Here is a 144,179-nt window from a genome sequence, read left to right on the forward strand (position 1 = left end):
TGCGAAATACCTTGGCAAAGAGGTCAGAAGAGCGGACAAAGGTTCAGGGCACTTTCTTGCCCTTGGCGTGGGAATCTGCCTCTAAAGGCGGAAAAATCAGCAATGACCAACGGCATGAGGATGCAGAAGCCAACGGAAACCAAAGCATTAAAGTTATATATGTGTACTCGCAGGGAATGAGGCCTGTATTAAAAAAGGAAACAAGCATGCTGGTCTCTGCATTGGCAAAATATTACGGATTAGTTCCGTATTCGGTTCTACTGAAGGGGACAGCCAGAGGGGAGGTGACCATGAGAAAAACATCGAATAACAGGGTGCTAAGGGAACCGGAGCAGGTAAGGAACTATTGCCTTTAAAGACGCCTCAATTACTTCAGTGGCCTCAGGACCGCATGTAAACTTCTGGCCGCTAGTTTTTCACACCACTTCTTCTATCTGCTTGTCATCATATTTTAGGCACATACTGATTGGAAACCTCTTTCGATTTCTGAACAGTGTGGGGTGTGAGTTTTCATATTTTAATGACAACTGACTAGGAGCCAGTCATTAATGTCAATGTCCGCTATTGGTGAACTCTGGCATACAATTCAAGAAGCATCCAGTCTTACTTCTGCTCAGTGCCCAGCTTGATTGGATCTATTGTTGCTGAAGAAATGGCAATTCTGTGTACCAAACTTCTCGACCTGTACTACTAAAAATCATCTACAGATTTAATCATGTACGTTTTCTACTACGCTCGATAAGCTTAAATATTTTGTTAATTCCTATCCCTACTGGCTGTGGAATTTTACTTGCCAGCAATGTTTACACACTGACGGAAAAAGGTCGCAGTACCAAGAAGGAGTTGTGTTACACAAATGATACTTGATGGGCGTGTATCTACATCTGAAAGATAACTTCCAATCAAATTTCGCACCTGTCACGCTATGATGAAGCAAATATGATATCCTTTAAACACACGTTGTAAGTGCCATGATCATTAATTACCTCAACCTTTGGCAGGAATAGGGCCGTAGACATAATTACTGACAGCGGTCACGAGAATGTACAGTCGCAAGAAGACCGGGCTCCGGGCGGTCACGTGGTACTACTGAGAGGGAAGACCATCGTGTTCTCCATAGGGCTCTGGCGCATCGTACTGCATCTGGGGTAGCATCTGAGCAGCATTTGGCAACAGAGTGTCACAACGAACTGTTGCAAATCAATTACGTCAAGGACAACTCCGAGCCAGACGGCGTGTAGCGTGCTTTCCACCGATTCCAAGCCTGCCGCCATTTGCGACTTGAGCTGTGTCAAACGAGAGCTCATTCGAGGACAGGATGGATGTCTGTTATATTTTATGACGAAAGATGGTTCTGCCTCGGTACTAGTTATGGCTTTATGTTGGTTAGAAGGACGTCAGTTGAGGGTCTGCAGGCAACCAGTATGCATGGCAGATGCATTGCACCTAAACCCCTAGTTTATGGTCTGGGGTGCGAATTTGTAAGACAGCGGGAACACTGTCGCAGACATCCCACGCACCTTTGGTGTAAATTTGTACTTCAGTCTGATGATTCGACTGGTGACGCCAGTGTGACACCGTCTGTCAGCAAGTTGTGTTCCTTCCTTCATGGGAACAACCTCCGGGTTATTAAGCCTCTTCCGACGGCTTCGACGACCTCCTCTCGGCCCTCTCGCCGCAAGGAAGTCATTTTAACTTGTTTGCTTATTGGGCACATTGAGCCCAAGTTTTAACTGTCCGCCATTTCCTGGCGGAGAGCCTTTTTTTTAAGCGATTTTTAATCGTTTATGTTTCCGTCTGAGTTATCGAGCATGTTGGTTGAGGACGCGCGGCGCGTGGTAGCAGAAGGACGAAGGCCAGATTTTACGAGGGTAAATCAAGTGAAAACCTTAAATTTTTTAACAACAGATCGAAATTTCGCGCCCTTATCCTGTAAGTTGGTAAGCGTGCTACAAACAGTGTGCAGAATAACCTGTAGGTGGTAGCATAGTGCAGATGCGCACGTACCATCGCAGTATCAGTATAAAGATGGCCGCCCCACTTGCTACTTGCACCAGGGAAGAACAGCGTTCTGTTATTCGCTTTTTGTGTAGTGGAGGTGTGAAACCTATTGAAATTCATCGACGAATGGAGGTTCAGTACGGTGATGCATTGTTGGTCACAACAGCAAGTCTACGAATGGAGTAGGAAGTTGGCAAATAGTGTGACTTTAGTGGAAGATGCTCCTCGTCTAGGTCAGGCACAACGAGTTGTGACTCAACACATCACTGCTGCAGTTGAAGCCATAGTGAAGGAAAACCGCCGAGTGACCCTGAATGACATTGCAGCATGTTTACAGATTAGTCATAGGTCAGCACACCACATTTGCATGATGTGCTCCAGTTTAACAAAGTGTCTGCAAGATGGGAGCCACAGCAGCTGGCTCCTAAAATGAGAGAACGACCTGTTGATGTTTGTGAAGAACTTCTTCGCCTCTTTCAATGAGAAGATGATGGTTTCCTTGGAAGAATCGTTACTGGGGACGAAACGTGGATTCACTTCCACCAACCGGAAACTAAGAGAGCGACCTAGGAATGGCGCCATTACTGATCACCGAAACTAAAGAAGTCTCGAACAGAACCATCAGCAGGGAAGGTTATGCTGACTCTCTTTTGGAACGAAAAAAAGGGTCATATTTGAGAATTACATATCTAGAGGGACCACTGTCACCAGTGCATCATACACAGATCTCCTAAAAAATGATCTGCGGCCTGCAATGAAATCAAAGCGACGTGGATAGCTGTCAGCAGGTGCCCTTTTGCAACATGACAATGCAAAGCCCCACACTGCCCATACAACAGTTGCAGCAATCACAGACCTGATTTTGAGAGTCTTCCTCATCCACCATACTCGCCAGACCTTTCCCCAAGTGATTTCCATATGTCTGGACCACTCAAAGACGCAATGGGAGGGAAGAAGTTCCGTTCTTATGAAGAGGTACGCCATGGGGTGCATGAGTGCTTGCGCGGACTACCAAAAGAATTTTTTTTTTCTAAAGGGATTTATGTACTTTGTAAGCGTTGGAGGACTTGCATTGAGCATGGGGGAGATTATGTTGAAAAGTGATACAGCTTTGTACCACTTCTGCACAATAAATTATATTTAAGAAAATATTTAAGGGTTTCATTTGAGTTACCCTCGTAGTTCCGGAACTCCGTTTCTCTATGGAGTATTTTATAAACGTTTCTCCACGTTCCTGTTTTTAGCTGTCTGCTCTTCTGTCGATTAGAAGTAACGTGCAGTCATTTTAACTACTTTTTTGTGTTTATGTTTTACAGTTTTGACAATGGCACTTATGCCCCTAGTTGCCTTTGCGCCCTAAAACAAAAACAAATGGAACGAAAACAAAAATCTGTTGTGCTGCCATTCATGAACAGAATTACAAGGGATGTTTTCAAGCAGGATAACGCTCACCCAGATGCCTCTGTTGTAACCCAACATGCTCTACAGATTACCAGATCTGTCTCCAATAGAGCACTCTTGGAACATCATCTGACAACAAATCGAGCTTCATCCACAAACAGTATTAGCCATCCCTGTAGTTACCAATCAAGTGCAACGGGCATGGAACTCCATCCCACAAACTGACATCCGGTACCTGTGCAGCACAATGCATGCGCGTTTGCATGCTTGCATTCAACATTCTGGCGATTACACTAGTTAGTAATGGACCAGCATTTCACATTTGCAATGGCTTATCTCGCGCTTACATTGACGAGTGGTCTTGCAATTTTAATCACTTAAATAGACTTCCTAGACAAATATATCACCCAAATTTCATTATTCTACGTTAATTATTTTGCGTTGCTGCGATGTTTTCTTTTCCGTAAGTGTATAACAGTGACATCCTTCTATTCAAGTAGAAACTTTAGGCCGTAAACGTAATTTGCCCGCTGAGTACTCTTCCGCAGCTCCATTACTGCAGCTACTGGTGTGAATCGCTCCGCAGTAACTTTCCCCCGCGGCTCGGCCGCCCATTTACACAGGGGAATTCCCGGCCGGCTCGGGTTAATCGCTGCGGCTGCCGGCAGGCTTCACCTGTTACTTGCCATACCGGCTGGCTGCTCGCCGTAATGGGCGCGGTAAGGCTAGGGCCGACTGAGTCTGGAAATAGCCACAACTGGCAGCTGCCACTAGTCGATAAACCATTACGGAAGATAAACGGCGAGTTCCGCCGGATTACCGGCCAAAATAATCGCATCGCGCGCACTGACCTGTGAACGGGCCGTGCTGTCTCTCCAACCGCCATGACGCTGACAGCGACAATAATAGCGCTGACCCGGACACTGTACAGTTATATTTCAGGAACTGTAACGATTCCAGGGAGGTAGCCTTTCCAACATCGTAATCTGCGAACACGCGCGCTGTATTATGCACGACAAGTCTAACGTAGGAATTACACAGCAACACGACTACTCAGATTTTCGATTGCGTAAAATATCCGGTTCGGTGGTTAATTTGAGCCACCCTTTCGACTAGCATATAGCCACTACATACTGGAAGTATTTTCGGCTGCCACGATATCGTGACGTATTCGCCAATATGTTAAACCTTGTATTTCGTCACCAAGGTACCGGTTGAGTAAACCAATCCTCGAAGAATTCTCGTCATGCTCCCATTTCAGGCACTGTTTTACACAGTTTATTTCATTCGTGTGGCCCTGTTCTGCTTTTCTTAGTTAATAAAAAGAAAAAAAAGAAAAAAATGGTGTAGGCATTGACTGGAAATTGACTTTTTTTCTATTTTAAGTCACGGGAGCCTTGTAGCATTAACTCTGATTTTTTTCTTCTTTTTTATTATTATAGTAGCAATTTGTAAGGTTTCAAAAACAATAAAAAATAACAGATTAAAACAAGGCCAGAACCATGTGAGGGTCCAGCACAGGACAGCCGGTGGTGACGGGGAGGGGGGGGGGGGGGGGGAGGGGTGTAGTCATCTCGGCCAGATCTTGTCGTCGGAATTCCACCCCTGCCCACATTGTTTTCACCCACCCTGAAGCTGGTTGTGTCCGTTCTTTCCTGCCGGTACAAGCATTTTCTGTATCATAAAAGTAAATAAATAAATAAAGCGGTAAAGTCGTTAAGCTGCCAAGCTGTTGGTCCACGTTCGATTCTTGGTCGCGAAAAATAATTGCCTGAGCAACAGACTGGTAATTTGCTGACTTGAGTTCGGTCTCTGCTGTTTCTAATGTCTTTTTTTACTTGTTTTTTTCACGCACTGTTTAACTTCTAATTACGAAATGTATATATGTTTAAACAGTTCCAACTATAGACGTAAGATTAATATATTCGAATTACTTACGATTAGTACCTTTGTAAATCAGAAGGCTATAGTGTTGGTAAAATAAGCTATTATATCAGGAAATTTACTATGAAACAAAAAAAAGGTTGTAATGTGCCAAAACGCGAATCCAGAGGTCTATAGGTCGATCCCCAGTCAGTCCCAGAATTTTCATCTATAACTTTTCACTCATTCCACTGCGGGCAGTCTTTGCAATGTGGTAAAGGACAAGCTGTAACGCGATTCGAACAATAAGTCCCACTATAACTTCTTGTGTAAATCACTAAGTCACTTCGCAAGTCGGAGAAAGACAACACCGCACTACTTCCTTTACGACCGTTGTGGCGTTCAAACCAACCATTGAGTTGATACAACTTTACTTAATTTGAAGTTTACCTCAACAGGAAGGGCTGGTTTAAGAACCATAGTTTTTTACTAGGCAAGGTCGATTGTAGGACATATGCCTTTTCCTGCGTCCGTATACCGAATCTTCTTAACGTGATACTTACTTTGGGTACCTTCTGTTAAACGCTACATACCAATCGCGATGCATTTAGCACTTTTTTCATTTCCACCACTAAATTATATTTTCGTAAGTACGAAAGGGAAAGGTCTTCTTGATCATCTGTAACTTGACAATTCACTCGTGTCCCAAGAAACTAACTGATGCCACACTCTTATGTTTTGCAGATTGTTAAAGTCACCTTAAAGATTATTTTAGGTTGCATCATATCGAGGCAGCAGCGCGTCGGAGATGCATAGAAAGAAGTGCGTCGCTCTAGGTTTGCGTGTTCCTTGCTCTGATAGCATGACGTGATGCTTAGATATGTAATAGTGTGTCTCCAGAAGTGATACTGCACAATAGTGAAGAGATGTCAAAGACGATGTTATCCTCAGTGAAAGTGAAGAATACTTACAGGGCCTGAAACGAACAGTCTAATGAGTACAGAATATGGATTCAGATGAAACCCAAGAAAGACGAAAGTAACGAGGAGTAGCAGAAAATACCGAATTTGGTGACCATGCTGTAGACGACGTCAAGAAAGTAATACTTGACGCACAAAGCAAGAAAGAAATAAAAAGCATATTAGCACAGGCGAATAGAGCGTTCCCGTCCAAAAGATATCTTCTAGTATCAAACACATGCCTTGATTTCAGAAAGAAACGTCTCAGAACGTACGATTCAGCACAGCATCGTAACGCAATGTCGCATGGAAAAGAAGGGGATCGCGTGTGAGATATGGTGCTATAAAAGAATGTTGAAAATTAGGTGAATGGATAAGAAATGAGGAGCTTGTCCACAGAAACAGTGAAGAGAGGAGCATATCGAAAGAACTGACCACAAAAAAGAGGTAAGTTGATAGGGTGTGTGTTAAGACGAAGGGGAATGTCTTCCATGGTACCCTAGAAAGAGGTGCAGTGGATGAAAACTGTAGGGGAAGACAGAATTGCAATACATCCATCAAAAGATAATGTATTAAAGATGGGTCTTACTTTTTGCAAGTACATGAGTAATGTTTTGCCTTAAGAATCAAACGTCTTTCACCACAGTTGTGGCATCCTCAGTGTGTTGTATCCGTTTTATTTTTCTGAAAGACATACATACAGATGATGTTTAGGTCAGGAAAAATGTAACATCAGATGTTGTTGTGTTTATGTTGTATATGGACTTTACCTTTTATTTTATGTTCTATGTGTCCTGTAGCAGCCAACCGAAATGAGTCACAGGTCTAAATTAATACACCGTATCATGATGACATGGCGTATTAATTTGTTAATTTAGATCTGTGATTTATTTCGGTTGTCAGCCGCAGGACACAACCAACGTAAAATTAACTTGCATATATAATTTAATTAACAAAAAAATACAATGTAACATAGTTCCTAACCTAGTTAAATCTGTATGTATATATTTCAGAAAAATAAAAGCAAAAAAGCCGCGCAGGATGCAACAATTGTGGTGAAACATGTTTTTGTGTTATAGCAAAACAATAGTTTATGTACCTGCGAAAAGGCGAACCCATCCTTTATTCATTATTATTTTCTGCAAGCACCGGAACTGAGCTCAGATCACCAATATGATGGCATCCATCAAATTATTTAGGTCGTCTGTTACGTGTGCTACTCTTAGTGAAGAGGTTAGCACAAGGTAGTAATTCGTTTCGTGCTGAATCAAACCTGTCAGGAGATTAAGAATTCAAAAAAAGTCCAAAAAAAAGCAACATAGTTGACCATATTTAGGTAGTGTGTGTAATAGAAAGGAGTAATACATAAGTATTAGGACTGTCCCTGGCATTCATAGATTTTGTGGAAGCTTAGCGGTAGAAAAATATCTGGTCTGGTAACCCTTAATAAAAAGGACATCTGCTACTGCTACCAAAGATGTAGAGATCCATCAAACGCTCTCAACCATAAAAAGGTTGCTTTCAGGTCCCTCCTTTACAGAGTCCACGCAGTTCCTCTCTCAGAAGAAGCCTTTAACCGAGAACTGAACTCTATTAAGTATATTGCTTAGGATAACGGCTACACCTCTGATTACGTTATTAAGATTAACAAGGACATCCAGAAGAACGTCAACCCCGCTCTCTCGTGCCTGGCAGCAAATTACGCTCTAGCAGGTAAAACAGTCTAATGAAAACCATCTTTCCGTAGGATATCCTATTACGCGAATATTTGCGAAAAGATAGGTAAATAATTAAAAGCAAAAGGCATTTCCCGGCCTTTTCATTCAGAACAGTATTGCTTCGAAAGTTCTTCATAATGAGCAGCGCAATTTCAATAAATTTGATTCTACAAGTACACCAATTTTTTATTATGTCCAGTCCCCTACATTGTTCAAACAGGACGTAGTATCCAAATTCAGTTTAAAGAACATTAGGGCCTCAAGGGTCCTGAATCCGCTCTCCATTCACCTGTGTGAAACTGGACGTACTACTTCCGATCTTGCCACCATTTTAAAGATTTTATGTAATGCTAACAAAGCCAATATCCTTAACGTTATGGTGGGGTGCATAACTGAAAACAGTTTGCCGACCATACTTTGAATGACCAGTTAGAACTCTTGCATTATGCCAGACTCTCAAATTTCGATTACCTCTACCCTCCTCTCTGTCCTAATTTCCCATCAGGTGCCGTTTATCTTTGTCTTTTTGCATAGTGGTTCTGACAGTTTATGACCCCCTTATCAGCCCACCTCTGTTTGTATTTGTACTACCTATGTCTATTATTGTTTTACGACTATGGGACTTTTACTTGTCCTCATGTAATATGATTACGTAGGTGGTTTTGTTGCAATTTTAACCATTTTTAACGGATAGCTCAGGAATCTTTTTATGTTGCTAATTTTTGTTTCATACGAAGTTTTTGTAGGGTACTTTTAACTTTAACTAAGCTGCTCTTACCGTGAACCCTGTAATCCCCATAAGAGTATTTCTTATATTACTGTCTTTCTCCTCTTTAATTTATTTTGTGACTGTTCCCAGCCTTCGGCCGGTGCGTAATAGTGTCTCATCCGTCTCTATCTTTGCTCCGTCTGCCGGCATATATACATACGTCTTGTAGGCCGCTTCTGTCTTGCACACGGCGGGCCAGTACTTTCAGTAACACTACGTCATACTGAGCTGATTGGTGGCCACGTCTTCCTCCTTTAGGCATAGTCACATCTCCAACATGTGGCCTTTGTGTTTATCTATGATTTACCATCACTAACGAATCTTCATATTTTTCGATCCAAATTCAAGTTCATTCAGTGTAGTTTTCTGCTGGAGTCTTATCTGATCTCCTTTACATATAGATACCTGCGGCTCCCAGTGCTCAGTACACCGCCTGCGCCTGCTACCCAATGGAATTTTGGATGCTTCATCTTGCACCGATGCAATTTAAGAAGTTCTGACAAATCCGAACACTGGGAGACCGTTTCACTTTAATGACCCACTGTTAAATTACTTACGCGTTTCTTCCGCTACCTTCTTGTTTTAACCGCCTTATTTTTTACCATAATTGCACACTACTGGCCAATAAAATTGCTACACCAAGAATAAATGCAGATGATATACGGGTATTCATTGGACAAATATATTATACCAGAGCTGACTTGTGATTACATTTTCACGCAGTTTGGGTGCATAGATTCTGACTAATCAGTGCCCAGAACAACCACCTCTGGCCGTAATAACGGCCTTGATACGCCTGTCATTGAGTCAAACAGAGCTTGGATGGCGTGAACAGGTAGAGCTGCCCAAGCAGCTTCAACACGATACCACAGTTCATCAAGAATAGTGACTGGCGTATTGTGACGAGCCAGCTGCTCGGCCACCAATGACCAATCGTTTTCAATTGGCGAGAGATCTGGAGAATGTGCTGGCCAGGGCAGCAGTCGAACATTTTCTGTATCCAGAAAGGCCCGTACAGGACCTGCAACATATGGTCGTGCATTATCCTGCAGAAATGTAGGGTTTTGCACGGATCGAATGTAGGGTAGAGCCACGGGTCGTAACACATCTGGAATGTAACATCCACTGTTCAAAGTGCCGTCAATGCGTACAAGAGGTGACCGAGACGTGTAACCAATGGCACCCCATACCATCACGCCGGGTGATACGCTAGTATGGTGATGACGAATACATGCTTCCAATGTGCATTCACCGCGATGTCGCCAAACACGGATGCGACCATCATGATGCTGTAAACAGAACCTGGATTCTTCCCAAAAAATGGCGTTTTGCCATTCGTGCACGCAGGTTCATCGTTGAGTACACCATCACAGATGCTCCTGTGTGTGATGAAGCGTCAAGGGTAACCTCAGGCATGGTCTCCGAGCTAATAGTCCATGCTGCTGCAAACGTCGACGAACTGTTCGTGCAGATGGTTGTTGTCTTGTAGTCGTCCCCATCTGTTGACTCAGGGATCGAGACGTGGCTGCACGTTCCGTTACAGCCAAGCGGATAAGAAGCCTCTCACCTCGACTGCTAGTGATATAAGGCCGTTGGGATACAGCACGGCGTTCCGTATTATCCTCCTGAAACCACCGATTCCATAATCTGCTAACAGTCAATGGATCTCGACCAACGCGAGCAGCTATGTCGCGATACGATAAAGCACAATCTTGATAGGCTACATTCCGACCTTTATCAAAATCGGAAACGTGATGGTACGCATTTCTCCTCCTTACATGAGGCATCACAACATCGTTTCACCAGGCAACGCCGTTTAACTGCTGTTTGTGTATGAGAAATCGGTTGGAAATTTTCCTCATGGCAGCACATTGTAGGTGTCGCCAGCGACTCCAGCCTTGTGTGAATGCTCTGAAAAGGTAATCGTTTTCGTATCACAGCATCTTCTTCCTGTCGGTTAAATTTCGCGTTTGTAGCACATCATCTTCGTGGTGTAGCAATTTTAATGGCCAGTAGTGTATTTTCCTACTGTCCAATTCTCATTATATTTTTCGTAGGTGAATACACTTGAGGATGCGAGCAAATCCCATCGAAACCAGTTGTGTGTGATCATGCGATAAAGAAAATGTAACAGCTGACGCTGCTACCACTACATTTTTAGAAGGTTTTAATAGTTTGTTTTCTTTTTAAATATTTATGTCATGTGACTAAAGTGTGGATGATCAAACAGTAAAATCATATTCAGTATGACACAGACGAGCATAGGTATGCTTTGAATCCTTCACACACCAAACGTGATGGTATACCCAGATCTGTGACTCGGCCGTAAACGCAGTGAGGCACCACTCATTTCGTCAATGCTGCCGCCTCAGGGGATATTGTGACGGTGGCCATCGTACTGACAGTGCATTGTCCTCAATCTGTCGTTGTGCCGTCCGCTTAGGTGCTTGGCCTGCTGCTAACAACTGCATTTCCTCTCTCGTGGTTGTATAACGCTACGAGCCCAAGAGAGCAATGTGGCTGTCCTCTCGGGTGCCAGACGCATGGAGCTGCTGAGATCCTGCATGACGTTGCGTATGACTCTGATTATTTCATGTTTGCGTGACAGTCATGGGACCACGAGAAATAAGAAAGGGAATATTGCAGAACGAAAAAATACTGTCAAGATAGCCTCCAGCCCTACTGTTTCCGAACGTGACAGGTACTCACTCTTACACCAGCCATAACGCGATCTTCTCACAAACAAGCAACAAATGAAGCGCCTGTATTGCACTCTCGCTGCTTAATCTTTTCCCATATACAGAATATACAGAGTTGTTGATAATTATCCCTGGGGGTTTCAGAGGACTTCTATGTGGGATGTACGAGACGTACTGAAAAACGCCACAAATCAGTGGAAAGATGGTCTGTCTAAGTCTTGATCCGTAACACCAGCACACTGTGGCGAAATTTTACTTGGTTGAAGGGAGTGGGGTGGTTGCAGCCGTACAGAGACACGAAGAGAAGTCATCTGATTCTTATTTTAGAAACTAATAAATTAAATTTTTTTGTACGTGTATCTTATTGTCTCATCGAACTAGTTCGCATTTGAGAATAAGCTATACAGTGAACAACATTTAAAAGCAAGCTGATATGGCGTCCTCCTGGACATTTCATCTTAGCGAGTGCAGGAACGTATCGACTTCGTCATGTAAAAAACAGTGTCCCTGTTGACCACTTGTAATAGCTAAATATGTGGAGAGATCCTCTGTCCGCTATCATATGTCTATTTTCTGTACGTCCTTCAGTTTTCATACAGTCACCATTGAAACCACAAGACATTTTTGAATAACCCTTTGGTTATCGTTAGTCCTTCCTACTTTGTGCTGCATATCGAACACGTAGTATATTTCGTCCTAATTTGTTGCTTATTGCAAGCTGTGTTCATCGTGCTGCTGTTTTAGAGACCGGCAGTGAACAATAAGTAAGAAATACCATACACTCAACACAAAAAGAACTACGCACTGCGAAGGAAATATCCAAGTGGGACTGAAACGGTAGATGCAATGTGCATGTACAGACAAAAAAATTATTAAAATTTATGAAAAGCTGTATGATTTATTCAAGAGAAATAGCTTCATAAACGCAAGTCAATAACTCGTTGGTCCACCTCTGGCCCTTATGCAAGCACTAATTCTGCTGGGCATTGATTGATAGAGTTCGTTGCATATCCTCCAGAGGAATATCGAGCCAAATTCAGTCCAGCTGACGAGTTGGATCGTGAAACTTTCGAACTGGTGGGAGGGTCCCGTTCTCCAACCAACTGGCGACTTTTACCGTCTCTCACTCCAATTGGGCAGAATTTAGCACGATATCCCTCATGAGGACATCCAGAAATTCCATCAATCAGTTCCAACAAAATAACTGCTTGCATAAGAACCAGAAGCGAACCAACGCTTTATTGACTCTATTAATTTTTGAAGCTCTTTCTTTAGAATAAATCATCAAATTTTTCTGAAACTGTTATCTTTATTTTGTCTGTGTATGTATATCAGGTCTACCAATTTCCGTCCCATTCAGAAAGTTCCTTAGTGACGTCGTTTTTACTGTATTGAATGGATAACGAACACATCGAAAAACAACTGTATAGGTTAACATGGAAGGCTTAGCAACTTCACACCAGTTTTTATTTTTAGGGTATTTGATTATGACTAAATGGGCAAGAGATGACATAAATAGTCTGCAGCGCTTTCTGTAAACCAATTACGCTTTGCACCCTAAGATTTCAATGTTCCACGAAGTAGAAAGTTTACAGAGATACCGGATTAGATTTACGTCAGTAAGACTCTGGATTATGTTTATTTTCATCAAAAACAGGACATGGTGTAAAGAACTCAGATGAAACACATGTCCAAGAGTATGTCTACTTTGGAAAAATTAACTGAGTGACTAAAGACGAATTACTTATAAGAAAAATCACATGCAAATGCAAGTGGCCAAGTGAACAGTTCGATGGTTGGTAAAAGGCTGTGCTGTGTGCAAGGCACACCAATTTTACTATTTATTTTCGGGGTAATTTGTCGAAACTAGTAGGAAATACTCGTCACTGAAGGCGGCTAACGCAGAGTGAGGTGTCACTCGTGCTGTTCGGCATATCAATAGTTGCTATGATGCTATGCCTGTCGCCCTACAGCGAAGGGAAGCATTCCACAAAATCATGCAAATTAGTTTAAAGGTGATGATAAACTTGCAGAAACGGAAACATCTTACTGAAGTGATAATTCTTAGGGGTATTCAATCAAGCATGAAAATGTGGTTACCACACCGTGTTTATACCTTCGTTGGTTTGAGGAGGGACTCCGTGTATAATGGAAACAAGTGATCACTATAACAATCAGGCTATCCTAAACAACAACATACGAGTTAACCTCTAACACAGCTGAATGAACGTTTTATGATTGGACAAAGGGTTATAGTTGTAACATCCAACCTCGACGAAGGTGGGTGAGATGATAAAAGTGTAAATAAGGAAGTGATTCGCAGATATGACCTGTGACTATAAAGTGTTAGTATGTTACAGAAATAAATGGAAAAATAGGTAGGAACACCAGTAGGATCTCTAAATTGCGTTATGAGTGCAACTAGTTGACTGTGACGTATTCAATCTATATGAGTGGCTCCTGATCGGAGTGAATTAAGTGTTCCCATCTCATTGCTGTTTGTAATACGGAACGAGCTTACCAAACTACTACCGCAGGAATATGGAAGGCGGCAGCAACAGCTGCAGGGGCTTCTGAGTTCAGCAATCTGTCTGTACTAAGTGCTCAAGCGGAGACATTCTTCTGTACAACAGCAAAGCTCATCTCATCAGTCGTCTTTACTTTTCCTTATCCGAGCTGCGAGTGTCCTCTTCTGTAGTTGAGCAGCAAGTGTTCTCTATCGTAACGCTCCGAGAATTGGCTGTTTCTGTCAGTGCAGGACTCTCGCCGGGCGATAAAAGCAGACATTGCGGGTTCCTTCCAATTTCGTTACTCTAGACCAATAGTGATGTGGCATCAAGAGGAAGCTAGGAAACTTCTTCTACTTCATGATACGATTCTGAAAATGACTAACAGGTAAACTTGTATGTAGCCACACACACACACACACACACACACAAACCTATACTCTACGGAAAATAACACTGTAGACCAACAGAAACGCTTGTTTCAGGAATTTAAACAGTACATTATTCCATAGTGTGGGAGCTGAGGAATGATGTTTCGGTTATCTGAGCTTGTAACTGAGCCCTAGACTAATAACTAATAATCCACTATTCAGTTGTACCTTTAAAAACCTCTTATTTTTTGCCAACCAGCTCTACATATTTCAACCCTGCAGGACCCTCTCCTTAATAAAAGAGAAGCGAAAAGATGGCAGTAAATTGGAGAGTCAAAGGTGGTACTGAATGTGGTTCGCACTTACGAAACAGAGACAATATCTGCCATGATCAAGGGAAGGCGCATAAAATATTCTTAAATACGTTGCATGACATGTTAAGGGAAAACCTGCCATGTAACAGCAGCCTCCAACAGATTGCTAACGTTGATAACAGGAGTGAAAATTATTCTAAGTTATAAATTAGACATTTCGAATCAATTTTAGTTTAAGTCTTAGCATGTATGTCCCGTTTCATGGAGTTAGAACTGCAAGAAGGGAAAAGACAGAAAGTAATTGGTTGTTCAGCTACTGAATTTTCTAAAAATGTTCCAGACGAATGATAACTTAGTAACAAAAGAGTATATGAATAGACTGATCGCAGGTTTTGGAATCTCTGATCTTTGTGAAATGTTGTACTCAAGTTCTTTAAATAAAATAAAAACTATCCGATCAACATTTAAGTGAACCTCCACAAGCTGAACACATCACTTATCAAGCAAGTTTCGAACAGTTCACAGCAAGGAAGACCACTCAGATCAAAAAACAGCGTCTTCCCTCTTGCCGTTCAGTGAAAAATTACTCGAAGTTAGTTTTAAAATCTCTATAAAAATTCTTCATTAATAAAATGTACATGGCTCCTCATTATTTTTAGGTTTCTTAACACATGTCCTGACACTCTGTTCCTTCTTGTTGCCAATATTTTTTAACTATTCCTATCAGCTACGATTCTGGAAAGAGTCAACAGTTTCTGCCTGATTTTCAACATCCTTCTACAGCACCGCATCGCCAACGTTTTAGTTGTCTTCTTTTCTGGTTTCCACAAACTCCATCATTCACTACCCAACAATGTTGTGCTCCAAACGTAAGTCATCAAAAACAGTGAACGTCTTTTGAGTTTTTATAGGCTCCTTGTTCCATCACGTGTTATATTTCTTACAAAGTAGGAGACTCCCCCCCCCCCCCCCCCACTTCGTGTATTTCGTGATTCCCAGTTACGGTGTTAAGTTTAACGCTATTCTTATTTCTGCTACTTCTCATTACTTTCACCTTCGCTCATTAGACTGTTCATTCCAGTAATTCTTCCTCACTTGCATTGTAGATAGAAACGTCATTAACGAATATTATTATTGATATTATTTTACCCTGAATTTTAATCAAACCTTGAAACCATCTTTTACTTTCGTCTTTGCCTCTTACATGTACAGACTGAAAAGCAAGCGAGAACGACTGCAAGTCTCTTACGTCCACTTTAAACCAGAGTATTTCGTTCTAGTATTTGAATTCTTACTTTTCCCGCCACGTTTTAGCACATACTTGTATTACAAGACTCTTCCTATAACTTACCCATATTTTTCTTAGAATTTCGAACATCTTGCGCCACTTTACGATTTCAAATGCTTATTCAAGGCTGACAGATCTTGTGAAAGCGTTCTGATTTTTTCTTAAATCTTACTACCATTGCCAAGTATAACGCCAGTCCTGCCCCTTTGGTGATTTTTTCCTTAAACGCGGGTTACTAAACCCTCATGAAGTTTAGGATTGTTGATGGTAGCAATTCGCGGTTACTACCGATCTGGTATTGTCAGCATAGAGTGTAAGATAGGACATTTTGTACTTACTTTGTACGTGAGATGCCAATGAAGACCTTGTAACCGTAATTAACTAGTGCATAAACTATAAAATATGACCTCCTTAGAAAATAATATGGCGTATTAAAATTTACGCTGGTTCAGTAACAGCGTAACATTTTTCCCTCTTTAATGTTCTAAAGTTAAAGTCCAACTGAACGTCATCTAACTGATCCCCAATTTTTATTTCCATTCTGCCGTATATTATTCTTGTCAGCAATCTGAATGACAGGGGTTAAACTGGGTATGCGATAGTTCTTGCATTTATCTTGGCTTTCTATTTTTGCTAATGTCCGATGTATGTCTATGAAAACTAACTTGAATAGTTTTGTTGCTACTTCCCCCAGAGTTTCTAGAAATTACGGAGGAATGCTGCTTGTTCCTACCGCTTAACTGTTTAACTCATCCAAAGCTCTGTTAAACTCCTTTCACACGATCGGCTTTCTAGTCTCAAATACCTACTCGAGACAACTGACGCTGCTGCAGCACCCCTGGCGTTTTATTTCTGTACTAATCTCGTCTGTCTCCAGTCTTCATTTTCTTTTACGCTTGTGTTGTGAGAGCTGCCCTACTGTGTAGTTTTGCACCTGAACGGCGAAAGTGCGGTCATTTTTTTACGAAAAGAACTAAATATATATTAGCAAAATGTATTAACAGGCAATGATAAAAAAGGTTATTAATGACTAAAATAAATTTAATAGTAGATTTTCTAGTCAAAGGTCAGGTATGGGATACATTTTCTACAATCCTGAGAACTGAAAGAGTAGGAAAAGTATCGTCCAGATATTTCAGAACAAATACATTTATTTTCTGGATAAAATATATAAATGCAAACACATTAAACAATTTCTAGTACGCAGTAAATACCGCCTTTTTATTTTATTCTTTGTCTCTCACTCTTGCTAAGGAAAAATGGAAGTAGAAAATTATTTTTCTCGACAAATAATACTAAGTATTTTACTGCTGAAATAATTTTGATTAAAACATGTTTATCTATTTACGTTCCTCTTTAAGACCAGTGAAGGATTTTTCGCTGTAAAATGTCAATATCTTTTTGCTTCCGCAAATTTCTTCTCCCACGTAGGAGAACACTAGCTGGAAAAATACCAGGACCTCGTGCAACATTATCATGATGTTATTAAAACAATGTCAACCAAACAACAAATATGAAGAAGACACGAAAGCACAAAATCTATTTCTTCAATAGGAGCGAGCTCGACCAAAATACGTTTAATTTCCGGTGTTATCAGATGCCGTCACAGTTCCTGGTTTCTACGAATGCGCAGTGTGCAATATATTCGGAAATTTAGTAATCTACGCTTTGCACATTCGTAGATCATTTACGTCATAGAGATACTCGTGGCGTGGTCGCTGTTGATGGTACACGGGGGCATGAAATGTGCACGCTCTACGAGTAGTCGATTTTGACCAGAAAGTTGTTCGTATTAAACAGTCTTTGACTGTAATGGTGGATCTTCTATTTCTTACCTACCGACTCCCATTTATTCTTCTATCAACCCGCCACTTCCTCCCACTCTTACAGGCCTTAAATGTACTATTTTGTCTATCCACTCTCTCGCATGTTTTTAGTAATTGACTTCATTCTTCCACTCTTAATGTTTAATTTCACAGATGGCTCTTCTAACATTTCTGTGTACTCACTACGTCCTTCTCATTCGAGTTCTCCGCATTTGTCATGCAGCTGTTTTACCTACGCTTCCCTGTAAATCCTGTTTATTTCAGTCACTAGCGAATTTCTTTTCCTGAAATTTATTTGACTGTCTTCTTTATTGCCGTGGGTTTCTTCGTCGTAACCTTCCTTGGGTTTATATTTATCTCTGATTCTCTTTTTAGAGACAGTTCTCTGGCTTATTTTATCCAAGATGGTTAGAGAACACCGTCACCATTTTCGTAAGAATCACAGAGGAAAATAACTTCGAGCAGCCACATTTATTGAACAAATGATTTATTTCTCCATAATTGGTATGGGGTTGAGATCATTTCCAGACGAGAGGGAGGATTTCGTTTACAAATTTCACTTTTTCGTCCTGTAATACTACACAATATTAATTATTCGGTAGTTCACAAAAGCCTCTGTATCATATACAAGGTCTTTTACATTTTACATACGCGAGGAAAAGGTTCATCTTCTACACATTACATCTTAGTGATACTCACCATTGATATGGAGCGTGATAAATATGCTTTACTAAGGACGAGATAGTGGAGCCATGCGTTTACATTTCACGTCACGTCAGCCACTGCTTTCAGTGGTTATAACAAAAAATCAGCTGGTGGAGTAATTGCATACTTCTATAGCTATGATGTAAATTATTGGAAAGATTCCGTTAATTTATTTTATTCTTATTTACATGCCAAGTTCCATAGGACCAAATTGAGGAGCACATCTTCGCAGGTTGAATGACACAAACAGTGTCGGTGAGGAAACTTTTCAAAAAACGGTATCTCGTAAAACGACTCGCACTAGAATACTGCAACAAACACCACTGCCATTTTTCTTTACCCTACTTTTATTTTGTTAGGTATTGTTCCATTTCTAAAACTGTATATTTTCACCAAAAGTGCATTTTCCAAGCATTGTTACAATCTCTTTTTTGGGTAAAAATACAAACCCCTGCCACGAATCCATTCTGTGAAAATCGCTTGTCAATAGCACGTACCATTTCAGCAATATTTGTGGTGCACGTTTTAGGAACTCTACAGACAAACTTTCAGATATGTTACTATGGACCAAAACATGAAAAAGACGTTCAGCAAATATTGTCTTTGACGTACGTAACTTGTGAGCTGTGAGCACTTTCTCAGTAGAAGGGATGTGTTTGACAGTGAAGTACATGAACAAGTGCTCATACCTCTCAAGATATGTATTTTACAGCCCATATTTACAATACTTTTTCCTGTTTTAATCCATACCATCACCTCTGAATATTTATCGGTGCATTTTAGGCCCACATTGAATCCACAATCAAGTCCAAAACCGAAGGCAGTATAGTCAATGAATTTAAGATTTTACTTCAATGCAATCATAAGGTACAGCCGTCTGTTAGGACTCATTTTCCTCATGTTGAAATTTATCTCAAATACTGAAGCTGTCGACACACGCGACGAGCTAGCTAACGTTGATGTGGCGCTCTACGAGTTTTGTGACGTCGCTTGTTACTATTTCACGTTCAGGAGTGATTTTGTGAAGTGAAACATAAAATAAGCTCTCGATATTTTTGTGGCGTGCCTTGTACAGGAGAACCACTAGGAAGCAATAATGCTACTTACGTCTCAAGCAGAAAGCTTGAGGCCTGCAGAATGCAAGACACCACATAATATTTTTTATGTTCGTTAGAAGTCCATATTGGATGGGTTTTAGGTTATACCTTACACCGTCTGAATATATTCTGTTTTCCATATATTCCTTCCCTCGCCGAATATCCGGAGAACGTCCTCATTCCTCGTCTTATCAGTCCTTCTAATTTTCAACGTTCTTTTGTAGCATCGCATCCCAAATGCTTCGATTCGGTTTTCTTCCGGTTCTCCTACAATCCATGTTTCACTACCCAACAATGCTGTGCTCCAGTTGTACGTTCTCAAAATGTTTTCCTCAAATTAAAGCCCAAGGTTGACACTAATTGGCGTCTCTTGGACACCAATGTTCTTTTTGCCACTGCTAACGTGCATTTGATATCCTGCTGCCTTCGACAATGAAGGGTCATTTTGCTGCCTTGGTGGCAGAAGGCCTTAACTTCATCTACTTTGTGATTACCAATCCTGATGTTAATTTTATCGTGGTTCTCATTTCTGCTACTTCTCATTACCTCGATTTACCCTCAATCCATATTCTGTACTCAATACACTGTTCATTCCTTTCATCAGATCCTGTGATTCTTCTTCCTCTTCGCTCAGGATTTCAATGTCGTCATCAAATAGTAACATTGCTAAGCTTTCTCCTTGAATTTATTCCACTCTAGAATCTTTCCCTTAATTCCGCCATTGGTTTTTCAATATATAGATTGCAGAGTAGGAGCGAGGGATTACACCTCACAACCGAGCACTTCGTTCTTGGTCTTCCACTCTTATATTCCGCTCTGATCTCGTACATATTGTATATTAACTATATTGCTCTATAATTTACCCTATTTTACTAATAATTTCGTACATCTTACAGCACTTGACACTATCGAATGGTTTTTCCAGAAAAAATCCTCTGAATGTGGCTTTTTTTTCTTTAGTATTGCTTCCATTATCAAGATCAATGCCATAACTTCCTTCTGGTGTCTATACCTTTCATAAAGCCAAACAGATCGTTATATAACACACCCTCCTGTATATTATTCTTGTTAGTACGTTGCATGCAAGAACTATTAAGCTGATTGTACGATTATTCTCGCAATTGTCATTTCTTGCAATTTTTAGCTCTTTGTGTGTGATGTTTTTTCGAAATTCAGATGGTATATCGCCAAACTCTTACATTCTACACACCAAAGTGAATAGTCATTTCCTTGCCACTTCGCCAGTGATTTTAGAAATTCTGATTCTAATACTGGGTCCCCTATCCCTTCGATATTGACTCTTTTTTCTTCTTCTGTCACGTCATCAGACAAGTCTTCCCCTCATTGAGGCTTTCAATGAACTCTTTTCACATATCCGCTCTCTGATCTGCATTGTCGAGTTCCCATTGCACTCTTAATGTTAACATATTCGCTTTTAGTTTCACCTATAATTGTTTAATTTTACTACATAAGTAAGTCCTCCCAACAACCATTTTTTTTTTCTATTGCTTCCCATTTTTAAGCAGCCTTTTCTTTCTTATTTCATTCCTAAGTGACTTCGTATTCTTGAATCTCCCTACAGATTTTTGTACTTATTTCTTACATCGATCAACTGAAGTTATTCTTATGTTACCCATACATTCCTTGCAGTTTCCTTCCCTGTACCTACGGATTCTTTCCAGCTGTTTTGATGCCTTTTCAGAGATGTCGATACTTTTTCAACTTAACTGCCTCCTGAGCTATTCCTTATAGCAGAAACTACGGTCTTAAAGAAATTCTAGCGTAGACTTTCTTTCCTTAGTACTTCCCCTTTTTTGCGCACTGATTCTTGCTGACTAGTTTAACTTCATCCTACTCTTCATTGCTACTTGAGTGTGGTCTGAGTCTATATCTGCTCCTGGGTTCGCCTTACTATCCAGATTTCGAAACCTCTGCTCTTCCGTAATGTAATGTAACTGAAATCTTCCCATATCTTCCGGCCTTTGCAAAATCTACCTCCCTCTTTCGTGATTTTTTAACAGAGTATTCGAAAATTCGCTATACTAGCTGACATTTGCTGCAGAACTCAATTAGTCTACCTCCTCTCTCATTTCTAGTACCAAGCTCTTATTCCTCTGAAACCTTTTCCTCTATTCTTTCACCTGCAACCGGATTCCAGTCCCCCATGACCATTAGATTTTCATACGGAATTCCTCGTTCAATATCCTCACACACTTTCTCTATCTCTTCGTCTTCAGCTTGCGACTATCGTTGTCGGTGATGGTTTGCTGTTGATTCTGGTGAGAACAATTCTGTCAATTGTTCACTGTAACGTAGTCTCTGTCCTACCTTCCTAGTCATAACGAGTCCAACTTCCGTTATATCATTTTCTGCTGCTGTTGCTATGACCCTAAATGACTAGAAGTCCTTGTCTTCCTTCCACTGCACTCCACTTAGCCCTAATATATGTAGATTGAGTCTTTGCACCTCCCGTTTCAGATTTTATAGCTTCCCTATCACATTCAAACTTTTGGCATTCCACGCCCGGATTCGTAGAATGTTACCCTTTCGCTCGTTGGTCAACTTTTTCCTCATGGTCACTTTACCCTTTGCAGCCCTTCAGAGATCCGAATGGGGCACTAGTCTGGAATATTTTGCCAAAAAGAGATATCACAGTGCCACTTTTCAGTTACAGATCACATGTCCTGTTATTACACATTAAGCGTATTTAATGTAGTGATTTCCATTGCTTTCTGCATCTTTATGCGTTTATAATTGCCGGTTCTTCGGCGTTTAGAGGTATTTTCTAACTCCAAGGGCAAAAGAGTGCCTTGGATCTCTGTCCGCTCCTCCGCACTGTTTGACGAAGCCGTTGGCTGAATAATGGTGACGTCCTATGAAGAAAGTCTTCGGCTGCTATTGCTAGGTATTTTTTTTTATTTTCTTTGTTTTTCAGGATTAAGTGGTGCAGGTTTCGTACGCGGGACTGAGGACGTTTCTATTACTGATAAAAGACGCTACCCCTGGTTTACCACTGGCCCACAGGCGTTAAATGTTAACGGATATTAACTTTCGTATGTATGTACATTGCAGACAGAAGAAATCGACTAACAAATAAACATGGTAGAAAACGTGCGTTTAAATAGAGCTAACTTAGATATTGCCGTGAACGAACTGTACTGTTTGCAACTCACATAAAGCCGACACTGTCACTGTAGAGCGCTAAGAGCGCAAAATCACGTTAGCCAGATTGTTTCATGTGCCGACCGCTCTGTGTCTCGTGACGTTGATTACCCGTCGGCGAGTACATCAACGTTAGCTGTCTCATACCGTGTGCCGACTGCTTAAGGTGTAAAATAGTTTAGCTTCTAAGTCAATGCTATCAAGAGATACGGCCATTTATGTCAGATACTTTGACAGTCTCAAACTCACACATCACAACATATCGGATACTTGCCGTAGCCTTAAAATCTTGCAATTTAGCAAGAAGCTATATTTCACAGTGCAAAAAAGGGTAAATCCAGAAATTGTTAATTTGTAACTATGTCACTTTTTTTGTCCGTCTGCCCCCCTGATAAGACTACTTTTTCTCAAGAACGGTTAGAGGTATAAAACTGAATATTATGTCAAATACCATCTACAATCCCATAGCAGTGTAAAACATTTGAAGTTCTGTACTAATGCAGTCAAAAGATACGCAAATTTGTGCAATATATTTTGATTTAAACTAACCCGTAAAAACCTGTAGATGAACTATCCAGACGTAATTACGTTTGTAAAATGATTCAAATGGCTCTGAGCACTATGGGACTTAACATCTGAGGTCATCAGTCCCCTAGAACTGAAAACTACTTAAACCTAACTAACCTAAGGACATCACACACATCCATGCCCGAGGCAGGATGCGAACCTGCGACCGTAGCGGTCACGCGCTACCAGACTGAAGCGCCTAGAACCGCACGGCCATAATTAAGTTTGTAGACAACCCTCAAAGCGCAAGTACTAGTCGCGCTTGCCCGGTGTTTCTTGTAAAATGTTCAGCTTCGTATCACGATGCGTGCGAAGAAAAAATCTTTGCAATGATACAGGCATAGCTTTAGAAGTCTGTCGTTACAGCACCACCTTGTTGTTCGGTAGAAGCAATGAAACCGCTGTCTTACATGAAATCAGATAAAAACATGTGTGTCGAGCAGATTGGACCAGTGGTTTTTGGCCTGATGTCATGGATTGAGGGGCCCCCTCCGCCAGATGTTCGTGACCTCCCTCGGACATGTGTGTGTGTTGTTCTTAGCATAACTTAGTTTGTCAGTTTGAGTAATGTGTAAGTCTAGGGACCGATGACCTCAGAAGTTTGGTCCCTTAGGAATTCACACACATTGGAACATTTGAACAACATGTGTGTCACCCAGTTTGCCTTTAGTCGGTCAGATGTTCAGCATACTTCTTACCTTTGATGCAGACCTCTACGATGTAATGTGATGAAATGCATTTTCCTCCACTAAATTAAATGTAAAAGACGTTCTAAATCACGTCTATACTTTTGTGAACGAGAAAATCATAATTTTTCTGTTATGTTAGGGGACAAAATTCATTCAGTAAATTTTCGCTGTCGTCTGACAATGAGATCAGGCTCCACTCTAGTTATGGCAAAATAAACATATTGATCTGATGAATTTACATTTTCCTGGAGACAAAATGTTCAAATTTGTGTGAAATCTTATGGGACTTAATTGCTAAGGTCATCAGTCCCTAAGCTTACACACTACTTAAATTATCCTAAGGACAAACACACACACCCATGCCCGAAGGAGAATTCGAACTTCCGCCGGGACCAGCAGCACAGCCCACGACTGCAGCGCCTCATACCGCTCGGCTAATCCCGCACGGCTAATGGAGACATTCTGAGTTTCACCGTTATCTCCGATAAGAATAGAAGCTGAAGTAATGAATTAAAAGTTGTGCAGAGACCGAGCGTAAAAGCCACTTTTCCTGCTTACTAGGCAAATATGCTATCCATAACCCCACTCTGGCTGTGCGGTTGACGCGGCTGCATGGACTGACCTAGTCTAATGCCCTTGCTAATACAAAGTGCAGATCTCACCTCTGCCCAACTGGGGTGCTATTTTAGCATCAGAGAGGCTCCGCAGTACTGACGATTTAACAAGGGGAAAATCAAGATGAGCTGAGTTACGAATTGACTTTCGTATTAGTAAGGGCATTGGAGTAAGTTATTCGGCACAACTGTCAGGTTGCCGTTCTGGGTACTACATGTATCTGGCAAGCCGAAGACGTGCGTTCAACTCAATTCATTACTTCAGCTTCTATCCTTAACGAGATCAATCGTTTGTTAAAACTTTTAGTTGGTTGTATTTTACTTCAGTGATTCTCTAGCTGTTAGTCCATAAACTATTCGGCTCTCTTAGTTCCTTAAATCTCTGATCTGTCGCACCCATAGGTGAAGTTAGTGACTGGCTACCCGTGCTGTAGACGGAGCTGGCAGCCCGCACAGTGGATACCCCAAGTCCATATGTGACTCGCCATTCAATTAGCTGCGTCAGTGGCGTGACGGGGCCGCGCCGCCGGCTACCGGGAAGGCTCGCGACCGCAGATAAGCAGATTCCGGGAAAGCCGCGATTAGCGCTCCGTGTGCAACATGGCGTATACTGCTTCTCAGGAAGGCCGGCGACTGCACGCAGCCTGTGACGTCCAGCATCACGCAGTCTGCGGTAAGGTCAGTTCCGAAATGCGTCATTCAGCGGATGTCGAACTTACTCTGCTAATGACGTTTTAATTGACGTATTAGATTTATCTCAAAAGTAAAGAGGTAACCACAATAGGATCATCGTGGAAGCTCCTGTAATACAGGCTGCACTTCTGGTACTTATATCACTATTGGATTGGTTTTATAGATATTAGGTTGCTGTCAAGCCTAAAGTATTCTTCAGCTCTTCTTGAGGAGATATACTGAAAGGTAGTTTCGTGTACCTAAAATAGTTTTCGTTTGAAAATTAACTAAGTCTTTATAATTTTTGAGAACGCTTCCCTCAGGAAAAGACTGCAAGTCTTGTGCCTGTGTGTGTGTGTGTGTGTGTGTGTGTGTGTGTGTGTGTGTGTGTGTGTGTGTGGAGGAAGCTGAAACACTATCCCAAGCACTTTGAAACCATGAACGATTAAGTTATGCAGCCAAACATGAATCTTTATGAAACTTCTTGCTGACAGATTAAAACTGTGTGACCGACCGAAACTGGAACTCGGGATCTTTGCCTTCCGCGGGCAAGTGCTCTACCATCTGAGCTACCCAAGCCCGGCTCACGCCCCGTCCTCACAGATTTAATTCTGCCAGTACCTCGTCTCCTACCTTCCAAATTTTACAGAAGCTCTCCTGCGAGCCTTGCAGAAGTAGCACTCCTGAAAGAAAGGATATTGCAGAGACATGGCCTAGCCACCGCCTGGGGGATGTTTCCAGAATGAGATTTTCACTCTGCTAGGAAGTTTCATATCAGCGCAGACTCCGCTGCAGAGTGAAAATCTCATTCATGATTGTTTATGCCCCAAAAAACTAGCTCGAATTGATATACTACAACGAATGCTCAATAGAATAATCACAGACAACCGATCTTACATAATCTCTCTAATTTTACATTCGTGATCTCCTCGGGAGGTATTAGTAGGGGGAAGCAATATATTCGATACCTCATCCAGAAACGTACCCTCTCGAAACCTGGACAGCAAGCTACACCGCGATGCAAAGCGCCTCTCTTGCAGAGTCTGCCACTTTAGTTTGCTAAACATCTCTGTAACACTATCACGCTTACCAAATAACCCTGTGACGAAACTCGCCGCTCTTCTTTGGATCTTCTCTATCTCCTCCGTCAACCCGTCCTAGTACGAATCTCACACTGATGAGCAATACTCAAGTATAGGTCGAACGAGTGTTTTTTAAGCCACCTCCTTTGTTGATGGACTACAGTTTCTAAGGACTCTCCCAATTAATCTCAACTTGGTACCCGCCTTACCAACAATTAATATTATATGATCATTCCACTATGTATTCGTAATACATTACATTTGTCTATGTTAGGGGTCAGTTGCCACTCCCTGCACCCAGTGCCTATCCGCTGCAGATCTTCCTGCATTTCTCTACAATTTTCTAATGCTGCAACTTCTCTGTATACTACAGCATCATCCGCGAAAAGCCGCATGGAACTTCCGTCACTATCTACTAGGTTATTTTTATATATTGTGAAAATCAATGGTCCCATAACACTCCCCTGTGCCATGCCAGAGGTTAATTTAAGGTCAGTAGACGTCTCTCCATTGATAACAACATGCTGTGTTCTGTTTGCTAGAAACTCTTCAATCCAGCCACACAGCTAGTCTGATATCCCGTAGGATCTTACTTTGTTTATCAGGCGACAGTGCGGAACTGTATCGAACGCCTTCCGGAAGACAAGGAAAATGGCATCTACCTGGGAGCCTGTATCTAATATTTTCTGGGTCTCATGAACAAATAAAGCGAGTTGGGTCTCACACGATCGTTGTTTCCGGAATCCATGTTGATTCCTACAGAGTAGATGATACGCGAGCAAAAAACATGTTCTAAAATTCTACGGCAGATCGACGTCAAAGATATAGGTCTATAGTTTTGCGCATCTGCTCGACGACCCTTCTTGAAGACTGGGACTACCTGTGCTCTTTTCCATGCATTTGGAACCTTCCGTTCCTCTAGAGTCTTGCAGTACACGACTGTTACAAGAGGGGCAAGTTCTTTCGCGCACTCGGTGTAGAATCGATTTGGTACCCCGTCAGGTCCAGTGGACTTTCCTCTGTTGAGTGATTTCAGTTGCTGTTCTATTCCTTGGACACTTATTTTGATGTAAGCCATTTTTTCGTTTGTGCGAGGATTTAGAAAAGGAACTGCAGTGCTGTCTTCCTCTGTAAAAAAAACTTTGGAAAAGGGTGTTTAGTATTTCAGCTTTACGCGTGTCATCCTCTGTTTCAATGCCGCCATCATCCGAGAGTGTCTGGATATGCTGTTTCGAGCCACTTACTGATGTAACGTAAGACCAGAACTTCCTAGGATTTTCTGTCAAGTCGGTACATAGAATTTAACTTTCGAATTCACTGAACGCTTCACACATAGCCCTCATTCCGCTAACTTTGACATTGTTTAGCTTCTGTTTATCTGAGAGGTTTTGGCTGGTTATAAACTTGCAGTGAAGCTCTCTCTGCTTTCGCAGTAGTTTCCTAACTTTGTTGTTGAACCACCGTGGGTTTTTTCCGTCTCTCAGAGTTTTGCTCGGCACGTACCTGTCTAAAACGCATTTTAAGATTGCCTTGAACTTTTTCCATAAACACTCAATATTTTCAGTGTCGGAACCGAAATTTTCGTTTTGATCTGTTAGGTACTCTGAAATTTGCCTTCTATTAGTCTTGCTAAACAGATAAACCTTCCTCCATTTTTTTTATATACCTGTTTACTTCCATATTTAGGGATGCTGCAACGACCTAATGATCAGTGATTCCCTGGTCTGCGCTTACAGAGTCGAAAAGTTCGGGTCTGTTTGTTATCAGTCGTCCAAGATGTTATCTCGAGTGGGTTCCCGAGGTAATTTTCGGATAGTGCACTCAGTATAATGTTACTCGATGCTCTGTCCCTACTACCTGTCCTAAACATCTGATTGTCCCAGTCGATATCTGGTAAATTGAAATCTCCACCTAAGACTATAACATGCTGAGGAAATTTATGTGAAATGTATTCCAGATTTTCTCTCAGTTGCTCTGCCACTAATTCTGCTGAGTCTGGAGGTCGATAAAAGGAGCCAATTATTAACCTAGCTCGGTTTTTGAGTGTAACCTATACCCATAATAATTCACAGGAACTATCCACTTCTACTTTACTACAGGATAAACCACTACTAATAGCGACAAACACGCCACCTCCGGTTGCATGCAATCTATCCTTTCTAAACACCGTCTGTGCCTTTGTAAAAATTTCGGCAAAATTTATCTTTGGCTTCAGCCAGCTTTCCGTACCTATAACAATGTCAGCTTCGGTGCTTTCTATCAGCACTTTAAGTTCCGGTAATTTACCAATGCAGCTTCGACAGTTTACAGTTACAATACCGATTGCTGCTTGGTCCCCGCATGTCCTGACTTTGCCCCGCACCCTTTTGAGGCTGTTGCCCTTTCTGTACTTTCCCGATGCCATCTAGTCTAAAAAACCGCTCAGTCCACGCCACACAAGCCCTGCTACCCATGCAGCCGCTTGCTGCGTATAGTGGACTCCTGACCTATCCAGCGGAACCCGAAACCTCACCACGCTATGGCGCAAGTCGAGGAATCTGCAGCCCACACGGTCGCAGATCCGTCTCAGCCTCTGATTCAGACCCTCCACTCGGGTCTGTACCAAAGGTCCGCAGTCAATCCTGTCGACGATACTGCAGATGGTGAGCTCTGCATTCATCCAGCTACCGAGACTGACAGTCTTCACTAAATCAGATAGCCGCCGGAAGCCAGAGAGGATTTCCTCCGATCCATAGCGAGACACATCATTGGTGCCTACATGAGCGACCACCTGCAGATGGATGCTGTCATCTTGACTGCTAGTGATACGAGACCGTTGGGATCCAGCACGGTGTTCCGTATTACCCTCCTGAACCCACCGGTTCCATTTTCTGGTAACAGTCATTTGATCTCGACCAACGCGAGCAGCATTGTCGCGATACGATAGGCCGCGATAGGCTACAATCCGACCTTTATCAAATTAGGAAACATGATGGTACGCATTTCCCCTCCTTACACGAGGCATCACAACAACGTTTCACCAGGCAACGCCAGTCAACTGCTTTTTGTATATGAGAAATCGGTTGGAAACTTTCGTCATGTCAGCACATTCTAGGTGTCGCCACCGGCGCCAGCCTTTTGTGAATGCTCTGTAAAGCATATCACACCTTCTTCTTCGTGTGGGTTAAATTTCGCGTCTGTAGCACGTCATCTTCGTGGTGTATCAACTTTAATGGCGAGTAATGTAGTTACATTCAAAACAGATAATCGTTGATACTACCGAAACACGTGTAACCTTCGTGACAGCTAACAATAGATTAAATATCTAATATCCATAACATTCTACACATACTTTTCAGACATGTTTACGAAGACATTGACCAAAAAAATAGTGTGAATCGAACTAACACAACACGAGAAATTATAAATTTATAGTTATTTTTTAAAACACTCTTTGTGTTTCAAAGCAACCCTTAAAGAAAATTTCTACCTTTCAGTAGAAACACAGAGTGAGAACAAGCCTTAAATTCTACAGATTGATTGCACTATGTGAGATTCGTTTTACGACCGGCAATAGAGGAACATCCACATGGAAAGGCATTCCGTTCTGCGTTTGTGGTTGATTCCTGACCTCCGTACCTATGTTAATATTATTTACTATATAATGTTGTGTTCCGCAAGAAGGTATCGCCTTTTGTATTCCTTATGTTCTTAACGCGATTGTCTAAAAAGAAACAAATGGTTCAAAATGGCTCTAAGCACTATGGGACTTCACATCGGAGGTAGGGTGGGCTAATGGGCGGACACTATTCTTTTCGCATAAGGACCACGATGGTAAGAAAATTTAGGGGCCCATATGGTGGCATGTAGACTTGTTTTCCTCTCGCTCTGTTTGGGAGTCGATCAGTATGACGTTGTACCTCTCTGGCCTAGATGCAAGCCCCGATTTGATTGGGAATAGTGTCATAAGGCCATTGTATCCTAAAAATGGTTCAAATGGCTCTGAACAGAATGAGACTTAACATCTGTGGTCATCAGTCCCCTAGAACTTAGAACTACTTTTACCTAACTAACCTAAGGACATCACACACATCCTTGCCCGAGGCAGGATTCGAAGCTGCGACCGTAGCAGCAGCGCGGTTCTGGAGTGAGGCGCATAGCACTGCTCGGCCACAGCGGCCGACTAAAAAGAAACACTGGCAGGACGTACATGGCGTCGCCACAGACTAGAAGGGCCCGCCGCGACATGGCCGGTACGCGTTGCGAAACAGCCTGTAGAAGCGCCTTCTGAAGCAGCTGTGTAGGCAGGATGGGGACTGCTCGCTCGCTCTTGAGTTTACCGGCGGACTAGATCTTCTTCATATTTCAAATCGTTAATCCTTGTGATCCTCTCCTCCATTTCTCTTCGCATTCAAAACGTCCTCCGACGCGCTGTTTACATATTTACATCCCGTAGTTTCTCACATCCGCAGGAGTAAATTTTGGGGTTCTGCAAATGAAAAGGACAGACTGTATGCAATTGCAGCAGTGTATCAGTTCCATGTACACAGGTGATAAAAGTCATGGTATAGCTCCTAACATCGTGTCGGAGTCCATTCCGCCAGGCGTAGTGTATCAACTTGACATGGCCTGGACTCAACTAGTCATTGGAAGTCCCCTTCAGACATACTGTGCAATGATGACTCGAAAATTTGTCCATAATCACGAAAGTGCTGCCGGTGGAGGATTTTGTGCACGAACGTACCTCTCGAGTATGTCCTGTAGATGGTCGATGGGTTTCATTTCGGGAGACTGTCCAGAATGTTCTTCAAACCAGCCGCGAACACTTGTTTCCCAGTGACATGGCGCCATGTCATCCATAAAATAGAGTCGATGCCTGACTGCAAATTTTCTACAAGCACCCTAACATAACCATTTCTAGTTAAGGATCAGTTCAGATTCACCAGAGGACCCAGTCCACTCCATGTAAACTTACCCACCACCATCTTGCACACTGCCTTGTTGTCAGCGTGGCTCCATGGCTTCGTGAAGTCTCCGCTACACTCGAACCCTTCCATTAGCTCTCTCCAGCTGAACTCGAGAACTATATGACTGGGCCGACCGATATAGTCAGGTAGAGGCGCTGCAGGAGATGCCGTGGTGTCACCAAAGGCACTCGAGCCTGTCGTCTGCTGCCAAAGCCCTTTAACGCTAAATTTCGCATCATTGTCCTAATGGATATGTACGCCGTACGCCCTACATTGACTTCTGCAGTTATGTCACTCAGTGTTGCTTGTTGTTAACACTGACATACCAAGCAAACGCCGCTGCTCTCGACCGTTAAGTGAAGGCCGTCGGCCACTGCGTTGTCTGTTGTGCGTGGTATTACCTCAGATTTAGTATTTCGGCACACTTTTGGCGTTGGGGATCTGAGAATACCGAATTCCCTAATGATTTCCGAAACGGAGTGTCCCATTCGTCTAGGTCCAACTACCATCGCACGTCAAAAGTCTGTTAATTCCCATTGTGCAGCCTTAACCATGTCGGACATCTTTCCACATAAATTACCTAAGTACAAATGATAGTTCCGCCAGTGCACTGTCCTTGTGCACCATGTGTTCGCGGTGCTACCGCCAACCTGTGTCTGCATTTGCTTTCCCATGGCTTTTATCACCTCATTGTATAATAGTGCTTGCTAGGCATTATTATACGACATAAAGGCTGCTAAGAGAGTAGCGGTAATTGCGCTTTGTTTTCCGAGTGCTAGTATTCAGTACGACAATAACAGCGGCAATTGCCATTGGACAAACTTCCTAATTATTGTAGGCCTTAACCTGAATAACATGTTTGCTTTAATTTGACATGTGCGGCAAGTTCATCGATCTACAAATTAAAAACTAGTCTGAATAACCACTCTGCAATTCTAACCTTCCAAATAAGACCACTGAATTTATACTTATATTTTGAATTAATCACGGTTGGGCGACTATTAGTATTTCTTAAGTGCTTCAATCTGATCTGTATAATAATTCACATTTATAAATAAATTTACACTAGCGATTTTTTACTCATTTCACAGTTACACTACCTTACAATGCATTCTGCATAATAATGTTGACATTGAGAAGTTGAAACTTTATAGTGAAATAATTCTCCCCATTATTTACCATAATAAATCGGCTCACTAAGCGATACTGCTAAAGGGAACCCTTAACAAGACCTCTCGCAGTAGTGAGCTATCTCAGAAATGGGAATTATAAAATAGCCACTACGCCCTTTATAATTTCTAGTAGTCTAAGAGTAGAACGAGGCAACGGCCTTGCCGGTTCCCGTGAGATCACCGAAGTTAAGCGCTGCCGGGCGTGGTCGGCACTTGGATGGGTGACCATCCAGGCCGCCATGCGCTGTTGCCATATTTCGGGGTGCACTCAGTCTCGTGATGCCAATTGAGGAGCTACTCGACCGAATAGTAGCGGCTTCGGTCAAGAATACCGTCATAGCGACCGGGAGAGCGGTGTGCTGACCCCACGCCCCTCCAATCCGCATCCTCCACTGAGGGTGACACGGCGGTCGGATGGTCCCGGTAGGCTACTCGTGACCTGAAGACGGAGTGCTTAAGAGTAGAACGAAAATTACTGCAGCGCTGTTTGAGCCACGAGCGTGTCTATGGAATCTTAATCGATCGACAATTAATGGAAGAAACGGAAATCACGAGAAAAGGACTCGAAATAAAACGATCTATTATATCCGCAAAAGCAACAAATTCTTGGCATGGTACGACTAATCAATATTTTCACTTAACTTTAAGCAGATAGCAACAAAAGGTAGACAATAGTATGTCTTACATATGCATGTCTAATTGTCTCAATGCATGGCTACTTACAAAATTATTCCAAATGATTGTTGAAACACATTTACAGATTTTCGTATTCCTCCGTATGATTTCACTGTTGGAACCATATTCACCTGCCTGTGACGCAGTGCATCCGTCGATATTGGAACACAAATGTGTCAGCCAAATTAATTATCTGTATTTGAATACAAATACCGGATCAAAAAATCAGTTAAACAATTACATCTATTGACCTCATTTTGCACAGAACTCAACTCCCAAAGCGCTTGTCAAGTCACTTCATGTTCGCATCGGAGAACTAGAAAATTAATTACTTCATTATTACGTGCCAGTAGCACGTAAACTGCATGTGTAGGTAGCGTATATACTGCAGCTATATTATTTACGTTCTCTAAGCTGAAATACTTATACTAATTTTCCTTTTTAATAGTTTCTCGAAGTAACGTGTTGTTTTATCCACTAGTTTAGAGAACACTACAGCTGCTTTCGTAAATTACACTATAGGAAATACCGCAACCAGCTTTTAAAAATGATTTGATTTTCCCGTTAGTGGTTTTAGCTGTGAACCCATCAGCAGACGGTTGTTTCGATTTCTTATAAAGTTTTACATTTTTATTTTGAAATGTAACAAAACTTTCATCATTACATAGTGCGCAAAAGGTTTTACACTGTACATAAGCTCTATACTTTGTACCTGGTTCATGAAAAGCTCTTCTTGACATAGTGTAAGGCAGAGGTTTGATTTTCTTTATCGGTCCATGCTGAGCTATAATTTAACTTAAATAGGAATGGTGGATACATTTGTTTATATTGGCTGCTGATCTGATATGCCAAAGAACATGTTATATGTAGAGATATGAATGTTTCTGCAGTTATATCAAAACAAACTTTTTCCTAGTACGGATGACATTATTGTGTTATGAATTTAAATACTTAGGTTTGAAAACTGCCTGTAATGGTCACTGAAGAATGTTCTTTCTGTTCTTATTTCTTTGATTTCAAATTATAATAGTTGCATGATATTTTGGAGATACATGTAGTTTTTAATTATTTTGGTCATTCGGAATGCAGTCAGATTGTCTTTGAATGTGGTTGTATATTTCTAATTCTTTTAACAAAATCATTTGCACTCCTTTTTCCTCAAAATGTGATGTCTCTGACGTTTCTTCGATGCTTGGCTCATGGATTTATTTAGGTTGTTGAACCTGAGAGCATTCATATGCTCACGGTATCGTCGTTGAAACTCTTAAGAAACCAATTTTCTCTGGTCTCTTGACCCTACATGGAAACTCAGAACAAGCATCGAAGAAAACGTAGATATATTACATTTTTCGGAAGAAAGGTGCCCTCTGATATGCATCTCGCAGTGGTTTCCATAGTGTGCATATACATTCAGGTGTATAATGTCTGAGGAACCGCACAAACGGAAAGCAGTCTTCTAATAAGTGCTCTATTGGAGAGGACTTAAAGCAGCCAATCACAGCTCTAGTTTCCGGACGATTGGTGTATTTCACACTTCCCCGGCAACCGTCTATATGACAGGTGTGCAGGGCCATGGTACGGAGAGCCAAAAGGCATATTTCACATCCATGCTGCACGCGCCGTTGTCGTCTCAACGGAAGAAGGCAGCCGAGGTGCAACCGGGCACTCCAATTGTTGTGAACGCTACCATGTTGTTCTCTCACTGAAGGACGTGTTGGTTGGGGCACAGTAAACATTGGCAACTTGACGGCTGTCAGGCACAGCAAGGCATGGCATCGGCTTGTTCATTCTACTGTAGTTTGACATTCCTTTTGGTTTTGCAATTTTCGTGGTCTACGGATAGCGTCTTTGATTATAATCGAAACAACTTCGGTCCCGGGTTCGGACCATGAATCTGCTTAAATTCAGAATGAAATTCATGAACACTGGCGGCGAAGACTTCCGGCACAAGAAGTCACCCTCATTCTGCCAGCGGCCTTGACAAAGAGGGAGGAAGAGCGGACAGATTTTCAGAGCATTCTCTTGCCCTTAGGGTGGGAAATTGCCCCTTAAGGCAGAAGAATCAGCAGTCATCAATGGCATGAGGATGCAGGAGGCAATCGAAAACACTGGATTAAAGATACACAATGTGTATTCACAAGACATGTGGTCGGCATCTGTAAAAGTGTTACGATGATCTCTCCATTGGCAAAAGATTTCGGAATAGTCCCCCATTCGGATCTCGGGAATGACCTGCCAAGGGGGAGGTGACCATGAGGAAAGACTGAGTAACCAATGAAAGGATAACTTTCTACGAGTCTGGAGTGGTAGAGAAGCTATAAAAGCAGATAAGAAAAGGATAGTGTCAACAGCAGCAGAAAGTAGTATAACAGAAGTACGGTTAGCTGTGAATAGGACAGAGAGTATGTTAGTGTGAACAGCTCATTGATAAGGTTGTTCTCATCAGAACTGATAGGAAACCTGCATCGACAGTGATAGTTCAGGTATACAGGCCGACGTCGCAAGCTTAATATGAAGAGATAAAGGAAGTATTTGAGTATGACGAGCGCTTAAGGGAGATGAAAACTTAATAGTCACGGCAGACTAGAATTAAGTTGTAGGGGAAGGAGTAGATGAAAGAGTGAATGGACAATATGGGCTCGGTAATAGGAATGAGATACGAGAACGGCTGACTTTTGCACAAATTTCGTCTAGTAATAGTGAACACTTCGTTCAAGAACACAAGAGGAGGAGCTATACTTGGAAGTGGCCGGAAGATATTGGAAGATTCCAGTTATATTACGTCATGGTCAGACAGATACTAAACTGTAACGCGTACCCAAGAGCGGAGACACCCTCAGATCACTATTCAGTACTGATGAAGAGCAGTCTGAAGTTTGAAACTAACCAGTGCTCAATGAAGCGAGATACGCAAGTACCAAGGAACAAGGAGACACGTTTGAAGTTCTCTGACGCTATAGATACTGCGATAAGCAATACCTCATTAGGTTCAAATGGCTCTGAGCACTATGGGACTTAACATCTGAGGTCATCAGTCCCCTAGAACTTAGAACTACTTAAATCTAACTAACCTAAGGACATCACACACATCCACGCCCCAGGCAGGATTCGAACCTGCGACCGCAGCAGTCGCGCGGTTCCGGACTGATGCGCCTAGAACCGCTCGGCCACCACGGCAGACACCTCATTAGGCAGATCGGCTGAAGAGGAATGGACATCTCTGAAAAAGGTAAACACAGAAATTGGAAAAAAAATAGGTACAAAGTAAGTAACTGTGAAAAAAAAAACAACGGATATCAGAAGAAATACTGCAGAAGGAAGTACAAACATCTTCAGAGAAATTCAAGAATACAGAAATACAGATCGCTGAGGGATGAAATAAATACGAAGAGCAGGGAAGATAACACGAAATGGCTTCATGAAAAAAAAGAGACGAAATCGAAAAAGAAATGATTGACAGAAGTACTGAGTCCGTGTCAACATTAAGAATGCAACTGGAATTCCACTGTTACACGTAGAGGACAGACGGGTGGACAGTGGACTGTGAAGGTCTGTATGAGTGGGAAGACCTGTCTAATAACGGGGCAGAAGAACAACAGGAGCTGATATAGAGGAGACAGGAAATCCGGTATTAGAATCAGAATTTTTTAAAAAAATAAACTTTGGAAGACTTAAGATCAAATATGGCAGAAAGGATAGATAACATTCCATCAGAATTTTAAAAATCATTGGTAGACGTGGAAACAAAGTAATTATTCACTTTGGTGTGCAGAATGTATGAGTCTGCCGATATATGATCTAACATTCGTAAAAATATCATCCACATAATATCGAAGACTCCAAGAACTGCCAAGTACGAGAATTATCGCGCAATAAGCTTAACAGCTCACAAATCCACATTGCTGACAAAAATAATACACACTAGAATGGAAAAGAAAATTGAAGGTGTGTTAAGTGACCATCATTTTGGATTTAGGAAAGATGAAGGCACCAGAGAGGCGGTTCTGACACTGCGATTGATAATGGGAGTAAGATTAAGGAAAAATCAAGACTCTTTCATAGGATTTGACGACGTGGAAAAAAAGTTCGATTGTATAAAACTCAGAGGAAAAAAGGGTAAGCTATAGGGATAAATTGGTAATATACGACAAGAGCCAAAAGGGAATAATGAGAGTGAAGGACCAATAACGCAGTGTTATCATTAAAATAGGTTTCAGACAGAGATGTAGTCTTTCACCCATACTGTTAATTCTCTACATCGAAGAAACAATGACGGAAATAAAAGGAAGGTTCAGAAGTGGAATTAAAATTCAACCTGAAAGTATGTCAACGATAAGATTCGCTCCCCCTCCCCATGAACCATATACCTTGCCGTTGGTGAGGGAGGCTTGCGTGCCTCAGCGATACAGATAGCCGTAGCGTGGGTGCAACCACAACGGATAGGTACCTGTTGTGAGACCATACAAACGTGTGGATCCTGAAGAGGGCCAGCAGCCTTTTCAGTTTTTTCAGGGACAACAGTCTGGATGATTGACTGATCTGGCCTTGTAACGTTAACCAAAACGGCCTTGCTGTGCTGGTACTGCGAACGGCTGAAAGCAAGGGGAAACTACAGCTGTAGTAAAGCATGCAGCTTTACTATATGTTTAAATGATGATGGCGTCCTCTTTGGTAAAATAGTCCCCCATTCGGATCTCCGGGCAGGGTCTGCTCAAGAGTACGTCGTTACCAGGAGAAGAAAAACTGGCATTATACGGATCGGAAGGTGGAATGTCAGATCCCTTAATCGGGTAGGTAGGTTAAAAAATTTAAAAAGGAAAATGGACAAGTTAAAATTAGATATAGTGAGAATTAGTGAAGTTTGGTGGCAGGTGAAATAAAACTTTCGGTCAGGTGAATACAGGGTTATAAATACAAAATCAAATACGGATAACTCAGGAGCAGGTTTAATAATGAATTTAAAAAAATAGGAGTGCGGGTAAACTACTACAAGCAGCATGTTGTTGTTGTTGTGGTCTTCAGTCCTGAGACTGGTTTGATGCAGCCCTCCATGCTACTCTATCCTGTGCAAGCTTCTTCATCTCCCAGTACCTACTGGGCATAAACAGCATAGTGAACGCATTATTGTGGCCAAGATAGAAACTAAGCCCACGCCTATTAATGTAGTACAAGTTTATATGCCAATTAGCTCTGAAGATCACGAAGAAATTGAAGAAATGTTTGATGAGATAAAAGAAGTTATTCAGATAGTGAAGGGAGACGAAAATTTAAAAGTCATGGGTGACTGGAATTCGATAGTAGCAAAAGGTAACAAAGTAGGTGAATATGGAATGGGGTTAAGTAATGAAAGAGGAAGCCACCACCTGGTAGAATTTTGCACAGAGCATATCTTAATCATAGCTAACACTTGGTTCAAGAATCATGAAAGAAGGTTGTATACACGGAAGAAGCCTGGATATACTGACAGGTTTCAGATAGATTATATAATTATAAGACAGAGATTTAGGAACCAGGTTTTAAATTGTAAGACATTTCCAGGGGCAGATGTGGACTCTGATCACAATCTATTGGTTATGAACTGTAGACTAAAACTGAAGAAACTGCAAAAAGGTGGGAATTTAAGGAGATGGGACCTGGATAAACTGACTAAATCAGAGGTTGTACAGAGTTTCAGGAAGAGCAAAAGGGAATAATTGACAACAATAGGGAAAAGAAATACAGTAGAAAAAGAATGGGTAGCTTTGAGGGATGAAGTAGTGAAGGCAGCAGAGGATCAAATAGGTAAAAAGACAAGGGCTAGTAGAAATCCTTGGGTGACAGAAGAGATGTTGAATTTAATTGATGAAAGGAGAAAATATAAAAATGCAGTAAATGAAGAAGCCACAAAGGAATACAAACGTCTCAAAAGTGAGATCGACAGGAAGTGCAAAATGGCTAAGCAGTAATGGCTAGAGGACAGATGTAAGGATGTAGAAGCTTATCTCACTAGGGGTAAGATAGATACTGCCTACAGAAAAATTAGAGAGAACTTTTGAGAAAAGAGAAATACTTATACTAATATCAAGAGCTCAAAGAGAGAAACCCAGTTCTAAGCAGAGAAGGGAAAGCAGAAAGGTAGGAGTATGTAGAGGGTCTATACAAGGGCGAGGTACTTGAGGGAAAGATTGTGTAATTGGAAGAGGATGTAGGCGAAGATGAAGTGGGAGATATGATGATGCGTGAAGAGTTTGAAAGAGCACTGAAAGACCTGAGTCGAACCAAGACCCCGGGAATAGACAACATACCATTAGAACTACTGACAGCCTTGGGAGAGCCAGTCCTGACAAAAATCTACCATCTGGTGATCAATATGTATGAGACAGGCGTAATACCCTCAGACTTCAAGAAAAATATAAGAATTCCACTTCCAAAGAAAGCAGCTGTTGACAGATGTGAAAAATACCGAACTATCAGCTTAAGAAGTCATGGCTGTAAAATACTAACGCGAATTCTGTACAGATGAAAGGAGAAACTGGTGGAAGTCGACCTCGGGGAAGATCAGTTTGGATTCCGTAGAAATATTGGAAAACGTGAGGCAGTATTGACCCTACGACGTATCTTAGAAGCTAGATTAAGAAAAGGCAAACCAACGTTTCTAGCGTTTGTAGACTTAGAGAAAGCTTTTGACAATGTTGACTGGAATACTCTCTTTCAAATTCTTAAGGGTGCAGGGGTAAAATAGAGGGAGCGAAAGGCTATTTACAATTTGTGCAGAAACCAGATTGCAGCTATACGAGTCGAGGGACATGAAAGGGAAGCCGTGGTTGGGAAGGGAGTGGAACAGGGTTGTAGCCTCTCCCGATGTTATTCAATCTGTATATTCAGCAAGAAACAAAGGAAACAAAAGAAAAATTCGGAGTAGGTATTAAAAGCAAAGGAGAAGAAATAAAAACTTTAAGGTTCGTCGATGACATTGTCATTCTGTCAGGGACAGCAAAGGTTTTTTAAGAGCAGTTGAACGGAATGAACAGTGTCTTGAAAGGGGGATATAAGATGAACATCATGTAAAATAAAACGAGGATAATGGAATGTAGTCATGCTGAGGGTATTAGATTACTAAATGAGATGCTTAAAGTAGTAAATGAGTTTTGATATTTGGATTAGTAAAATAATTGAGGATGGTCGGAGTGGAGGAGATATAAAATGTAGACTGGCAATGGCAAGGAAAACGTTTCTGAAGAAGAGAAATTTGTTAACATCGATTGTAGATTTAAGTGTCAGGAAGTCGTTTCTGAAAGTATTTGTATGGATTGTAGCAATGTATGGAAGTGAAACATGGACGATAAATAGTTTTGACAAGAAGAGAATAGAAGCTTTCGAAATGTGGTGCTACAGAAGAATGCTGAAGATTAGATTGGTAGATCACATAACTAATGAGGAGGTATTGAATAGAATTGGGGAGAAGAGGAGTTTGTGGCTCGACTTGACAAGAAGAAGGGACTGGTTGGTAGGACATGTTCTGAGGCATCAGGGGATCACAAATTTAGCATTGGACGGCAGCTTGGAGGGTATAAATCGTAGAGGGAGACCAAGAGATGAATACACTAAGCGGATTCAGAAGGATGCAGTAAGTACTGGGAGACGAAGAAGCTTGCACAGGATAGAGTAGCATGGAGAGCTGTATCAAACCAGTCTCACGACTGAAGACCACAACAACAAAAATGTATGGTGTAAAACGTACCAAACGCTAAGCTACACTTTGTCACACTTTTTCAGTGCAATGCATGTAAATAAAGTTCTCTAGCTGACAAATATCAACATTTCAGAATGATTGTTTCGAATTATGGAAAGATATATAGTTTACTAAGAAGCTCATATTCCGCACTACACATTAAATGAATATTTCCTCCAAAATTAACTGAGGAACGTTGCGAAACTAAAAAAATCACGCAATATGAAAAGTAGGCATTTTCTTTTTCTAAAAGAAAGGAAAGATTTTAGTGAAAAACTAAATGCATTTAATGGGACGGTGTAGACTTACATACGGTCAAGTTATTGAAAACAGCCACAAGTCGCAATATATATTGAAACAAGGTTGTAGATGGCTATCAAGCCTGAGGACTGATTCAAGGAGACACGGTTTCGTTATGTCTAGTCCGTAGGCATTCCCTTAAAACTAAACTATTCTCCACTCGAACAGGCCATGAAGGTCCAACGGCACCGACCGGACGCCGTGTCATCCTCAATCCACAGGCGTCACCGGATGCCTGTATGGAGGACATGTGGTCAGCACACCGCTCTCCTGGCCGTATGCCAGTTTCCGAGACCGGAGCCGCTACTTCTCAATCAAGTTATTCCTCAGTTTGCCTCACTAGGGCTGAGTGTACGCCGCTTGACAACAGCGGTCGGCAAACCGGATAGTCACCCAACTAAGTGCTAGCCCAGCCCGACAGCACTTAACTTCCATGCTCTGACGGCACCTGTGTTACCACTGCGGCAAGGCCGTTGGCAGGTATTCGCTTGAAGAGGTAAAATTACTTCATTTATTTATTCTACTTGTTTGATTCAAGTAGGCACCTGGCCGTGTAATTTTGATGTTAAGTTTTCCGACATTGTTCAGGTAGACGTTAAATACGAGGGGTGTCCAGAAAGTAAGTTTCGATTGATCGCGAAATGAAAACCACAGTGAATATCAGAAATGTATTATTTGTAACAGCTACACATTCCAGCTACTTCTCTACGTAGCCGCCGTTCTAACTTAGACATTTGTCGTAGCGTTGTACCAACTTTTAAATACCCTCATGATAGAAGGCAGCCGCCAGAGCTTTCCGCCAATTCTCCAGGCTGGCCTGCAGCTCGTTGTCCGTGCCAAAATGTTGTCCTTCATAGACAGCGGTTCATGTGAGCAGAGATGAAACTCAGAGGGAGAGAATTAGTAGTGTGGGTAATCAAACTTTTCCAACTGAAAACGATGCAGGAGCATCTTCATTGCGCCTGCAGAATGCACCTGAGAATTGTCTTGAAGAAGAAACAGCATGACAGTTATGTAATGTATGCATAGCTTCAGGCGAAATTTCTCACCAGGCCATCGTACTTGGTGGCAGACAGTATTTTCTAGACATCTTTACGGGCTTACTGTGAGCTCAAGAATGGGAAGAGCAACGTGATGCTATCTGGAGTCATACTAGAGACACTGCCCAACACATCTGTGCAAAGCTTTATCGGACTTTAATAGTCGTTTCCATGTCGCGACCGATCGAAACTTACTTTCTGGACACCCCTCGTATCAAATTTTTATACTCTTTTACCAGTGATTTACGATCTACTTCCTTAAGGCGGTTTTTTTTTGGGGGGGGGGGGGGGTGTTAATATTTGCTACCTTACTTTCTTGTGGAATTTTGGGCTCATAACCCTGACCTCTTAAGGTCATGTAATTTTTATTTCCGTAGCCTATATCTCGCCTATGTTGTGTTTGTTGGCAGCGCCTCTTAGCCTTGTGAAGCGACAACCCGATATTTCGGCGGCTCCCAGCCACGAGACCTTTTCCTGTTGTGCTCCAGCACGTATCTTCCGGCTGTGCTCGAGGCGTGCCAGTTGTTGATACAGCGGAACTGTTCACCTTGACGGCTTGCTTTCATTAAGTTTCGCCTTTCACTCCTTAAGGCTCTGATGAATTTGCTTTAACTTCTAAGGCTTCTGTTGTAATTAAAGTTTGAGGTGGTTCCTTTCCCTGTTCAAATATTCGCGCTTATACTTGGTGTGTTGAAAGTTTTAAGGTAATTTCCGTCTCCTTAGATTTCTATTTTTAAGTATAACTCATTATTCTTGCTTGATTTGTTATTGTTTCCATTCTACAGATGTAATAAAATTTGTCAGATCTGCAATGCATGTGTGTTTATGTTACCAGTTCTTAACTTAAGAACTGTGACTGTCTAAGAAGACTGTTCCGAAGTTGACTTTTTCTTACGTATTGTTTAAGAGACGTTTTATTATGATTTGTTTTTTTATTTGTTAGTGGAAATAATTTTTTGGGGTGGTATGAATTGAAATTCTAGTTATTTCAGTCTACAGTTAAAATTTAGAGGCTTATTGTCATTTAACAGCCTCTTATGTTCAGAGATACTTGGTGATTATTGTATTTTATTTGGTTCTATTGTGTGCATTGTAAATAGATGTCATCATTTGAAGGATAAATGTTGCAAGAATTCTGAGCCCCTCCTCCCATCTGATTCTTTTCCTATCCCAACCTGTATCTTCAAGCTTCACGTGTGACTGGTTTCATGCATTAGGAACAGGCTATGAGGAAACTGAGGATCGATAACTTCCACGATCTCCAGCCAGTCACACTCCAGTAAGTGCGTTATTAGAAGCCGTTTGAATGTGGTTGTAGCGTGAAGGTGCTTAGTCTTCGAAATGGGCTACATTTAAGACGCTCATAAAAACCTTTTTTTGAGTTCATGTTTTGAATACTCCTAAGTGGAAGCGTCCGAAGTTGCTGATCTAGTCTGAATATCCCATATAAAAGATTCGATGTCAAAACTATACATAGGGCTCACATGGGCAAAAAAGTAGTTAAGGGTGAGCGGCAGGTGGCGAGTCCTTGGCAGGTGTGCTGGAGTCCAGATGCGGGGGCGACTGTAACTACGTTTTCCTATGTCCGGAGATTCATCGCAGCGTGCTCCGGAGAACGCTTGTACCTTTCGATGTCCCAGTTAGGCCGCAGTGATAAGTTTCCTAGGGGGGTGGGGGAGTGTGAGCATGAGAACGTAAAAAATGAGAACTGTACATGATACCGTTTTTTTAATTCAATGAAAAATTTGTGCTAATAAAACAGAGAAATATTTAAGCTTTTAACGAAAGTTGGTTTCTCGCGCTGCTCAATACTTTTCACGCCAATCTTCTAGGGTCGGCTTCAGCAGTGCATGTCTACATCTACGTCTACATCATCCACATAGATATTGCGCAAGCTACCGTACTGTGCGTGGCGGAGGGAACATTGTACAGTCATGCTCAGAAGTGTCCGAACGACCTGTATTGCATTTCGCCTGATTCGCATGCAACTCACATAACGCAGCTGTCTAGCAGGTCCTCTAATCGCTCCTTGGTACAGTCGTTTGACTATTGAAAATGGTTCCAACAAGTCAAAACTAGAAAACACTACTCTGTATCGCAATGACTCAAGATGTAAAGTAATACTAAGATACTACAAATTGTAAGTAGGCTGTTTAGATTTTTTTATTGGTAACACCACATAGCGCTCTGTATGAAAAATCACTGGCTGTGCTGTGTGCAGTCAGTGGCTGGTTGGCATTGTTGTAATACTCGCCATTGTAGTGTTGTGCGGCTGGATGTTAACAGCGCATAGCGTTGCGCAGTTGGAGGTGAGCCGCCAGCAGTGGTGGATGTGGGGAGAGAGATTGTGGAGTTTTGAAATTTGTAAGACTGGATGTCGTGAACTGCTATATATATTATGACTATTAAGGTAAATACATTGTTTGTTCTGTATTAAAATCTTTCATTTGCTAACTATACCTATCAGTAGTTAGTGCCTTCAGTAGTTTGAATCTTTTATTTAGCTGGCAGTAGTGGCGCTCGCTGTATTGCAGTAGCTTGAGTAACGAAGATTTTTGTGAGGTAAGTGATTTGTGAAAGGTATAGGTTAATGTTAGTCAGGGCCATTCTTTTGTAGGGATTTTTGAAAGTCAGACTGCGTTGCGCTAAAAATATTGTGTGTCAGCTTAAGTACAGTGATGCACAATTTTTCTAAGGGGACGTTTCAAAATATCAGGGAACACCTTATCACAGGTAAGACTGTCCTTAAGGCTTGTAAGCACACATTTTTACAATAAATGACAATACCTGAAATGTTGCCACCCTCATTATTACGTCAGATGGGTTCTGCACGTAGTAAGTTCGTCGTATTCATGATTTCCTCTTCAAAGTAACTTACCGTAGTTATTATTTAACACAAAATGACAATAAAAATTTAAGTTATTCACGAGCAGCTAGTTGAGAATATGTATGAGCTACAACTGACACGACGAACCGTCTCGTTCCGCATATTGATTCAAACCCAGATCATGCAGACTAAGCAAAGATTTCGTGACTGACGGAAACGAACAGTCATTCCTGATTAGGCATACGGAGAGTGATTATATTCCTTCTCTACCAAGTAGACGTTAGGTTGAGCCACAATGAAGTCTGGAGTGGCGACATGTATAAACTCTATCACCAGTGACCTTTCTTATACTAGTTATTTATTTCTAGTGACGAAACAAACGCTATGTAAAATGACAGGACACTTATTCCATCTTTTATCTGAGCTTATGTATATCGATAAAATTGGTTCTGATCTGGGAATACAACTCAGACCGCCCTTAACGCGGAATTTGATCCCTTCGTGACATTACAGCTCGGCTACAATTTGTTGTTCGATCAAAACTGCAGATTCCTCTACATCTTCACATATTGCGCGTGAATGGATTCGAATCCTGGCGCGGCAATAAAGATTTCATTATGTATTATCAAGATCTAGCATGAGAACACCTGTCTACTGGTGGATAATAATTTCGATTTTTAATGTATTTTCATTCACTGTCAGCACTAACGACATTTGACGTTTTTGACTCCCAGTGAGACACAGAAATATTTGCGTGGTCACTGTAAGTTGAAGACGTTATTCCGAGCTGCTGGTGGAGAAACATTCGGTAGCTGACGCCTCTTTGAGTGTAGTCAACAACGATACGTCTGGAGCCCTATTCCCAGTCAGCACTGAACTCTTCGTCATATTATTTCTAGTTCAAACAAGCTCACGTGTCGCTGCTGCTGCAACAAACCCACATTTAACGTTCGTTTTCTCTAGAATAAAATAGCGATAGGTGCTGGGTTGGAGTCCTGGGAAGGAAAACATTAATGTTTCGTCTCGTCATTTCAGTTAAAACATATAGCTACTGCCGACGAAATACGATATGTCTCAGTTGATTGTGCTTCGATATTTATCTTATTAGGTTCTAGGTTCGAATCCCTGTCCAACACTAAGCTTTACTTCACGGCACTTCATGTTAGTTAGTTGTTAAGAAGCAATATTTAACATCTCTCGTAGTTCGTTAACAGCGACAATAGGTGGTGGGTAGGAATTCGCGTCCGTTAAAAATGTTTGCGTTATGTAATTTAAAGTTGATATTTGCTAACTGATACTGTCTAAAATCGAGTTATATCACTCTGTGTATGCCTAATCAGGAATGACTGTTCGTTTCCATCAGTCACGATATTTTTGGTTAGTCTGCATGACCTGGGTTTGAAATTATATGCAGAACGAGACGGTTCGTCGTGTCAGTTGTAGCTCATACATATTCTCAACTAGCTGCTCGTGAATAACTTAAATTTTTAATGTCATTTTGTGATAAATAATAAGTACGGTATGTTACTTTGAAGAGGAAATCACGAATACGACGAACATACTACGTGCAGAACCCATCTGACGTAATAATGAGAGCGGTAACATTTTAGGTATTGTAATTTATTGTAATAAATGTGATTTTACAAGCCTTAAGGACAAACTTACCTGTGATAAGGTGTTCCCTGATATTTGTAGTATCTTAGCGCTACTTTACATATTGAGTTATTGCGACACAGTGCAATGTTTTCTAGTGGTGACTTGTTGGAACCATTTTCAATAGTAAAACGACTGTACCAAGGACCGATTAGAGGACCTGCTAGACAGCTGCGTTATGTGAGTTGCATGCGAATCAGGCGAAATGCAATTCAGGTCGTTCGGACACTTTTGAGCATGACCGTACTACTACTACACATTTCCTTTCCTGTTCCACTCGCAAACAGAGCGAGGGAAAAATAACTGCCTATATGCGTCCGTATGAGCCCTAATTGCTCGTATCTTATCTTCGTGGTCATTACGCATAATTTATGTCGTTGGCAGCAGAATCGTTCGGCTATCACCTTCAAACGCCGGTTCTCTAAATTTTTCCAATAGTTTTTTTTTTCTAAAAGACCGTCGTCTTCCTTCCAGTGATCCCCATTTGAGTTCCCAAAGTATCTTCTTAACACTTACATAGTGAACGAGTAATTCGGTGAGCACAAACTCGACTAAAATTGTTGTTTGAAAGACCGTTAACAAATCTAGCAGCCCGCCTCTGATTTGCTTCGATATTTTTCTTCAGTTCGACCTGGTACGGATTCCAAACACTAGAGCAGTACGTATGAATAGGTCGCACCAGCGTCCTATATGCGGTCTCCTTGCCTAAAATTCTCACAATAAACGTAAGTCGACCATTTGCCTTCCCTACAACAGTTCAGTTCTCATATGCTCTATCCACTTCATATCGGTTTGCAACGTTACGCCCAGATATTGAAACTACTTGGTTGTGCCAAGCAGGATACTAGTAATACTGTAACATAACATTAAAAGTTTGTTCTTCCTACTCATCCGCGTTTTCCACATTTAGAACCAGCTGCCATTCATCATACCAACTGGAAATTTTGTTTGAGTCGTCTTGTATCTTCTTACAGTTACTCGACTTCAGCACCTTACTGTACACCACGACATCATCAGAAAACAACCACAGATTGCTGCCCATCCTGTCCGCAAATCATTTATCTACATAGAGAGCAACAGCGGTCATATCACACTTTCCTGGAGCACACCTAACGATACCCTTGAAAACTTTCTGACCAATCAGGTCAGTAAAGTGGAGTAATAAATTAAAATATCACGTTGGATGCGGAACTTTTAGCAAGCCAACATCCGAAATATCACTAGTGACAATCTTTTTCCTATTACATTTTTTGTGGGATAATCAATCTGAGAAAATATTTATGAAAGGTTGAGTTTACTTTTACAGTTTGCTGGAAGTCGGTGCTACACTTCCCCCTAGAAGAGAGCAGTACTGTGTCGTTCAATGGCGCGACGCGGTTTCCCCAGCGCGGCGAGGAACTTTTTTCTACAATAGGGGAGTTGCAGTGCGTCGCGACAGCCGTAGCGGAGACAGCAAAGGCAAAACCGGCAACGCCAAGAGCGATGTAAAAGCCTGTTAATTTTGACACTACGCAAGTACATGGCATTTAGGAAAATGGAGGAAGATTGTACATTATTGGGAACAGTAATCAGGAAGCGCAAATCAATCACTCAAGTGTTCTTACATCGTACAAAAGAACGAGGCTATAACATTTTAGTAAGAAAACAGTTGTTCGACGATGCGGAGGCGTGGCAGTCACCATTGCCTTATAACGCAGACATATCAGAAATTATTGAACCCACTACTTATTGTAGATGCAGGCGATCATTCACATTTGGCAAAACTATGAAATATAGAAATGTCTTGAGCGCACCATCCTTTATTAAGCGTTACCCGTTGCAAAATTTCATCATCAGACTGAAGCTGTGGAATAAAGTGTACTATAAAATTAACGGTAAGAAATATTTAATAACATAAGTTGTCTTCCTTTCTACCATCAATGCTAGCTCCACCTACAGACCTTCGTTTACTTCTTTAATACACTCCTGGAAATGGAAAAAAGAACACATTGACACCGGTGTGTCAGACCCACCATACTTGCTCCGGACACTGCGAGAGGGCTGTACAAGCAATGATCACACGCACGGCACAGCGGACACACCAGGAACCGCGGTGTTGGCCGTCGAATGGCGCTAGCTGCGCAGCATTTGTGCACCGCCGCCGTCAGTGTCAGCCAGTTTGCCGTGGCATACGGAGCTCCATCGCAGTCTTTAACACTGGTAGCATTCCGCGATAGCGTGGACGTGAACCGTATGTGCAGTTGACGGACTTTGAGCGAGGGCGTATAGTGGGCATGTGGGAGGCCGGGTGGACGTACCGCCGAATTGCTCAACACGTGGGGCGTGAGGTCTCCACAGTACATCGATGTTGTCGCCATTGGTCGGCGGAAGGTGCACGTGCCCGTCGACCTGGGACCGGACCGCAGCGACGCACGGATGCACGCCAAGACCGTAGGATCCTACGCAGTGCCGTAGGGGAGCGCACCGCCACTTCCCAGCAAATTAGGGACACTGTTGCTCCTGGGGTATCGGCGAGGACCATTCGCAACCGTCTCCATGAAGCTGGGCTACGGTCCCGCACACCGTTAGGCCGTCTTCCGCTCACGCCCCAACATCGTGTAGCCCGCCTCCAGTGGTGTCGCGACAGGCGTGAATGGAGGGACGAATGGAGACGTGTCGTCTTCAGCGATGAGAGTCGCTTTTGCCTTGGTGCCAATGATGGTCGTATGCGTGTTTGGCGCCGTGCAGGTGAGCGCCACAATCAGGACTGCATACGCCCGAGGCACACAGGGCCAACACCCGGCATCATGGTGTGGGGAGCGATCTCCTACACTGGCCGTACCCCTCTGGTGATCGTCGAGGGGACACTGAATAGTGCACGGTACATCCAAACCGTCATCGAACCCATCGTTCTACCATTCCTAGACCGGCAAGGGAACTTGCTGTTCCAACAGGACAATGCACGTCAGCATGTATCCCGTGCCACCCAACGTGCTCTAGAAGGTGTAAGTCAACTACCCTGGCCAGCAAGATCTCCGGATCTGTCCCCCATTGAGCATGTTTGGGACTGGATGAAGCGTCGTCTCACGCGGTCTGCACGTCCAGCACGAACGCTGGTCCAACTGAGGCGCCAGGTGGAAATGGCATGGCAAGCCGTTCCACAGGACTACATCCAGCATCTCTACGATCGTCTCCATGGGAGAATAGCAGCCTTCCATTGCTGCGAAAGGTGGATATACAATATACTAGTGCCGACATTGTGCATGCTCTGTTGCCTGTGTCTATGTGCCTGTGGTTCTGTCAGTGTGATCATGTGATGTATCTGACCCCAGGAATGTGTCAATAAAGTTTACCCTTCCTGGGACAATGAATTCACGGTGTTCTTATTTCAATTTCCAGGAGTGTAGCTTAATCGCCACACTCAGTTTGACTCTGGTTCTCTTCGGATAGACGAAGGAAGTGTCAAATATGCCTACACGAAATGAGATCTGTATTATATTCAGTCACTTACTAAAGTCTGACTTAAATGTAAACACGATATTAACTAAAATTTATATTATTCGGATACTAAGACGCATACTTTTCTTGTACTCTTTATTCCGCAGCTTCAGTCTTATCATGCAATTTTGAAACCCGTTACGCTTAATACGCTTGTGCGAGTAAGACCTTGCTCTATTTCAAAATTTTGTGAAATTCATGAACCTCTGGAAGGTGTAGGCGGCTACGCAAAAACTGCGTGGTTCACTGTGAAAAGCGGATTCACTGATTACCTCAACGTGCCCGTTGAGACCCAATTTTAATCGACGTTCGCAGTACTGATCACAATAACAGCATCCAACTCATTATAATTGTTTAACAAAACAAAAAAATGACTAGCTTTCTCCAGTTGAGCTTCTGATTATCTATTCTTTTATCTTTTTTGTATTTGGCAAGTTTTCTTATAGCTCTTTAAGATTAAAAAGCTTCAGTGCTAACCAGTATGTAACCATCTTCAGTTAAAACTTCCGGGCTGAGAGGCCGTGGTCGATGTATAAAATTTCCACCTGACGTTTCGTCTCCAGCTGCGGGAGACATCTTCCGAGGTCGTCCGGCTACTGCCACTGAGGCTCCAGGTACTCTCGCATTTATAGAGCGCATAGAGGGCACCACCATTCGTCACGTGATGCCGACAGTATGCCTATCTTTGGAGGCGTCATTATTCTCGATTACGAGTAATCGATTGTCATTCTCCTTGCGCAACGTCGACATCCATATTTTGTCCAATTTTAAAACTTCCTCTTTTCTATTAAAATTGTTGTGGTGTTTGTGGATCTCTATTGCTTCCCTATACATGCGTGCATGATAATTGGATGTTCGTGCTAGAACGCTAGTCTCATTAAATTTAATTTCGTGGTTCCCATCTCGAAAAACATGCTCAGCTACGGCCGATTTTTCGATGTGTCCTAAGCGACAGTTTCTCTTATGTTCGGCTAAGCGGGTGTTTACACTTCTTTTTGTTGTTCCAATGTATACTTGTCCACAACTGCATGGAATTTTGTATACCCCAGGTGTTGCTAGGGGGTGTCGAGCGTCTTTTGCAGTTCTTAAATATTCCTTAATCTTCTTGGTGGGTCTGAAGATAGTTTCGATCCCATGTTTAGCCAAAACTTTGCCGATGCGGTCCGTGACTTTATTAATGAACGGTAAGAAAACTTTTCCAATAGGTGACCGTTGTTGCTCTGGAATTCTGGCTTCTTTTCTTCTTTGATGGAGGGCTCGATCAATTTCCTTGCTGGTATATCCGTTTTTCATGAAGGCCGAACGTAAGTGATATAATTCGTCTTGCAAGTAAGCCGGCTCGCAGATTTTGTTGGCTCTGTCCACCAAGGTTTTCATGACACCTCTCTTTTGCCTAGGATGATGGTTTGATTCCTTGTGGAGGTATCGATCCGTGTGAGTGTTCTTTCTATATACCTTGTGGCCCAGCGTCCCATCCACCCGTTTAATTACCGACACATCCAGGAAATTGAGTTGACCGTTGCTCTCTTTCTCCATCGTAAACTGTATCTTCGGGTTAATACTGTTCAGGTGCACCAAGAAGACATCCAGCTCTTCTTCACCATGAGTCCACACTACAAATGTGTCATCAACATAGCGGTACCATTTAGCTGGCTTTTTACTGGCAGTCTGCAGCGCTCGCTGTTCGAAGATCTCCATAAATAAATTGGCAACTGCTGGGCTGAGAGGGCTTCCCATCGCCACCCCGTCGATCTGTTCGTAAAACTCGTTGTTGTACTGGAAATAAGTTGTCGTCAGGCAGTGTCTAAATATAGCCACTAAGTCAGTCGGGAAAATATCTGCTATATATGAAATAGCTTCGTTTACAGGCACCATGGTGAACAATGACACTACATCGAAGCTCACAAGAATATCACTTGAGCTAACGTTAATCTCCCTCAGTTTTTCAATAAAATGTGCCGAGTTTTTAATATAACTGTCAGTTCTGCCAATGTATGGTTGCAGCAAGCAGGCGAGATATCTGGCCACCTCTTGTGTTGGAGATCCTATAGCACTCACAATCGGTCTTAACGGTACCTGTGCTTTATGTACCTTCGGGAGTCCATATAGCCTGGGCGGATAAGCTTCCGTTTTGCAGAGTTGTTTTTTATCATCCGAAGAAAGAGAAGATTGTTTTACCAGTTGATTGGTATTTCTCAAAATTTTGTTTGTAGGATCCTTCTGAAGCTTTTTATACGTAGTGGGATCCAAAAGGTCACTAATCTTCTTGTGATAATCTTCGGTGTTCAACAAAACCGTAGCATTTCCTTTATCAGCTGCAAGTACTATAATGCTCTTGTCCGCATTGATCTCCCTCAATGCCCTCCTTTCCGGTTGGGACAAATTGCTGGTAGGTGGTTTCGCTTGGCGTAATATTCTGGCTGTTTCAGTCCTGATTTCATCCGCGGAATGCGATGATAACAAACGGATTCCCGCCTCCACATTTGCTATAATGTCCTCCGTCGGAACCTTTAGTGGCGTGACTGCAAAGTTGCCTCCTTTCGATAGAACTGAATGTTCCTCTTTTGTTAATTCTCTCCCAGATATGTTAATCACAGTTCGAGAGTTGCCAGCGACTGATATTTCACTCCTACCTTTCTGTAGGCCATCGAATTTCCTCTTCTGCCTGTTAGTTGCCATTTCTGCACTGAGCTCCATAGTCCTGAACGTCAGACAGTCTACCTTATTCCAGTCATAACACTGCATTATGTTACTGATATACAAATGGAGATATAACAGCTTACTGCTAGTTGCCGCTAGTTCCCGCCGCGTCTGGTGAATTCGTTCCCGTAGCATCGCTAGTTCCATGCGGTTGTAAATACGATTCGCTTGCGCCGAGTGAAACATTCTCCTCGCCTTCAGAAACTTCGGCACTGTCGCGGTGTCCCGGCAGCGTAGCAGGAAAGTAAGAGTACACAGTTGTTGTGCTTTCCTCTTGCGCAGTCCCTCCAGTGACCGAACCGAAACTGACATTTCCTCCCCGTAGAGGCGTTTAATCATACAGTGCAGGCTTTCACGGCCGGAATAGTCTTCAGTTAAAACTTCCGGGCTGAGAGGCCGTGGTCGATGTATAAAATTTCCACCTGACGTTTCGTCTCCAGCTGCGGGAGACATCTTCCGAGGTCGTCCGGCTACTGCCACTGAGGCTCCAGGTACTCTCGCATTTATAGAGCGCATAGAGGGCACCACCATTCGTCACGTGATGCCGACAGTATGCCTATCTTTGGAGGCGTCATTATTCTCGATTACGAGTAATCGATTGTCATTCTCCTTGCGCAACGTCGACATCCATATTTTGTCCAATTTTAAAACTTCCTCTTTTCTATTAAAATTGTTGTGGTGTTTGTGGATCTCTATTGCTTCCCTATACATGCGTGCATGATAATTGGATGTTCGTGCTAGAACGCTAGTCTCATTAAATTTAATTTCGTGGTTCCCATCTCGAAAAACATGCTCAGCTACGGCCGATTTTTCGATGTGTCCTAAGCGACAGTTTCTCTTATGTTCGGCTAAGCGGGTGTTTACACTTCTTTTTGTTGTTCCAATGTATACTTGTCCACAACTGCATGGAATTTTGTATACCCCAGGTGTTGCTAGGGGGTGTCGAGCGTCTTTTGCAGTTCTTAAATATTCCTTAATCTTCTTGGTGGGTCTGAAGATAGTTTCGATCCCATGTTTAGCCAAAACTTTGCCGATGCGGTCCGTGACTTTATTAATGAACGGTAAGAAAACTTTTCCAATAGGTGACCGTTGTTGCTCTGGAATTCTGGCTTCTTTTCTTCTTTGATGGAGGGCTCGATCAATTTCCTTGCTGGTATATCCGTTTTTCATGAAGGCCGAACGTAAGTGATATAATTCGTCTTGCAAGTAAGCCGGCTCGCAGATTTTGTTGGCTCTGTCCACCAAGGTTTTCATGACACCTCTCTTTTGCCTAGGATGATGGTTTGATTCCTTGTGGAGGTATCGATCCGTGTGAGTGTTCTTTCTATATACCTTGTGGCCCAGCGTCCCATCCACCCGTTTAATTACCGACACATCCAGGAAATTGAGTTGACCGTTGCTCTCTTTCTCCATCGTAAACTGTATCTTCGGGTTAATACTGTTCAGGTGCACCAAGAAGACATCCAGCTCTTCTTCACCATGAGTCCACACTACAAATGTGTCATCAACATAGCGGTACCATTTAGCTGGCTTTTTACTGGCAGTCTGCAGCGCTCGCTGTTCGAAGATCTCCATAAATAAATTGGCAACTGCTGGGCTGAGAGGGCTTCCCATCGCCACCCCGTCGATCTGTTCGTAAAACTCGTTGTTGTACTGGAAATAAGTTGTCGTCAGGCAGTGTCTAAATATAGCCACTAAGTCAGTCGGGAAAATATCTGCTATATATGAAATAGCTTCGTTTACAGGCACCATGGTGAACAATGACACTACATCGAAGCTCACAAGAATATCACTTGAGCTAACGTTAATCTCCCTCAGTTTTTCAATAAAATGTGCCGAGTTTTTAATATAACTGTCAGTTCTGCCAATGTATGGTTGCAGCAAGCAGGCGAGATATCTGGCCACCTCTTGTGTTGGAGATCCTATAGCACTCACAATCGGTCTTAACGGTACCTGTGCTTTATGTACCTTCGGGAGTCCATATAGCCTGGGCGGATAAGCTTCCGTTTTGCAGAGTTGTTTTTTATCATCCGAAGAAAGAGAAGATTGTTTTACCAGTTGATTGGTATTTCTCAAAATTTTGTTTGTAGGATCCTTCTGAAGCTTTTTATACGTAGTGGGATCCAAAAGGTCACTAATCTTCTTGTGATAATCTTCGGTGTTCAACAAAACCGTAGCATTTCCTTTATCAGCTGCAAGTACTATAATGCTCTTGTCCGCATTGATCTCCCTCAATGCCCTCCTTTCCGGTTGGGACAAATTGCTGGTAGGTGGTTTCGCTTGGCGTAATATTCTGGCTGTTTCAGTCCTGATTTCATCCGCGGAATGCGATGATAACAAACGGATTCCCGCCTCCACATTTGCTATAATGTCCTCCGTCGGAACCTTTAGTGGCGTGACTGCAAAGTTGCCTCCTTTCGATAGAACTGAATGTTCCTCTTTTGTTAATTCTCTCCCAGATATGTTAATCACAGTTCGAGAGTTGCCAGCGACTGATATTTCACTCCTACCTTTCTGTAGGCCATCGAATTTCCTCTTCTGCCTGTTAGTTGCCATTTCTGCACTGAGCTCCATAGTCCTGAACGTTAGACAGTCTACCTTATTCCAGTCATAACACTGCATTATGTTACTGATATACAAATGGAGATATAACAGCTTACTGCTAGTTGCCGCTAGTTACCGCCGCGTCTGGTGAATTCGTTCCCGTAGCATCGCTAGTTCCATGCGGTTGTAAATACGATTCGCTTGCGCCGAGTGAAACATTCTCCTCGCCTTCAGAAACTTCGGCACTGTCGCGGTGTCCCGGCAGCGTAGCAGGAAAGTAAGAGTACACAGTTGTTGTGCTTTCCTCTTGCGCAGTCCCTCCAGTGACCGAATCGAAACTGACATTTCCTCCCCGTAGAGGCGTTTAATCATACAGTGCAGGCTTTCACGGCCGGAATAGTCTTCAGTTAAAACTTCCGGGCTGAGAGGCCGTGGTCGATGTATAAAATTTCCACCTGACGTTTCGTCTCCAGCTGCGGGAGACATCTTCTGAGGTCGTCTGGCTACTGCCACTGAGGCTCCAGGTACTCTCGCATTTATAGAGCGCATAGAGGGCACCACCATTCGTCACGTGATGCCGACAGTATGCCTATCTTTGGAGGCGTCATTATTCTCGATTACGAGTAATCGATTGTCATTCTCCTTGCGCAACGTCGACATCCATATTTTGTCCAATTTTAAAACTTCCTCTTTTCTATTAAAATTGTTGTGGTGTTTGTGGATCTCTATTGCTTCCCTATACATGCGTGCATGATAATTGGATGTTCGTGCTAGAACGCTAGTCTCATTAAATTTAATTTCGTGGTTCCCATCTCGAAAAACATGCTCAGCTACGGCCGATTTTTCGATGTGTCCTAAGCGACAGTTTCTCTTATGTTCGGCTAAGCGGGTGTTTACACTTCTTTTTGTTGTTCCAATGTATACTTGTCCACAACTGCATGGAATTTTGTATACCCCAGGTGTTGCTAGGGGGTGTCGAGCGTCTTTTGCAGTTCTTAAATATTCCTTAATCTTCTTGGTGGGTCTGAAGATAGTTTCGATCCCATGTTTAGCCAAAACTTTGCCGATGCGGTCCGTGACTTTATTAATGAACGGTAAGAAAACTTTTCCAATAGGTGACCGTTGTTGCTCTGGAATTCTGGCTTCTTTTCTTCTTTGATGGAGGGCTCGATCAATTTCCTTGCTGGTATATCCGTTTTTCATGAAGGCCGAACGTAAGTGATATAATTCGTCTTGCAAGTAAGCCGGCTCGCAGATTTTGTTGGCTCTGTCCACCAAGGTTTTCATGACACCTCTCTTTTGCCTAGGATGATGGTTTGATTCCTTGTGGAGGTATCGATCCGTGTGAGTGTTCTTTCTATATACCTTGTGGCCCAGCGTCCCATCCACCCGTTTAATTACCGACACATCCAGGAAATTGAGTTGACCGTTGCTCTCTTTCTCCATCGTAAACTGTATCTTCGGGTTAATACTGTTCAGGTGCACCAAGAAGACATCCAGCTCTTCTTCACCATGAGTCCACACTACAAATGTGTCATCAACATAGCGGTACCATTTAGCTGGCTTTTTACTGGCAGTCTGCAGCGCTCGCTGTTCGAAGATCTCCATAAATAAATTGGCAACTGCTGGGCTGAGAGGGCTTCCCATCGCCACCCCGTCGATCTGTTCGTAAAACTCGTTGTTGTACTGGAAATAAGTTGTCGTCAGGCAGTGTCTAAATATAGCCACTAAGTCAGTCGGGAAAATATCTGCTATATATGAAATAGCTTCGTTTACAGGCACCATGGTGAACAATGACACTACATCGAAGCTCACAAGAATATCACTTGAGCTAACGTTAATCTCCCTCAGTTTTTCAATAAAATGTGCCGAGTTTTTAATATAACTGTCAGTTCTGCCAATGTATGGTTGCAGCAAGCAGGCGAGATATCTGGCCACCTCTTGTGTTGGAGATCCTATAGCACTCACAATCGGTCTTAACGGTACCTGTGCTTTATGAACCTTCGGGAGTCCATATAGCCTGGGCGGATAAGCTTCCGTTTTGCAGAGTTGTTTTTTATCATCCGAAGAAAGAGAAGATTGTTTTACCAGTTGATTGGTATTTCTCAAAATTTTGTTTGTAGGATCCTTCTGAAGCTTTTTATACGTAGTGGGATCCAAAAGGTCACTAATCTTCTTGTGATAATCTTCGGTGTTCAACAAAACCGTAGCATTTCCTTTATCAGCTGCAAGTACTATAATGCTCTTGTCCGCATTGATCTCCCTCAATGCCCTCCTTTCCGGTTGGGACAAATTGCTGGTAGGTGGTTTCGCTTGGCGTAATATTCTGGCTGTTTCAGTCCTGATTTCATCCGCGGAATGCGATGATAACAAACGGATTCCCGCCTCCACATTTGCTATAATGTCCTCCGTCGGAACCTTTAGTGGCGTGACTGCAAAGTTGCCTCCTTTCGATAGAACTGAATGTTCCTCTTTTGTTAATTCTCTCCCAGATATGTTAATCACAGTTCGAGAGTTGCCAGCGACTGATATTTCACTCCTACCTTTCTGTAGGCCATCGAATTTCCTCTTCTGCCTGTTAGTTGCCATTTCTGCACTGAGCTCCATAGTCCTGAACGTTAGACAGTCTACCTTATTCCAGTCATAACACTGCATTATGTTACTGATATACAAATGGAGATATAACAGCTTACTGCTAGTTGCCGCTAGTTCCCGCCGCGTCTGGTGAATTCGTTCCCGTAGCATCGCTAGTTCCATGCGGTTGTAAATACGATTCGCTTGCGCCGAGTGAAACATTCTCCTCGCCTTCAGAAACTTCGGCACTGTCGCGGTGTCCCGGCAGCGTAGCAGGAAAGTAAGAGTACACAGTTGTTGTGCTTTCCTCTTGCGCAGTCCCTCCAGTGACCGAACCGAAACTGACATTTCCTCCCCGTAGAGGCGTTTAATCATACAGTGCAGGCTTTCACGGCCGGAATAGTCTTCAGTTAAAACTTCCGGGCTGAGAGGCCGTGGTCGATGTATAAAATTTCCACCTGACGTTTCGTCTCCAGCTGCGGGAGACATCTTCCGAGGTCGTCCGGCTACTGCCACTGAGGCTCCAGGTACTCTCGCATTTATAGAGCGCATAGAGGGCACCACCATTCGTCACGTGATGCCGACAGTATGCCTATCTTTGGAGGCGTCATTATTCTCGATTACGAGTAATCGATTGTCATTCTCCTTGCGCAACGTCGACATCCATATTTTGTCCAATTTTAAAACTTCCTCTTTTCTATTAAAATTGTTGTGGTGTTTGTGGATCTCTATTGCTTCCCTATACATGCGTGCATGATAATTGGATGTTCGTGCTAGAACGCTAGTCTCATTAAATTTAATTTCGTGGTTCCCATCTCGAAAAACATGCTCAGCTACGGCCGATTTTTCGATGTGTCCTAAGCGACAGTTTCTCTTATGTTCGGCTAAGCGGGTGTTTACACTTCTTTTTGTTGTACCAATGTATACTTGTCCACAACTGCATGGAATTTTGTATACCCCAGGTGTTGCTAGGGGGTGTCGAGCGTCTTTTGCAGTTCTTAAATTTTCCTTAATCTTCTTGGTGGGTCTGAAGATAGTTTCGATCCCATGTTTAGCCAAAACTTTGCCGATGCGGTCCGTGACTTTATTAATGAACGGTAAGAAAACTTTTCCAATAGGTGACCGTTGTTGCTCTGGAATTCTGGCTTCTTTTCTTCTTTGATGGAGGGCTCGATCAATTTCCTTGCTGGTATATCCGTTTTTCATGAAGGCCGAACGTAAGTGATATAATTCGTCTTGCAAGTAAGCCGGCTCGCAGATTTTGTTGGCTCTGTCCACCAAGGTTTTCATGACACCTCTCTTTTGCCTAGGATGATGGTTTGATTCCTTGTGGAGGTATCGATCCGTGTGAGTGTTCTTTCTATATACCTTGTGGCCCAGCGTCCCATCCACCCGTTTAATTACCGACACATCCAGGAAATTGAGTTGACCGTTGCTCTCTTTCTCCATCGTAAACTGTATCTTCGGGTTAATACTGTTCAGGTGCACCAAGAAGACATCCAGCTCTTCTTCACCATGAGTCCACACTACAAATGTGTCATCAACATAGCGGTACCATTTAGCTGGCTTTTTACTGGCAGTCTGCAGCGCTCGCTGTTCGAAGATCTCCATAAATAAATTGGCAACTGCTGGGCTGAGAGGGCTTCCCATCGCCACTCCGTCGATCTGTTCGTAAAACTCGTTGTTGTACTGGAAATAAGTTGTCGTCAGGCAGTGTCTAAATAAAGCCACTAAGTCAGTCGGGAAAATATCTGCTATATATGAAATAGCATCGTTTACAGGCACCATGGTGAACAATGACACTACATCGAAGCTCACAAGAATATCACTTGAGCTAACGTTAATCTCCCTCAGTTTTTCAATAAAATGTGCCGAGTTTTTAATATAACTGTCAGTTCTGCCAATGTATGGTTGCAGCAAGCAGGCGAGATATCTGGCCACCTCTTGTGTTGGAGATCCTATAGCACTCACAATCGGTCTTAACGGTACCTGTGCTTTATGTACCTTCGGGAGTCCATATAGCCTGGGCGGATAAGCTTCCGTTTTGCAGAGTTGTTTTTTATCATCCGAAGAAAGAGAAGATTGTTTTACCAGTTGATTGGTATTTCTCAAAATTTTGTTTGTAGGATCCTTCTGAAGCTTTTTATACGTAGTGGGATCCAAAAGGTCACTAATCTTCTTGTGATAATCTTCGGTGTTCAACAAAACCGTAGCATTTCCTTTATCAGCTGCAAGTACTATAATGCTCTTGTCCGCATTGATCTCCCTCAATGCCCTCCTTTCCGGTTGGGACAAATTGCTGGTAGGTGGTTTCGCTTGGCGTAATATTCTGGCTGTTTCAGTCCTGATTTCATCCGCGGAATGCGATGATAACAAACGGATTCCCGCCTCCACATTTGCTATAATGTCCTCCGTCGGAACCTTTAGTGGCGTGACTGCAAAGTTGCCTCCTTTCGATAGAACTGAATGTTCCTCTTTTGTTAATTCTCTCCCAGATATGTTAATCACAGTTCGAGAGTTGCCAGCGACTGATATTTCACTCCTACCTTTCTGTAGGCCATCGAATTTCCTCTTCTGCCTGTTAGTTGCCATTTCTGCACTGAGCTCCATAGTCCTGAACGTTAGACAGTCTACCTTATTCCAGTCATAACACTGCATTATGTTACTGATATACAAATGGAGATATAACAGCTTACTGCTAGTTGCCGCTAGTTCCCGCCGCGTCTGGTGAATTCGTTCCCGTAGCATCGCTAGTTCCATGCGGTTGTAAATACGATTCGCTTGCGCCGAGTGAAACATTCTCCTCGCCTTCAGAAACTTCGGCACTGTCGCGGTGTCCCGGCAGCGTAGCAGGAAAGTAAGAGTACACAGTTGTTGTGCTTTCCTCTTGCGCAGTCCCTCCAGTGACCGAACCGAAACTGACATTTCCTCCCCGTAGAGGCGTTTAATCATACAGTGCAGGCTTTCACGGCCGGAATAGTCTTCAGTTAAAACTTCCGGGCTGAGAGGCCGTGGTCGATGTATAAAATTTCCACCTGACGTTTCGTCTCCAGCTGCGGGAGACATCTTCCGAGGTCGTCCGGCTACTGCCACTGAGGCTCCAGGTACTCTCGCATTTATAGAGCGCATAGAGGGCACCACCATTCGTCACGTGATGCCGACAGTATGCCTATCTTTGGAGGCGTCATTATTCTCGATTACGAGTAATCGATTGTCATTCTCCTTGCGCAACGTCGACATCCATATTTTGTCCAATTTTAAAACTTCCTCTTTTCTATTAAAATTGTTGTGGTGTTTGTGGATCTCTATTGCTTCCCTATACATGCGTGCATGATAATTGGATGTTCGTGCTAGAACGCTAGTCTCATTAAATTTAATTTCGTGGTTCCCATCTCGAAAAACATGCTCAGCTACGGCCGATTTTTCGATGTGTCCTAAGCGACAGTTTCTCTTATGTTCGGCTAAGCGGGTGTTTAAGCTTCTTTTTGTTGTTCCAATGTATACTTGTCCACAACTGCATGGAATTTTGTATACCCCAGGTGTTGCTAGGGGGTGTCGAGCGTCTTTTGCAGTTCTTAAATATTCCTTAATCTTCTTGGTGGGTCTGAAGATAGTTTCGATCCCATGTTTAGCCAAAACTTTGCCGATGCGGTCCGTGAATTTATTAATGAACGGTAAGAAAACTTTTCCAATAGGTGACCGTTGTTGCTCTGGAATTCTGGCTTCTTTTCTTCTTTGATGGAGGGCTCGATCAATTTCCTTGCTGGTACCTCCACAAGGAATCAAACCATCATCCTAGGCAAAAGAGAGGTGTCATGAAAACCTTGGTGGACAGAGCCAACAAAATCTGCGAGCCGGCTTACTTGCAAGACGAATTATATCACTTACGTTCGGCCTTCATGAAAAACGGATATACCAGCAAGGAAATTGATCGAGCCCTCCATCAAAGAAGAAAAGAAGCCAGAATTCCAGAGCAACAACGGTCACCTATTGGAAAAGTTTTCTTACCGTTCATTAATAAAGTCACGGACCGCATCGGCAAAGTTTTGGCTAAACATGGGATCGAAACTATCTTCAGACCCACCAAGAAGATTAAGGAATATTTAAGAACTGCAAAAGACGCTCGACACCCCCTAGCAACACCTGGGGTATACAAAATTCCATGCAGTTGTGGACAAGTATACATTGGAACAACAAAAAGAAGTGTAAACACCCGCTTAGCCGAACATAAGAGAAACTGTCGCTTAGGACACATCGAAAAATCGGCCGTAGCTAAGCATGTTTTTCGAGATGGGAACCACGAAATTAAATTTAATGAGACTAGCGTTCTAGCACGAACATCCAATTATCATGCACGCATGTATAGGGAAGCAATAGAGATCCACAAACACCACAACAATTTTAATAGAAAAGAGGAAGTTTTAAAATTGGACAAAATATGGATGTCGACGTTGCGCAAGGAGAATGACAATCGATTACTCGTAATCGAGAATAATGACGCCTCCAAAGATAGGCATACTGTCGGCATCACGTGACGAATGGTGGTGCCCTCTATGCGCTCTATAAATGCGAGAGTACCTGGAGCCTCAGTGGCAGTAGCCGGACGACCTCGGAAGATGTCTCCCGCAGCTGGAGACGAAACGTCAGGTGGAAATTTTATACATCGACCACGGCCTCTCAGCCCGGAAGTTTTAACTGAAGACTATTCCGGCCGTGAAAGCCTGCACTGTATGATTAAACGCCTCTACGGGGAGGAAATGTCAGTTTCGGTTCGGTCACTGGAGGGACTGCGCAAGAGGAAAGCACAACAACTGTGTACTCTTACTTTCCTGCTACGCTGCCGGGACACCGCGACAGTGCCGAAGTTTCTGAAGGCGAGGAGAATGTTTCACTCGGCGCAAGCGAATCGTATTTACAACCGCATGGAACTAGCGATGCTACGGGAACGAATTCACCAGACGCGGCGGGAACTAGCGGCAACTAGCAGTAAGCTGTTATATCTCCATTTGTATATCAGTAACATAATGCAGTGTTATGACTGGAATAAGGTAGACTGTCTAACGTTCAGGACTATGGAGCTCAGTGCAGAAATGGCAACTAACAGGCAGAAGAAGAAATTCGATGGCCTACAGAAAGGTAGGAGTGAAATATCAGTCGCTGGCAACTCTCGAACTGTGATTAACATATCTGGGAGAGAATTAACAAAAGAGGAACATTCAGTTCTATCGAAAGGAGGCAACTTTGCAGTCACGCCACTAAAGGTTCCGACGGAGGACATTATAGCAAATGTGGAGGCGGGAATCCGTTTGTTATCATCGCATTCCGCGGATGAAATCAGGACTGAAACAGCCAGAATATTTCGCCAAGCGAAACCACCTACCAGCAATTTGTCCCAACCGGAAAGGAGGGCATTGAGGGAGATCAATGCGGACAAGAGCATTATAGTACTTGCAGCTGATAAAGGAAATGCTACGGTTTTGTTGAACACCGAAGATTATCACAAGAAGATTAGTGACCTTTTGGATCCCACTACGTATAAAAAGCTTCAGAAGGATCCTACAAACAAAATTTTGAGAAATACCAATCAACTGGTAAAACAATCTTCTCTTTCTTCGGATGATAAAAAACAACTCTGCAAAACGGAAGCTTATCCGCCCAGGCTATATGGACTCCCGAAGGTACATAAAGCACAGGTACCGTTAAGACCGATTGTGAGTGCTATAGGATCTCCAACACAAGAGGTGGCCAGATATCTCGCCTGCTTGCTGCAACCATACATTGGCAGAACTGACAGTTATATTAAAAACTCGGCACATTTTATTGAAAAACTGAGGGAGATTAACGTTAGCTCAAGTGATATTCTTGTGAGCTTCGATGTAGTGTCATTGTTCACCATGGTGCCTGTAAACGAAGCTATTTCATATATAGCAGATATTTTCCCGACTGACTTAGTGGCTTTATTTAGACACTGCCTGACGACAACTTATTTCCAGTACAACAACGAGTTTTACGAACAGATCGACGGGGTGGCGATGGGAAGCCCTCTCAGCCCAGCAGTTGCCAATTTATTTATGGAGATCTTCGAACAGCGAGCGCTGCAGACTGCCAGTAAAAAGCCAGCTAAATGGTACCGCTATGTTGATGACACATTTGTAGTGTGGACTCATGGTGAAGAAGAGCTGGATGTCTTCTTGGTGCACCTGAACAGTATTAACCCGAAGATACAGTTTACGATGGAGAAAGAGAGCAACGGTCAACTCAATTTCCTGGATGTGTCGGTAATTAAACGGGTGGATGGGACGCTGGGCCACAAGGTATATAGAAAGAACACTCACACGGATCGATACCTCCACAAGGAATCAAACCATCATCCTAGGCAAAAGAGAGGTGTCATGAAAACCTTGGTGGACAGAGCCAACAAAATCTGCGAGCCGGCTTACTTGCAAGACGAATTATATCACTTACGTTCGGCCTTCATGAAAAACGGATATACCAGCAAGGAAATTGATCGAGCCCTCCATCAAAGAAGAAAAGAAGCCAGAATTCCAGAGCAACAACGGTCACCTATTGGAAAAGTTTTCTTACCGTTCATTAATAAAGTCACGGACCGCATCGGCAAAGTTTTGGCTAAACATGGGATCGAAACTATCTTCAGACCCACCAAGAAGATTAAGGAAAATTTAAGAACTGCAAAAGACGCTCGACACCCCCTAGCAACACCTGGGGTATACAAAATTCCATGCAGTTGTGGACAAGTATACATTGGTACAACAAAAAGAAGTGTAAACACCCGCTTAGCCGAACATAAGAGAAACTGTCGCTTAGGACACATCGAAAAATCGGCCGTAGCTGAGCATGTTTTTCGAGATGGGAACCACGAAATTAAATTTAATGAGACTAGCGTTCTAGCACGAACATCCAATTATCATGCACGCATGTATAGGGAAGCAATAGAGATCCACAAACACCACAACAATTTTAATAGAAAAGAGGAAGTTTTAAAATTGGACAAAATATGGATGTCGACGTTGCGCAAGGAGAATGACAATCGATTACTCGTAATCGAGAATAATGACGCCTCCAAAGATAGGCATACTGTCGGCATCACGTGACGAATGGTGGTGCCCTCTATGCGCTCTATAAATGCGAGAGTACCTGGAGCCTCAGTGGCAGTAGCCGGACGACCTCGGAAGATGTCTCCCGCAGCTGGAGACGAAACGTCAGGTGGAAATTTTATACATCGACCACGGCCTCTCAGCCCGGAAGTTTTAACTGAAGACTATTCCGGCCGTGAAAGCCTGCACTGTATGAGTATGTAACCATATTCTATTTTTTAGCTCTGTATGTACACAGGCATTTGTCCTAACGCTGCTACTTGTTTTTTGTACATTATAAGTGCGCTTAATCATAGCTAACACTTGGTTCAAGAATAATGAACGAAGGTTGTATACATGGAAGAATCCTGGAGATACTAGAAGGTATCAGATAGATTATATAATGGTAAGACAGAGATTTAGGACCCAGGTTTTAAATTGTAAGACAGTTCCAGGGGCAGATGTGGACTCTGACCACAATCTATTGGTCATGAACTGTACATTAAAACTCAAGAAACTGCAAAAAGGTGGTAATTTAAGGAGATGGGACCTGGATAAACTGTAAGAACAAGAGGTTGCATAGAGTTTCAGGGAGAGCATTAGGGAACGATTGACAAGAATGGAGGAAAGAAATACAGTAGAAGAAGAATGGATAGCTCTGAGAGACGAAATAGTGAAGACGGAAGAGGATCAAATAAGTAAAAATACGAGGGCTAATAGAAATCCTTGAGTAACAGATCAAATATTGAACTTAACTGACTAAAGGAGAAAATACAAAAATGCAGTAAATGAAGCAGGCAAAAAGGAATACAGACGTCTCAAAAATGAGATCGACAGGAAGTGCAAAATGGCTGAGCAGGGATGGCTAGAGGACAAATGTAAGGATGTAGAGGGGTTAGAATGATGCTGCCTACAGGAAAATTAAAGAGACCTTTGGAGAAAAGAGAACCACTTGTATGTATATCAAGAGCTCAGATTGAAACCCAGTTCTAAGCAAAGAAGGGAAAGCAGAAGGGTGGAAGGAGTATATAGAGGGTCTATACAAGGGCGATGTACTTGAGGACAATATTATGGAAATGGAAGAGGATGTAGATGAAGATGAAATGGGAAATACGATCCTGCGTGAAGAGTTTGACAGAGCACTGAAAGACCTGAGTCGAAACAAGGCCACGGGAGTAGATAACATTCCATTAGAACTACTGATGGCCTTGGGAGAGCCAGTCCTGACAAAACGTAACCATATGGTGAGACAGTCGAAATACCCTCAGACTTCAAGAAGAATATAATAATTCCAATCCGAAAGAAAGTAGGTACTGACAGATGTGAAAATTACTGAACTATCAGTTTAATGAGTCACAGCTGCAAAATACTAACGCGAATTCTTTACAGACGAATGGAAAAACTGGTAGAAGCCGATATCGGGGAAGATCAGTTTGGATTCCGTAGAAATATTGGAACACGTGAGGCAATACTGACCTTACGACTTATCTTAGAAGAAAGATTAAATAAGTTTTTGACAATGTTGACGGGAATACTCACTTTCAAATTCTAAAGGTGGCAGGGGTAAAATACAGGGAGCGAAAGGCTATTTACAATTTGTACAGAAACCAGATGGCAGTTATAAGAGTCGAGGGGCATGAAAGGGAAGCAGTGGTTGGGAAGGGAGTGAGACAGGGTTGTAGCATCTCGCCGATGTTATTCAATCTGTATATTGAGCAAGCAGTAAAGGAAACAAAAGATAAATTCGGAGTAGGTATTAAAATCCATGGAGAAGAAATCAAAAACTTTGAGGTTCGCCGATTACATTGTAATTCTATCAGAGACAGCAAAGGACTTGGTAGAGCAGTTGAACGGAATGGACAGTGTCTTGAAAGGAGGATATAAGATGAACATCAACAAAAACAAAACGAGGATAATGGAATGTAATCGAATTAAGTCGGGTGATGTTCAGGGAATTAGATTACGAAATGAGACATTTAAAGTAGTAAAGGAGTTTTGCTGCTTGGGGAGCAAAGTAACTGATGATGGTCAAAGTATACAGGATATAAAATGTAGACTGGCAATGGCAAGGAAAACGTTTCTGAAGAAGAGAAATTTGTTAAGGTCGAGTATAGATATAAGTTCCAGGAACTCGTTTCTGAAAGTATTTGTATGGAGTGTAGCCATGTATGGAAGTGAAAGGTGGACGATAAATAGTTTGGACAAGAAGAGAATAGAAGCCTTCGAAATGTGGTGCTACAGAAGAATGCTGAAGATTAGCTGGGTTGATCACATAAGTAATGAGGAGGTATTGAGTATAAATGGGGAGAAGAGGAGCTTGTGGCACAACTTGACTAGAAGAAGGGATCGATTGGTAGTACATGTTCTGAGACATCAAAGGATCACAAATTTAGCATTGGAGGGCAGCGTGGAGGGTCAAAATCGCAGAGGGAGACCAAGAGATGAATACACTAAGCAGATTCAGAAGGATGTGGGTTGCAGTAAATACTGGGAGATGAAGAAGCTTGCACAGGATAGGGCAGCATAGAGAGCTGCATCAAACCAGTCTCAGGACTGAAGAGCACAACAACAATTATCGCTTTCCGTAAGGCTTGCTGTGGTACACTGACATATATATACTCCTTTTTTATTATCCAGGGGCCTGAAGGTGGCATACTAAATTGCCGAAACTGGTAGCAAAAACAAAATAAAATGACTTCTCAATTTGCACGGCTGTTTGGCAAATTTCGATGTTAAGTATTTCAGGAGCTGCTGTCTCACGTCCACAACGGATCAACATAGACAATATAACTCTACATCTACATCTACATCTGTACTCCGCAAGCCACCTGACGGTGTGTGGCGGAGGGTACCTTGAGTATCGGTTCTCCCTTCTATTGCAGTCTAGTATTGTTCGCGGAAAGAAAGACTGTCGCTATGCCTCTATGAGGGCTCTAATCTCTCTGATTTTATCCTCATGGTCTCTTCGCCAGATATACGTAGGTGGGGGCAATGTACTGATTGACTATTCGGTGAAGGTATGTTCTAGAAACTTCAACAAAAGCCCGTAGTGAGCTACCGAGAGTCTCTCTTGCAGAGTTTTACACTGGAGTCTGTCTATCATCTCCGTAACGCTTTCGCGATTACTAAATGATCCTGTAACGAAGCGCGCTGCTCTCTGTTGGATCTTCTCTATCTGTTCTATGAACCCTATCTGGCACGGATCCCACACCGAAGAGCAGTACTTAAGCAGTGGGCGAATAAGTGTACTGTAACCTACTTCCTTTGTTTTCGGACTGCATTTCCTTAGGATTCTTCCAATGAATCTCAGTCTGGTATCTGCTTTGCCGACGATTAATTATATATGGTCTTTCCATTTTAGATCACTCCTAATGCCTACTCCCAGATAATTTATGGAATTAACTGCTTCCAGTCGCTGACCTACTATATTGTAGCTAAATGATAAATGATCTTTCTTTCTGTGTATTCGCAGCACATTACACTAGTCTACATTCAATTGCCAGTCCCTGCACCACGCTTCAATTCGTTGCAGATCCACCTGCATTTCTGTACAATTTTCCATTGTTACAGCCCTCCGATATACTACATACTACAGCATCATTCGCAGAAAGCGTCAGTGAACTGATCTGATCCACAAGGTCATTTATGTATATTGGGTACAGCAACGGTCCTACGACACTCCACTGGGGCACACCTGTAATCACTCTTACTTCGGAAGGCTTCTCTCCATTGAGAATGACATGCTGCGTTCTGTTATCTAGGAACTCTTCAATCCAGTCACACAATTGGTCTGATAGTCCACATGCTCTTACTTTGATGGTTAAACATTCAGTTCAAATGCGTATACAAGCGTATTGCACTGGAGATATGCTCTTACTTGGGTGGTTAAAAGTTCACTTCAAATGCATACACAAGCGTATTACGCTGGACATAATCAAATACATTTCCTCTTACATGTGTCATTCATTTTTCTTCCGATTTATGCCCACATTAACTTCTTTTTAATTTAATTTTTCAACCAGGCGTCCGCCATGTTCCACAAAGTATGCTGTTCGGAACCAACTCCGTAAGCTGCTCATCCTCTGAGGCAGAGAAACGGTCAGCCGACATTTCTGGTGAATGTTTCAATAGTTAGATCGGAAGAATCTTCTTCTCTGATGCTGCCCAAGCACTTGAAACAAATCCTGCAGCTATCAACTAGTAGGTAGATGTTGCTCAGTTGGACTTCCACTCCTTCAACCAACTAAATCGCTTGAAGCTGCGCGATGTCTTCCTCTCAAAGGACGCAAACGTTTCTCGTTGGCACTGCGTTGTAGTGATGGGAACAACCGAATGAAAACAATCGTTTCATTCGGTCTTTGGTGTACGATCGACTCATTCACTTGTAACTATACGTATCGATTGAATTATTGATTCATTCTTTTGATTGAAACTAGTCTGTGGGAGCAACCGAATGAAAACAGTCGTGTTAGTCAGTTGTGGTTTTTCCTGACGGTTGGATTATTATTCATTTACTTTTTTAGTGAAAGCAGTCAGTTGGAGCAATCGAATGAAAAGATTCGACACCGTTGTATCTTTTAATATTGACTGAATTATTCATTCTTTCTTTAAAAAAAAGCCGTTTGAACTATTTATTTATTCTTTAAATTGAAATCGCTCTTAAGTATTTTAGCTGACCGAGCTGCCCATTCATTCTTCTGAGCTACAACAGCTTGAAACACTTTAATTAGCTAAACTAAAGCAGTGCTACACTATACTGTCAGAGAGTTGCCGTAAGTGAAGTCATATCTCAGGGATATGTGAAAGTTAACATCAGCAGTATACATATTCATTTAATTATGAACTGAATGGAACAGTTTTCCTTTCATCATTAGAACTTATTCATACACTGTTGTGGACTAAAATGTTCCAGGTGCCATTAACGCTTAACTAATACCAGTGTCTCACTTTGGAGGCCGCCATCACGTAAACTGCCGACCCCAGACGAAAACTTCGAAAATCCAGGACACGTAACTCAAATCGGATTATTTTGACGGACACAAACAATCTGCTGACAATAAGTTGTCCGATGGGAAAATAACAAAAATTAAAAAAAAAACTGTTTTAGGTGTTTGCGAACATTACGCCGAGAACCTGGCCTTTCTTCATGCTCCAATTTCTGAAATATACGTGATCAAAGTTGTAAAGACAATTTTGAAACATACTGTACGCACATAGGAGAGAGGGTAAGCGTACTTGCCACTGCGTTTTTAATAGACTACAACGAAGAAACTTTCTATAGGTAGGTACTCCTTCAGTTAATTTTAACTAAGGTTTATTACAATCTACTTCCAATTAATAGAATTTCCACAGGCAAGCAAAACGGTCGCTATTTACACTGGACATTTGTATAAACATCCCTCCAGCACTCCTCTGTGTGCCCTCAAAATAGGACAATTCCGGGGAAATCCGAACGTACTGCTGCCGTAGTTGGCGGTGCAAAGGTGAACGCAATGGCTCTCTTAAGGATGTATGAAGAAGAAAGGAACCTTACCTCGTTTTAGCGACAGTTTGCATTCTCCTTTATAGGCAATGTGTGACGATGTCCAGAAATGCAAACCCATTTGAATAGTCAGGAATTTGTGTGGAAGCTGAGTACTTTGAACAGAAAACTATTTCACCAGCTGCATATTCACGCACCACGTTTTCAGCTTTACAGAGTGCCATAGCTACTAAAATTTCAAACAGACAAAGTCTCAGGACTACCTGTATGGCGTTTATTAGTCCGTTTTAAAACCAAGTTATACTATAAAGTTTAAATAACTATTTCCTGATTTTGAGTCTGGTGTGTGTGAAATTGTTCAGTTCATTTCAAATATATTGATGAGGTGATAAACTTCAGGTTTATTTCAGTTTCTCTTCAAGTGGGTCATCCAATACATTGCATCCTTATAGGCATACATCGCGAGAAGACGGCGAATGTAACAACTATAGAGAACCGAGCTGACAGGGAAGCTTAGCAGCAAACATTCTTAAATGTGAAACATTCGCGACTACAACAAGAGAACAGGAAAATGGCGTTGGTACACGAAGTACCTACTCACCGTTACACACCACAAAAAAAGCGAGTTAATACTGCATTGCATTGGCATCCAGTTCTGAGAGAAGCGAGTTAATACTGCATTGGCATCCAGTTCTGAGACAAGTTGAAAGTTTCAAGTCTATAGCTTACCGGGAAACTTGTTTAAAATCAATCGCAAAATGGTACCGAAAACAGACAAGCAACCGACCTAATAAAAACGTGTTAGAAAGTGACTGTTCATCCATATATACATAAATTTACGGTTCAGCACCAGATGTTAAACTTGTAAAACCAACTGCAAATTGATGTTAACGCCACAAGTACGAAAATTCGTATTTCGGTAAGTAAATACGTACATTTTGAATGTACTTTATGTTCAGAAATATACTTTTTATTCACATCTCCTTGCAATAAGATACTTTATTTTTCTGTGAAAATGTTGTGAAGCCTAGTCATGTTTCATGTATAAAAGTAAAGGCAGAAAAATTATGTAAGTAAAACCACTCAATCCCAGCGAGTGTGTTAAAATTTCATTTAACGGCCGAAACCGATGGAGATTTGTTTCAATCGGTTGTCCTTCATTAAATGAAACCACTCACTCATGGTGAGTGATTGAAAACATTTAGATAGCTGACATGCCCGTTAAGATTAGTTTCATTCAGTTCTTTCATTCGATTGCAAAAACCGAATGAACGATGAAACACTCGACTGACCAATTGATTGCTAAAAGCAGCCGATTATCCCAACGCTACTGCATTGCCTGCAGCCTAGGAAAACGGTCTGGTGCATTGGAACTGTGCGAGTCGGAAGCACGTTGCGGGAAATTCCTGCCCCTATAGTCCTTTTAAAATCACTTGGTAGTTGAAGTCTGCCTCTTGATGCTGCAGTGTTGCCATCTCGGCTGCCGCTAAGTTAAAGGTGACTCACAAACCCGGCGGATCATTTCACTAGTATTGAAATGCTGTTCATCTAACGGATAGCGATGTTGGAAGCTGCTGCCGTCAGGTCTGGCGGGAACTCAAAATGCTCTGGCCACAGCTGATTTTAAACGACCATTGACTGAATTGCGGCAGACAACGCCTTTTGTAGCCCTCAATTTACGCTCATGCCCTGACGTAACCACAACGTCTTGATATGGAATGTATCTGGGAAAACGTTGGTCAGCAACCTTTGGTAGAACTGTTAATCACACTCACTTTGCTAACGGCGATTAAAGCTGACCTGTATGAGAAAAACTGAAGACAGAAAGAATGCATTTTCATTGCTGAAAGCGAACTGTAACGTCTCACTTTCGTTAGGCGAGATGACACGATACCGACCGATGAGCAGTCCTGGTTGGCACTCACAAACGAAAAAAGAATGATACTAAGAAAAATAAGTGAAATAAAAAAGTGAAAAGGATTATGAAAATGAGGCAGCTAGCGATTAAAAATATAAAAAAGTTACATTGAAACCAGTTCAATGAAAATAAAGACAGACTGATTGTGATAAAGATTTAGCAATAAGAATATTATCTTCCGACGGCGTTCGAACCGACCATCAGTTGCGCCTCATGTTCTTGTACACTGAAGAGCAAAAGAAATTGGTACATCTCCCTAAAGTCGCGAGGGCCGCCGTGAGCAGACAGAAGTGCCGCAACACAACATGGCATGGACTCGACTAATGTAGGCGGAACTGACAGCATGAATCCTGCTGGGTTGTCCATAAATCCGCAAGAGTAAGGGGGGATGGAAATCTCTTCTGAACATTAAGTTGCTAGACATCGGACATATGCTCAATAATGTTCATGTCTGGGGAGTTTGGTTGCCAGCAGAAGCGTTTAAGCTTAGAAGAGTGTTTCTGGAGTCAATCCGTAGCAATTCTGGACCTGTGGGGTGTCGCATTGTTCTGCTAAAATTTCCCAAGTCCGTTGGAATGGACAAGGGACATGAGTGGATACAGGAGATCAGACAGGATGCTTACGTCAGTCGTATGTAGACTTACCAGGGGTCCCACATTACTCCAACTGCATATGACCCACACCATTACAGAGCTTGAACAGTCCCCTCCTGACATACAGCGTCCATGGATTCACGAGGTTGTCTCCATACCCGTACACGTCCATGCACTCGATACAATTTGAAACGAGACTCGAGCCACCACCCAACATGTTTCCAATCAACACTCCAATGTCGATGTTTTCGGGCTCGGGCGAGGCGTAAGGCTTTGTGTCGTGCAGTCATCAGCGATACACGAGTGGGCCTTCGACTTCGAAAGCCCATATCGATTATGTTTCTTTGAATGGGTCGCACGTTGACAATTGTTAATATTCTAGTCGTCGCTGGTCCCGATCTTGCAGGATCTTTTCAGGTCGCAGCGATGTCAGAGATTTTATGTTTTACCTGATTCCTTATATTCACGGTACACTCCTGAAATCGTCATACGGGAAAGTCCTCACTACCTCGGATATGCTGTGTCCCATCGCTCGTGTGCCGACTATAAGACAACGTTCAAACTCACTTAAATCTTGAAACTTCCTGGCAGATTAAAACTGTGTGCCGGACCGAGACTCGAACTCGGGACCTTTGTCTTTCGGGGGCAAGTGCTCTACCAACTGAGCTGCCCAAGCACGACTCACGCCCCGTCCTCACAGCTTTAATTCCGCCAGTACCTTGTGTCCTGCCTTCCAAACTTCACAGAAGCTCTCCTGCGAAACTTGCAAAACTAGCACTCCTGGAAGAAAGTATATTGCGGAAACATGGCTTACCCATAGCCTGGGCAATGTTTCTAGACATTTAAATCGCAATGACCTGCCATTGTAGCAGAGGTAACCGATCTAAGAACTGCGCCAGACACTTGGTGTCTTAAATACACGTTGCCGACCGCAGCGCCAATTTCTGCCTCTTTATATATCTCCGTATTTGAATACTCATGACTATACCAGTTTCTTTGGCGCTTCAGTGCATTTATTAATGTATGGAACCAGTTGCAACGATCACTTACTGCTTTCGAAAAGTCATGCCATGTTGTATGAAGTTTGTCTACTGCAAGCCGATCTCTGTGATAATAACTGAATATGTGAAGCCGAATCGCGTCTTGGGCGAAAGAATTCAGTAGTCTATCGCTAATGGTATGTACGAAACAGGCGTTATTTCGTTGCTGCCTTTTTTTTATACGTTTTGTTTGGGTGTGCTTATCATGTGTAATGAAATACGAAATAATGGGGTCGGACGCAGGATTCGGAACCCAGACATAACAAGAAAAAAAGCCAGACAAGGGAATTGGAAGTGAACTAATAGTTTGTTACTATAGTTTGCCAACGACCAACACCTTGGGCGCGATTTCAAGTTCTCTGATTGGAATAAGACACCACCAACACGTGAAGTGTCAACTATCGAGTACTTTTAATAGATGATGATGAGTCCCATAATTCTTTACAGAGCATAGGGGAGCGACGCGGGAGACCCGCGCCGCCTTACTAGGCAAGGTCCTAGTGGAGGTGGTTTGCCATTGCCTTCCTCCGGCCGTAATGGGGATGAATGATGATGACGACACAACAACACGCAGTCATCACGAGGCAGGAAAAATCCGTGACCCCGCCGGGAATCGAACCCGGGACCCCGAGCTCGACAAGCGATAACGTTACCGCGAGACCACGAGCTGCGGACACTTTTAATTAGGCTATGGGAAAAACAAGCCTGTGTGTGTTCCACTGCCAGGCCAACCAACACAACCTCGCGGCGACCACTCTGCCGGTAGAGCCGTCACACTTTAGTGCAGGGCCGACCAGAAATTCTTCACGCGTGCGGTGCTCCTGCACATGTGCAACTTCCGGGTCACAGCGTGCACGCCGCAGCTGTCAGCGTTCATGTAGTGCATGTTTCTACGCACAGATGTCGTTTCATCCACTTGCTGGGATACTCTGTAGCGGCGAATTCTAGTGCTCTTTCCACAGCTTACAAGCCAACCATAGTAAGGTATTTCGCGTATTAAACATTACTGTCACAGTCTACTCATTGAGACGTCTACTTTTATGTTAACAGTTTAACCCAGTAAGACTATCAATACAGTTAACAACCGTGGGTTTTTATTAAGGCAGCTTGACTGACGGCACGTAAATACGCGTAATGTTTTTGATCTAGTATTTAAGAACGAGAACACTTAGCGACTTCCAACGAACCTTGTTCATGATTTCAAGTAACATTAAACTAATGCAAGGTTTCTTATAACTGATTCTCGGTGCCCTCAGTTACACCCCCATAATTTCTGTCTCACTGACCTCTGAGCAGAATGATGACCGCAGATCTCTCGATCATCACCTGTTATTTCAATACCCATATTGCTATATCTTTAATAAGTTCCGTCTGAAATCTCCATAGTAACCGACAATTAGATGAATGTTATGTTTTATCGACTTCAGCTGAGCGTAGCCCTCCTCACATTAATAAAAACTCCTAAATGTAAGTATACATTGGAACAATCGGTTTAATGACCAATTTTCCTGATAATAATGTAACATGGAGGAGAATGAGGCAATAATGCACAATTTTTAATTATGAAAGGAATAAATCCGAACACGTTTATCACTCATCATGAGAAATGATATAGTTAAAATCGGGCGCAAAAGCACGGCTCATTGACAAACGCAAGCAGTTGCGAAAATTTTCATCACTTATGCTTGATCGAAACCTTGATTTATTCATTTTCATCACCGAGAAAAATCTTTCACAAACAAGCTCTTGCATGTACCACATAAACAGGGAAGTGGAGCCGCCGCCGTTCTTTTAGGACACATGTCTAATAACAGATGTCGCTGTTGCTCGCTGTCGCACACGTGCGCACATGTGGAGCACTTCCGCACGTCTGCACACTGTGCAGCGTTTGGCCGGCCCTGCTTTAGTGGATACCAGGTGCGGCAGGCTCCACTGCGTCCCATGTATGTCACTGTCTAGCGTCTCTGCCAGAACACCTGCCGTGGTATCCCAGTGCGGTAGAGCTCTTGGGGTATTAAACGAGCTCCTGAGCTGCTCTAACTAAGTGCACCTGCGCCGGAGTAAATAGACGTGGCAGCGTGCGGGTGAAACCAGTAGCGAGCCGTCGACCACGCCTACGGTGCGACCGACCCTGGCTGAGGGGTGGGCAGGGGCGCGGCCTCCGGTGGGCCCAGGTGTCCGGCGGCGCGGCCGCCACCTGTTGTCGCCTGGCCTACATCCTGGGGCCGGCCACGTGCAGAGACGCGGGTCGATATGCCCACGTGCCAGGGCCCGGCGGGGCGGCCGTTCACCCCGCACACCTTACTGACACAACCCCCTGGCTGTGGCGGGCGCTCCACCTCTCGCGGCGCCGCACCGCGCCGCGCCTTCGCAACTATTTCGGGAGCTTAGCTCAGCCCTCCCTGTTTACCGGGCGTGCTCCGCTCGCACCACCTACAGCCGCTCGCCGTGGCGCGGCACGGCCTAGCGAACCGTGTTGCCAGTTAACTGGCGCACGTGTCTCAAATGAAATCTGCTCTGTCTAGCGCAAATATCTCCCCGAGGCATTCCGACACGGCTGTTCTCAGAAAAAAAAAAAAATATCCACCCCATTTCATCTCCACTTTAGTTGTTGCAAACTCTTTCTCTTCTTTACGTTTTCTACGTCTCTGGACCACGTTAAATCAGGTGTTTCCCTTTCAGCCTTTATCCCCATTCATTACTCTTTTACAATGTCAATCACGGAGCAATCTTAGCCCTTTAGCGCTCCGTGTGTAAGGGACATAAGAGCTCGTACGCTATACGAGATGGGAATAAGAGATAATTGTGAAGATGATTCGATGTACACTCTGCCAGGCACTTAAATTTGATTTGCAGAGTATCCACATAGATGTAGATATAGATGTAGAAGAAGACATCCAAGAGTGTAGAAACTTTAATTATGTGACGCACGTTCAAGACAAAGGGGTCGGTTATCGCTGAAACAAGCGGTTGTATCTCTTTTTCCATTGCCATTTTAAAAATGGTTCAAATGGGTCTGAGCACTATGGGACTCAACTTCTAAGGTCATCAGTCCCCTAGAACTTAGAACTAATTGAACCTAACTAACCTAAGGACATCACACACATCGATGCCCGAGGCAGGATTCGAACCTGCGACAGTAGCGGTAGCGCGGTTCCAGACTGTAGCGCCTAGAACCGCTTGGCCACTCGGGCCGGCCCCGTGCCACTTTAACCTGGCATTTGAAACCGCTAAGAACAATCGGTTTTAGAAATTCCTGTTATTTCGTGTTAAACGTAGATATCGAACGAAGTTTGAAAAATTTTGGCTCCCTCAGTGTCAAGGTACACAGAATCAAAATATTAAATTCAATAGGCAAACGAAAGAAAACTTAGTCCGTCCTCATTCTGCTGATTTTCTCTAAAAGTGATAGGTGGTTGAATACTACAAAAATCTCTAGCCTCCTGCTATTGATTCTAATTTTTTGAGACTCTGGCCAAAGCCCATTCTTATGCCCCTTGATATAAAAGATTTGTCACAAGTATAGCGACCATTCGAGATTGTTTATGCAAATATCGTTAAGTACGAGAAAGCTGAACACCTTTATACAACACAGCTGGTAGAATTACAAGGCTTGCATTTTCCTTTAATTATTTCATGTTCAACAGAAAAACTTTCTTTCAGAAGGATGGTCAGGCTGTGTCTTCGAGTCTCTGGGATATTATTGGAAATAATTGTTAATGATCTGGAAAATAAGTTTTTTGATGTCAATAGGGAATTGTGTGAAAAAAAAATCATTATGGATTACAGATATGTGGATGACATTTTCATTGTCTTTGCGGGTAATGGTGGAAAAGAAGAACATTTAGCCCAGAAATTAAATTCCATGCATGAAAACATTAAGTTTACGACTGAATTTGAAAAGTACAGGACCATTAGATTGAAAATATACAGGCGAAATTCAGATCTCACAGAAGGTATTCTTCGGAAACAAACAGCAACAGATCTTCTCATCCCGACAGATTCTTGCCATCCTGGAAACCTAAAAAGTCGTTTTTTGTATCAGTGGCCACATGTTAGCAAAGTCTGCTTTGGATATGGATGCGATAAATAAGGAAATCGGAATAATTATTCAGATCGTTCGATCCAATGGTTACGATGAAGCAGATACTAGGAGTTCACGTGAAAAGGTTTTCGCTAAGGCTGCCGCAGGCAAAATGGAACGTAGAGATGAAGTGAAACACATTCCGTTAACGCTATTTGGACCATCTTCACAAAAGATTGCGAACTTGTACAAAAAGTTTAACGTTCAGGTAGGATCTCGAACGGTTAACAATTTGGGTTACTCGTTGAGGCATTGTCTGGAACCAGTGCGAAATGAGTGTTATAAGATAGGAGTGAATAAAATGAAGTGGGAATCATGTGTAAGTTTTTTACGTGGGACAAACGGGGCTTGAGTTTAAAATGCGAGCAGCAATAATTCATTAGCTTTCCATTTAAAAGATAAAATCCGTACGCTGGCTGCATTAGAAAGTAGCATGACAATTCTGCACACAGAGAGGAAGGGAAAGAATATGGACATCTAGGAGGAATTGGAAATACATGCATTCAGCGAAGTGCCGTCAGAACTGCTAATCAACGAACAAATCAGTAATAATAGGAAATGGTTTTTTAGTATTTTTGATGATTTGTTGTCAGAGGCACGTAAAAACTAACTTTCGTAGCCGCTTTCCTAAAACTGGTTTCATACACAACCACCTTTCCCATTACTTTTGTTCGCGCCCTATGGTGGTTAGTGAATACCACGTTAGTTAGGTTCATCATTGGTTCAGGAGGAAAACGTCTTCGGTTTCCACGTTTGGCATTTAGTCAGGAAGTGCACTGGACAATTAAAACAAGTCCTTTTGTAACTACGACATGTTGTCTTTTCAACACAAAAGAAAAAAATTAAAGAAATTTGTACGTGGAAATGTAAATCCCTTTCCCTACGTACTATTGTAATCAGCGAATCAAGATAATTGTTTCTGTAGTTTTGATAAGTTATCTTTTTAAGTTAAATAAATATTTTACTATGTTGAAAGGTGCTATACAATCTCATGTCCATGTGCTACAGTGATGCTTCTTTTATTGTGGCTACGTGCAGGCACATTACATGTTCTTTTGTTGTATTTTATTGTTTTAACGGGCAGTAAACATTTTGCCATATGGATAGCCGCACTAATAAATTACGGATGGGAAAATGTCTTAAGATTTTATCTTTGACGAATAGTATGGAAGTGTAATTGCAAATCTAACAAATCCTTTTGTAATCTTCGACAAGTCATGTCTTTCCAAGACAAAATATTTCTTTATAATTTTGTAATGTTCTTTCTTGTATTTTGTACTACTGCGATGTGTATTTTAACGCTCCCATGTACAGGCACACAACACATACGTTTAGTTGTTACTAGTTACTGTGACGCAGTGCCCAAAGGTGTTGCCCTCTTCCCAAATGGTTTACCTAGCAAGTGCGAGTGCTTTGAAGCAGCTGTCTTTTATAGTCTTTCTAACGCCCAACATTCCCATTCTCCAAGTGTAAATTACGTGTAACAGCTTTTGGTTCGTGAATGTATGAGTAAGGAACAAGCTGTCAAAGTTATTTTTGCTGTGAAATAGTATTATTGGTTCTGACCCTTAGTCTGATGTTCCACTTTCTTGTCAACATTTGTTGTTTAAAAAATGTATAACTAATTATTTGTTATATAGTTAGACCAGGAAATCTGATGATGGGCAGAACCCGAAATATCGTTTCGAATATTAGACACCAAAAAACAGCTAATATCTGTTTGTTTACGACTACTCAGCTTTACTAACATCCAATAAATTATATTGATACTTTTATTATTTGGCCTCATGGCAGTGAGAATTTGAACAACTGTTTGAAAGACCTCAGTTGAATCGACCAGAATATTTATTTCACGATGAAGATAGAAAAGGGATGGATGCCTTCACTTCTTTGATGTGTTGGTCAGGAGGAGGGTTGACAGTAAGTTGGCACTGACTTTTATCAACAGGCTGATAGCTATCATCATCTGCCTCATACCTTGGTTCACAGCCCCATTCATCTCGGTCCCTGAGAGTTTGTCAGCTGCGTAAGCCCATCTTGAAGTCATCTTCCTTCAGAAAGGATATAGGGAAATACAGATCAGACATGCGTTGCGCTACCGAACAACTGTGAACCACGTGATGATGATAATACCACGTTGCCATCAAGATGAACTGCTTTTCTGCCTCATGTATTGTAAATCTCCAATAAAATTTGTGGTATTTTGTGGAAGTCTTTTTCGATCTCCATCTAGGATTAGGGTTCTTTTAGGTTCCGTTAAGTGTGATATCGGTTTGTTAAGATGGGTGTCTGTCATATTCCTTGTAGCTGCGGCATCTCATGTGTTAATCAGACTGTCAGGATTGTGGAGGACCGGTGTACGGAGCATAAGCGTCACACACGCTTACAACAGCCGAGAAATTCGGCACCAGTCATCCTACGGATGTAACAACACCGAGACAATAGCACATTTCCAGCTACTAGGACAGCGTTATTAAGTGACGAGATGACACTAAATTAGCAAATAACGTTGTAGATAGAGATGGAGGTCTTTGCTTAAATTCTTCGTGGAATCCTGCTCTCTCCCTTTTCAAAAAACAGAGGGACAAAGTTAATGCTGCCTCAAGCATTGTTTAACAATTTTCGCTATCGATACCTTTTGGCGTCGGTCATGTTTGGTTGTGTGGTGGCGCTAGTGTTTTCTGCGTGTGTGTGTGTGTGTGTGTGTGTGTGTGTGTGTGTGTGTGTGTGTGTGTGTTATCTTTCCGGGATTTATCTGCAAACCGAGGCCTTAAATTCACTTTCACAGCGCTTACTTGCTTCAGTTGTGGCTTGAAAACTACAGGGTGATCACCTGTTGAAATGTCAGCGGTTGCCGACAACGTCACCCGGTTGCACTCCCATAAGTTATTTCGATATCCACAGAATATCACCACAAAGAAATAGTAGAAGGGCAACACTTGGTTGTACCGTAGCTGCAACTACAACGGAGGGGTATCTGAGGAGAGACCGTCTAAGTTGTGACTCCTGAAAACAGGCAACGGACTTTTAAGTAGTTGCAGGGCGACGGTCTGCATGACCCACTGAACCAACAGTGCAATGCTGATACTGTGACAGCTGAAAGCAAGGGCAAATTATAGCTGTCATTTTTTCCGGATATCATGTAGCTCTACTGTATGGTTTCATGATTATGGCCTCAATTTGAGTAAAATTTTCGTTAGGTAAAATACTCCGCCAACTGGATCTCCAGTTTTTAACTGCTCAGGAGGACATCGTCATTGGGAAAAACAATATGCACATTCTACATGTCTGGCCGCGGAATATCATATCCCTTAATCAGGTAGGTGCCAACGGCCTTGCCGCAGTGATGACACAGGTTCATGTCAGATCACCGGAGTTAAGAGCTGTCGGCCTTGGCTACCACTTCTCTGGGTCTTCCGAGTGCTGTTGGCGAGTGGGATGTTCTCAGCCCTGGTCAGGCCGATTGAGGAGCTACTTGACTGAGAAGTAGTGTCACCGGACGGGAGAGCGGTGTGCTGACTGTATGCCCCTCCTTACCGGTATCCAGTGGTGCCTAAGGGCTCAGAATGGCACGGCAGGCGGTCAATACCGCTGGGCCTTTGACGCATGCTTGGACGGTGTTTGAGCAAGTAGGCAGGCTGGACAATTTAAAAAGGAAATTGATAGGTGGACGTTAGGTATAATGTGACTTACTGCAGTACAGTGGCAGGAAGAACAGGACACCCAATCATGACAGTGCAAGATTACTAACAAAAAAATCTGTTAGGGGATAACGCAATAGAAGAATTAATCATGGCTAAGGAAATCAGAATATGGATAATTTTCTATGAACAGTATCCAAAACACATTATCGTAGAGAAGATAGATACAAAGCCAACACCAATCACAGTAGTGTAATTCTACATGCCAATTAGCTCCATAAATCGCGAAGAGATTGAAAGAGTGTATGATGAGATGAAGGACATTATTCAAATAGTTAGTGAGACGAGAAATTTAATTCTGATGCTGGCTGGAATGGAGTGGTAGAAAAAGGAAGAGATGGAAAATGGACTCTGGCATAGGAATGAAGGAGGAAGCCCTATGGTAGAATTTTGCACAGACCAAAATTTATTCCATAGCTTGATTTAAGAATCAAGAGATAAGGTTGTGTACGTGGAAGAGCCCTGCAGAAAATGGCAGGTTTCATATTGATTATGTAATTCTAAGAGAGAGTCTTAGAAATCATGTTTTAAGCGTTAAAACGTTTCGAGGAGGATATATGCACCTTTATCATAATTTACTGGTTCTGAACTGCAGCTAAAATTTGGAACAATTAGAAAAACATATGAAATTAATCCATGGGACCTATATAAATTGAAGGAATCAGGGGTTGTTAAGTGTGCAGAACCCTTTTTGTGTAAGTCAATTGAACTGAATCAGAATTAATCGTGAAACAGTGCCGATCCAACCATCAGCTAGTTGATGGATGGAGAGACAACATCGCGTTTACAGGAAATCTGCGAAAACCAACCATAGATGTTGGCCACTGGTGCATCGTGTATACAGATGGTGTTATCCCACTCATCAGCTAAGGCCTGAGGACTGGTTGCCATACATAATTGACATCATAAGAATGGCTGCAGGTCTTTCATTTTCTTACAATTCTTTAAGTTACTACAGCCCGCCACTGACTTGTTTCTTTAACAAAATATTCCGCCAAGAAAAGGTGAAAAATCGACACGCCAAAGAATTCAATTTCTCGCGCTGTATAAAACTTCGCGTTGAATGTTACGTCCTCCAGACGTAACGTCCCACTAACTGTTACGTCCAAACGACGTTATTTCTGTCACACGAGTTGGTACTGACACGACCACCAGCTAGCCTCGCGTTACATGTCCTGAAAAATGTTACAAAATTATCCATTAGGTTAGTCGCCAATTCTGCTGCAACTTCTGCACCTGTAGCAGGTGAGAGATTTTTGTTTTAAAAGCCAGTACATGTTTGTCTACTGAAGTACTTCTATTGACAGCCGAGGTAAAATGATTCATTCTAAAATGATTAATTCCGGAGGACCGAACACTGTCAGTAGGTGATAAGCATATCGATATAGCCAGAACCCTATTACATTACAGAACGTTAAAAAGATGTAATTAATGAGCTCATTAACCACTGTAGCCTCATTAACACTGTTAAAGTAACTTCCCTCGAGTCACATTGTTAAAGATAAATAAATGAAAAGAGACAAGCGTAAGAGCTTGCCACTTTTCAAGTGTTTCAGACAGTGCATTATGTGACACTGGACTGAACCAGGGGAAAGAAATACAATACAAGACGAATGGGAAGCATTGAGATATGAAACAGGGAAGGCAGGAGAGATGCCGTAGGTAAAAAGACAAGAACTAGTAAAAAATCCATGTATTACACAATATATATTGAACTTAACTACGAAAGGAGAAGATATAAAAACTGCAACATATTAAGCACTGGGCGAAAGGGTATACAGATATCTAAAAATCAGGTTGAAAGAAAGTGCAAAATGGATAAGTAGGATTGTCTTGACAACAAATTCAAAACTGTAGAAGCATTTATATCTAGTGGAAGGACAGCTGCCACCTACAGGACAGTTAAAGAGATCTTTGGAGAAGAGAGAAGTAGCGGAAAGAATGTCTCTCTTGCTAAGCCAATACTAAACAAAGAAGGGAAAACTGAAAAGTGCAAGGAGCATGTAGAGGGTCTGTAGAAGGGAAACAAACTCGACGACAATATTATAGAAGCAGAAGAGGAAGTGTGTGGAGATGACATGGGAGATATGATATTGTGAGACGATTTTAACAGTGCATTGAAAGATGCAAGTAGAAACAAGAACCCTGGAATGACACTATCCTCTCATAATTGCTGAAATCCTTGGGAGAGTCATCGATAACACAATGAATCTGCAAGATATGCAAGGCGGGCAAAATATCCTCAGACTTTAGAAAGAATTAAATAATGGCAGTTCCAAAGAAGACAGGTACTGACAGATGTGAATACCATCGAACCATCCGTTTCATAATTCGTAGTCGAGAAATATTGTCACGAATTATTTACAGAAGAATGAAAAAACTTACAGAAGCCTACTTCAGCAAAGACCATTTGCGTTCCGGAGAAATGTAGGAACACACAAGGCAATACTCACCTACTTAACCTACCCAAGAGGACAGATAGAAGAAACAGAAACCAACATTTATAACATCTGTAGATTCAGAGAAATAGGTAATAGGAATTAAATACGGCGAGTGAAAGACTGTTTTGAGCTTGTACAGAAATCAGACTGCGGTTATAAAAGTGGAAGAACATGAAATGAAAGCCGTAGTTGGAATGGAGTGCGCGGGTTGTAGCCTATCACCAGTGTTATTGACTCTGTACAATGAGTAAGCCCTGAAGAAAATCTAGGAGCAATTTGGAAAAAAAGTATTAAAGTTTATAGGGCAAATATAAAAACCTTTTTTTTTGTCGATGAGATTGTAATTCTTTCAGACAGCAAAGGATGTGGAAGAGGAGATGAGCGGAATGTATACTGTCATGAAAAGTGGTTATAAGATGAACATCAACGAATTAAAGCAGGAGTAGTAAATTAGATTAGGATATGAGGCATTTAAGTAGTAGATTAATTGTGCTATCTGGGCAGAAAAATTCCTATTACGGTCAAAGAAGAGAAGATATAAAATGGACACTGGCAATTGCAAGAAAAATGTTTCTGTAAAAGAGAAATTTGTCAACATCTAAAGTAGATGCGTCACTAAGTCTTTTCTGAGCCGTTTTGCCTGGAGTGTATCACAGCACGAATGTGAAAAAATGGACGATAAGTAATTCAGACCAAAACTGAACAGAAACTTTTGAAATGTGGACTATAGAAGAATTCTGATGAGTTCATGACTAAATCGAGTAACAAATAAGGAGGTACTAAACCGGATTGGGGAAAAAAGAAGTTTATGACAAACTTGACTAAGAGATGGGATTGGTTGGTGAGACACGTCCTGGCGCAACAAGAAACTGTGAATTTGGTGACGGGAGGTAACTTCTGTTGGTTAGACGAAACAACAGATACGCAAGCTCTGGGAAAATTCATGATGACATTTTTCTTTGACTGCAAAGGCAAGCTTTTCTTTGACTCTCTGAAACATGGCGCGACAATACCGCACCTCGGTAATGGACTCTCTTGTCCAAATGCTCAGTAATCTTGACGGACGTCCTCATTCTATTTCAATCTAATGCCAGCCCCATGTTGCCAAGCCCGTCGCGAATGCGCTGCAGAAGTTTCGCTGGGAAGCCTTTACACATCTGCCATGTATTTCCGATCTCTTCCCATGCGATTTCCATGTTGTTGGAGTCCTGAAGAAAGATATTTGTGGCCACTGATTTGATTCGGATGTAGAGGTGAACGCATTTTAGACATTTTTCCATGAAGGCATTGACCGGTTTGTCTTACAGTGAAATAAATTTATTTACAGTTATGGCGATTACTTTCGAAATAATAAACAATTTAATTACTTTGCTCATGTGTCTCGTTTTCATTTAACTCCCCCTTATAGCGTTGTACGGACTGCGCAAATTCCGAATCGATAAGAGGTGTGTGCTACTCAAGCATATCGGCAGTGTTAAACTGGAATGGCAGAGGCCACAGCATAATAGTCTCTTTGGTATCGGTTTATTTTTAAAAAATATAAACGTATATTTTTATTGAGTTAAAGGATTTCCGTTGGGGGTTAATAGTCTATCCTTCCATTACTAATCCTGATCCTCTTTCGTATCGCGGAATGCACCTTCTTCCATATTCCACGAAATCTAAATTTCCATGCTTCTTGTTAAGAGTAGGGAAAGCCGTGTGAAGTCGTTATAAGATCTGACGCGTTCCTGACCCAATAAATTATTCGAAAAGTGCAACGGAAACTAATACTGACTCTAGCACGACGTTCCAGGGAATGGACTTTATCAAACATTTACTTTTTATTCCCTAGGCAGCGGTCTTTTCTACAGTGATCGCAGAGGAGACAGTGCAATGAAGTTATTGTGAATGCAATAAGCTCTGACACTCGCATCACTCAAGCATTTGTATCAACTAACAAGAAGCCACAGGAGGCGGGTACATAAGATTTGTACATTACCAAGCACTATTATTACAGATAGGTCAGGAGAAGACCGGAAACTAGATTCTAATAATTCCAACAAATTCCAGTGTGTCTGCGCCTTCGCTGCCAGCATCATCAAATATCTGAATAGGGTATAAAGTACGGTCCTATTGTATCTGGACGATAACTTCAAATTCAGTCCGTCAACATTCATAGTAATATTGATAAGATTCAGCTCACGCAAATCCGGCTATGGATCCACGTATTCGTTGACTTAAATGAAAAAAAAACTTTATTTATTATTAGGATGAATACTAGACCTACGGGTTGTACTAATGATCTACAAAAGTAAAAAGACAGATTTCAAATTTCGTTATCATTTCACATTACGCCAAAGAGCATACTTTAGTAGATAACACCATAATCAGCGGACAATCTGCGAATACTGTTCACGTTATCTTTAGAACATGTACCGAGAACATTAGCGATATTATTTTACTATTTACTTCGAGGCCATATCGAGCTCTTACTATATCGATAGTATATTGTTTCAGCTAGTTATTTCTCTGTAAATATTATTCATGTAATTGTGTGTTGCTTATCAGATAGCAATGTGATACAGTATCGAATGCTTTTAAAAGTACGGTAAGATAAACTCAGTTCCTTTCGAAAACATCATATGCAGAGATGGAATGAAAATGGTACACTATGAACACCTTTACTGGACGCTACTAAATCGATACTCTGGTGTTCCATGCCTTTGGGATGCCACCAATGGGCCGGTTCCAAGGATGGACCATCGCTATATATTTGTTTGGGCAATAGCTACTGCCACCTGGTTATACTGAACCGATTCAGCATTTGAGAAACATGCCACCATCTTAGTTTGAAAGCTGTAAGTCACATGGAGACTAAGTTCAAGTCTACGTACGAAGCGCTCGGATTAAAATGGATGTAAAAAAAGGTGTAGTCTATAACTCCCTAATTAATTCTGCTGCCCAGGTTGTAAAATAATAATGGACCGTGGCAAAACAGGAAAAGAACAGACTCGAAGCAGTTGAGATGTGGTGCTACAGAAGAATGTTAAAAATTAGGTAAGAAATGAGGCGGTTCTCTGCAGAATCGTTGAGGAAAGGAATATTTGAAAAACATTGACAAGAAGAAGGGACAGAGTGGTAAGACATCAGGGAATAACTCCTATTGTATCAGATGGAGCTGTAGCAAATAAATGAGGACTTAGGTTACAAATAGTATTCCGAGATGAAGAGATTGGCTCAGGAGAGGAATTGGTGGCGGGCCGCATCAAACCATCAAAGACTGATGACTCAAAACTAAAATAAAAAAATTATAATGAAGACCTGATATAAATAAATGAAAAAATAGTTATTTGGTTTAGTGTGCGGTTCAAATAGTATTATGTATGGTGATAACATAGAGTACGTGGCGTATAACATCGGTAAATGAATCGCATCTGTTTTTCAAGGTTTTATTTAGATTTCTATTATTTGCAGCAAGTTCCTTCTAATGGCGTGTATACCAGATCTTACGGTGTTGCCACCATTGAACCACTGCTAGCTCCTATTGATTAACCACTGACCCATTCATGGAAACACCGTAAAATTACTTAAGGGTATCATCTGTACAAACGGTATTAGGATGCATTTATTGTACTGGCAAGAAATACATGCAAGAGGCCACTCCCGTACATCTCATAGATGCATCAATATACTTTCAAGTACAAGTATTGAGTACTATAAACAGTAAGTGCAATTAAATATTTAACAAATGTTATTAAACTATTGTAGCAAGTCGAAATTTTTCTAGTAAGTTGAGCAAAAAAACATTGGTTAATACTACAATACTGCTATCACGTGCCCCCCTCTTTTGTAATGCGGATCACTCCGATCCACAAAATGAAGAGTTAACCAGCAGTTAGAGAGACATCACCACAATCACCACAAGTGATGGAAAGGGCGTTACTTTCAGCATCATGCTTAGAAACCTCAGCAAGACCACCAACAACCGCACAGGGCATCAAATAATTAGTGCTAGATGCAGTTGTATGGCTATTGCCTTAGCAGACGTTTCTCCTATTCCCAAACCTGCCATGTCAGTGAAGGCCAGTTCAAAAACGGTCACATCACATTCAGTACTGACGAGATCTCCATAGAAGGGTCAGTAAGGAAGTAAAGCTAAACCTCCCGCTAATTTGAAGAGAAAGCTGCCTTTAGTGAGTCAAACGAAACAAGTTAAAAGTACCAACACCAATGACTGGTTTTGTGAGCTATGTCAAAATCGATCAGTGAAAGACGTGATTCAACGCATGGAATCTAGGAAGTGGGTTTATGAAAACTGCTCTGGATTTGGGGAGAATACTAATAGATACTTTTGTTTTAATTTCAGATGGACTGTATACCTGTGTTATGGAAAAGAGTAAGAACTGCCTCATACTCTGACTACAATTATACACATTGATTCAAATGTTAAAATGTGTGTGAAATTTTGTGGGACGTAATTGCTAAGGTCATCAGTCCGTAAGCTTACACAATACTTAACCTAAATTATCCTAAGGACAAACACACACAACCATGCCCAAGGGAGGACTCGAGCCTCCGCCGGGACCAGCCGCACAGTCCATGTCACATTGTTGATTATTTTATAAAACAGCTTAAATTTGACGTAATTTCTTAATAATATTAATTTATAATTCCACTGCACTTCAGTATTGCTCTAATTTAGTTCTTATGTTCAGAATGAACATTCTCCGTTCATAGTAAAATTAATTTCAGCACCAACACCTTTTATTTTCAGCATTTGTATACTGAGAAAGTTCGGATATACATCTAACGTTCCATTCATGGAATTCAGCTAGTCCATTGACGGAAACGGATATCAACGAATGGACGTTTGCGGGCAACAATTCAGCATTTTTTCCTAGTGATGTTAAAAAAATTTTTCATGAATAACCGTTATACATTGCAGTGTTGTATCCTGACATTGTTTCACAACATTTGAAAGAATGGATTTCCTTCAATTCGAGACAAAAGTTCACTGGTCCATTGATGACAATCTTACCCCTGATGATTAAAGTTCCATCGTTATAGAAAGTTATTTTCAGTATGTTTAATGCATGGAGAAAGCAGATGAATGATGTAAATACATGGTGCCTTCTGGGTGTGTCCCAACGTTACTGAAACTTTTCAGATGGAGGTAACAATACGTAATAGCCACTGGACATGTTCCTACCCCTTGCCGACATCTTTCAGACTCTCAGCAAGCTCGAGTAATCGATTTGAGATACGTATTTTGGTACTTAATGCTCGCTGTCTACGGATAGCGTGTACAGTAGTGCAATTACCCGAGAACGATTGGTGACTCAGCACAACAGTGTTGTAGTAAGGGCTACAACACAAGCAGATTGGCGGGTTTTCGGATTAGGTCTGACGAGCAGACGGATGACAACAGTTGAAACCCAGGTATAGGCTACAAGCGGAATGTTGTGTCTAACCGTCGGAAAGAAATAACTGAAAGCTAGGTTGAGATCTCGATTAGCAACACAGCAACATAGCAACACAGACGAGAGAGACTTCCATGGTGTAAATTAACAGTGAAGCTGGGCATTGCGTGGCATCCTGTGATGTTCATCGATGGCGCTTGTGTTTGTGACAGTCAAGTTGATGCTAATACGTAGGTACGCGACTTGATGGAGGTCAGCGATTGTGGAGAATCATGCCTTTCCAACTCCTGATATCATGGTACAGCAACAAAAGTATTTTGATAGGTATTGCTCGCCAGCATATGTTAAGAATGGTAAATCGTTTGGTCATACCCTAGGGCACCAAATGACATATACCAATAGAATAATGGAAGATACCACACTTCAGTTCACGCCAGAAAAGCCTTGATGAATGTACAGATCCCTGACTTGGACGACCAGTCCTTTCTTTTGACATAACGAAGCATGTCTGGGACGTGATGGGAAGACTTATAGTTTTATGCGAGACTTCAACTAGACATCTTCATGAGTTGCCCCAGCATGTGTTTGGGGGTTGGCAATAAATTCCTCAGTATGACATTCGTGGGCGGTTTGTTTCGCGTCACCACATCACCACGAATACAAGAATGAATTCATACCCGTGGGGGCCACACGTCATACTGCTATTGATATTGACAAGACAAAACTTCATCAGTTCCTAATACAATGAGAGTTTAATCATTTAATACCTGTTACGAGGTGAAACTCTCAATGAGGTTTGATAACTATAACGCAACAGTAGGATATTTAACACGTCTCATTTCCACCAGTGTATATTTTTTCATTATGTGGAGGAGATGAATATAGCCTAAAGACTGCCTCTGAAAGTGCAACGACAATCATCGATAATATCTAAGTTTGTGATCTCGCTTACTCTGTTCGACGGAAGGTAGGTTTCCTATTTTTGTACCAAGCCATAAATTTTGAGTATGAATAGAGCAGACGACAAAGGAAAATTATACCTCTTCCCTTCATTACTAACTGAGGACAATCCGAGCGACTTCTTGTGACCTAGCTATCGATCGTTAATAATACACTGCCTGGTATCATCTATACTTGATTCAATAATTATAGTGGGAACCGGTAGACTGTATCAAAACGGATACGTCGCGAAACACGCAAGGGGCCTGATAGAAAAAAAAAATTCTTATACAGGCGTATGAGAAAGGACGAGGACAAGGCCGGTAATTAGCTTCTACAAGGGCTTCACTTCGTTGAAACACGTTAAAGACAATAGGTATCTTTACAGTAAGTGCGTAATGATACAAAATCAGTAACAATTTATAAGAGTAAATAAAATATGTATCAGAGAAGCCATATATGACATTCAGAGTCATATACACTCATATGTCGGACAGGATTTGAAAATGCTGTTTTTCTATGAGTAACCATATATATGCATTCACGCTTTCGAGAAAAGGGTCAATCTCTTGGCCTCAGTACGCCCACTTTTCTTTTTCAATTGAAATGAGGGCCTTTCAGCAATAACATCATAAATCTTTTTATTCTCAACATATTTAATAGTTTCTTGATTTAAAAAACAAATATAATCATTAGATTCTTGGAATATTTCGTAAGTCTTTACCATGTAGCTAGCAGTAAAGGAAATAAAAAAAAATCGGAGTAGGAATTAAAATCCATGGAGAAGAAATAAAAACCTTGAGGTTCACCGATGACATTGTAATTCTGTCAGAGGCAGCAAAGGACTTGGAAGAGCAGTTGAACGGAACGGACAGTGTCTTGAAAGGAGGGTATAAGATGAACATCAACAAAAGCTAAACGAGAATAATGGAATGTAGTCGAAATAAGCCGGATGATGCTGAGCAAATTAGATTAGGAAATGAGACACTTAAAGTAGTCAAGGAATTTTGCTATTTGGCGAGCAAAATAACTGATGATGGTCGAAGTAGAGATGATATCGAATATATACAGGCAATGGCAAAGAAAGCGTTTCTGAAGAAGAGAAATTTGTTAACATCGAGTATAGATTTAAGTTTCAGGAAGTCGTTTCTGAAAGTATTTGTATGGAGCGTAGACGTGTATGGAAGTGAAACATGGACGATAACTAGTTTCGACACGAAGAGAATAGAAGCTTCCGAAATGTGGTGCTACAGAAGAATGCTGAAGATGACCTGGGTAGATCATATAACTAATGAGGAGGTACTGAATAGGATTGGGGAGAAGAGAATTTTGTGGCACAACTTGACTAGAAGAAGGGATCGGTTGGTAGGACATGTTCTGAGGCATCAAGAGATCATCAATTTAGTAATGGAGGGCAGCGTGGAGGGTAAAAATTATAGAAAGAGACCAAGAGATGAGTACACTAAACAGTTTCAGAAGGATGTAGGTTGCAGTAGGTACTGGGAGATGAAGAAGCTTGCACAGGATAGAGTAGCATGGAGAGCTGCATCAGACCAGTCTCAGGACCGAAGACCACAACAACAACATACCATGCATGAGTATACAACTAGCTTATATAGCTGCAGCTGGAATTTACAATATAGCTACGCGTTCCAGTCACACTAATGAGACCACCGCCTATATTCAGTGCCAACGTGCAATAATCACTCCCAGACGGCAGGTGGCAGCATTAGCAATGGAGCATATAGAACGCGTGTCGCGGGACGCGGTAAACAGTCGTTGTCATATAGCGGAAAATGGGCCGCAGAGACTGCCATTGCTCTGCAACCCTTCTGGAGGCTTGACCTACATGACCAGGACCGACCTTTGAAACGGAGAGTGACTGTTGTTGTTCATCCCATCCCTACAGCAAAACATCAATGCTGCCTGCCAGCTTAGGGCTGACACCAAGTACCCCAAGTGGACCTGGAGAAAGGGGTGCGGGGTGGCGTGTCTCCTGAGTGCAAATCTTCTCCGTCAACGAAAGTACTCTGGAGATCAATACATAGAGCCGGAGGCCACCGGCACCCACGGGTCGCCAGCTGCTCTGTGACATAACCCCGCCACGTGGCACCTCCTCACTGCACGGGCAGAACTGCAAGTCAAGTACATGCCGGCCTCGCCCTGTGATGAGGGCACCACAACTGTGGCATATTGGAAGAGAACCTGTACTAAGAACCTGTACTACTTCTCAATAAATGCGTTATTGCCAATAATGTTTCCCAGGCACTTTGGAGCGTACGCAGCACCGCATCCTGAGACTGTAGGGTCCTGTGACTGACCCCTACATCTACACTACTGGCCATTAAAATTGCTACACTAATGAAAAATGCAGATGAAAAACGAGTATTCATTGGACAAATATATTATACTATAACTAACATGTAATCACATTTTCACGCAATTTGGGCGCATAGACCCTGAGAAATCAGTACCCTCAGCATCACCACCTCTGGCCGTAATAACGGCCTTGACACGCCAGGGCATTAAGTCAGAGCTTGAATGGCCTGTACAGGAACAGCTGACCATGCAGCTTCAGCACCATACCACAGTTCATCAACAGGAGTGACTGGCGTATTGTGACGAGCCAGTTTCTCGGCCATCATTGACCAGACGTTTTCAGTTGTTGAGAGATCTGGAGAATGTGCTGGCCAGGGCAGCAGTCGAACATTTTCTGTATCCAGAAAGGCCCGTACAGGACCTTCAACATGAAGTCGTACATTATCCTGCTGAAATGCAGGGTTTCGCAGGAATCGAATGAAGGGTAGAGCCACGGGTCGTAACACATCTGAAATGTAACGTCCACTGTTCAAAGTACCGTCAATGTGAACCAGAGGTGACAGAGACGTGTAACCAATGGCACCTCATACCACCAAGCCAGGTGATACGCCAGTATGGCGATGATGAATACGAATGTGCGTTCACCGCGATGTCGCCAAACACGGATGCGACCATCATGATCCTGTAAATAGAACCTGGATTCATCCGAAAAAATGACGTTTTGCCATTCGTGCACCCAGGTTCATCGTTGAGTACACCATCGCAGGCGCTCCTGTCTGTGATGCAGCGTCAATAATAACCGCAGACATGGTCTCCGAGCTGATAGTCCATGCTGCTGCAAACGTCGCCGAACTGTTCGTGCAGATGGTTGTTGTCTTGCAAACGTCCCCATCTGGCTGCACGATACGTCTCAGCCTTCGAATAAGATGTTTGTCATCTCGAGTGCTAGTGATACGAGGCCGTTGGGATCCTGCACGGCGTTCCGTATTACCCTCCTGAACCCACCGATTCCATATTCTGCTAACAGTCATTGGATCTCGACTTAGGAGAGCAGCAATGTCACGATACGATAAACGGCAATCGCGATAGGTTACACTCCGACCTTTATCAAACTCGAAAACGTGGTGGTACGTATTTCTCCTCCTTACACGAGCCGTCACAACAACGTTTCACCAAGAATCGCCGGTCAACTGGTGTTTGTGTATGAGAAATCGGTTGGAAATTTCCTCATGTCAGCATGTTGTAGGGGTCGCCACTGACATCAGCCTTGTGTGAATGCTCTGAAAAGCTAATCATTTGCATATCACAGCATCTTCTTCCTGTCGGTTAAGTTTCGCATCTGTAGCACGTCATCTTCGTGGTGTAGCAATTTTAATGACCAGTAGTGTAGTATCAGCAACCGGTGGTTGACATGTCTGCACCTGGTTCCACATCCACACATGAAGGACAACAACAACTGACCATCTGCGCAGCTCTGACATGAGATCAACAGCTACGAAGTGTAGTTTGTAACAATGTGATGTGATGATTGACTGATATTTGTTTGCTCTCTTGCGGTTTTTTTTGTGGTCATGTTGAGCAATAGGGAACTTCACAGTATGTTAAAGGGTCGTCTGTTAGACCACAGGAACATGCTGACTTGTCACAGTTCCATGGGAACACTAGAGATGTTTACGTTCAGCCAGTGAGATGTCCGTATTGTTATGTATTGGACCATGCCTTGCCATATGTTCAAGTGGAGTCAGTTACCTGTAGCATGTGTAGAAGGGTTGGTCATGGGGCACACCAGTACACAAAATGTCGTTGGGCTGTGATACGGCATAAAGATTAAGCGTAATTTAGTTTTTTTTTTTTTCGTCGTGTGTGTGCTGTTTCCTTCTTGTCTGGAATAAAGGCAGATGGAGTGTACACAAATGCCAGACACACGAGTAGTGACTCTGAAGGAAACGGTGGAAGCTTCGAAGGGACAGACAGCAGCGTTGCTGGAAACTACAGTGGAACAGGATGAATAATATAGCATTGTGTAGCAGAATAAGGCAGTGGGATTCCCTTGGGCGGCAAGGATTCCTTGATTCAGGGGAGAATAAGGCCGTGTTGAATACACCCGCCCATTCCATCTACCCCACAACATCTAACCTCTTAGTGTTATTTTCAGGGAAAACAACCGAGGATGTATCTACTTTTATTACTAACGCAAAAGCTGCCGCCAACTTGGGAAATTGGTAGGGAGAGATATCCTTGAATATGGCTAGATTGAGGGGAAGTGGGGCACGTGAAAACGTACGTTATGTACCACAAGATCCTCAGTGAGGCCTAAACATTTGATGAACTGTCTAACGGTCTATTACAGCGCTGTCGGAAGCAGAACAGCTAGAGGTTGTTTAGGGAGAAACTCAATGGGCTTTCGAAGGAGCAGGACGTGTCAGTGGAATCCTTCTCTGACAGGATTAGAAAAATGAACTCTCAAACGTATGAACTAATGCAGAATGTGGAGGCCAATACAGTAATTCTGCGTGAGACAGGGAATAGAGCTCTGAATGTGTTTCTAACAGGTATTTCTGCTTATTTCTATGTGATGTCTGGGTGTTGTGTGATGTCCTTAGGTTAGTTAGGTTTAAGTAGTTCTAAGGTGTAGGGGACTGATGGCCATAGATGTCAAGTCCCATAGTGCTCAGAGCCACTCTGCTTATTTCTAAGAGGTATTTCTGTTGATACATCAAGGAGGTTCAGTACGGAGTACACAAGCGACTTCTGCTGCCATTAGGACTGTTACACAACTGGAGGAAATCGACATTGCTACACGTAGTCAGAGTGATCGCACTGATTCTTTCTTCAGAAGGGAAGTGTTTTGGTTGTATGCGTATGGGCCACATCAGGAAACAATATCATCAGCCCGAATATTATGGATGTGGGGAGGTTGGCGATAAGGAGGGTGACTGTCGGAAGAAAACACGGAATAGACAACTTTCTAATTATGGGTCACTAAATGGGAACAGGGGTTCCTCATCCGTCGGACGGCATTCCCAGTGGAACGCAAGACTGCAGGAATGTTTGCAGAGACGAAATGGTGCTTGCTAGGCAAAGCAAATGGTACGGAATATAAATTTCTGGTGTGCACTCTCGCATCAGTAGTCAGTCTGAGTCTCTTAGGCAGAAAGAGACTGAGGTCTCCACTAAATACGCTAAATACGTTATGTGGAGTAGGTAACAACGACGTGAAGTCGTTGGGGACAACGCTGTTCAGTTTTAATGTGCGAAATGAGTGTTTTCGAGAGGACGTAGGAGAATTGCCATATGTTGTTCAGGGGTATTGTGCCATCCTGGTAACCGACATTTTTGCTGAACATCACACAAAAGTTGCCCCTCTGCAGCCTACGATTGAAGTTTTTGAGACATTGTTTCCGCTAGCGGTAACAGCTGCAACTATTGCACTGTCTCAAGGTTCATCAATCACGAAGAGGGTATGCCCAACAAACTGCAGACACAGGCACTAAAGATCAGTTCACAGCATATGATACTCCAAGGTACAGGAAGTTGATGTGGGTTAATATATGTGCAGACCTGTCAACGTATTGCAGAGCCATTGGAAAGTAACGATGAATTGGATAAATTACGCTCCTTTGTACGGACACATACAGTATTCGCCAGTGGAATGAATGGAGATATTATAGTTCCAGTCAGTCTGTATAATTTTGGGAGGATCGAAGTGAGACTACCAAAGTATCTACTAATTTGTAATTGATGTCTCATACGAAGATGACATGGAAACGTCAAGTGAGGACATTTGCAACAAGCACACCGTCAATTCATCTGAGTTACGTCAGAAAATAAAACCTTTACATGGAAATGATACCGAAGTAATGGATGCTTTGTTGTTATACTTCATGGATTTGTTTAATCTGTCATCTGTTACCAGCAACGCCACTCATATAACACAGAATCCCAACTGGGAATAATGAGCCAGTGTAAAATGTATGCAGCCGATAACAGAAGAAATTATGGGCCAGCAGCTAGATGACGGTATTGTTAAGCATAGTCTGGGAACACTACTAAGTCTGGTCCTTAAGAAGGCACCAGATGACACTAGAAAAGTACAGACTTTGCTTTGAATAAAAGTACATCAGTGGATGAAGTATCACCAACGCATGTCCGATATTAAACATAACAGATACTCTCGACCACTTGGGTCAGTATACCTATTTCTTCACAGTGGATGTAAAGAGCGGATGTCATCAATTGGAAGTACACTGTGTGATCAAAAGTACCCGAACACCCCCAAAACCATATGTTTTTCATATTAGGTGCATTGTGCTGCCACCTACTGTCAGGTACTTCATATCAGCGACGTCAGTAGTCATTAGACATTAGTCACGGACATCGAACGTGGTCAGGTGATTGGTTGTCACTTGTATCACACGTCTGTACGCGAGATTTCTACACTCCTAAGCACCCTGGGTCCTACGTTTCCGATGTGACAGTGAAGGGACACGTTCAGCACAAAAGCGTATCGGCCGACCTCGTCTGTAGACTGACAGAGACCACCGACAGTTGAAGAGGGTCGTAATATCTAATAGGCAGACTTCTATCCAGACCATCACACAGGAATTCCAAACTGCATCAGGATCCACTGCAAGAACTATGACAACTAGACGGGAGGTGAGAAAACTTGGATTTCATGGTCGAGTGGCTGCTCATAAGCCACTCATCACGCCGGTAAATGCCAAACGACGCCTCGCTTGGTGTAAGGAGCGTACAGTGGAAAACGTTGCGTGGAGTGACGGATCACGGTACACAATATGGCGACCCGATGGCAGGGTGTGGGTATGGCGAATGCCCTGTGAACGACATCTGACAGCTTGTGTAGTGCCAACAGTACAATTCGGACGCGGTGGTGTTATGATGTGGTAGTGTATTTCATGTAAGGGGCTTGCACCTCTTGTTGTTATGAGTGGCGCTATCACAGCAGAGGCCTACATTGATGTATCAAAATGTTCAAATGTGTGTGAAGTCTTACAAGATTTAACCGCTAAGGTCATCAGTCCCTAAGTTTACACACTACTTAACTGAAATTATGCTAAGGACAAACACACACACCCATGCCCGAGGGAGGACTCGAACCTCCACCGGGACCAGCCGCACAGTCCAGGACTGCAGCGCCTGAGACCGCTCGGCTAATCCCGCGCGGCCATTGATGTTTTATGCACTTTCTTGTTTCCCACTGTTGAAGAGAAATTCGGGGATGTCGATTGCGTCTTTCAACACGAGCAAGCACCTATTCATAATGCACGGCCTATGGCGGAGTGGTTACACGACAATAACATCTCTATAATGGATTGGCTTGCACAGGGTACTGACCTGAATCCTACAGAACAGCTTTGGGATATTTAGGGAACGCCGACTTCGTGCCAGGCCTCACCGACCGACATCGATACCTATCCTCAGTGCAGCACTCCGTGAAGAATGAGCTGCCATTCCTCAATAAACCTTCCATGACCTGTCTGAACGTAAGCCTGCGCCTGCGAGAGTGGAAGCTGTCATCAAGGCTAATTGAATTCCAGCATTACCGATGGAGGGCGCCACGAACTTGTAATTCATTTTCATCCAGGTGTCCGGATACTTTTGATCACATTGTGCAGCACCAGAGAACCGAGAATTGACCAACGACAGCATTTCCTCGCTGCGTCATGTACCCTTTGCACACCATAAGGCACTGAGTCTCGCAATAGGCATCAGTGAAATTTTTAACTGTGTGTGTAGTACTGTTGGTCAACGATGTGAACATTTCTGTCCGTTGAGTCAGTTACGTTGATAACGAATAAGAACGTTTCTGTGACATTTACAACTTTTCTTCGAGTTTCGTTTTGTTTTCTCTAAATAACATAAGGTAAATGCTGACCTGATTCCTTTGAATAGGCGTAAATCCTCTTGACATATTCTTTTCATACTTCTGAATTTCAATAATGAGCTATAGTGAAAAACATATATGTGTAAAATATAAAATATTTAGTATCTGGAAGCCCCGAAAGCGAGAATGCTGGCGCCACGTAAGCTAACGCTTGTCGACAATGCAGGGAGAACGGAACGCACCTCTCAAAACGGGGGCACAGGAGCCAGAAGTAATAAAGTGGCAGTGGAGAAGTGCTCCTATCTAAGGACAAAAAAGGCGAATATTCTATTGTTTAAAAGACTCTGGCAGAGAAGTTCGGTACCAGCTGCTTCATTCTACCTTCTTCAGTACCTTCAATATTTTACCCAACATTTTTTACATGCGAGCATATTCGCGCTCTTATCAACATGCAACTCACCTCCCACTCTGTAAAGTTCCTGTACGTGTAACTCACACACTAGCCCATCGCTATAAGTCGCTCATACCCGTCCACTTCAACTTCCCCATTGCCACTCACTCATTCAGCACAACTCATTGTCAGTATCTCTTCGTGTCTCTCTTACAGTATGTCGTCTTATGAACTACGTTTTCGCCTCACACTTGATTTTACCTGCATATTTTACGCGTGCAAATAGGTTAGTAACTTTGAATCACTGTATCTCAAAAAGGGAATACGGTACCTTGAAAATTTTCAAGGTTATTGGAGATAGGGGTCTTAGAAACAAACCGCAAAAATTTTTGCTATATTGTAACGGCTCCATGTGAGCCGCTACATGGCTTGATACAACAGTCACACGCTCAAAACACACCTGAGTGCCCTTCCGATACTCAGGGAATTTTTATCCGGAATTACGTTATATTATCACTCTTACTATAGTCTGCAAATGTGAACGCGGGTCGTCTGCTGACGTGTGCGTGGGCTCTCTGCTGTGGGTTCTGTGAATGTGGAGATGCAGTTTAGACAACCATTGTATTAAGCAGAGTGCGACTGCACTGGAGCAGAGAGACGTAAGTTCCCCGCGTGTTAGCAGGCCCACTTAGGTTGGCAACCAGTCGCTGTGCAGACTCTCTGAGCCCTTCCGGCCACCGTGTGTCGACCCCAGAAGAACGGAGATGGTTAGGCATTTCCTGCTGAGACTCTGATGAGTACGGATGCTCTGTGTGATGGCTCCTACAGTCGTCTTCGTTAGGAGAGATTGGCAGATTGGATAAAATTCTATTTTTTTGTATCACTGACGACGGGCCATAATTCCATATAACTGTTCAATTAAGTAAAGTGAGTGATCTAGGATCTATTTTCATGATTTTATTAAATAAAATGTTGTTGTTACATAAAATTTTGAACTTGGTTTCACAGCAACGTCTTATTTCCGTTACCATTACAGTTATGTTATTCAAACTTTCAACTTAAAGTTAATCAATAATCAGAAATTTTGTAGTGATATTTGCTCATGCAAACGGCCAAAGGCTAGTTTCAAATTGAGGATGCCTGCCAAGGCTTTGCGGAAACCAAGTATCATGCAATATATAGCCACTTCGGAACCTGTAGCTTCATTTTGATTCACAAAACCCAAGTTTTTGGGGTGTTCCTCAATAACGGATAAAGATGTTTGAAAATTGGAGGCTGGTACTTCTAGATAAATACTTCGAGAATATACCGTTAAAGTTTGAGCAATTTACTGGGCTCAGTTTTTTAAATATCTGCTGATGACTGCGAAGAAATGGTGAAAAAAGTTTTGTCACGTTTTCTGAGGAATCGCCCATGAACTAAACGGTTCCTCCATAAGCCCCATAAGGCGCACCGCTCACCACATATTATGGAAAAAGAGCAAACAGATTTGATCCATTAGCCTAAGTAGTGGAGGAAGCATGTGATAATCAGTTTTTGGCCCTATACTGTACAATAGTTACAGACAATACTTTTGTTGGGTCTACAAATGGTCACTAGCGCTAGGTCTATCCAAAACATTTGACCCTATCTCACTTTCACGAAGATACCTCGACGTATGAGCACTCGAAGAATCCCGTTTTTGTGCGCGGCTTTTTAGGAGATACTTGGAGCGCTTGTTGTCGCATCCATACCGATACGTTAATGAAATGACTTCTGTTTCGCATCTTTCGTGTGATTTGCAACTCCAGTGGCCAAATATAGTGGCTCTATAACTTGCGTGTGTTACTTCCTCCCTCCGTTCATACAGCTCTTGTCACTCGCCTCTACACAGTTGTCTGCTTTACAAGAAATTCCTTATAGCTCCGGGTAGTAGCTTCTTCCGGACCAATGAGTGTAGCGTAATTCTTCTCTCGCATCTGCTGTTTTCTTGTGTACATTGCTAGCGATAGTCGTATACTTACCAGCTATCTGTGAGCTACTGGCACGGTCGTGAAGGACCAAAATCCAGTCAGATCGCTTTCAAAATAAAAGCTCCAGAATAGAACTGTTTACCAACAATATGCTATCAACGTTTGTGAACATACATCGAAGCGTATCGTATTTTCTTTCTTTCCACTTTTTCTTTCCTTTTTTCCCCCACTTCATTTCTGCGTCTAACGCCCTCACCCCTACCCCTTGCGCCCTTAACCGTCAGTGCTACGTTGAGTGCTCACAGTATATCTCTTCCACTGCTGAGTCTTCAGTTCGTGAGTTGGTTTTACGTCTAACATCAAACCAAGACGCTTGGGCTAATATAAGAATTTCGACATTTTTCATTCTGCTGAAATTTCGGCAAATGTGCATCTCCCAGGTTGACTTAGTCTTAGAAAGACGAATTCTCCAATATTGTTTGCACACTCCTACAGATAACAGGACAACGTAATCATCATAAGTTACCACGTGTTATATGTAAAAGTGCATCCATCTCGGTCGACAACGAAGTATGTAAACGTTGGTTAAACTAAAAGTGCAGCACAGTATGCTATATCGGAACCGCTTTGTAGTTCACAAAACAAGTGAAAACACGGATATTACACAGAGTGTTTCTGTAGTCACAGATGGGCACACATAAAAGCCAAGTCTTCTAACTAAATGAAGAATTTCCTGTCTCTCAGTTGACATAATCTTCTCCGATTTATTGCTCCGTTAGTTTGCAGTGTGTCCACAATGTTTCGGAAGGCAACATGCATTTTCTTCTTCTGAATCTCTGCGAATTAAGAGTTATGAAATCCGAGAATAAGTTGTTGTTAAACATCTCTGTCCGTAAAATGTGTGGGACTATAGCCGCAGTTTGTAACAGCCGAACGAATCCTTCGCATCAGTGGCTGTAGCCGATAGCAAACCTTAAATCAACCTGATGACCTCATTCGTCATCAACAAAACTGAAATGGACTTCCGCGTAGACGTACGACCTTCACTATCCTTAACAAAAACTGAAACACATTTGCTTATCAGCTTTAACAGTAAACGTCGTGGGGTAGCGTACAGCAACTAAATTCTATCCGAACAGGTTTCCGAAGGCCCGGCGGTACCGACAGGCCGCCGTTTCATCCTCTGCCGACAGGCGACATTTGACACGGATATGGAGGGGCATTCGATCGGCACACCGTTGTCCCGGTTGTCGTCAGTTTTCGTGAACAGAGCCACTGCTTGTCAGTCAAGTAGCTACTCAATAGACCTCACAATGCCCGAGTTCAACCCACTTGCCAACAACTCTCTGTGCACACGGACAATCACCCATCCGTACTGCAGCACTTCAGTTTTGTAATCCGACTGAAACTGGTGCTACCACTGCGGCAAGGCCTTTGGCTACAGCAATTACCTATTACTTAAAACGTCAAATCAAAGATTAATTCAATTAAAATACAGGCACATAGACCGAACACAATTACAGTAGCTGCGTCACCTTCACGCTTTTGGATTGAACAACTTTTCTAACCTAAGTTTTCATATACCGATGCAATTAATACTGCACCAGCATGCGATTCAGGGACTTAGACTCAATGAGCAAAAAGTAATTCCGTAAACTTTAATGAGACCATGATGCAGTGCTTAACATCAGGCTCATAGTCTTTTTATAACTATTTTTCATTTGTTCCCAGGACAGCTTGGGTCTTTTTCTCAGAAGGAAGTACACACATCAAAAAAGTTTTTCATCACCCCGGTTCCCAGAACTTCTGAAGATAGACATTGACTGTTGATAATGTATCACAGACACAGTACCTATGGCTGTTCAGACATGTCACTAAACCCGCCCAAAGATGTAAACAACCGTCGCGCGGACTGGCTGCGAGGTTTGAGGCGCCTTGTCACCTATTGCGCGGCCACCTCCCGCCAGAGGTTAGAGTCCTCCATAGGGCATGGGTGTGTGTGTCGTTCTTAGCGTAAGTCAGTTTATGTAGTGTGTAAGTCTAGGGATCGATGACTTCAACTGTTTGGTCCCTTATGAATTCACACACATTTGATTTGTAAACAACCACGCATGAACAACACCTAGTAGGCGGAGGGAATCCTACAGCCGATCATCTCCAGTCATTCCACCAGGAAGAAGGTACATGGCTCGTGTTGTCTGTAGTTCAACTATGACTAGACGGTCAATGCCTCGGTTCGATCGCGTCTGCATTGTTACTTTGTGAGAGGAAGGACTCTCACTAAGGGAAGTGTCCACGTGTCTCGGACATAGAGGAGATACAGAGAGACAGAAACTGTCGATGACATGCCTCGCTCAGGCCACACAAGGGCTACTACTGCAGTAGATGACAGCTACCTACGGATTATGGCTCGGAAGAACCCTAACAGCAACGCCACCATGTTGAATAATGATTTTCGTGTAGCCACAGGATGTCGTGTTACGACTCAAACTGTGCACAATAGGCTACATGATGCGTAATTTCTCTCCCGACGTCCATGGCGAGGTCCATCTCTGCAATTATGACACCGTGCAGCGCGGTACACATGGACCCAACAACATGCCGAATGGACCGCTCAGGATTGGCATTTCGTTCTCTTCACCGAAGAATGTTGCATATGCCTTCAACCAGACAATCGTCGCAGAAGTGTTTGGAGGCAACCCGCTCAGGCTGAACGCCTTAGACATACTGTCCAGCGAGGTGGAGATTCCCTGCTGTTTCGTGGTGGCATTACACGGAAGGCACCATAATGGCTTTACGATACTTGAATACCACCCTCCGACCGATAGTGCAACCATATTGATGAGACATTCTCGATGGACGACAATTCGTGCCCCCATCGTGCACATTTTGTGAATGACCTTCTTCAGGATAACGACATGGCTCGACTAGGGAGGCCAGAATGGTCTCCAGACATGAACCCTATTGAACATGCCTGGGATGGATTGCAAAGGGCTGTTTATGGACGACGTGCCCCTCCAACCACTCTAAGGGATCTACGACGAATCGCCTTTTCGGAGTGGCACAAATTGGACCAACAGTGCCTTAATGAGCTTGTGGATAGTATGCCACTACGATTATGGGGATGGATCAATGCAAGACGACGTGCTACTGGGATTAGAGGTACCGGTGTGTACAGCAATCTGGACCACCACCTATGAAGGTCTTGCTGTATGATGGTACAACATGCAATGTGTTGTTTTCATGAGCAGTAAAAACGGCGGAAATGATGTTTATGTTGACCTCTATTCCAATTTTCTGTGCAGGTTCCAGAACTCTCGCAACCGAGGTGCTACAAAACATTTTTGATATGTAGAGTTAACGCTGAACCATGCCCTTTACACAGAACAACTGCGTACAAGTCTACGATCACGGAGGGGATGCAAGCGCATGGCGGCAAGATAAAAAATTCTGCCGACTGAAATTCATCTATCAATGTAGAATTTAACTTCCATTATTACTGATTCGGCATACAAAAAAATGAAAGGCGTGCCGTTGTATTCCAGAAAACACTGCGCAACACAAGTAAAGGATCGCTTTTTCGAAACCCCGTAATTTTCTTCCACTGCGACACTTACGTTTGAATTTTTGCTCCAAGGTGCCTAAAAACCTTGTTTTGTAATAGTGAAAAAGCGTGGCGCCCGGCGTCGTCAGTCATTCGGCGATGCTCCAAACTGCAGGGTGTCGACAGGTGCCATGAAAAGCCCACAGCTCAGAAGTTAGTGTTACACGTAAGGTGGGTTAATGATGGTACAACGGCACCAAATGTCATTACAATTCTTTCCAACGCCAAAGTTATTGTGTCACAATGGAAAGTTCGTCACGCACCTAATTTGATACATTTCACAGCTTCTTTTGACCTCTCTTCGAAGCGATGCGACGCCCAGCGTTGAAATTACGCGATTTTCTTATGGGTGACCGGCTATAACTTTTCAGACACGTCAACGCTCAGATGCGAAACGAAAAGGCCTCACTGGGTGGCATAGAGTGCGTCAATGAAACTGCGCTTTCCTTAGGGCATTGATTACCATACATTTCGCGGTCAAACACGATAGTTCGCATTGCGATGTGTAGCCAGGACCACTTTCTTGACAACGTCTGACCCCTCTTTCAGCCCCTGGGTGAATCAACTCATATCTAAGGACATCGTGGGCCAGCAACCTCGCTGAATGTAATTTGGAATGCCATGCGACCGCAATTTCGGTCTGTTGTACAGAGCGGAACCACTCGACAAAATATGTACGTGATTTAAAGTAGCAAAGGTTGCTTCCACTTTTTCAGCCCTCCTGTTCCACATGCTCTTGCAGCGTTATCACACAGGGTATGACACTGACAGATGCGTCAATGCAACGGCAAAGGGACCTCCTGGGTTCCCCTGTTCAGAAACGCCCTTGTTCTATCCTGCACAACATCGTTGAGCACTTTGAAAAATGTGCCTTTAGAGAGACAAGGCATGACAGAGTCCTAAGCACCTGCAGGCAGCCGACACTGCTGCTTCAGACCCTGCGAGCGGGCTGGCAGACGGACCGTCTGCCGATTTACTCACGCATGTGTCAATCTGACAAGAGTAACCGCTACGACCTGATCACGTCACTAAAGGACGGCTAGATATGAGGGCTGTTTCGAATTTCGTCGAATGGTTTTGAAAGGTCCTCACTGAATCCGCCCTGTAAACCAGAGAAAAAGTGCTAGTCACACTACACTCCAAAGGGATGCGATTACATTCAGTTGGGTTGCTGCCACACGATGATCTTAGAGAAGGGTTGAATCGTCCATGGGCTGTCAGCCATCAAAGACTGTCAAGAATGTCGTTCTGTTGCTCACCGCACTGTGAACTGCCGTTTCCGACGGCGAAACGTTTGAGAACCAACGCCCCAAGAAAAGGAGTTGTTAATTGACGTAATTTATGTCACCCCTGAGGCCTTTTCGTGTCGATTCTGAGCCACAGCGTGTCTGAAGTGTTTCCTCGGCCACCTGTAAGCAAACTGATTGATGCTCTGAGCATTATGGGACTTATCATCTGAGGTCATCACTCCCCTAGAACTCAGAACTACTTAAACCTAACTAATCTAAGGACATCACACACATCCATGACCGAGGCAGGATTCGAACCTGCGACCGTAGCAGTCGCGTTGTTCCAGACTGAAGCGCCTAGAACGGCTCGGCCACCGAAGGCGGCCTGCTTCATTTCAACGCAGGGCTCCCCTGTTCTGATCTCCATCGCAGAGGGGTTGAAGAAGGGGTGAAATGTGGTAGAGAGGGGGTGTGACGAACTTACCAAAGTGTGACACGCCCACGGTGCCGTTGCGAAAAATTGTGATGAAATCTGGTGCCAATGTGGCTTCATTAACCCGCCTTACATATCACATGAATTTCTGAGTCCTGGTCTTTCTTTGACGTGAGTCGACAAGTTGCTGTTTGAAGCGTCACCGAGCCACGATTTTGCACTATTATACAGGAACGAAATGGCAACTAAGTCAAGCCCGTGAGCTGCCGACAGGCGTTGATATACATCAACGGGGACAGTTGAAAATGTGTGCCCCGACCGGGACTCGAGCCTGGGATCTCCTACTTTCGTGGCAGACGCTCTATCCAACTGAGCCACCGGTTAGTCTTAACTATATGAAGATGGTATCTGTTCTTTCGAACATTGGCCTTCTTCTGTGCGGATGCACTCGAATTGCCCAAACTCTTACGGGTCTCGGTAAGATTGTCTGCCGCGCGCAATGAGTGTAATCGGCAGGGGCACTACGAATATAGTGCGTGGACATTAGGTTGGGCATATGAGTCTCACAGGGAGCGTGCAAGGGATAAATACCTGCAGCCGCACTGTCCTCTGTCTTCTCGGTGGCTCAGCTGGATAGAGCGTCTGCCATGTAAGCAGGAGATCCTCGGTTCGAGTCCTGGTCGGGGCACACGTTTTCAACCGTCCCCGTTGGTGTATATCAACTCCTGTCGGCATCTTAGTGTCTTGATTTAATTATCATTTCATTCTGGAGAGCTGCATGTTTACCAAAAGAACAGACACCATGTTCCTATATTACAGAGGAAAGTTGAAGGCACCTTCGAGACAAATTTAAAAATTCTATGTCGTAAAGGGATACTATTAAGGATTTCGAAAAGCGATCATTTAATTGCGTTGCGCAGTATAATATTTAGCTATAGGTGCTGCTGCTAATTTGTTGACACATACGCAGCTGCTACCTTTGGTTACAGAATCAAAGTTTCTGTGTTATTAAACAAACCATTATAGCAATATCAACATAATACGTTGCTATTCCGCGGTGCCAATGTTCTCTCAATTTTCCCGGAATATTTGGAGCTGCTGACACAGAAGTCCCTTAAGATGCAGTTCGTCCTGACAACGTCATGGTCTCTAAGGCCGTCCTGTAGGAAGAGCTCGATAATTATCTACTACTGTTGGTAAGACTCCATATCAGGGTAGTGCCGTTTAGTATGAATTTAGAGGAGCAATATTGACTCTTCTCACCATGTCAAATGTTGGGAAAGAAATAACGAGTATTGGGAAAGAAGGACAGTGTCACCAGGTGCTTGTAAAAAGCCACCGAGAGCGCAGGCAGTGTGTTTCTTAGCAATGGGTGCAAACAGTTGTGTCAAATCCTTACGAAAATAAGAATACTGACTTCGAAATGATTCGAACGAAGGTCGCAATCACAAAAATTACCAAGATAAACACCGCCACAATGAAATTAAATTTCACCCAATTGATATATAGTCAACACGATAGCGAAAAGTATGCAGTTTTTACTCATGGAGTGCTTAACTGTTCCGTAAACGTAGCCACGCTTCTTGTAGTAATACCATATTTGTTGGTTCCGAAAATTCACAACCAAACTATCACCTTTCACACTGACCCGAATCTCAGGCTACGCTATGAGCTTGCCTGTTATCACTAGAAATAACTAGTAGAAATATCTCGAAGCTTTGGCGGCACAAATGCAAGAAAATTTGTGAAGAACTTCGAACAGTCGTTGATCCTGACATTAAGCCGACTATGTAGTACACTTCGAGAACATGGTAAAAGGAAAAAATGAGCACGTGCAGATCTTCCAACCAACTGTCGGTACGATACCGTTTATAACACAACGGAAATGTTGAAACTTAATTTTAATAACCTAAATGACCTTGTAATCAAGCGATGACCTAATTTCGTTATGTTACCCCTAATGAACTTAACTGTTTTAGTTAATAGGGATTAATTCCACGTGTGGAGGGAAGTGAAACAAAATTATAATTACTCTGCAACTCAAAAATAGTAAAGTTCTAATCATATATTTGCCCTTACGATTGCTGAAACAGACAAAAAAGCAGGCTAAAAACTAATAAACGTCATTCTCTGGCATTAAATAAATCTCTCACAAGTAACAGTACCAATTTTGTTGAATAATAATTATGCAAGCACCCACAAACGCAATCATTTAACTGAAATACACTGTCATGCCCAACCCACGCATCTCGAATAATGTTGAAAACAAGCCAGCCACGAACACATGTACGTCAGCTGTCAATTTTAAATAGCGTGCAAACTGCGGTTCTCGGAAATTCAGAATAAAGCATTTTTTAATAGATTTGCGGGTATAATGGCAGACTGCAGATCTGTTCACTTCCGAAAACTATTTATTTACTGCATGAGAAACTACTGAAAAATGGATAATGCACTGAATGACTGAAGTCATGAATACTCTTTTACAATCAAATAGAAAAATTGAATGGAAGGATTTGGCTACAGAAATTTCCTCCATTGTAATTAGTGCAATATCTTTCATGCTTGCTTCAAGATGTTAACAGAACTTTAAATGTTTTATATCTACATCTACATCTACATGGATACTCTGCAAATAACATTTAAATGGCTGGCAGAGGGATCATCGAACCACCTTCACAATTCTCTATTATTAAAATCTCGTATAGCACGCGAAAAGAATGAACACCTATATCTTTCCGTACTAGCTCTGATTTCCCTTATTTTATCGTGGTAATCCTATGTAGGTCTGTATCAACAAAATATTTTCACATTCGGAGGAGAAAGTTGGAATTTCTTGATAAAAACGCCTTTCATTTAATGATGTCGCGCCCAAATACTGTGTCATTTCTGTGACACTCTCTCCCATATTTCGCGATAATACAAAACGTGCTGCTTTTCTTTGAACTTTTTCGATGTACTCCGTCAGTCCTACCTGGAAAGGATCCCACACCGCGCAGCAGTATTCTAAAAGACGACGGACAAACGTAGTAGGTCTGTTACATTTTCTAAGTGTCCTTCAAAAAATGCAGCCTTTGGTTAGCGTTCCCCACAGCATTTTCCATGTGTTCTTTCCAATTTAAGTTGTTCGTTATTGTAATACCTAGGTATTTAGTTGAATTTACGGCTTTTAGATTAGACTGATTTTTGGTGTAAACGAAGTTTAACGAGTTCCTTTTAGCATGTGGATGATCTCAAAGTTTTCGTTATTTGGGGTCAACTGCCACTTTTTGCACCATTCATATATTTTTTATAAATCGTTTTGCAATTTGTTTTGATCTTCTGATGACTTTATTAGTCTATAAACGACAGCGCCATCTGCAAACAACCGAAGACGACTGCTCAGATTGTCTCCCAAACCGTTAATGTAGATAAGGAACAGCAAAGGGCCTATAACACCACCTTGGGGAACGCCAGAAATCACTTCTGTTTTAGTGGATGACTTTTCGTCAATTACTACGAACTGTGACCTCTCTGACAGGAAATCGCAAATCCAGTCACATAAATGAGACGATATTCCATAGGCACGAAATTTAACTACGAACCGCTTCTGTGGTAGTCTTCCGGAAATCTAGGAATACGGAATCGATCTGAAATCCATCGTCAATAGCACTCAGATCTTAATGTGAATAAAGAGCTAGTTGTGTGTCACAGGGACGATGTTTTCTAACCCCTGTTGACTGTGTGTCAATAGACCGTTTCGTTCGAGGTAATTCATAATGTTAGAACACAATATACGTTCTAAAATACTGCTGCATATAGATGTTAACGATATGGGCCTGTAATTTAGTGGATTACTCCTACTACCTTTCTTGAATATTTGTGTGATCTGTGCAGCTTTCCAGTCTTTGGGTACGGATCTTTCATCGAGCGAACGGTTGTATATGGTTGTTAAGTATGGAGCTAATGCATCAGCGTACTGCGGAAGGAACCTAATTGGTATACAGTCTGGACCAGAAGACTTCCTTTTATTAAGTGATTTGAGTTGCTTCACTACTCCGAGGGTATTTACTTCTACGTTACTCATGTTCGCAGCTGTTATCTATTCGAATTCTGGAATATTTAATTCGTTTTCTTTTGTGAAGGCATTTCGGAAGGCTGTGTTGGGTAAATCTGCTTTGGCAGCACTGTCTTCTATAGCATCTCCATTGTTATCGAGCAGAGAAGGCACTGATTGTTTCTTACCGATAACATACTTCACATACGACCAGAATCTCTTTGGATTTTCTGCCAGGTTTCGAGACAAAGTTTCGTTGTGGAAACTGTTACAGGCGTCTCGCATTGAACTCCACGCTAAGTTTCGAACTTCTGTAAACGATCGTAAATCTTGGCGATTTTGCGTCTGTTTAAATTTGGCACGTTTGTTTCGCTTTTTTCTGCAACATTGTTCTAACCCGTTTTGGGTACCAAGGAGGATCAGCTCCGTCATTTGTTAGTTTATTTGGTATTTTTGAATAGGTATATTTTTCACTTATTTTTCGAGGATTTGGGGATTACAATATTCAGTCTCGCTAAGACAACCCTGTGTTCACTAATTCCTATATCGGATTTGATGATGGTTATTAACTCAGAATTATTTGTTGCTAAGAGGTCAAGTGTGTTTTCACAACCGTTTACTATTCGCGTGGGCTCATGACCTAACTGCTCGAAATAATTTTCAGAGAATGCGTTTAGCACAATTTCGGATGATATTTTATGCGTACCTCCGGAATTAAACATGTATTTTCGCCAACATATCGAGGGTAAATTAAAGTTACCACCAATTATTATCGTATGAGTGGAGTAGGTGTTTGAAATCAATCCAAGTTTTCTCTGAATCTTTCAGCAACTCTATCATCTGAACTGGGAGGTCGGTAAAAGGATCCAATTATTATTTTATTCCGGTTGCCAACAATGACATCTGCCCATACTAACTCACAGTATCTACTTCACAGTAGTTACTTCAATTTCGCGACAAGTTCAACTACTCCTAACAGAAACAAACACACCACCGCCAACCGTGTTTAGCCTATCTCTTCCGGAACACCGTTTGGTTCTCGGCAAAAATTTCGGCTGAGCTTATATCCAGCTTTAGCCAGCTTTCAGTGCCTATAACGATTTGAGCATCAGTGCTTTCTATTAGCTCTTGGAGCTCTGGTACGACAATTTACAACTGTTATACCAATAGTTCCTGTATCTATGTTCTTCAAGCCCATCTTGTGTTTTGTTGAGACCCGCTAACCTAAAAAACCGCCCAGTCCACGCCACACAGCCCCTGCTACCCGTGTAGCCGCCTCCTGCGTATAGTGTACACCTGACCTATTCAGCAGAAACCGAAACCAAACCACCCGTCGGTGCAAGTCGAGGAATCTGCAGACTGCAGATGTGTATTTATTCGGTAGGTAAAAGTTACCTCTGTAATTTTGTAAGACGTAGCAGAGGGTTGACGAGAGGACTCTCGCGTAACAAGATGGGCAGAGAGGACATAGCAGTATATTACTGGAGAAGTAACTTGTTTTTTTGTGATAGGGATGTTGTTTTATTTGCGGTAATGATTGCATAGAGAACTGTGGATTGGGAATGATTGAGAGGGTAGAAGTAGTTTCCAGAAGTTAAGCAACGAGTGGAAGAAGAAGTAGCCAGAGATGAGTGGTAGTATCATTGACGTAATGTCATTAAAATCTACGACTAGAATTCGAAATTTTAAAGTTTCGACAGAGAAATGAGTCTAACGATGGAAAATACAGAAGACAAAAGAAGAGAAGAGGACAGAAGATTTATAAAGATGATCAAAGCAGAAGATGACAGAAGAATGTAGAATTAAAGACAGCATGCGAACGAGAATTGTGTGGGTTCTCATAACAGAAGCTTGAATGTATGGAACGATAGCAGTGACTGAGAACATAAGAGATATTTATTTTACTGAGAGTGAATCACAGTGAAAGCAGATAAGCAATATTTTGAGCTACCGAAACGGACGTGGAATAGTATATTAAGAATCAGTCATTTATTGTTAGGGCCAATCACTGATTTTTCTGTAAAAGAAAGTTTTAATAAATAGACTCCCTGCCACTGAAATAAATTATTACATGAGCATCTATTGTTGAAATCGAAATTTTGAGACATGAATCAAGCGAGAGTACCGTATTAAAATATCTCTTCTAAAGCACTGCACAGGAATTTCAGCTGGATGTCACTGTGGAGAATCAATAGTCAGAGTCTTTGTAACTGGTTAGATAATTTATTGAACTATAATATTGTTCATCACCGTACCATTGGCTTCCCACTAAAATGAAACATGTGCCAAGCCAGTGGTCAGCAGTCTTCTTCAGAAATTGCTATCGCTACAATAACAAGTGATTAAAATCCGAACTATTCTTGTTCTTCACAGTGACGTACAGCAGTAACATGTTAATGATAATATTTCAATGTATGTTATACCCAAATATATCAGAATACGTTCTGCTAGGAGCATCACAGAATAAGTTATCTCTCACAGCTGGAAACTCGGCATTTCTGTATACCTTTAAACATAAATGTTAAGCGACTCTTTCAGTTAATTACAGTTTACGAGAAATGTGTCATTAGTTGCGAATACGGTCATACTCCAGTTGCAGAATTTATTGGCAACATTTGAAAATTTGGGCCACACCAGGACTCAAACCCTGATTTTCCACCTTATATGAGCAGTCACCTTAACCACTTCAACTATCTGGACACGCTTCTGGAACCAACATATTTGTCCACGTCCTGGATTCTCACATTCGCTATGATTTCCACGTAGGTTCAAAATGGTTCAAATGGCTCTGTGCACTACGCGACCTCTGAGGTCATCAGTCGCCTAGAACTTAGAACTAATTAAACCTAACTAACCTAAGGACATCACACACATCCATGGCCGAGGAAGGATTCGAACCTGCGACCGTAGCGGTCGCTCGGTTCCAGACTGTAGCGCCTAGAACCGCACGGCCACTCTGGCTGGCTCCACGTAAGAAGACGCATATTTATTATTGCTACAGCGTTAGCATGAATTCAAGTCTAAGAGACCTTTCATGGTAGCCTGATAAAACAGGGACGCTGTAAATAGCATTTAAATACCCTGCGAGAAAAATAAGCTAGTCTCTTCCTGCGCTGGACTCAGAGGATGTGCTAGTTCTGGAAGTGGACACAGGATGGCATATTGAGAACTGGGTTTGTTCGCGAAGTGTGCTTGGATATCCTGAGTGGTTAGGGTGACCTCTCACTTAAAGCAATAAATGCGGGTTAGAGTCCCGATCCGACACAAACTTTCATATTCGCGAATAAATTGTAAAGTTGAAGTCTCATAGTATTCCCAATTGCGAAAGCATTTCTTGTATTTGGTGCAGCTGTGGATCGCAGCAGTGTCTGCTCCTTCAGATACTCACGCATGATTGAAAGACACTGCTTAGCACAGTTAAAACGTAGACACCGCAAATGTTGTACACAGTTCTTTTTTTTTCTTTTGCGAAATAGTCTTTGCCGATTTTTTTCAATGACATCATGTAATCGGTAATCGGCAGGCATTGTCTTTTAGTTATCTCTATGTGAGCCACTGCTGTGGTAGCGTCTATCAGCCAATGAGAATAAAGCACAGTCCACTAGGCCATGTGGCTATAAGCATTTGAATTCTTATGTCATTCCGCAAGTCGAATTGGTGATGGTGGAGCAGTTCGGAGGTGATGTCTACAGTTTTGGAGATTATTTGGTGACACCATTTCAGTGTTTAGTCGTAAACGATTCATAATTTTCAGTTATCTGATATTCGTACTCACACTACGAGGAAGAACATCAAACCGTTTCAGAGTTCCAGAAGTCCGGCGCTAGGTTTTACCGGCTGAGAGTGCGATTTTGAACTTTGCTTCGGAAGAGAGGTGGTCCGACGCCTCTCCATGGATTGCCTTTTTGTTTATGGTTCGATGTAATGAACCCAAGTTTCATCGCCCCAACTGGTGGACGAGTCGTCCGGTTGTGCAGTAAGGTGACTGACTCTTTACGTCGATCACCTCTAACGAGAGTGTCCGCACGTTCCAACACTGCAGGAGTCACAGCAGTGTGCGACCAGCTGACAGGCGGGAGATCGGACAGATTTGTGCAACCTCGTTGCGATGATGACACACGCTTCGTCCGACGTCTCAACGAGTATTTGTTCACTGTCAGGTCTCCGTAGCATTCTGCAAGTGCCTATGAATATCTGCAACGTTCCGGTTTTCCACCAAAGAAACTCGGTGATTGGAACTTAATGATTGCTCTCTGCTTGGAATGCATTTCCGTCGTCGACGACGCTTTGGAAGCTACGTTTAACAGCACTACCTATAAGAAGTTCATGAAACTATAGAGACTGAAGTAGAAATATTCCACTATGATCTACAACAAATTTACCATTTTCAGCCAAAATTGGCAGAGAAAAAAGTGTGTTGCATTATGCACCCGTATGATCGGACAGAATTAATTTGGAAGAGACTTTTGTCGGAGACTTTGTCAGGTATTTGAATGGAGCTGAATACACTGGTTTCAATGACATTAAGCTCTTTTTGTAATTTATGGAACTGAGATTAATGTGTGCTTCCAGAGCTTTGAAAAATTTTGTGTCTGGAATTGCCTTGATGTAGTAGTGAACATTTTTGGCTGTGAGTTGAGGAAACGTCTGCTTCTATAACTATTCCAATACCTTTGTAGACGAATGACAGACATTTGTGGGGTGATTATGTAATTTTTAAGACATATTTACAGTGAACTTCGGGTATTTTTCATTTTAAGCATCATCTGCTACGTTTTTTTTTTTTTTTTCCTGATTCTGTGGGCTACATAGATAGACGTTTGAGCGTAATTGTCTTATATCATGCTAGAGTGGTACTTTATACAGATTTGGTGGATATTTATTGGAAGGATATTGCACTTTTGTCAGATGGTAGAGCTTGTGCTATTTTTTTCAGAATTTGTGTATTTTAGTGTGTCACTTTAAGGAGATTGTTGAGTCTTTGGCATTACAAAATGCTGGACGTGCAAGTGCCTGTGTCGTGTGTTTATTCAAAATGCAAGAATAAGTCTTCTGTAGAATTTTTTATTTATTATGTAATAATTAGGTGAGCGAATTAAGGCTAGTAAAACCAAGTAAACGCCTGCTACTTGTAACAGTGAAAAAGAATAGAGGTGAGAGATAATGTCATAGCTGTTTAGAAAGAACGTGTAGCTCTATCTGTAGACCGTCCAGTACAGGCCAGACAAGAACTGAGGCTTGAAGCTATAGTACAGTTCACTGCAGTAGCTCAAGATCATTACAGTAGAACAAAGTACCCTTCAGTAGGCATTGAGGAACAAATTGGTCTTGGAAAATCAAAATGTGGTGAGGAAGATTGTTTAAATGTAATAGTTGTAGTTACTGGTGTTGAAAGGTCAAATATAACACCAGAAAAGTTGTGAGATTTAAAGTAAGCTGTTCAAAACTTAGACTCAGAGGTAATCGCTGGTAGAATTAGACGTAGGGGTGTAGTGAACAATATTACATAAAATCAGCAGTTACATGACGCAATTTTCTGAAAAAGTTAGTGTAATCCTGTGGTGTAATATCAACAGGTAATAAAGTGTCTAGAGGGATCATGTCATTACTAAAAACTTGATGATTTATCCATAGTGGCTTTCTGCTGTGATGATACACAACCCAGCTGAAGGAATGTAACATACAAGATTCATGTTCTTCACTCTGAGGAGAGATTAAGCCATAGTGTGGAAGTGTACTGCATGACTACTCTTCTTATGTTGTGCTCAGAGGGAAGTATCCAGTGTTCCCTATTCGTACATTAATTAATAGTTTCCTATGTATAATTAGGCAGCTAGAATGCGGTTTCGTTGTTGTTTCTAATTAATTATTCTTTTATATGAGGTACCAGTCAGTTTTCCCATGTGCACATTGTTTTATGTTCTTTGAGTGATAACATTTTCTGAGATATGAAACATCGGTATTCGATATTTGTGAATATTGAGTGAGTGTTGAAGAGTTATAGAATGGTAATTTTTTGGTATGGGTTTTGAACTGTGATTTGTGGTCACAAGAAAATATACACACATCAAAAAAGTTACGCATCACCTCGGTTAGAGCTTTCCGGAATGTTTACAGAAAATTGGAACAGACGTCAACATAAGCATCATTTCCCATTTCTGTCCTTTTTATTGCTCATGAAAACAACACATTGCGTGTTGTACCACCATACATCAAGACCTTCATAGGTGGTGGTCCAGACTGCTGTACATACCGTTACCTCTAATACCCAGTAGCACGTCCTCTTGCATTCATGCATTCCTGTATTCGTCGTGGCATACTGTCCACAAGTTCATCAAGGCACTGTTGGTCCAGATTGTCCCACTTCTTAACGGCTATTCGGAGTAGATCCTTCAGAGTGATTGATGGGTAACGCATAAACAGCTCTTTTCAGTCTATTCCAGGAAAGTTCGATAGGGTTAATGTCTGGAGAACATGCTGACCACTCTAGTCACGCAATGTCGTTATTCTGAAGGAAGTCATTCACAAGATGTGCACGATGGGGACGCGAATTGTCGTCCAAGAAGACGAATGCCTTGCCAATATGTTGCCGATATGGTTGCACTATCGGTCGGAGGATGGCATTCACGCATCGTACAGCTCTTTCATGACCACCAGCGGCCCACATAATGCCACCCCAAAACATCAGGGAACCTTCACCTTGCTGTACTCGCTGGACAGTGTGTCTAAAATATTCAGCCTGGCCGGGTTTCCTCCAAACATGTCTGCGACGATTGTCTGGTGGAAGGTATATGCGACATTCATCGGTGAAGAGAACTAATGCCAATCCTTAACGGTCCATTCAGCATGTTGTGGGGCCCATCTGTACCTCGCTGAATGGTGTCGTGATTGCAAAGGTGGACCTCGCCATCGACGTCAGGAGTGAAATTGCTCATCATGCAGCCTATTGCGCACAGTTTGAGTCGTAACACAACGTCCTGTGGCTGCACGAAAAGCATTATTCAACATGGTGGCGTTGCTGTCAGGGTTCCACGGAGCCATAATCCTTAGGCAGCGGTCATCCACTGCAGTAGTAGCCCTTGGGCGACCTGAGCGATGCATGTCATCGACAGTTCCTGCCTGTATCTCCTCTATGTCCGAACAACTACAAAACACCTGGACACTTCCCCTTGGTGAGAGGCCTTCCTGGCACAAAGTAACAATGCGGAATCGATCGAACAGCAGTACTGACCGACTAGGCACAGTTAAACTACAGACAACACGAGCCGTGTACGTCCTTCCTGGTGTAATGACTGAAACTGATCGGCTGTCGGACCCCTCCGTCTAATAGGTGCTGTTTATGCATGGTTGCTTACAGCTTTAGGCGGGTTTAATGACATCGCTGAACTGTCAAAGGGATTGTGTCTGTGATCAATATCCACAGTCAACGTGCACCTTCAGGAGTTCTAGGAACCGGGGTGATGCGAAACTTTTTTTCATGTGCGTATTTCTACACAGTATGGCTCAGTACTTTGTGTGAATGATGTATAAGCATGGATTGACATGTTATGAAGGGTTACTGATTCCAATTGTTTATTCTCATTGTATCGATTTTCAGTTGTGCAAGGTGATTCTCTTTTGTAACATGTTCTTATGATAATAAGGTTGTTCTGGCGCTCTTATTATTAAAGAATAACTTTGACTGCACTCCGAGTGTAAATGTGAAGATAGTCTGAGGTGAGGTTGATATTTTCACTCAGAAGGGAATAATATTCCATATATGTGATCTGCTTTGTTAGCACTGGACCCACAACTGAAACAGTACATACTTTATCTACATTTTCTGTGGTTTTTCCCACTCTTGCTCTGTTCTATATCTATAGGAGTGTGTATCTTCTACTAACGATGTGTTCGATGGGCAAGTTGTATAGTGTATTATCTGAGAATAGGCGTGCATCCATGTGCATTTTAAGAATCTATAAAGGATTTTAGTTTTCTTATGAGTTTGATAGATGATTGTAAATTTGAAAGTGATTTCTTGTTTTAAATGTTCATTCCGCTTGGATTTACAATGAAATGACAGTGAAGCAATGGTTCATGAAATCAGATGAAGTAAACCCTTCTCCAGTGAGATGGTTCTGATGTGTCATGAGTGATTTTAAGCAGGCTGTTTTGTTACAATGATTGAGTATTTGCAAAAAGGTTTTAAAGGTGAGTTTTTATTTGTGTTTTATTGATTCTGCCTATGTGCGGATGATATTGTGATTTCTGATGGCTGCGTTGAAGCTTTAGTGACTTGATGAAGAGGGAGTGATATTGGGCTAGTTTTCTTCAGGCAGAAGTTACATAGAATCTTTTTACAATCCACGGTTAGTGAGTATAGATGGGCAGTATTCAGGAGGGAGTATACCTTGTTCCATAGGTTATCATGTGTTAGAATTGATGATTGCTAGTCCAAAAGTGGGAGGATTGGCCCCCTGAGAGTAATTTTTGGTAATGTATGACTAGTTTGTCAGCCTCAAGTGGTAGGATTGTGTCTAACAGTGAGGTTTCTGTATTCGAATTACCGGTTTCCAGGTGCATTATAGCTACTTCAGGTAAACAAAGAAGATACCGGAAAATTTAAATTCTGAAGAAACTTTCTTCTTCACGTAGAATTAGAGGAGATTCTGAATCATGCATATTTATAATTCAATCAGTAAATAATGCATGATTTTCAGCGTGAAGCCAGATTTCATAGTTTATTCAAGGACTGAGAATCAATGTGGGACATTTACAACTACCACCTTCGTGTAATGGCTATTTAAAAGAAAGTAATGGAAAAGCAAAGGAACGTTTATAAGTATATACAATTACAGTCCTTCCCTCTAAAAAATTTTTGGTAAGTGTCCACCATGGTGACCTTTGAAAGTAAGGTGAATGTGTTTTGATGATAAACGTCTGCTGTGACATATTCTGAGTGTTTGTACAACATTTTACGAATATTCTCAGTTATGAAGTGGACTGCGTGTCACTATGTGATGACATGAATTGTAAATGAGTTATGGGATTACATTGCTATGATTATTACTATCTCATTAATGAGATTGAAGGTAATTAGAGAGCCTAAGCACGTCTGGCTGTGTGTGTTAAAGTGTTATTCTCCAGTCGTAGATAGTTTTTAACGTAAATATAATGACAAAATTTTCATGATTTCTCTGTGCTCAGATCAATGATGTTACGATAATGATGTTCTTTTTCGTTCTAGCTGCCTGGTTATCCTATTGTGATACATACTTCATGACTGAAATTTGGTGTTTTGCTGTTCTTTTCAGTGAGCTGCCTAATTCAAGTGAACATTTTGTGTACTGTATTAGTGCATGTGCTCTCAGTGGGACTCCTTATTTGATTCTGGCACTATTTATTTGTTCCATGCCCTTACATAGTCATTTTTCTGTTTCTCATTGTGTTTATCTCTAACTGAGGAATCATTTTATAATGCCTAGATCATAGAGACCTTCACTTTATTTTTAGGTTACTGAATTAATTTATTCTATTTCAGTTGATGTGACTATTTGCAATACAAACGAGTGGTTGAGAGGTGTAATAATAAAAAATGGAGGTCATATCTGATTACAGGAAGAGAGTTCTCTTAGCCTGTGTCATCTCAGTTCTCCAACTTCCTACCTACATGTGGTGCTCCTGTTAACTGAACAACTCAGTGAAAGTTTGGGTAACGAACCGCAGCAGGAAAGTGGGTCATTGGGCAGACAGGATTTGAAGGTCAATCAACGAAAATGGAGAACTACTACTGAAATTGTTGTTGTTGAGGACATCAGTCCGAAGACTGACTTCATGCAGATCTCTGTGTTACTCTATTCTGTGCAATATCCTTCATAACTGCTACAACATACAGCCTTCTGAATCTTCGTACTATACTTATCTCTTTGTCTCCAACTACAGTTTTACCGACGACCGCAGTGACCGAGCGGTTCTAGGCGCTCTGGTCTGGAACCGCGCTACCGCTACGATCGAAGGTTCGAATCCTGCCTCGGGCTTGGATGTGTGTGATGTCCTTAGGTTAGGTTTAAGTAGTTCCAAGTTCTAGGGGACTGATGACCTCAGATGTTAAGTTCCATAGTGCTCAGAGCCATTTGCACCTTTTGAACAATTTTAACCCCTCCCCTCCACCACCTCACACACTTCCCTGCAACACTAAATTGGTGATTTCTTGATGTCTATGAATGTATCCTACCAATCAATCCCTTCATCTAGCCAGGCAGTGCCACAAATTTCTTTCCTCCTCAGGTCTATTCACTACCTTCTCATTAGTCCCGTGATCTACCCACTTAATCAGTATTATTCTGTAGCACCACATTTCAAAAGCTTCTATTCTCTCCTTGTTTAAACTGTTTATCATATATGTTTCACTTCCATCCATGGCTACACTTTATACAAATACATTCAGAAAAGACTACCTGACACTTAAGTCTATATTCGATGTTAACATAATTTTTCTTCAGAAACGCTTTTCATGCCATTTCCAGTCTACATTTTATATCCTCCCTACTTCGGCCGCCATCGGTTATTCAGCTGCCCAAATAACAGTACTTATCTACAGCTATAAATATCTCATTTCCAAATTTTGTTCCGTCAGGATCACTCGATTTAATCCCACAAAATTCTATTACTCTTGTATGGCTTTTGATGATGTTTACCTTATATCATCCTTTGAGACTCTGTCCATGCCGTTCAGCTGTTCTTCCAAGTCCTTTGCTGCCTCTCGCTGAATTACTATGTCATTGGCAAACTTCAAACTTGTTATTTCTTCTCTCTGAACGTTAATCCTTATCTCAAAGATTTCTTTGGATTCACTTACTGCTTGCCCAGTGTACAGTGTGAATAACATTGGCAATAATTTACAACCGTTTCATACCCCCTTCCCAACCACTGCTTCCCTTTCATTCCCTTGAGTCTTATAACTACTGTCTGGTTACTGTACAAATTGTAAATAGCCTTTCGCTCCCTGTGTTTTACCTCTACCATCTTTAGAATTTGAAAGAGGGTATTCCACTCAATATTGTCAAAAGCTTTCTCTATGTCTACAAATGCTCCAATCGTAGGTTTGCCTTTCCTTAATCTATCTTCTATGAGAAGTCGCAGGGTCACTATTCCATCGCGTGTTTCTACAGCATCTCGTGTTCCTACATTCCTCCAGAATCCAAACAGTTCTTCTCCGAGGTCGACTTCTACCAATTTTTTCTATGCTTCAATGAAGGATTCGTGTTAGTAGTTTGCAACCACGATTTATTAAACTAATATCGCTAATTTTCACACCTGTCAGCGCCTGCTTTCTTTGGAATTGCAATTATTACATAATATTTGATGTCGCCTGTCTCATACATCTTGAATATCACATGGAGAAATTTTTGAATGGCTGACTCTCTCAAGGCTGTCAGTAGTTCGAACGGAAGGTCGTCTTTTCCCACAGATTTGTTTTGACTTAGGTCTTTCAGTTCTCCGTCATATTCTTCTCACAATATCATTTTGCGGAGTCTGTCTTCCCCCTAGTTCTATGTTGTTGTTGTTGTGGTTTTCAGTCCTGAGACTGGTTTGATGCAGCTCTCCATGCTACTCTATCCTGTGCAAGCTTCTTCATCTCCCAGTACCTACTGCAACCTACATCCTTCGGAATCTGTTTAGTGTATTCATCTCTTGGTCTCCCTCTACGATTTTTACCCTCCACGCTGCCCTCCAATACTAAATTGGTGATCCCTCGATGTCTCAGAACATGTACTACCAATCGATCCCTTCTTCTAGTCAAGTTGTGCCACTAGCTCCTGTTCTCCCCATTTCTACTCAATACCTCCTCATTACTTATATGATCAACCCAGCTAATCTTCAGCATTCTTCTGTAGCACCACATTTCGAAAGCTTCTATTCTCTTCTTGTCCAAGCTATTTATCGTCCATGTTTCACTTCCATACATGGCTACACTCCATACAAATACTTTCAGAAATGACTTTCTGACACTTAAATCAATACTCGATGTTAACAAGTTTCTCTTCTTCAGAAACGCTTTCTTTACCATTGCCAGTCTACATTTTATATCCTCTCTACTTCGACCATCATCAGTTATTTTGCTCCCCAAATAGCAAAACTCCTTTAGTACTTTAAGTATCTCATTTCCTAATCTAATTCCGGCGGCATGACCCGATTTAATTCGACTACACTGCATTATCCTCGTTTTGCTTTTGTTGATGTTCATCTTATATTCTCCTTTCAAGACACTGTCCATTCTGTTCAACTTCTCTTCCAAGTCATTTGCTGTCTCTGATAGAATTACAATGTCATCGGCGAACCTCAAGGTTCTATTTCTTCTCCATGGATTTTAATACCTACTCCAAACTTTTCTTTTGTTTCCTTTATTGCTTGCTCAATATACAGATTGAATAACATCGTGGAGAGGCTACAACCCTGTCTCATTCCCTTCCCAACCACTGCTTCCCTTTCATACCCCTCGACTCTTATAACTGCCATCTGGCTTCTGTACAAATTGTAAATAGTGTTTCGCTCTCTGTATTTTACCCCTGCCACCTTCAGAACTTGAAAGAGAGAATCCTGTCAACATTGTCAAAACCTTTCTCTAAGTCTACAAATGCTAGAAACGTAGGTTTGCCTTTCCTTAATCTTTCTTCTAAGGTAAGTCGTGTTCCAACATTTCTACGGAACTCAAACTGATCTTCCCAGAGGTCGGCTTCTATCAGTTTTTCCATTCGTCTGTAAAGAATTCGTGTTAGCATTTTGCAGCTGTGACTTATTGAACAGATAGTTCGGTAATTTTCACAACGCTTCTAAAATCTTATGTTTGTTCTCTAGCCATTCCTGTTTAGTCGTTTTGCACTTCCCTACAATCTCATTTTTTAGACGTTCGTATACACTTTCGCTCCTTCATTTGCCCTATTTTTAGATTTTCTCCTTTCACCAATTAAACTCAATATCTCCCGTGTCATGCAATGATTTCTATTATGCCCTGTCCTTTTAGCTATTTTGTGCAGTCCTAAAGCATCGACTACTCATCGATCAGCGCAACGCCGCGAATCGGCATCAAGAAGGCACTGACCGACGCCCCAATGGAAAGAACAGAGAGCGCCACACATCCAGTTCGGCGAGTATTAATGGTGTATCAGTATAATGGCATATAGGACGCACAGGATGCACAGGATGCACAAATATCACCTCAAGCCACCTCATAGGCATGTTATCTTTCTTCCTTCAATAGAAATAAAAAGTTTTCTGTTAATGGAGAGTGTTTAGTACAGATTATTTTGGATTCCTGGCACTGACCATGGCAACTTCTCTCCTTCCTTGTTTGTGTCGGTGCTGACTTCCACATTAGCCGACACACCATATTTGCTATCTTCAGTGTTTCATCTCTCAAAACTACCCATGCGTCTTCTCCTGTATTCCACTCCCCTGTTGTAGTCAGTTGCTGCCTAATGCTCCCTTTGAAACTCTCGACAAGCACTGGTTCTTTCAACCTATCCATGTTCCATCTCCTTAACTTCCTTCATTTTTGCAGTTTCTTTAGTTTTAATCTACAGTTCATGACCGATAACTTATGGGCAGAGTCCACATTCGCCCTGGAAATGTGGTACAGTTTAAAACCTGGTTCATAAATCTCTATCTTACCATCTCCGGTGTCTCCAGGTCTCTTCCAAGTACACAGCCTTATTTCATGATTCTTAAGCCATTGTTAATTATTATTAAATTACGCTCTTTGCAAAATTCTACCAGGTGGCTTCCTCTTTCATTCCTGTCTCCTCAGTCCATATTCACCTACTATTGTTCTTTGTCTTCATTTTCCTACTATCGAATTCCAGTCCCCCATCACTAACAACCCCGGCCGGTGTGGCCGTGCGCTTCTAGGCGCTGCAGTCTGGAACAGAGCGACCGCTACGGTCGCGGGTTCGAATCCTGCCTCGGGCATGGATGTGTGTGATGTCCTTAGGTTAGTTAGGTTTAAGTAGTTCTAAGTTGTAGGCGACTGATGACCTCAGAAGTTAAGTCGCATAGTGCTCAGAGCCAGACCCATCACAAATAAATGTTCGTAACTAACCGAATGCTTTCTTTTATCTCAACATACATCTCGTTATCATCTGTGGAGTTAGTTGGCATATGAACTTGCGCCCCAGCGACAGTAACTTACGCGCCTTCTTTTTCTCTTATTCATTATTAAACCCACCCCTGAATTACCCATATTTGATTTTGTATTCATAATTCTATATTCACATGACAAGAAGTGCTGTTCCTCCTTCCACCTAGCTTCACTAATTCCCATTATTCTAAGGTCAACGTAACCATTTCCCTTTTTAAATTTTGTAATCTGCACGATTAAGGGATCTAACATACGACGCTCCGATCCGTAGAACACAAGTTTTCTTTCTCCTGATTACGACATCCTCCTGAGTAGTCCTCGCTCAGAGATTCGAAAAGGGCATTATTTTTACCTCCGGAATATGTTATCCAAGATTATTCCGTCATCATTTAATGATAAAGCAGCATTCCCTCGGGAAAATGACGGCTGTGCTTTCCCCTTGCTTTCAGCCGTTTGCAGTACCAACACCGAGGTGTCGTTTTGGCTGATGTTTCAATCATCCAGACTGTTGCCAGTATAACTACTGTAAAGGCTGCTGCCCGTCTTCAGGAACCACACGTTTGTCTGTCCTCTCAACAGATACCCTTCTGTAGTGGTCGCACCAGTCATTCGTCTATCTGTATCACTGAGGCACGCATGTCACTCCACCGACGGCAAGGTCCATGGTTCATGAAGGTAATTACTGACATTATGCCAAGTAAACTCGGTTTAAAATCTTCCAGAGTTTCAAGTTCCCCATTTGCATCTGTGGTTGAGAGATGGCTTCGATACTATATGATGCACCAAGGAGAAGTATCGTAGATACGTGGAATGTAAGATCCATCCGTCAACGAAAACTGGACGTAGTCAAAAGAAAAATTCAGAGAATTAGCATCGACATATTAGGAATAAGTGAAATGTGGTGGACTCGTATTCGATATTTTGCTCTGACTGTGTACTATTCTGTAGAACAGAACAACAGTAGCCTTTGCGTAGCCTTCAGAGTTAGAGTAAAAACAACTGCAATGGGTTTTAATTATAGAAGTGATACAACAAGAACTATCAGATATTAAGGTCGACGTCTTAATGTCACAGTCATTGAAGTTCACAGGCACACCACCGATGGTTCAGAGGATTTTTCTGACCAGTTGTACGGAGATTTGCCAGAATTACTGCGGTTATCATCAAAAAAGAATATCCTCTTTGTAGTTGGAGACTGGAACGCCAAAATGAGACATCAAATTCGTTGTAGGTACAACAAACGAAGCACGACACAGACTCTCAGAAGTCTGCCAAGAGAATTCGATGGTTGCTGAAAACACGCTGTCCCAACTACCTACACGACGATTATACACATAGACTTCTCCAGACGGCCAAGATCGGAATCAGACTTATTACATAATTTGTAATCAGCAATGGAAGAGCGTTATCCAGTCAACTGTAACAAGACGGTGCGGATTGTGGATCAGATTACCGGCTGTTTACTGTAAAACTCCAGCTGAAACTGAGGAAAATATCCAAAGCTATACTGTCTTAGGGATGCGACTTAAGAGCATACCATAGGGTTGTTCAGGAGAAGTCAGAGACTGATTTAATGCATTACAGTTACAAAACAAAATCCCACAAGGACTGTGGACAGAAGTAACCTATGCTGCCAAGGAGACCGTATAAAAACACATTCCAAGGAAAATAATGACAAGAAGGCCCCAAATGGTTAGCGGCTGAAGCATTTCAAATTGCAAAAGGACGAAGGAAACAGAAAACGAAAAAGGAGTGATCAGCAATGTCAAAATTAAGTGTAGAGTTTCGGAAATTAGCTAGAAAAGAGAATAATATCTTCTTAAACAAACAGCGCAAAGAAGCTGAAGAAAATAACGGATTGGGGGAAGACAAGGAACTGTGAAGGCCATGCAATTTTATAATCTGAACCGGACGTTATAGAAAGTGAAATTAAAAGGGCCACAGGAAGTATTTCTAAACGCAAGGCTAATGAACGCGATGGAATTCAAGCAGAATTGTTCAAATTTATTTGAGTGAATTCGGTGAAAGTGTTGCTTTCAATACAACAGAAAATACGGAAAATCCAACAGTGTCCAAAAGACTGGAAAAGTTCAGTATTCATCTCGGTTTCAAAGAAGGGAATTTCTAAAGTGTTCGAATTGGCTAACAAGCGCACTTCTCATGCTTCCAAAGCCACTCTTAAAATCTTACAAAGTAGACTTCACCACTACAAAAACCTACCTGAACAACAAACTGATTTTCATAAACGAAGGTGGACCAGAGATCTAATTTCCAACATCCGATGGATAATGGAGAAGCCAAGAGAATTCCAGAAAGATTATTGCTTTATTGATTACGCTAAAGCCTCTGGCTGCTGAAAATGAATTGGGGAAGTACTTGAAAACATAGTAGTACCAGATCACCTCATTTATCTCGTATGAAATTTATACTTGACCAAGAAGCCAGTGTGGGCACCCTACATGGGGCAATCAAAAGGGTCAAATTCAGGAAGCTGTGCGGCGAAGTTGGGTATTGCCACCTTATTAATCCAGTCTGTATGCAGAGTAAATTATGAGGAGTGCCGGGTTAGATGTGGGAGAAACAGAACTGAAAATAGTTCGTATAATTATAAATAACCTTAAATATGCAGGTGATACCTGTGAAGAAGTTAAGAAGTGTTAAAGATCTTCTTACTGAAGGTAAAGGAAGAAAGTGCAGAAGGTGGCCTAATGCCGAGTGTCAAGAAAACGAAAATTATGCCAACTACGTTTATCAATTCTTGGCATATAGGAAGATAATCAGCGGAAGTAATTTCTATGCTCACTTAGCTCGGCTCCCAGATTTCTGCTAATAGCGATTGCAACCGTGCAACCAAGGTTACTTAGTAGAAAGGCAATGTTCAGCATTGAAAAGTTTTATGGCACAAGACATAGCTTCACTCTCTTCCCAGTTGTGACATACAGGTCTGAGAATTGTACCATAAGTTAGCCTTAACAGCATAGAACAACTTTAATTGTAGTGGTGGAGGAACTTGCCTTATGACTTAAATGGACTGTAAAGAGAAGAAATAGGTCACCCTTACAGCAAAAAAAAAAGCATATTGCTCACTGAAGGTCTGATAGTAGAACAAAAACTGACCTACTTTTGCCACATCATGAGAAGCCATGGTTTGCTGGAAAACATCTTAACACTGGGGAAGGCCGGAGGCACAAGAAGAAGAGTGTGGCTAAGTACGAGTTGGATCGATGGCATTACATAAGTAAAGGATTACAACCTGGAAAGTCTGCGTGACATAGCACAGGGTCAGACAGAGCCTAATTCAACACGACGACTATTTCGGTCAAGAGCTCATTTTAGAAAACACGTGCGAGAGGAAAATATGATGTTATTGAATAATGAATACTTTTCAGACTTAGAAGTAATGGCGAATAACTGCCACAACGTTTTAATTTTGTGCGCTATTCAAGTTTTACACACAGGTGGAGCATATTCGAGGGAAGAACTATCATCGTAAAATACAAATTTAAGCAAATAGGTTTCCGGCTTGTGCCCATCCTCAGGTGTTTATACATTAATTTACATGTTTATATTGCTGGAGGTCACTGTATACATACAAAAAAATTATTTGCTAGTGACTAAACAGATACAAGTGGATCTATTGTAATTTGTTGTTTAATATTTCATGAAATACGTGCGTTTGTCGAAAATATATCTGTACTTACATAAAGATGAAGCATCATTGTTATAATTACGCTGTGCTGACAGTTTCTCCACTTAGTTGCACTTTTGTTATCATTTTCATGTCCATATTTCAGTTTTATAAAGTTTAGCTGCATATTTCACTATTACAATATGCACTTGTTAAATACGCTGAGTCCGCAGTTCGTGGTCGTGCAATAGCGTTCTCACTTCCCACGCCTGGGTTCCCGGGTTCGATTCCCGGTGGGGTCAGGGATTTTCTCTGCCTCGTGATGACTGGGTGTTGTGTGATGTCCTTAGGTTAGTTAGGTTTAAGTAGTTCTAAGTTTTAGGGGACTGATGACTGTAGATATTAAGTCCCATAGTGCTCAGAGCCATTTGAACCATTTGAAATACGCAGTGTTTAATACACACATGTAGGCTATGGTCAAAGAACTTTGACGTAGGAGGTATAAAGATGTTGTTCATACAGAAACACGTAGGTTATGGTCAAAGAACTTAGCCATAGGACGTTCAAGCATGTTGCAGGTATAGAAACTTAAAAAGCTATTATAAACTACGAACTTTTTTATCCATATTATGAAATTTTTTGAACCACGTTTTTGTCTGATAACTTAGATCTAGGAAGTGCAATGATGTTATATACATGAAATTTTGAAAGCTATTACAAACTAGAAAATGACAGTTAAAACTAGTGTTTACAATACGACTTTTACAAATTACAATAATGACACTTGAACTGTTGTTTGATTACTACATCGGATTTTCATAGCATATTACTTTGTTGTTATATTATAGGATAATGGGCTTTTGTTTTTGAATATCTCATGAAATATGTGGAGATAAGATTTATTTGCAAGCTCCACTTGTTCGTTGAGAATAAGGTGTGGTGAGTTAGAGCTGTGGATGTAAATTTCTAGCTCTTCGAGCAGATTCACTTTTTTCCATTGTTGACAGTGTGTAGTAATTGTAGGTTGTCTGCAATGGCTGTGGCTGAGTGACCATGGTCTTTTAGACACATTGCAAAGATGGATTTATCAAAGTTATTTAGCCGGAAGGCATCCATACGCTCACAGTATATTACAGTGAAACTCCTTCCAGTTTGACCTATGTAGGACTGTGGGCAATTCTCACTTAAAAGTTTGTAAATTACTGATTTCTAGTGGCATTGGTTATTTGTCTTACTGTTGTGGATTATGTGCTGTTGTAGCTTGTTGTTAGTGCTAGAAATTTATATCCACAGCTCTAAGTTCTTTGACCATAGCCTACGTGTTCGTATGTAAACACAGTGTATTTCACGAGTGCACTCTAATAGCGAAATGTGGACCTAAACTTTATAAAACAGAAATAGGGACATGAAAATGATAACAAAAGTGCAACTAAGTGGAAAAACTGTCACCACAGCGTAATTATAATAATGATGTTTCATCTTTGTGTAAGCACAGCTATATGTTCAACAAACGCTGCCTTGCCACTTACAATTGTTCCACTTGTATCTGTTTAGTCGCCAGCAAATAATGTGATCCCCAGCAATATAAACATGTACCTGAATGTATAAACACCTGAGAATGGGCACAAACGCGAAACCGGTTGTGTGACGAATAAATAACCTTTTGCTGTGTCTAGTGCCGGAAATTTTTCTGCACCCTATAGAGTAACAGTCACGGAATTCAACAGCATCTATTATGGATAAGATTCACTTAAGCAAAAACATATGCTTATATTTCGTGTTGTAGTAATGTTCTGTGCTTTGAATATAAGTCGTTCAACAAGGAAATCGTACTTCATCAGAAAAGGAAGTGTACGAGAGAAGGGATACATGTTGTGTTCTCAGCAGCAGATAGTGGTGATACAAGACGTTTGGTACAGAAGAAATGTAGCGCTTGAAACGATAAGTGAAACGTCCCCTTAGAACAAAATTATACAAGACTGTGCTTAAACTGACACACAAATTTTTTTAGCGCAACGCAATCTGACTTCCAAAAATCCCTACGAAAGAATTGCCCTGACTAACATTAACCTATACGTTTCACAAATCCCTTACCTCACAAAAATCTTCGTTACTCAAGCTACTGCAATACAGCGAGCGCCACTACTGAGAGCTAAATAAAAGATTCAAACTACTGAAGACACTAACTACTGATAGGCACAGTTAGCAAATGAAAGATTTTAATACAGAACAAACAATGTATTTACCTTAATAGTCATAATGTATGTATCACTTCATGACATCCAGTCTTACAAATTTCAAAACTCCGCCAACTCTCTCCCCACATCCACCACTGCTGGGGGCTCACCTCCAACTGCGCAACGCTACGCGCTATTAGCATCCAGCTGCCGCTGCCCAACACTACAATGGCGAGTATTACAACAATGCCAACCAGCCACAGACTGCACATGGCACAGCCAGTGATTTTCATACAGAGCGCTACGTGGCGGCGGCGTTACCAATAGAAACACCTAAACAGCCTACTTACATAAGGAACTAGGATCTGGGAGTGGCAAGGTGCTGAGCGTAAATAAAATAATAGTTAAACGTATTTATTTATAGACTGCAGAAGCTAAATTTAAAATTACAGTTTCTATAATAGTGCAGACAATTTTAAATAATCGTCTCAGAGGTACTTATTGGTCTTTACATTTATTTTCGTCTACTGAGAAATCGATATTACAAACACGCAGACTTAAACCATTCAAAAAATCTTCGAAGTTAACGCAGTATGCAAGATAATAGATACCCCTATATACGCTTCAAAAGCAGGAAATCAGCATTAGCAAGTCAATAAGCACAAGGATCTGTTCACAAGAGGAACCAGCGCTAACCCAGAGCAAATAAAGGAGCTGAAACGCATGGATTAGCGAACGCACGGTAAACACCAGGAGCTCGGCCCACGATCCGAGTGGTCCCTCAAATCAACACGGATCTTAAGCATACACACAGAAAATACGTGAAATTTACGTAAGAAACAAATGGTAAACGGCACACGGGCTCCCAACCATGACTGCGGAAATTAGGAGAGACAGCTGAGTCCGTTTTATCCACAAGTACCTGTGTTTAACAGAGTACGATTTACAAAACTAAATAAATTACAACACACACATGGGCCTTTTAACCATATCTGGCAATGAAAGGAAATAAATATATATGTAAGCCTGTAGGCTGCACGCATCGGTGCAGCAAACGTTTTCTTTTTTGATCAAGGTCAATCGCAAGTGCACTATTTTAAAGACACGTAAACCTAGTGAACACACCTGTGCAGGCAATGGAAAACATTAAATGTACCTACACCTAGAGAACACACGCATCACTGGTGCAGGGGAAGCAGTTCTTCCATAAACAGAACATTATAAAATTTAAGCTGTATTACGATCGATTAAGTAACTCGGGCATCCTTATTACCAGATTGATGATGCATGTTAAGGGCTTCGGAAGGTGTATGCGCACACGTCCACCAAACAAAGCAGCAGGCAACACGTCTAGTCGTACTTCAGAGTGTGGCCTGCAACCGCATGGACAGAGGGAATCGGCGGCTCTCTAGTAGGCGTACGCTCACCCATCAAAGTAAATATCCGTCATCCAGCGCTGCGAGAGGGCTTCCAAATCTAGCAACCTCAGGCCGCAATCCAGTTACTCGTCCCCAGGCAGTCAACCCCCACCTGTGCCGCCAGATGCTATGGCACTTAAATCCCACTCGAGGTGCCGCAATGGCGCCACCAAACTAGATGCGAGAGAAACTGTAGCTAGTCGTCTATGTTAGCGATTCAGTGATTGCAAGGCTCAGCACTGAAACAGAGGATATAGTGATTTCAACTTTTTCTCCTTTTTTTTTAGATGCAATGGGTTGCATGCAGTGTGACATTTCATTCTCATTATAGATCTTGTTTATTACATCTATTATACAACACTGTTCATTTGTACAGTCAGACTGCTGATATACCCAACCCCCCCCCCCCCCCTCCAGTCGGTCATCTTTAGTATGTCGATGACACCGATTTCCTCGCCCTCTGCCCTACACTCCAGGTATCCCAAATCCACCTCATTCAGTTTACCTTCTGGTGTAACCAATGGCTTCTCAAGGTCAGTGCTTCCAAACCCCTGGCAATAACTAGAGGGCAGACCACCCACACCCCTCACCTCCATTTCTGCCTTATCATTTGTGACCTTCCCATCCAGTTACCTACCACGCTAAAAAGTCTTGAAGTAACCCTCGACCGTCAACTAACGTGGAAACCTCACGTACTAGCCTTACAACAGAAAACCCACAATAGATTAAAATTTCTAAACAATCCAAACTGGAGGATTACACCCCTTCATAATCCATCCTCTGCTCTGCAAATGTTGCATGGATCCCTGCCCCACCAAAGTTCTGTAAGTTCCTCCAAATCCTGGAAAGCCCTGCACTACGTCTTGCTTTCTGCATCCGTTTTCCTTCCTCCACATGGATTCTTTATCATCTTATTATAATCTCACCTCTCCTCACCCACATCGAACACCTCCATATCTCCTATACTATCCGTAAACCAGATTCCAGTAATCCCACTGTCTTCCCTCTGATCACTAACCCTGGTACGCTGCTGCACCTCTACAACCATGTCCCACAATCCCTAACACACATACTCAATAGCCTTTTTTTGTTTTTTTGAGACATTAGTTTTCCGATGGGTTTGATACGGCCTGTCATGAACTCCTCTCCTGTACCAAACTCTTCATCTCGGAGTGACACTTGCAACGTACGTCCAAAATTATTTGCTGGATGTATTCCAATTTGTCTTCCTCTACAGTTTTTTCCCTCTATCGTTCTCTCTAGAGCCATGGAAGTCATTCTCTGTTGTCTTAACAGACGTCTTACCATCCTGTTCCATCTCCTTCTCAATGTTTTCCACATATTTCTTTCCTCTTCGGTTCTGTGCAGAACCACCTCATTCCTTACCTTATCAGTCCACCTAATTTTCAACACTCGTCTGTACCACCACATTTCAATCCTTCGATTCTCTTCTGTTCCGATTTTCGCAAAGTCCATGTTTCTTACCACACAATGTTGTGCTCCAAACGTACATTCTCAGAAATTTCTTCCTCAAATTAAGATCTATGATAATAGTAGACTTCTCTTCGCTAGGAATGCCCTTTTGGTCAGCGCCAGTCTGCATTTTATGTCCTCCTTGCTCCATCAGTGATTGGTTATTTTGCTATCTAGGTAGTAAAATTCCTATACTTCATCTACTTCATGACCATCAATTCCGATGTTAAGTTTCTCGCTGTTCTCATTTCTGCTTCCTCTCATTACTTTCGTCTTTCTTCGGTTTACTCTCAATCCATATTCTGCACCCATGAGACTGTTCATTCCATGCAGCAGATTCAAATGGTTCAAATGGCTCTGAGCAGTATGGGACTTAACATCTGAGGTCATCAGTCCCCTAGAACTTAGATTAAACCTAACTAACCTAAGGACATCACACTGGTCCATGCAGGAGGCAGGATTTGGACCTGCGAACGTAGCTTCAGACTGAAGGGCCTAGTACCGGTCGGCCACACAGGCCGGCGCAAATCAAGTAACTCTTCTTCACTTTCACTCAAGAAAGCAATGTTATCAGCGAATTGTATCTTTGATATCCTTTCACCTTGAATTTTAACCCTACTCCTGGACCTTTCTTTTATTTCCATTATTGTTTCTTCGATATACAGAAATAACAGTTTGGCAAAAGGCTACATCCCTGTCTTCCACTCTTTTTAATCCGCACAATTCTTTCTTGGTCGTCCACTCTTATTGTTCCCTGTTGGAAAGGAAAGGAATGGAGAGTAGAATAGAGTGGAGGAATTGATTAAATCAGCTGTATCAGGATATTATACGAAATAAGCGGCGATAAATGAAAATTTCTACTGGACTATAACTCAAACCCAGGACCTCCTTCTTATTAGCCTGCACAACCTGGACACAGTGCTATTTGCAAATCCCTGTCCTATCTCTGCATGCTCCTTGGCTGACCAATATTCCCACCTAACCACACAACTTATCTGCAGTGTCTCATAATTTTAGACTCCTGCTGTAGGTCGAAGATAAATGTTCATCCGCATATATGGTAGTGGTTTCATAGATCATCGAGACGTATCATTATACGAAAGTATGTTAGCTGTTATTGAGGACACACATATGTTTGGACACTAGCTATACACAAAGCAGACCACTAACAACACACTCCCTTATGGGCCCGCCCAGGCTCTATGACGGGACCAGTGCATTGCAAATATTCGTACCAAATATCATGGGACCTTTTAGTGGAAATTCTTCGTCATTGGGACAGTCGTAAGCCTGGGTTCTTTAGAATCTGCTTATCATTTAAAGGGGGCCGAGCGCTCGTATTGTATACTACACTCCTGGAAATTGAAATAAGAACACCGTGAATTCATTGTCCCAGGAAGGGGAAATTTTATTGACACATTCCTGGGGTCAGATACATCACATGATCACACTGACAGAACCACAGGCACATAGACACAGGCAACAGAGCATGCACAATGTCGGCACTAGTACAGTGTACATCCACCTTTCGTAGCAATGCAGGCTGCTATTCTCCCATGGAAACGATCGTAGAGATGCTGGATGTAGTCCTGTGGAACGGCTTGCCATGCCATTTCCACCTGGCGCCTCAGTTGGACCAGCGTTCATGCTGGACGTGCAGACCGCGTGAGACGACGCTTCATCCAGTCCCAAACACGCTCAATGGGGGACAGATCCGGAGATCTTGCTGGCCAGGGTAGTTGACTTACACCTTCTAGAGCACGTTGGGTGGCACGGGATACATGCGGACGTGCATTGTCCTGTTGGAACAGCAAGTTCCCTTGCCGGTCTAGGAATGGTAGAACGATGGGTTAGATGACGGTTTGGATGTACCGTGCACTATTCAGTGTCCCCTCGACGATCACCAGAGGTGTACGGCCAGTGTAGGAGATCGCTCCCCACACCATGACGCCGGGTGTTGGCCCTGTGTGCCTCGGTCGTATGCAGTCCTGATTGTGGCGCTCACCTGCACGGCGCCAAACACGCATACGACCATCATTGGCACCAAGGCAGAAGCGACTCTCATCGCTGAAGACGACACGTCTCCATTCGTCCCTCCCTTCACGCCTGTCGCGACACCACTGGAGGCGGGCTGCACGATGTTGGGGCGTGAGCGGAAGACGGCCTAACAGTGTGCGGGACCGTAGCCCAGCTTCAGGGAGACGGTTGCGAATGGTCCTCGCCGATACCCCAGGAGCAACAGTGTCCCTAATTTGCTGTAAAGTGGCGGTGCGGTCCCCTACGGCACTGCGTAGGATCCTACGTTCTTGGCGTGCTTCCGTGCGTCGCTGCGTTCCGGTCCCAGGTCGACGGGCACGTGCACCTTCCGCCGACCACTGGCGACAACATCGATGTACTGTGGAGACCTCACGCCCCACGTGTTGAGCAATTCGGCGGTACGTCCACCCGGCCTCCCGCATGCCCACTATACGCCCTCGCTCAAAGTCCGTCAACTGCACATACGGTTCACGTCCACGCTGTCACGGCATGTTACCAGTGTTAAAGACTGCGATGGAGCTCCGTATGTCACGGCAAACTGGCTGACACTGACGGCGGCGGTGCACAAATGCTGCGCAGCTAGCACCATTCGACGGCCAACACTGAGGTTCCTGGTGTGTCCGCTGTGCCGTGCGTGTGATCATTGCTTGTACAGCCCTCTCGCAGTGTCCGGAGCAAGTATGGTGGGTCTGACATACCGGTGTCAATGTGTTCTTTTTTCCATTTCCAGGAGTGTATTTCAGATTCCCGCCAATCCACAGTATCGATATACGGCGGTGAGCAAATAGTGACAGGTTCTCATGACTCCGTACACAAGTGAACTAGAGGGTTCATCGGGGGCACTCAATGGCTAAACTTCGCGCTTTAAGGAGCGCGTGCTGTCATGTACCACTATTTATTGTCATCTCTTGAAGCCTTCAGACCGCATGGTTTTTTTATAGTTTTTGGGTGCTGTTTGTTGTAAAGTAAAGGCTTCAGAAACGTAGTTCTAACATTGCGGTTGATAATGGAATCAGGATTGAAAAAAATTAGGACACGTCCATACGATTTGTCGGCCTGGAAAATAATTTCGACAATGTCAAATTATGCAAGACCTTTGCAGTCTTTAGAATAATCGGCGTAAACTATAGGGAAAGATAGGGAATGCACAGTATGTACAAGAAACATGAGGGTAAAATAAGAGTGGAATTCCAACGGAGTGCTCGGATTAACAAGGCTGTAAAACAGAGATGTACTCTTTCGCTCCTACTATCCAACGTATACATTGATGAAGCGATGAAGGATATAAGATGAAGGTACAAGAGTGAGATTAAAATTCAAAGTGAAAGGATATCAATGACAAGATTCGCTATCCTCGGTGAAAGTGAAGAAGAATTGTAGGATCTGTTAATGAAATGAAAAATCTACGGGTACAGAATACGGACTGAGACTAAATCGATGAAATACGAAATTAATGAGAATTAACAGAATTGAGAACAGTGAAAAATTTAACATCAGGGTTGATGGTTGTGAAGTAGTTGAAGTTAAGGAATTCTACTACCTAGGCAGCAAAATAACCGTGAAGAACAGTGCAAGGAGGACATAGAGCAGACAATCACTAGCAAAAACGGCGTAAGAGAAGCCTATTTATATCAAACACAGGCCTTGAGGAAGAAATTTCTAGAGTAGAGCATTCTACGATAGTGAATCCCGAAGCTTGGGAAAACTGGCACAGGTGAGAATCGAAGCACTTGCAATACCGCCCTGCAGACGAATGTTGAAAACAAGGTGGGATGACAAGGTACGGAGTGAAGAGGTTCTCCGCAGAATCGTCGAGGGGAAACACTGACAAGGAGGAAGAACAGAATGGCTTGACTTTGGTTGAGACATCAGGGGATAACTTTTATGGTACTAAAGAATAAAAACTGTAGAAAAGGACTGCATTGCTTCCAGCAAATAACTGAGGGCATAGGTTGCACATTGCAACTCTGAGACGAGAAGGTTCGCACAGGAGAGGAATTTGAAACGGGCAGCATCAAACAAGTTACAAGACAGATGATTCTGGACTAAACTTGTATGTTTCGGACGATCCTTCTGTATTTTGACTACGGCTCTAGCCATCCGTTTAACATGTGAATTTAGCCTCTACTAACCACTCGAAACTGCCATTTGTTCCACAGGTCACAGCGCCCCTATGTAACGCCTAGTACTGTTCTCCTGGGAGCTTCGCCGAAAAGGAAGTAAATTAACAACTGACCACCTCTCTATGTGCGGCGCTCTCATAGGACTTCCACCTGGCGGAGCTCTTTTGAGGGCGGAAGCAGCGCGGGCGGATCTGGACGAGGGCAATATCGGCTGGCCTCATCTCGGTGGCGGGGGCGGCAGCTCAGGCCGTAATCCGGAGGCATTACCGCCCCCGCGTCCGGCGACCGCACTCTGCAACTCGAGCAACGCCGCCGGCCAGACAACCGCCGCCCCCAGCCCACGAGCCAGGCTGCGTAAAAGTTGGACGGCGCTGCTCGCTCCTACTTCTCGCCAAGCGCGGTGTCTCTCGTTCACCTCTTGACTCAGGGCTGGTTAATTAACAGCACTTAACCAGTGTAATACAGTGGTAATCATGTAATGCGCAGGTGATTATTCTGACTGCGCAGGTGTTACGACAGAAACAAAAATAGAAGGTGTTATGAGTGAAAGTGCAGATAATTCTATTGTGACTGGGGATTCTGATCTTAACAACATTACATCAGTATTTACGACATTTGCCGTCTAATAATTATATCTATTAGTACTATGTTTTAGGCTGGTTAGTATTTCAAAGCAAATGTGCCAAGAGCAAATTACTAATACTTATTTTCCCCTAGGCAGCAGGTGAGCTATTGTAGTGTAACACGGGGACGCAGAACGGTTAATCTTTACTGAAAGGCATATTCCACTGAGTTGTGTAGTTACCACCGTGCAGAAGACACCAGGTGGTGAATTACATAAATGAGCTTGTGGATGACATCAGAAGTTCACTGAGGCTTTTTGAGGATGATGCTGTGGTGTATCGACAGGTTGTAACATTGGAAAATTGTACTGAAATGCAGGAGGATCTGCAGCGAATTGACGCATGGTGCAGGGAATGGCAATTGAATCTCAATGTAGATAAGTGTAATGTGCTGCGAATACATAGAGAGATAGTTCCCTTATCATTTAGCTACAAAATAGCAGGTCAGCAACTGGAAGCAGCTAATTCCATAAATTATCTGGGAGTAAGCATTAGGAGTGATTTAAAATGGAATGATCATATAAAGTTGATCGTCGGTAAAGCTGATGCCAGACTGAGATTCATTGGAAGAATCCTAAGGAAATGCAATCCGAAAACAAAGGATGTAGGTTACAGTATGCTTGTTCGCCCAATGCTTGAATAGTGCTCAGCAGTGTGGGATCCGTACCAGATAGGGTTGATAGAAGAGATAGAGAACATCCAACGGAGAGCAGCGCGCTTCGTTACAGGATCATTTAGTGATCCCGAAAGCGTTACGGAGATGATAGATAAACTCCACTGGAAGACACTGCAAGAGAGACGCTCAGTAGCTCGGTACGGGCTTTTGTTAAAGTTTCGAGAACATACCTTCACCGAAGAGTCAAGCAGAATATTGCTCCCTCCTACGTATATCTGGTGAAGAGACCATGAGGATAATATCAGAGAGATTAGAGTACACACAGAAGCATACCGACAATCCTTCTTTCCACGAACAATACGACACTGGAATAGAAGGGAGAACCGATAGAGGTACTCAGGGTACCTTCCGCCACACACCGTCAGGTGGCTCGCGGAGTATGGATGTACATGTAGATGTAGATGTAGATATGTAACATGTTTGCGGCAAGACTGTTTGTCGCAGAGAAATAATAACTACCACATTGACTTGTATACATGTTAAGGTACCACACAGACAAATATCTGCAACCGTTATATCCTGTACAATCAGGGAATGAATAATGGCATGAAATAAATTTGCAGCTTCCCACGTTCACAATAAATTCCCATAAAATTCATCTCGTTGGTAAACCGCCTCATGGATTAAACGGTCGGAGAACGTCTGCGTCACTATTGCACGTCGATTTCATCACGGAAATACACGCCCTTGTCCAGAACACCTTAAGAGGTGGCTAAAAAGTTATTACTAGAGCCCAGAGTTTCATGCAGTAGCAAATCGTAAAACATGCATGTATTCATGCAGTATCATATCGTTAAACACCTCCAATGAGACAGAAAAACAATAAAAGTGTGCGATGTCAAAATTCAGTTCTATATGTGTTTATATACTCTCTAAAGCCGTTCAAAACAACTAATTTCGCCAAATCTTCTTTACTTAGACACGTAGGTTTATCAGACATAACGTATACGTACATGGAAAATGACGTTTCTACGTCAGATGAGGTAAGAGGCGTATACTTAAGTGACGAAAATTTGGACAAAGTCAGATCAAGTTGAAATTCTTATCAAACTTATACGTTTAAAGTAACTTAAGTGACAGTAGCCTGCAACACAGTGTTAGAATGGGAATGGCATTCGAACGTGTATTTTATCCCTTCGCTTATGCACTTTTGCCTGTATTGAACTTTCCTGACTGCGAGAATGTTAACTTTCAAAAACCGTAAACCAAACCAAAATGCATGGGTTTACGTAACACAAAAACTGAATCTGATGCAACACTATTGATTTAAAATTTGCCCTGGTAATAAAACAAAATTTGATCAATTTGAAAATAATAATCCCTGTGGTTAATGAATGCTATACCTGAAATAAAATTTCGTTCCTTTATCTGCGCAATAGTAACACTGTTCGCACTGCTCTCTGTCTGTCAGTGTACACCTACTATGCAAGGCTGTTGATTAACATACGTTTTAATTAAATCGTAATGACTGATACTATAATTAATAGAACTATAATGTGTCGCGAATTATAACAATATACAGTATGTATTACCAAATATGGTATTATGTAGCAGTAAATGTTAACCTCTGGAAGGATTTAAGTAAATTTACCGTGAGTTACCTAATGGATTTCAATACTCGAACCTGAATTTAATACAACAGTAGAAACCAGAAAGCTAAAGATTGAGATTTGGAAAATGTTTTAAGTAACCAAGCTTACTTAAATGAAATAAAATATGGCCGGCAGCCTAATTAGGCAGAGTAATATGAAACCGTACTTTTAAAGAATCTGTATTGAATTTTGGTTAAAAGAATGTATCATTACTTTGTTCCCAGAGAAATGCAATGAAACTGTATTTTATATATATATATATATATATATATATATATATATATATATATATATATATATATATATATAATAAGGTAAGTGATACAGTGAATACTAAAAGTCGTAAACAGTAGGTGCAAGCACTCACAGGAACAACTGAAACCTTATCTCTTCTCAGCAGTAATACTTCGTCATATACAGGGTGTCCCAGCTATCTTGTCCACCCAAAATATCTCTGAAACAATAACAACTATTGGCAAACAACTTTCACCGGTATCAATGTAGGGTGGAGGCCCATGAATGTACATATTTGGTGACATTCTAAAACGAAAGCATACGTGTTTTTTAACACAAACTTATGTTGTTTTAAATGGACCTCCTATATTTGTTCGTCTATCAATAGCATGACAAAGCACATACACAATGGTGTTGAATGCATCGCAATATTCCCATTACATTCCGAGATATTAAGACGCGAAGTTGACGCTTGAAACACCCGACATGCGTTGCTAGCGCACGTCCTGAGGCTCAGGCGTGAACCCCATGCTGCCCGTAATCGCGATGTGATTGACATGCGTAATCACAGTTCCATACTTATCAAGAGATCCGAAACGAATAACACGGTCTGCTGCCATCCTGCATTAACGTCGTACATTGCAGCAGGTATTTATCCCATAGGCTAGGGGTGATGCGGTTCTGTAACATATCTGTGTACCGCAACGTTAGTCACAAAGTTAACTTCGCTTATCGTTAATCCGTTACTGAAAAGGTTATGCCGTTCAACGTTAAAACTTTACTTTACTGTAGATCTAGCGCAAGTGACAGTTAGTAGTAATAGTTAATAGTGACAGTTAATAGTAATAGTAATAGTTAATATTCACGTTGATGGTTTTAGTGAAACGAGCAAGTGGACTAAAAGTTTTACCGTTGTTTAGGTAAAAATGTTTTGATTTGGGAATTTCAGGTAGATCATAGAAGATGAATGTAAACATGTTTAACCAATTAGTTTTATTATCACATAATTATCAATGTTGTGTTTATCTAATGCGTTAAATGACAAAATGTTGCAAACAAATGTTTCTTAACATCACTGCGTAAAATGGCCCTTTGTAGAAACTTCCACTGTGATACCAGCACTACATACTAAACATGGCGTTCAGAATCTGAAATAGTATACAATACGAGCTCTTGGCCCCCTTTAAATGGTAAGTATATTCTAAAGAACCCAGGCTTACGACTGTCCCAATGACGAAGAATTTCCACTAAAAGGTCCCATGATATTTGGTACGACCCTATGTATGCAAGCCAATGGGCATCACTTTGAGGATGAGATCTCATTCTCAAAGTGATGCCCATTGGCTTGCATACATAGGGTCACTCTGCGGATGAAGGATGCCCTACTTCGTGCTACTGTTTCCTCTTTGGTGGCTGTAAAAGCATCAATAATGCGTTGCTTCATGTCCTCTGGTGTTGTTGGTTCATGTTGGTAAACAGCATCCTTCACTGCTCCCCAAAGAAAACAATCCAACGGTAAAAGGTCCGGAGATCGGGCAGGCCTCCTAACTGGGCCACTCCGTCCAATCCACCTACCAGGGAACTTACGGTTCAGAAGTCGTCGTGCTCGTAAGGCGTTATGTGCAGGGCTTCCGTCATGCTGATACCACATTACCATACTCCGGTTCAGAGGTACGGTGTCTAAGAGAACAGGAAGATTGTGTCGTATAAATCTGGAGTATTGTCTGCCATTTTGGATGCCATTTATAAAGAAATGTCCGATAATGGTATCTCCAATAAAGCCACACCAAACATTAACTTTCCACGGACGTTGATGATCTACCTGACGGAGCCATTTTGGATTGTCTGCGGACCAATAATGCATATTCCTCATATTGACAATTGCTTTGTTGGAGAATGATGCCTCGTCGGTAAAGAGAACATCTGCAAAAAAAATTGGATTAGTCAGAAGTTTTTGCTGAGCCCACCGACAAAATGTTTTCCTATTGCGTAAGTCATTTCCATGAAGATCCTGGTGTAAATGAACATGGTAAGGATGAAGTTTATGACGTTTAAGAATACGCTGTGCACTTGATTTCGACACACCAACTTCACGTTCAATTTGACGTGTGCTGATTTGAGGATTCACAGCTATGGTAGCGAGCACAGCAACTTCAGCACGTTCATCTGTGCGTGTTCTAAGAAGATGTCGAGGTCTTGGATTTAAGCTTCCCGTTTCACGTAGACCGGATGTGAGACGACCAAACACCCGGCGCGAGGGCGATGGCTTGTCAGGGAATCGTCTTCTTACAGCCGTTCTGCCTGAACAGTATTTCGTCCACCTACAACAGGGTACAGTACAGGTATGTAGAGTAGGGTATAAAACAGACATACTAACTTTATAATCATAATGTTCGCTAACAGTACTATCAACAAACAAGCAATTTCATAACGTGTTTCCCGTCAACGTACATTCTCCATAGATTAGAGGCATTTCTACCATATCTTCAGGTGTGTACATTATACTGTACAATATAAGTTCCACAACACAACGTTTATTCACAATGTGTACTACCTCCGTGCCGTCACTAGATTACTCTTATGCACAACTACACTGGCAAGCGGTGTACTGCACGCCAAAGCAACAACAAATGGGATGCTCGGAGGGTGGTGGAGTACAGGAGATTGCATGGGTCGCAAATCATAAACAAGGCGAAGTGGTAACTGTGGCAGTAGTGGGAACTACGTTGGACACTTGACTAGGTAGAGCCAGGCCCTGCGCGACAGGCACAATCGGTCATATAACGCATTAGATAAACCTCATTTTAGGTGTGCAGGATAAATGAGACAACCTGACGGGTGTACACCGATCAGTACTGGTTCATATTGTGTACGTAGATACGTAAATCGTGCAAGAGGGAAACCATTATGTGCTTATGAGAGTTGATGGCAGCAGACCGTATTATTCGTTTCAGACCTCTTGATAATTATGGAGGTCTGATTACACATGTCAATCACATCGCGATTACGGGCAGCATGGGGTTCACGCCTGAGCCTCAGGACGTGCGCTAGCAGCACATGTCGGGTGTTTCAAGCGTCAACTTCGCGTCTCAATATCTCGGGATGTAATGGGAATATTGCGATGCATTCAACACCATTGTGTATGTGCTTTGTCATGCTATGGATTGCTGAAGAAAAAATATAGGAGGTCCATTTTTAAAAAAAACGTAAGTTTGTGTTAAAAAACACACATGCTTTAGTTTTAGAATGTTACCAAATATGTACATTCATGGACCCCAGCCCCACATTGATACCAGTGAAAGTCGTTTTCCAATAGCTGTTATTGTTCCAGAGATTATTTGGGTGGACAAGATAGCTGCGACACCCTGTATAAATTATCTCCTCATCAAGTGAAAGGCACTGCTAAACCAAAAATGGATTTGGATATAATCCTGGTTCAATAGTTACTTGTCATATAGTATAAATATAATTAAAAGTCACTGGCAATAGGATTTTTATGCTATGAAGCAATGTTGTTTCTATTTTTATGAATAAAAGCAATTACTGTAACTTTACCTTTCATAGGCAAAGACTTAGGTGGGGTCCTCAAACCGTCTTTCCAATTTTTACTACACAAAGCACACAACACTCAAAATTTACTTCAACTGAAATTAATGTAT

This window comes from Schistocerca gregaria, chromosome 6 (assembly GCF_023897955.1).
Source record: "Schistocerca gregaria isolate iqSchGreg1 chromosome 6, iqSchGreg1.2, whole genome shotgun sequence".
Classification (NCBI taxonomy): Eukaryota; Metazoa; Arthropoda; class Insecta; order Orthoptera; family Acrididae; genus Schistocerca; species Schistocerca gregaria.